This window comes from Carcharodon carcharias, chromosome 17 (assembly GCF_017639515.1).
Source record: "Carcharodon carcharias isolate sCarCar2 chromosome 17, sCarCar2.pri, whole genome shotgun sequence".
NCBI classification, from domain to species: Eukaryota; Metazoa; Chordata; class Chondrichthyes; order Lamniformes; family Lamnidae; genus Carcharodon; species Carcharodon carcharias.
In genome coordinates this window covers 69,888,274-70,032,452 of record NC_054483.1, presented here as the reverse complement: position 1 = coordinate 70,032,452, position 144,179 = coordinate 69,888,274, and the positions used below count along the sequence as shown (strand labels likewise).

The window sequence follows — 144,179 nt, the reverse complement described above, 5'->3', positions numbered from 1 at the left end:
TTCTAACTTTTCCTGGGTAACTATTGTGCAAAGAGAGTCGGAACAATCCAAAGTCTCCAATTTAAATCGGAGTATCGGATGGTTCCCAGTGCAGGGTAATTGCCCATCAGAAGTTTGAACTTCCTGGGCAAATCCCGCACAATCCTTAAAAGCGCATCTTCTGGGGGATCTCCCGGGTATGGCCCCCCAAAATCGGAAGTTATGGGCCATTATTAACACTTCATATTTTTATCAATTTTAGTTTGCCAGTTGTTTAGAATCAGTCCCTGAGCAGCAAAACTCACCAGCCAATCAACTTATCTGATTTTCCTGTGATTTTGTTTCCAAGCATGGGCTCTGACTATCCACAGGTTGACCTCTCTGCTTACTGAACTTTCACCGCTTCTCCAGCCCCTCCGCTCACCAAACTCTTGCCGCTTTTCCCGCCGCAATGGTGATGGCACGTCTTTACCATAATGCAATGCATGCAACAACTAGATGTAGTTAGCAACTACCTGATCCTTACAGTAATTACTAATGTAAGTGGCTAAGTGGCATGTAATTCCATTACAAAAACAGCCAACATGAATTTTGAAATTATCTTCAATATCTTTTTGGATTTCAATTTCATTCCAGGATAACAACTGAATATCAGGGAATTGGGTGGTGCAACAGGCTAGCACCATATCCTTCGTTTTAAAGTTATAGTTTGAATCTAACCCAGATAAGCCTCTGCTCTCTGCCCAATGTTCAAGTTGAATCGGAGTTTGGGAAGTCTCAAAACAGCTCATCATGAATATGATTCTACAGAACAATAAGTGCATAATATTCAATACAATTAGCAGTTTCACTCAGATAAAACATAGAAGTTACTGATACGAATAACACTGGTCCTTTAAATGCTCTTCTGAAGCGAGATTCAGATATATTGTTGGCATGGTAAGAAATTGTTTACATTTGAATGCATTAGAATTGAGCGGATAATGTTCAGCGCTGATATTGATAGGTAAAAAAAATTACAACTTTCAACTTGGTCATTACAACGAAAAAATTATATTTTGAACAACTTCCTTCCATTAGATATTTGAATATGGGTGTAAATTAACAGTCTGAGGAGCCTTATACCCAAAAAAAATGTGCTGGCACATCCCTTATGATGACTAGTCAATTTCTTGTATTGTTACAAAAGGACAGTCCAGACCAAATCTTCAGATGTTAAAGAGTTGGGGATAGCTGGAGCAGAATACACAGGCCCGGTCTCCATTTTTAAGTAATACATTCTGCCCTTCCTTTTATCTAACACTTGGATTTTATATTATCTATAGTCAAATAATAAAGTCCAAGTCAATTTGGAAAGTAAAGTTGGTTGAACCAATCAATGAGTTTGTCTGCAGTACGGGGTGAAGAACTAGGGGATGTGAAAATGAGATGCTACAGCACACTATGAAGACTCTGGCTGATCTTTGTTAGAGGGCTCTATCAGATTTACCTAGGGCTGACTTTTACATTTCTCAACAGGGTGAATGAGGCAGAACGAAATTTGAGGGGTCTGCTTTCTTCCACCCCAGCCATCTCTGCGGGTCCAAACAAGCATCAGATTACCAATTAGTGGCCATCCAGTGGGAAGGATGCCAATTATAGGTGCATAGAAAGCTCGCTTCCTGACCACAAACCCTTCCCATTGCTCCCTTCCAACCTTGCAGTTATTTTCAGGGCCAGTTTCTCATGCCTGTTTTTAGCTGTCACAATAGAGTCAGTTCTTGTGACTTTGACTTAATATAAAAATAAAATAACGTTGAATTTTTGTTGCAGCTACATTCACAGTAGAATATGAATCACACCTTGGTGTGAATACCTAACTTAAGAGTTCTGAGAATCAGTACTGTAGGCCGGATGTCATGCAGCAGAAGGTAATGCTGCGGTCATGGCTGGAATTGTGAAGTCCCCCTGCTCTCCGGATCTGTTGGTACATTCAATCATGGTCCAGCTGATAGGCCTTTTCTACTGCCCTTAACTGTGCCGCCTTGTTTTAGCTGGTGTAAAAGATACCCAAACTTTTTTCACCTTGTTGTAATATGCCTTTAAGGGAGAGCAGCATGCCATCACTAGAAGGGAAGTGTGTCATGTGATCCAGTTTCAGTTTCACTTTTGGCTGCGAGAACACAGCACAGCTCCGATGTCTTCAAGCTTTCTATCAATGTTTATATGTTCTCATGTTCCTAGTCTCAATAAATGAACCCACATGTTTACCCAATCCCTTATGAGTGATTGGTGCCTTTATATCATTCTAAAAACATGATAAATCTGACCCCTGAAAAATGCAGCAGGCAATGAAGAACTGCAGACAGCTTGTTAACTAATGATTTCAAAATGGCAGGCAGAAGGCGGCCTGTATTATTGTAAACGGGTGTGTTGGTGTTGGGTTGCTGACCCGACGTCATCACGCCAAATCTTTCGCCAGCATTGGGGGGGGGGAACGAGTTCAGAACATAAAATCCAGCCCTAATGCACTAAAATGGGTCATTTTCTCAATGTCAGCTGCCCAGAAATCCACAGCCGGCTGCTCTGCGCAGAATTCAAGCTAAAACAGCAGTCAGGCCCTGATGATCTATCGGAGCCTGAGCTGAGTTATTAGAGAGGGATCCTGTGGGTTTTTCCACCAATGTGCTTCTCAGCCATCCAAAAGAGCAGGTTAAAATCTCAACCTGTAGGAGGACAGCAGGACCTGATTTCTGTCAGATGGGCAGGGATAAAAATCACTCTTTATGATTCAATGTTTCCCAGATAGTGAACTAAATGGACATGTTCTGGATCATAAATAACATTTTAATTTCCCACTGTAGACAGAAATAAATCAGTTTGCTCTCCTCATATACGGCATCGACATAAATAAATCACTGCTGTGATATGGTGAAGCAGCTTTAGTCATAGCCATCTGCTTAGGGAGGAGATGTAGGTCTTCAGCGAAGGGCAAGAAAAAACTTAATAAAAGATTAAATCATTTTATATCCTTCCATCTGAACCAAACATATCTGCAACAGTACTTAAGTATTACCAATTGTCCTCTTGTTTGACTCAGAGCTATTATTTACTTATTATTTAATATTATTTACAATACTTTTACGATCATTCCAAAACTTGCCTCTTTTGAATTCTGAGACAAACTACATCAAAAGGATTTCTAATACAAATGCAAAATACTGCACATGCTGGAAATTTGAACCTCTTCTGATGAAATGTTAACCATTTCTCCCCACAGATACTGCTTGACTGGCTGAGTATTTCCAGCATTTTGGTTTTTTTTAATCAAAAGGTTTTCAGCTGGTATAATTGTTTAGAATATATTTAGCCATTTGGTAGTACAAAACTTGAGTATTGCTGAAAAAAGATATGTCTAAGCTTTTTGTCTTGCACTCATCAGGACACTCGCAAGAATACCAATATAAGGTAAAAACAATTTATACTGTATGTGAAGAGTGTGTTGATTGGTTGCCATGGAGAATGCACCAGTGATGGTGACTGACTGTTAACTGCCAAGCATTGTTTGAAATTTTAACAAGGCAGCTTGATCCTGATTGGTCAAGGCATTACCCAGAGGAATGAGTCAGCAAATGGCTGTCACTTATTTTGTTTAGCTGAAACAGACACAATGCATGTACCTGTTCTCTCTGTCTGCAAAGAACAGGGCCTTGTATATTAATATGTGTAGCTTCCAGTACAGGCAAATGTGCCACACTGCGAGCCCGACTGACAATCTTAAATTGGTTGTCAGCATAATTCTTAGCACATTGAGGATTATTTAGCACATGTTGTCCAATCGTGGAATCACATCTAATGTTGGACATTGTTTTGAGTTTTGCATGCATGGGCTGGTTGGGTACGGTCTGTACCTTGCCTGCTGTGAACAGCAGCTGGGACATGCTGCTTGATACGACCAACCAGTCTTTAGGATGCACGGCCTACATGCCTAGCATCACACTGGCACTGAAATTCATATACCACATCAATCATTTTTGTGATAGGCAGAACATCTTTTTGGCTTGACACAGCATTCTGTTAGTGGTGAACACCACTCATGTTGCTACTACATAGTAGCAGCGTGAAACAACTAGCTTCACCTGTTGCTTAATTTTTTGAGACATCTTGCTCTTCCTTAAGTGGAACATTGGTGAATGGGCTCATAATGTCAAATGAGCACATAGACACAGCATTGCTATTGATATGCAAGTCCTGTATGGTATTCGCAAATGTGAAGGACTCCTTCACTGTGTAGGTGGAAAACTTGGTCAAGACAGGTTGCAACAATTTGCCCAACCATTTGGCCAATTCATCTTGTGCAGGACCGTCCATAAATATGAGAGACATCACTTTTGTGTGTCTTGGGCAATCCATACATACACGGACGTAGTAAACTGAGACAACGAATCCTGTCATATGTATCACATGGTAGCTCATTGCTCTCACACAAGTCCAGCTTTTTAAACTTATTTTCGAGTAAGGCTGTCCAGTCATGTTTAGAGGCAGGTCCAATGGATATGAATTTGGACCTGTCATTAAGAATGGCGTGCATTTTGTTGATATAGTTATGCTTATTGAGGGTGACTATTGTCATGCTGCTGCATTCTCCATGGCAGCACCACTTGCCAACCCATCAGCACTCTCTTCACATACAATATAAATGATTATTTTTCTCTTATTTTGGTATTCTTGTGAGTGTCCTGTTGAGTGCAAGGTGAAAAGCTTGGACATATCTCTGTTTAGAATACACTACAAGGCATGTAGACCCACTCCAAGTCTTGCCACCTGAATCCTCTCCTCAGCTGTATCTATGTTTAGCTTTCTTACTTTCAAATTTGCTTTCAAAGTTTCCTCAGAGCAAGTTGAAATAGTTAATGATTTAACTTGTTTTTAATAATTCTACAAAAATAGCAAAATTCGGGTTACTTCCTCTGTTCCTAGAAATGGCTTCCCTGGAGATTTCTCTATGCAGATATTTTCCATGCTTAAGAGGGAGAAGGTCTGACAAATAGCAAGCCCTGACACATTCTCCAAAATGCCCTGTCTTGCTACCAATCATTAAAAAAAAAGACTTTGGAAGTTGAATTACTGATGCATGGTAAAAACCATGGCCTTCTATCTTTAAGTTTCTTCAGCTGACAGTTTTTTTTAAAGTGTGTCGTCACACAATTTTTTTCCCTTTGGGGAATAAGTTTCAGAGGCTACATGAACTCAAGGCTCAGGCTTTTTACATGACATAAGACAGTGTTCAAAACATTACCAATACATAAAATACTATACCATAAGCAAGTGAATAATTTTCTTAAGTTACAACAAATTTCAGGCTGACTTAGGTATTTCTTTGGTACAGTGGTACTGGCACTCTTGCAAGTGGTCAGAGCATCTTTAGTTCAGAAGGCTGTCCAGATTATCCAATGTCTAAATGTAACAACAGGACCACCTTGTGGTTTGAACTAGATATTGTGTCTTTCAGAAAAGAATCACAGGGATGACAAAATTGTTGAACCAGTTTGAAAGATACTTTGAGCTGGGCTATTCCTCATTTGACAGTCATATCTTCAATGCCTGCAGCTTTTCAAAAAAAAACCGAGACAACTTTAATTTTGTTTTGAAACACACATCCTAAAATGGTCATTCCCATATCTTTTCCATGAAAGAGAAATTATAAAAAATCCCAAAATACAAGATCAATGTGCTAACACTTAATATTTTCATCATGCTCAAAACCTTAGTTGAAGCAGTAAAGTTAATAGAGAAAGCAAGCCGATAAGTAAAAAGATATTCCACCTCCCTACTTTTATTGCAGAGTTTTGCTAATTGCTCCTTCTTGATTTGTTGCTTTCAATCATTGTTTGAGTTTTTTTAGTGGAACATATGTACTGTGTATTGCTGAAAAAGATGCATGTTGTCGAAGTTTTTCATCTTGCGCACAACATTTGTGAATTGTCCCGGTGAATGCAAGATGAAAAGTCTCGATGACATGTGTCTTTTTTCAGCAATACTCAAGTTCTATACTAAATGACTTTTTTTTAATTCATTCATGGGATGTGGGTTGCGCTGGCTGGGCCAGCATTTATTGCCCATCCTTAGTTGCCCTTGAGAAGGTGGTGGTGAGCTGCCTTCTTGAATGGCTGCAGTCCATGTGGTGTAGGTACACCCACAGTGCTGTTAGGAAAGGAGTTCCAGGATTTTGACCCAGCGACAGTGGAGGAAAGGCAACATATTTCCAAGTCAGGATGATGTGTGGCTTGGAGGGGAACTTCCAGGTGGTGGTGTTCCCATCTATCTGCTGTCCTTGTCTTTCTAGAAGGTGTTGGTTGTGGGTTTGGAAGGTGCTGTCTAAGGAGCTTTGGTGCATTCCTGCAATGCATCTTGTAGATGGTGCACACTGCTGCCACTGTGCGTCAGTGGTGGAGGGAGTTAATGTTTGTGGATGAGGTGCCAATCAAGCGGGTTGCTTTGTCCTGGGTGGTGTGAAGCTTCTTCTGTATTGTGGGAGCTGCACTCACCCAGGCAAGCGAGGAGTATTTCATCACACCCTGACTTGTGCCTTGTAGAGGGTGGACAGGCTTTGGGGAGTCAGGAGGTGAGTTATTCGCTGCAGGAATCCCAGCCTCTGATCTGCTCTTGTAGCCACAGTATTTATATGGCTGGTCCAGTTCAGTTTCTGGTCAATGGTAACCCCCTGGATGTTGATAGTGGGGGTTCAATGATGGTAATGCCATTGAACGTCAAGGGACGATGGTTATTGTTTCTCTTGTTGGAGATGATCATTGCCTGGCACTTGTGTGGCACGAATGTCACTTGCCACTTGTCAGTCCAAGCCCGGATATTGTCCAGGTCTTGCTGCATTTGGACACTGCTTCGGTATCTGAGGGGTCGCGAATGGTGCTGAATATTGTACAATCATCAGCGAATATCCCCACTTCTGACCTTATGATGGAAGAAAGGATAAAGCAACTGAAGATGGTTGGGCCGAGGACACTACTTTGAGGAACTCCTGCAGTGATATCCTGGAGCTGAGATGACCTCCAACAACCACACCATCTTCCTTTGTGCAAAGTGTGACTCCAACCAGTGAAGAGTTTTCCCCCGATTCCCATTGACTCCAATGTTGCTAGGACTTCTCGATGCCACACTCAGTCAAATGTAGCTTTGATGTCAAAGGCAGTCGCTCTCACCTCACCTCGGGAGTTCAGCTCTTTTGTTCATGTTTGAACCAAGGCTGTAATGAGGTCAGGAGCTGAGTGGCCGTGGCGGAACTCAAACTGGGCATCAGTGAGCAGATTATTGCTAAGCAAGTGCCACTTGATAGCACTGCTGATGACCCCATCCATCACTTTACTGATGATCGAGAGGAGACTGATGAGGCGGTAATTGGCTGCGTAGGATTTATCCTGCTTTTTGTGTACAAGTCATACCTGAACAATTTTCCACATAGCCGGATAGATGCCAGTGTTGTAGCTGTACTAGAACAGCTTAGCTAGGAGCATGGCAAGTTCTGGAGCACAAGTCTTCAGTACTATTGCTGGAGTATAGCCAGGGCCCACAGCCTTTGCACTATCCAGTGTCTTCAGCCATTTCTTGATATCACGTGGGGTGAATTGAATTGTCTGGTATCTGTGATGCTGGGGCCTTCTGGAGGAGGCCGAGATGGATCATCCATTTGGCACTTCTGGCTGAAGACTGTAGCAAATGCTTCAGCCTTATCTTTTACACTGATGGGCTAGGCTCCCCCATCATTGAAGATGGAGATATTTGTGGAGCCTCCTCCACTGAGTTGTTTAATTGTCCACCACCATTCATGACTGGATGTGGCAGGACTGCAGAGCTCTGATCTGATCCGTCGGTTGTGGGATTGCTTTGCTCTGTCTATCACTTGCTGCTATTTGGCATACAAGTAGTCCTGTGTTATAGCTTCACCAGGTTGACACCTCTTTCTTAGGTATGCCTAGAGCTACTCCTGGGATGCCCTCCTGTACTCTTCAATGAACCAGGACTGATCTCCTAGCTTGATGGTAATGGTAGAGTGGGGGATATGCTGGCTTCAAGTACTATTCTGCTGCTGTTGATGGCCCACAGCACCTCTTGAGGGTTGTGCCACACAACATGAAACAGTGGTTCCTCAATGTGAAGGACTTTGTCTCCACAATGACTGTGCAGTGGTCATTCCTACCAATACTGTGAAGGACAGATGCATCTGAGCAAGTAGATTGGTGAGGATGAGGTCAAGTAAGTTTTTCCCTCCTGTTGGTTCTCTCACAGTCTAGCAGTTATGTTCTTTAGGGCTCGCCAGCTAGGTCAGTAGTGGTGCTACCGAACCACTCCTGGCCTGATGCCCTGAGACTACATAGGGTCCGGAGTTGATTTTTGAGGACTCCCAGGACAACTCCCTCCTGACTGTATACCACTGTGCCGCCACCTCTGCTGGGTCTATCCTGCCAGTGGTGCAGGACCTTTTTGGCACTAGGCCCCAGATGTAACTAAGGAGGACTTTGCAGGGTCAACAGGGCTGAGTTTGCCATAGTAGCTTCCGGCGCCTATGTCGATGCCGGGTGGTCCATCCAGTTTCATTCATTTTTTGAGATTTTGTATAACTGAGTGGCTTACTAGGCCATTTCAGAGGGCCAGGCCAGGATGGCAGATTTCCTTCCCTAAGGGATATTAGTGAACCAGATGTGTTTTTATAACAATTGACAATGGTTTCATGGTCCTCATCAGATTTTTATTGAATTCAAATTCCACCACCTGCAGTGGCAGGATTTGAACTGGGTCCCCAGTGCATTACCCTGGGTCTCTGGATAACAAGTGCAGCGTCAATACCGGTACGCCATCGCCTCCCACTATTTATATGTGCTATATTATTTGCTTTTCAGCAACGCATTGTCTATGTTTGTTGTTATAGGAATATGAAATTTGACCCAATCAAATTCAAGAATAACACAGTCATTTGCATATAGACATGTATGGCATGCAAAGTGTGACACCCCAGGTGTGAGGGACAAGCATATCTTAAACACAGTGGCTAACACTGCTATTGGGTTCTCCAGATTTCCCGCTATTTCTACCAATATTCTGCCAAAGTTAAGGTGGGATATCTGCAGAACCCCAGCAGAAATTCAACACCAGTGTTGTTATATGTAAACGTGTGAACCTTATGAAGTGTTACTCGCAGTTAAGGCAAAATAAAGTTATAGAATGAAGCGCAGATCACAGTGCGCAATGTACTGTTCTGAGCTAAGATGAAGCAGTGCTTTTATTTGGCCTTTCTCTTTGAGGCCAGTAAATGTCATCATTATAAGTACAAACAGACTGAAGTTGCCCAGAGTTTAACCACTGAAGGATGAGAAAATTTTAGCGTGTTTGTCAGCTTCAGGTAATAAATTATGCACCTGCAATTCCCAAAACGCTGCAGTCTAAGCATATACAATGTGAAGAAATTCCCAGTATGAATCAGTATGATTCTCTCAATTTATTTCTGCAAGAATCAGGGGCCAAATTTTCACAGAATCAAACCAACTCCGGAGGCCTTCAAAAATGACAGGTGGGACCCAGATGCAGAAGCCTTCCCCATTTCTGGCAGATACAATTTTTGCTGGCAGGGAGAAAGTGGCGGGATGTGAATCATACAAGCGGGAAACCCAAACTCAGCAGGGCCATTTGAAATTAGAACGGAATTCAAACATACCCCACGTTCACCATTCCAAAGACTTTAATGCACAGTATGGGAGCCATGAATTGATGGAGGAGATGTAAACGCCATTGAAGGGTGGATAAGTTCTGTTAAGCCTTGTGATCTGTAGTTATTTAAATCCTCATCCCTTTAAACATTAAAAAAACCAAGCTGTAGCTATTGGTTAGAGTACAAAAACAAACACGCACTGCTCAAGTACATTGACAGGCCATCTAGTGTAGCTTTTAAAAACTGCTACCTATTCCTACAGTTTCGAATAGACTTCATTGTTGACATTTCCCAAGGACTGATATTACGGCTGAGCCAATTATGAATGCTTGGTTGAGTTTCAAAAGCTCCAAAACCACTTATCTAAACAGGGGGACTAAGTTCACATTTTGATTGACAGTTTTAAGAGGACATTAAAGGATTAGCTGTCTTTGATGTGATTACTGAACAGAAGTTTGTTTTTATAACGGACTGACCACTTGAGGGGGTTTAAAATCTTTGAATGGGTTTTAATGAAGGAGTTTTTTTCATATCAAGTGTGTATGAGTGAGAGCTCTCTCAGATTGTTACCATTTTATTTTCATCACCACATGATGAGTGGCTATGGAGGTGGAATGTGGAATCTAAGGTGGCATGATGGATGGGTGGATGGGTATGATGGGACATGGGGGGATGGGTGAAGTTGAGGACGTAACAGCCTTTTATAAAACTGGGCCAGGCTCAGAGAACCAAGGCTGGCCTATAACCAGTGCACTCACCTGCCTCTGTGGCCACCTCTGAACTACCTCTGGAGGAGGCAGGCCCACCTCAATCACACTCCTCCCCAAAGTGAAAATCATGTGTACAGGGGTCATCTCCAGGGCAACAGGTCTGCCAAGTCATGAGATTTCCTGACTAAGGCTTCCTGCATCCATGGTGAAAATCTAACCCTCAAAGTCTATCTTTCCCCAAGCTGTAACAGGAGATTGTTTTGCCAATGATTTCAAAGAAGCTTGAATGTTAACTTTTTTGACTGAGAGGAAGCTGAACCGCAGCCGTTTCTGCCACTGGGAAACATCCCCAGCAGTGGGACTGTATCAAGGATCTCTCTTGACATGGCTCCCTGGCATTTTACCGGCCCACACCCCACCCACTACCCCATCTCTGTTCCTGGCCACCCGGGGGCTGGTAAAATTCCACCCATTATCTTTCATCTTATTTGAAGATAGTTTAATATGGTGTACCATGGGTAAAAAAGTGTCATAATTATGCAGAAGAATTTGATTTTTTAAAAATGATAAACCCATGTCATCATGAATGTCTGACACTATAAGAACTACTTATATCCCCTTCTCTTATATTACAGCCCACTGATTCACCTTTAAAGCCCTGAGTTCTCAATTAGATCAGAAAACACACCACTTTAAACACTAATTTTTCATTTTACTTGAAAGTCATTGAATTATCAATTTTTTACTTCCATAACTAGATATGAATATGAAAAATGAAAATGCTTCTCAAATTCAGCAAAGAGAAACAATAACAGCATGCTGTGTTTCCATTTAATCTTCACAAAGATTAGATTTTGCCTGTAAGAGTAATATTTAATCCCTTTTTACTTCATTTTCAAGGTGCTGGTTGTACTACATTAGTAATTGTTAATACTTAATTCGCTATACAATATTCTGTACTGTTCTTCAAAAGAACCGGCCTGGTTTCAATGACAGGTCTGACATACAAGACTGATAACAGAATTAGTTCACAGACTTAACAATGAATAAATTCACTGAATTAACAATCGCTTTCCATCAAAGCCCATAACTCAAGATCAACAACAGGTATAATATTTTAACCACTTTTAAATTCAATAGCCATGTTTTGTGGCGCCTTTTGCACTGAGAACATAGCAATGTTATCAACCAAGCTTGCTTCATAATCATTCATTTCAAAATCCAAACAACCTGGAAAACAAAACGTCATATTTTCCTGTCAAAGTAACAGTAAGGGTGACCAGCAAATTCAGATGAGGATCAAATGTCCAAAAAGTTTCCATCTGGGTTTCGCTGCTCCACTGTAAGCTTCATAAAAATGGCATGTCACTGTCTGCCTCACCAATGAAATGCACTGAATGTTGTCAAGTTACTGTATTTGGGCAAAAGCAAAATACTGCGGATGCTGGAAATCTGAAACAAAAACAAAAATAGCTGGAAAAACTCAGCAGGTCTGACAGCATCTGCAGAAGGAATACAGTTAACGTTTCAAGTCCGTATGACTCTTCATCAGAACTAAGGAAAAATACAAATTAGGTGAAATATAAGCTGTTTGAGGGGGGTGGGACAGGTAGAGCTGGATAGAAGGCAGCTGGATAGAGGACTGTATTTAGGCAGCAGGTAAGAACTAAACCTGCTCCAGATATTTAGGGTTAGTTATCGACTGTGTAATTATAGCTATTGGCAATGTGATAGGTGTTAATGACTATCAATCAATCTCCCTGGCACCGAGAATTATCGATTACAAATGTGGAGTCTCATTCCTTCAAGTTTTGATTTCTTTTTCAGGTATATTTTAAACATATAATTTTTTCTCTTAATTTTCCTGTCTCTTTCTCTCTCTCTTATCTAATCTCTCCTTTCCTCTAAGATAAAAGCAAAAAACTGCGGATGCTGGAAATCCAAAACAAAAATAAAAATACTTCGAAAAACTCAGCAGGTCCGACAGCATCTGCGGAGAGGAACACAGTTAACGTTTCGAGTCCAAATGACTCTTCAACAGAACTAAGGAAAAATAGAAAAGAGGTGAAATATAAGCTGGTGTAAGGGGTGGTGGGACAGGTGGAGCTGGATAGAGGGCCAGTGATAGGTGGAGATTACCAAAAGATTTCATAGACAAAAGGACAAAGAGGTGTTGAAGGTGGTGATATTATCTAAGGAATGTGCTAATAGGTGACATTAAGGGTAGAAAGCAGGACGAGCAAGGTATAGATAGCCTTAGTAGGGGTGGGGTGGGGGAAGGGATTGAAATAGGCTAAAAGGTAGCGATAAAACAATGGATGGAAATACATTTAAAAATAATGGAAATAGGTGGGAAAAGAAAAATCTATATAAATTATTGGAAAAAAGGGGGGATCAGAAAGGAGTGGGGATGGAGGAGAGAATTCATGATCTAAAATTGTTGAACTCAATATTCAGTCCGGGAGGTTGTAAAGTGCCTAGTCAGAAGATGAGGTGCTGTTCCTCCAGTTTGCGTTGAGCTTCTCTGGAACAATGCAGCAGGCCAAGGATGGACATGTGGGCATGAGAGCACGGTGGAGTGCTGAAATGGCAAGCGACGGGGAGGACTGGGTCATGCTTGTGGACAGACCGAAGGTGTTCCACAAAGCGGTCACCCAGTCTGCGTTTGGTCTCTCCAATGTAGAGGAAACCGCATTGGGAGCAGCAAATGTAGTAGACTAAATTGAGGGAAGTGCTCACAAAATGCTGCTTCATTTGAAAGGAGTGTTTGGGCCCTTGGACGGTGAGGAGAGTGGAAGTAAAGGGGTAGGTGCTGCACTCTCCTTTCCTCTATTTCCTTTACCTGATTAAGCATTGAATTCATTGAAAATTGAATGTAATTTTCATCTGTTCACTGCCTCATTTTTGAATATTTTGTTTGCAATCATTTAAGGCCCACCCAAAGCTATTTTTATGCAATCCTTGTTTTACGTGGGCCTCAATGCAATTTAGATCTTCCATTCAGTCCAGCTGAGCAACATTGCCACTCAAGAGCACTGAGTGGCCAAAGGACAGTCCTTAAAAACAAAGAAAAACTTGCATTATATACCATAGGGTGGATTTTACGCTCACCTTCTGATGGATTTGAAGGCCATGGAGGCATATAAAACCCAAGCTGGTGGCCTTCCTGCCCCTGACTTGTCTGAAATGTTACAGAGGCTGGGGCCTATTGAGGCCCCCAATTAATGGCCACTTGAGGGCCTCATCCCACTCCTGCTGGTACTTTACCCATGGCAGGGTTAGGCTCAGGTCATTTGGGAACCCAGCAGCTTTAGCCACATGGGCTGGTATGGGGCAAGGGTAGAAGTGTATATCCTTTAAGGCCCCCTGGGCTCTTTGGAGGTACCCCCACCCTCAAGGTCAACCCCCTTAAATCTCCCCCAGGACTCCTGAACCCAACGCCTCAAAATCCAGCCCCGATCTTTCACAACCTCAGGAAATCCCAACATGCTTCACAACCAAAAGAATACTTCAGAATTGCAGTCACTATTGGAATGTAAGAAATGTGGCAGCCAATTTGCATATGGAAAAGCTCCACAAGGAGCAATGATAGCCAGATGACTTTTTTTTTGTGATGTTACTTGAGGAATAAAATTGGCCAGGACACCAGGTAGAACTCCCTGCTCTTCTGGGAGATAGTTTTTTGGCATATTTTGCATCCCCAAGAGGGAAAGCGGGTGCCTTGTTTTAACATCTCATCTAAGAAACTGCACTTCCAATGGTGCAGTACTCTTTCAATACCACACTGAAATGTCATCCTGGATTATGTATTCATGTAAACTCATATTCAATCTGTGACTTCATGGTAATGTATATCCTATCATCACCATCAAGCCAGGGGAACCAACACTGGTTCAATAAGGTGTGCAAAAGACCATGGCAGAAGCAGCACCTGGCCTACCTAAGGATGGTGAAGCTACAACACAGTACTACCTGCGTGTTACAGCGTAATCAGCATACTATAAACAGGACGAAGCAATCGTATGAACAACAGATTTGGTCAAAACTCTGCAGTCCTGCTACAGCCAATTTTGAATGTGGGTAGGCAATTAAACAACTCATGAAAGGAGCAGACTCCAGAAATATCCCCATCCTGAATAGCGATGGAGTTCAGCACATCAATGCAAAATACAAAGGCTGAAACATTTGCAAGCATCTTCAGTATAAGTGCCAAGTGGATGATCCATTTTAGCCTCCTTCTGTGGTCCTGAGGTCACAGATGCTAGTCTTCAGACAAGCTGATTCACTCCATGGGATATCAAGAAACAGTTGAAGACAATAGTTACAGCAAAATGTATGGGTCCTGACAAAATCCCGGCTGTAGTGCTAAAGACGTGCTCCAGAACTGCCTGTGTCCTTGGCCAATCTGTTCCAGTACAGTGACAACACTGACACACACATGAAAATTGCCCAGGTATGCCCTATCCACAAAAAGCAGGACACATGCGATTGGCCAATTACCGCCCCATCAGTCTACACTCAATCATCAAGAAGTAATGGAAGGTATCAGCAGCAGTGCTGTCAAGCAGCACTTATTCACCAATAACCTGCTCACCGATGCTCAGTTTGCATTCTGCTAGGGCCACTCAGCTCTAGACCTCAATGTTGGTCCAAACAAATGCAAAAGAATTGAATTCCACAGATGAGTTGAGAGTGACTGCCTTTGACATCAAGGCAGCATTTGACCGATTGTGGCATCAAGGAGCCAAGCAAAATTGAGGTCAAAAGAAATCAGGGGGAAAACTATCCAATGCCTGATGTCACACCTGGCGCAGAAGAAAATGATTGAAGTTGTTAGAGGCCAATCATTTCAATCCCAGGACATTGCCACAGATGTTCCTCAGGGTAGTTCCAAGGCCCAACCATCTTCAGCTACTTCATCAATAACTTTCCCTCCAAAATAAGATCAGAAATTGATATGTTTGCTGACGATTGCACAGTGTTCAATTCCATTTACAAGTCCTCAGAAAATGAAGCAGTCTGTGCCCGCATAAGCAAAACCTGGACAACATTCAGTCATGCACTGTTATGTGACAAGTAACATTCCTGCTTTACGAGTGTATGGCAATATCCTTCTCCAACAACAGAGTCTAACTACTTCACCTTGATTTCCAAAAGCATTACAATTGTTGAATCCCTCTGCATCAATATCTTGGGTGTCACCATTGACCAGTAACTTAACTGAGCCAGCAATATAATTACTGTGGCTACAAGAGCAGGTCAGAGGCTGGGAATTCTGTGGTGAGTAACACACTTCCTGATTCCCAAAGCCTGTCCACTATCTGCACAAGTCAGGACTGTGATAGAATACTCTTCACTTGCCTAGATGAGCGCAGCTCCAACAACACTCAAGAAGCTCGACACCATCCAGGACAAAGCAGCCCACTTGATTGGCACCCATCCACCACCTTATACATTTGCTCCCTCCACCAGTGACACACAGTGGTAGCAGAGTGTACCACATGCAAGATGCACTGCAACAATTCATTAAGGCCTCTTCTGCAGCACCCTCCAAACCCATGACCTCACACTGAAAAGGAAAGAGCAGCAAGCCCATGGAAACACCACACCCTCCAAGTCACACAGACTCCTGACTTGCAAATATATTTCTGGAATTTCCTGCCTAACAGTACTATGGGAGTGCCTTCACCACATGGATTGCAGGGATACGGATCACCACCACCCAATTTCCAGTTAGGATGGGCAATAAATGGTGGCTAGCCAGTGATGCCACACCCTGTGAGCGAATAAAGAAAAACTTCTTGAAGTGGGACTTGAGTTCACAATATCATTGAGAGTGCTAGCAACTAATCCATGGCTGGTACCTGCAGTGTCCCAGTAGGCTGCTTTGAAAAGGAAAAGGAAATATCATCTTTTCCCATATTTGTGGGTCAGGAGAGCTCCATTTGACCTCACAAACATCTTCCTGCCTCCTGCCAGCCCCACCTTTCCCCCGCCCCCCCCTCACCCGACCAACTGCAATGGCTTAGAGAGCTAGGCGTCACAAAGGAGCAACTGGCTTTACCATACTCCTCACTCCAAGCAGCAAATAGTGCTCCTTCAGTGCTGATGGCTCACTGTAAGTATTAGGATGAGGCCTGACAGTGAAAGTGAATTGAGCCTCATGAAGTCATTAGGTGGGCACAGCAGGCAAGTTGCTAATGCCTGCCTAATTTACATGATAACTGAAAACCACCCCCGTAGTCTTTTAACACTTCATCAAAAAAATATGAAAGCAGAATGAACCTTAAGGCCATAGTTTGAAAAATAGGAAGAATCGATTGCCTTTATTCTTATTATACTTAACAGGGTTTTCCTGACTGGGTTCTTCCCTTTGAGTTTGCAGTTGAGTGAATTGTATGCTCTTCATCCAGAAGCAAAATATTGCAGATCCTGGAAATGTGAAATAAAATCTGGAAATGCTCATCAAGTCTAGCAGCATCTTTGGAGAGAGAAACAAAGGTCATCAGTCTGAAATGTTAATTATGTTTCTCTCAGTACAGATGCTGTCAGACCTGCTGAGTACTTCCAGCACTTTCTGTTTTTACTTCATCTATGTATATTAGCTTTGAACAATTAACTGCAAAATTATCTCAACTTTTCCTTTAACTAGGTACATTACGGTTCAGTAAACACTGTTCAATGAGGAAAGGCCATCAGTTTCACAAGCTTGTAGGAAAATCTGATTATTCTCTTGGCACTTCTCCAAATCCCTTCATGAGATACATTTGCTTTTGAAAATTTAAATGGAATAAAGCCTGAAAATAATGAATCAATTGCACTTTTAACTGAAACACAAGATTCTTGATGGGAGGATTAAAACCCTTTTTCAGGATTCATAATGGAAACAAAAATGCCAAGCTGTAAGTTAAGGAGATCGCATCACTCATTGTCCTAATGCCTAGCTTCTTTCAAAGAAAAAAGAGCTTTGATAATGATGACTAACAAATGCATCCATAAGAAAGGGATTTTATATATTCTCGGGATGTGGATGGCAAGGCTGGCGTTTGTTGTCCATCCCAACTTACCCTGATACATCCGAATGGCGTGCTAGGTCACTTCAAAAGCTAGTTAAGAGCCAACCACATTGGCATTGGACTGGAGTCACATGCTGGCTAGGCCGGGTAAGGATGAAAGGATTCCTCACATGAATAGTAGTGAACCAATGGAGGTTTTATAAAAATCCAAAAACTTGTGATGAAAATTCTTAGGGATACTACTTTACTGAATGTTTCTCAAGCAAGTCATATATATTTTTTATATGGTTTATATATATTAAAAAGTTAAGTATTTCTTTTTAAGCTGTCCCATAGGATTGAGGATGACTTGCTTCCACTCCGATTTGATGGGTTCTGAGATGGCTGATAAGCCCAATGCACAACCCACAGACTCTGCCACATGAGGGGCTGATGGTGCTTGAAGGGTCAAGCAAATGAGGTGTTTGGAGGTTTGTGTGCTCTCTCCGACACTTTGACATCGCCTCTGCGTGCTCCCAATGAAATCTCTCTGTGTTCAGTGCCTTCTCAAATAAACCTTCTCCATTTTGGTCAGTCAAAAGCCCAGACTCCCATGAATCGGTGGGGATGTTTGCTCTCTTTAGGGATGCTTTGAGACATCCCTAAAGCATTTCCACTGTCCTCCTGGGAGTCTCAACAACAAAGTTCCAAGTAGACCAGTTGTTTTGGAAATCTGGTGTCAGGCATAGGAACAACGTATTTAGGCCAGTCTTTACATGCATGCATTTAAATCAACACAGGTGCACACTCCAAACATGGCACTGAGTAAAATTAGAAAATATCGAGTGCTGCTGTTTTGAGGAGACATTTCACCAAAAAAGAATAATCCTTTCCGTTGGGTTTTATGTGATAAAAAAAATTTAAACAACATCCTGGAAGTAGTGGGAAGAGAGAGAGTGAGGATTTGTGTCTCCCTTGTTAACTTTACATTTAAGTCTGACCATTACTTGCCAGCTGGAATATGCGCTGAAATCGGCACTGGCAATGCTCTGATCTTATTAAAGAGCTTTTTTAAATTGGCTTTAGTGAAAGCAATGCCACAGTCAGCAGCTGCTGGTAAAATAATCCCTACAACAGATGGATCTATCTCACAATTACCAATTTTCAATCAAAGCACTTGTATGTTCCCAAGTACAAATCTGTTATATTTGCCCATTAATGTATGTAACAATCAAATACTGACAGATACATAAATTAAATGTCAAAATATTTTGAGCTACCATTGTGCTTTAGCGGCAACAGGAACATTATTTTTCCATTTTTAAACCAATGTTAATGCCTGCAAACTGCTTTCTGAAACTTTTGATCCCACAAGCGAGGAACCATGAAGTTCTTAGAAGGAAAAATTGTCAAAAAACTGCAGTTCACTCATTTTGCATGGTTTTGTTCAACTTAAATTTTGATTGGGTGAATATGTGCTGGACTAATACAATATTCATTAAAATTCAAAAGCCAAGGTCAGATGATGCCATTCAGACCCTGAATACATTTTAATTGACACCTGCGAGGTTGAATCCAGGGAAAACCGGTGTGATGGAACAGTGGGCCCTGAAGAGGGACAAAAAGGTAACATTTTTTTTTCAAGGTTTCATTGGGAACCCCACAAGGAACCCTAAGACATACCCTGCCTATGGCTTCCTGGCATCTCTTCAGATGGCAAAGCAAGGATATTTTAGAGGAGGTTAATCTCTTTAATATAAACTAGATTAAATCCCATGTGAAATAAGTGACAAAGCAATATCACACACGTTAACTATTTGCCAGTAATATCATTAGTAGCATCCAGACATTGTCTTCATGTCATGTTTCTTTTTGTTACTTTTCTCCCTCCTCCCTCCCCCCTCCCTCTCCCCTCCTCCTCCTCCCTCCCTCCTCCCCCTCCCTCCCCTCCTCCTCCCATCCCTCCTCCTCCCATCCCTCCTCCTCCCTCCTCCTTCCCTCCCTCCCCTCTTCCCTCCCCCCTTCCTTCCCCTCCACAAAGAGACCAGCTGTAGATGTTTTTACAGTAAAACTCTTAAACAAGATAACATTTACAATAAACATTGACCCATCCTATAAATATAAATAGAGGGGGAAAGTGAGACACTTCATAATTATTTACCCTTTTTGAAAGAAAGTCAGTTGCTGTTTCAGGCAGTTTTGGACCATTTTTAGATTCATAATCTAAAACATTGAATTCAACCGTTTACAAATTTAGCACAAGGTCATCAAACTGAAATGTTGGACCTGAATTTGACCCATTCAAAATTCATTCACTAGCACAATTAAAATCGAGCCCGTTAACTCTGTTTCTCTCTTACCAGATGCTGCCTGATCTGCTAAATGTTGCCAGCATTTTCTGTTCATTTTCCAGATTTTTAGTGTCCACGGTATTTTGTCTTCACAGAATTTGAATTTGTTTAATAGCAATAGCAACAAATCAACAACAAAGTGTATTTATATGGCACTTTTAAGATAATAAAATGCCCCAAGGCACTTCATAGAAGTATCATAAAGCAAAATTTTACACTGAGCCGCATTAGGAAATATTAGGAAAGATGACTAAATGCTTGGTCAAAAAGGTAGGTTTTTAAGTCTGTGTTAAAGGTGAAAGAGAGGTAGAGAGACAGAGGGATGTACAGGAAGAATTCCAGAGCTTAGGGTATAGCCAGCTGAAGGCACAGCTACCAATGGTGGAGCAATTAAAATTAGGGACACTCAAAAGGCCAAAATTAGAGAACCCAGATATCACAGAGGGTCTGGAGGAGGTTACAGAGATAAGGAGGGAAGAGGACATGGAAGGATTTGAAAACAAGGATGAAAATTTCATCATCTAAGAAAAATTATTTGAACAGAGATTATAGAAAATTGTGTATGCCTTGGTGTGTTACCATTTTCACAGAAAGAAATGATGCATATATTTCCATCTATTTTTAAATGAACTATAGAGATGTTAAATTGAATAATCACAAATATAACATTCTAGTTTGTGATATACGGAGATGGGTACCTTCTAAGAAAAGGCTATACTGTGCATTTAAGGTGGAGAGTTATGAATTAAGATACAAATCAGACATGCTTTATTTGAATGATGGAATTGGTTTGAAGGGCTGAATGGCCTACTCCTATTTCTATTTAGGAACATAATTAGAGGAACATTCCATAGTAGAGCATATGTTCCTACCTAAATTCCTATTGAAAGGTTATATGGGATTGATTCATCCCCATCTGTAATTACTGTGCCACACAATGCAATTTAAGTTGCTTAAGCCTATGACCACATGTCTGGGATCTCAGAACCCCTGACAATCAAGTTTGCTGGCTACTTCACTGCTCGGTCAACTGTCAGATTGCCCTGTAGTAAAGCATTTGAGTTCCAGAAGGCATAATCTTAAAACTAGAGCTGGGTTGTTCAGTGGCAATGTCAGAAAGTACTTCTTCATGCAAAGGGTGGGGAAAATCTGGAACACTCTCCCCTAAAAACCTGTTGAAGCTACGTCAATTGAAAATTTCAAAATTGAAATTGATAGATTTTTATTAGTCAAGAGTATTAAGGGTTATGGAACAAAGATGAGTAGTTGGGAGTTAAGATACAGATCAGCCATGATTTATTTGAATGATGGAATTAGTTTGAGCGGCTGAATGGCCTACTTCTATTTCTATAGAGGAACATCATATAGAGGAACAAAGATTCCTACCTACATTCCTATTGAAAGGTTATATGGGAATGAGTCATCCTGATTTGTAAAAATCATAAGTATTATCTACCGCTGATGTCAGGAGACATTTTTTGATTATCCAGACCTAGGCACTTCTCAGAGTATCTTGGAGGATTTTTAAAATCTCTGCAGAATCTTATTTGATCTTGGATCCCAGATAATTTTCTAAATCTAATCATGTATATGGTATTTTGGTAGAGAGATTTACTTTTGCACATCTCCCTTGGCAGAATATTTTATTACAATTTTCATTTTTGGAAAGGCTGCTGTTCAGCTGCTGTCAATATAATTTTCTTGGTAATCAACTTAAGGCTACCAATATCTGTGCCTGAGGGGAAATGCTTTGTACATCAACTTCATCCAATTGTTATTACAACTGATTCCCTTAAGTGCCCCAACTTTATGCCAAGAAGCTTCATCAACTTTCTGGAAAATGCAATAAATCGAAGGTAAATCTGACACAAGGTGGACTGATTTTCAAAGCAAAGAGAATACCAAACACTGGCCACAGCAGAATACAGCACTGAAAATGCCTGAGAAATCCTGTGCCAAACATTATGCATAATGTGAGCACTCACTCATTCCATCATGGTTAAAATGTATACTCCAGTCAAAATATATCCACTCTAAGGCACCACACTAGTGCTGTGCATGGTTGCACTATGTGTGCTGTATCACAAAGTATTTCTCATGCAGTGAGCTACTAATTTGAGTTGAGCTGTCAAGTAAACCAAGAAGAGGTCAAGTGTTTCCTCACAAAGCGGAAGCAATTCAAAGAATGGTCAATGTGCATGACTGTGCTCACTCCCTGCTGCCTGGGTTAAACAGTAGGAGTGGTTGAGGTTATTGGCTTGCCCCTTATTTGGGGAATAGAGCAAGGTAATGGGGTAATTAAAAGGAATTATTCAAAATTATGTCTTGTAACATCCAGTGCACATGCAAGACCATTCTTCATGTGTTTTAGTATTTATTAGGTTAAAATTAATCACAGAAGTATGTAGTTTTATGCGCTACTTGAGGGCACAAAATACTATTGGGGATAAATTTAGCTTCTGAGGCTCACCAGCCCACTCATAGCGCAATAGATAGCACATAGCTCAATTTCTAAAGCAATGTGGATAAAACTTAAACAATGCTATAATCAAAAAACAATATGCATTGAATAAACATATACAATATGAACAAAGCAGTAACAGATTGATAAGGCACTGCAAAAATAATCCATGTAGAGCTAATGTACACAACAAAACAATTCTTACTTGAGTTTATTTGTGAATGTATATTTAAGATGATTAAAATTGGCCATAATTTGCTGTTAAAATGGTGGTGAGGTTCATGGCCATTATTTATGTGCAAAGGCTACAGCAAATTCAGACAAGGACAGAAGTGAAATTAAATGCAGAAATCCAGAAATCGCAATCCAAAATGCACCAGTCCATCATTAACTTCACAAAAATAGCATTTCACTGTCTGCTTCACCATTGAAATGCATTGAATGGTGTGAAATTACTGTACTTGCATAGTAGATACAATCTAAACTCGCCAAAGTCTTGTGCATTTCGATTTAAGTACTCTTTTAGTGACATGGTGGGCTGATTACTGTGCCATTAATCTCACTGGCACTGAAAATGAATTGCGAAGTCTCATTCCTTCAGATTTTAACTGTTGTTAGACATTTTTTAAATGTTTAAATATTTTTTAAACTTTTCCTTTCCATCTCTGTTTTTCTCTCCCTCTTAATCCAATCTTTCTTTTCCTCTCTTTTTTTTCTCTTTCTGTATTTGATTTGGCATTAAATTCATCCTCCCTCTCAGTCCTGCATTATTTTTTCCTAATCCTTCAATCTGATTGGTTAAGGAGATACACACTTCTTTGATGTTCACACATGCTCCAGGTGGGCTGGTAAAAAAACTCAATGGGGTGTTGAGGAGAATTATTTTAACACAGTGAGTTGTTATGACCTGGAATGCACTGTGTGAAAGGGTAGCAGATGATTCAATAACAGTTTTCAAATGGTACTGGATGCAGTATATACTTCAAAAGGTGAAATTTTCCAGGCTATGAGGAAAGAGCAGGGAATAGAACTAACTGAATCACTCTTCAAAGAGCAGGTACAGAATGAAGGGCTAAATGACCTCCTTCCCTCCTTCTGTATAGTATTATTCTGTATATGGAGAATAATTTACTCTTTAGAAACTGTTAAATAGTACAAGTAGTTAGTTAAAATGTATGTATTTAATAAACGTTAGCTCAAGCAGCACATCAAATTTGGTAGCATATAATGATAGACTACAATCACACATTTGAATCAAAAAAGGCAATGGTTTTTCATAATTAAGAAGCATACAATATAAAATACTCACCCAAACATTTGACTCCAGTTTACAAGTAAACAAGTTGTAATACTTCAGGGTACCATTATCTGTTACATGATTTTTGAATTTTATACATGAGTATATGCAATGACTACCAGAAGTATCTATTGACCTGACATATCCCAGGACAAATCCTATGAATTTCCACTTGTACTATGTTTAGTTTTAGTTGACTTTTTCAAATGCCACAATTTGAATAAAAATTTCACTTTATGGGCAGGTGTGGATAATATTAGGTCACTTGACCTAGGTTTGGGCAGAAATGTTCTCTTAGTTTTGGTATCTGATCTCAAGAATTTAGTTCTCAGTTCCTTGGGATCAATATGTAGAAAATACTCAGCAGGACACTTCAGATGAAGCCATTTATTCCAAAGGATTCTAAGGAATAATTCTCACAACCAACAAAAGTGAAGCCTGAGGTGTCAGGGGTGAGTTCCGTAAATTATATATTAAATAAATCATACAAAATAACAAACTATATCATATGTAACAGAATAACAGATATTAGTTAATATATATACAAATAGGCTAATAAAAAACCATTAGCTCCATCAAACCTGCTCCATCCAGACATGGTACAATCACACACACCACTGATCCACCACCTATCCATGCTACTTTCTGGCAAATGCAAATGAAACACAAACGAAAACAATTTATGGCTATGAGTGATAAGTAAAGTGAATCACAGACAGCATATCTTTGAGCCTTAGATATAAAATATTTTATAATACATCATGTAGCAGGATGGCTAATGTATTACATTTCATCTTTCAGAATTTTTGGGGCTAATTTTTATTTTCACCATGTCCATTGACTTTAATGTTGACACTAATGATTTATTCACAGCACAAAATATATTTCAGCACCCAAAGTGAATATTTAAATTATCGGTTAAATTCTTCTGGGAAATGTTCATGCTGCTGCTGCTGTGCTTCTTGTACACAAGGACGGATAGATACAGTAATGACAGTGAGAGCTCAAAATACATCAGTAAAATATAATCACTTTTCTTAAGGAGCAGAAAACAGCACAACACTTCCACAGAATCCATCTTAGTATCCACACATATTTTGACTGGTAAATTTTGAGAGTTCCAATGAATTATCTCCAAGTTCACATTATCACTATTGCTAGGCCAAAGCCTTTGTCTCACTGAAAATATTCCAATATTACAGCAGCAATTGGTGTAATCCGTTCATCTTTATCTAAATCTCTAGCCTTGTCAATTTCTCCCTTCACTTAGCTGAGGTAAGGTTTGCTGACTAATACCCTGAGTACCTTGTCTAATGATCATTGTTCCTGTCTGAGGCATGACAGTGGAGCTGACAATGTGGTGCTCAGTGACTGAATTACAGCTTGTTGTATGCAGTGGGGGGCTACTGAGCATCTGAAGTGGACAGCATTCCATATTATGGGTCGCAACTGCTGTGAGTGTGTACAAACTGTGCCCACACTGCTTCACCATTTCTTGCAGGAATTCCTGTTCTTTGGTCCTAGTTAACTGTGCCATTTCATACAAACTATTTATAAAAACAAAAAAACTGCAAATGCTGGAAATCCAAAACAAAAACAGAATTACCTGGAAAAACTCAGCAGGTCTGGCAACATCGGCGGAGAAGAAAAGAGTTGACGTTTCGAGTCCTCATGACCCTTTAACAGACCCTTTCTGCTAAAGGGTCATGAGGACTCAAAACGTCAACTCTTTTCTTCTCCGCCGATGCTGCCAGACGTGCTGAGTTTTTCCAGGTAATTCTGTTTTTGTTTCATAGAAACTATTTCTTTACCATAAACTTGCATTTCCATGAGGACAACTGCTGGCATCCAGCAACTGCTGTGCATGGCTCTCCCCAGCATGTCATACACTGCACACTTAAGGTATTTAAAACAGATTGCCTCATATTCTGGGGAAAGGTCAATTTGGAAGTACATTCAGTACCCAGCATTATTGTTGCAGGGTCATATTATTAGCTCCACTGAGACATATTCAGCTAAGCCCAATTCTGTACTTAACAGACAGCCACAGATGCACACTTTCTGCAATGGTCAATAGATTGCAATCAGGGGCAGCGATCCTGCTGATTTTTGCTTCCATTACTCATAAATGCAAATATAAACTATAGCACTCCTGCAATCAACTAGCTCAACAACAGAATGAGATTTGAACCTGTGTCTTTTCTGGTCTGTATCACTGAGTTACTCAAAGATAGCTTCCCTAAGCCTTTAGAGAAGCCAATTAATTAATGTTGATTTCCATTTTCTTGAAGTGTAACTGTTCTATCTTTTGAGAATGTTGATGAAGTAGCTGGAAAATTGCTACATTATGAATAAGTATTTGTCTTCACTGCCTGGGTGGTAATCTGCTAGGGTGGATCACCTGGCTTTTATAGAAGCATGCTTTATAAGTGTAGGCAAGTATTGTCAACAATTAAAATAAAAATAAATTCCAATCTAAATATCTTCTAAATTATCATAGCTACATAATAACCGAGAGAGGGAAGAGGGCAATGGCTAAATAGGTAATTAAGCAATGTCAGAAATAAAGTCCATAACTGTTGACTGTGAGGGGTTTGTGAGTTTCATGTTTCCCAGTTTGACAACGTGAAATATTTCCTTGGATTCTACAGCTCCCAGGTCAGTTAGTACCTGGGTGCTACAAGTTAGTCCAGTGCAGTCATTTTGAAATTTAATTACTGTCAACTTTTCTTGAAATACGGGTGGCAAACAAGCTCATTTTAATCTATTTCTATCATTCTGTGATTTTTAAAAAAAATTAAAGCACTTGAACCCTCAATGATTTTCCCATTACTATTACAGTTCAGAATATACTGCATGCATTTCCACTAGGTATAAGCTACCAGCAGCAATGAGAAATATAATGCTTTCTAATACTAGTAAATATTGATCCCAATTGATCAGCACTGGTGTAATGTCATTGTTTGATAATACACAATAAGAGTGCAACCACTGTCCAAGTATCACAATGTTAGTCCCTCAAAACTATTATTGTTTCAGACTCTCCCAGTAGAAGGTGAAATGTGATCAAATTTTTGTATTTGCAATATTATAGGATATTAGCAGATACATAAATAGATGAAGAAGAAAGATATAATTGATGACTGCATTTAGCGGTACAGTGTTCTGGAACAAACCAATTTGAGATCTTGTAGCTTTTAGATGATGAATTTATAGAATGGGTGCGGCCATAGAAAAAGCACAAAGACAATGACATGACATTTTTCACAGAGCTACTTTAAAGTGTCCCATGACCCAGTATCATGCTCCTGCTATTGCTTGGCTTAAAATTTTATTTTGAAAATGTCTACCCAAACATATCAACATAAGTAAATACTGAAAGAAACTTTAATATTTTCAAACATTAGAAAAATAAAAATCCAGCACTTCCATCACCAGTTCACTTAATCCCACTATCCATAATCAAAAATAACACAAATCTGCTTAATCACTGCAGGTAGTGATGCTAATTGTGCAACAATATGCATCTCTCCCATGTCTTCATGTTTTAAAACAGTTGCTTAAATAAAGAAATAATCAATTAAGAATTACTCACTTATTTATAAAATGGCTCAGTGGTGTTACATACATTTAGAACTTTATAGATCTAATTGTGGATAACACATTTGGAATTCTGCCCCTTGTACTGTATTCAATCCAGGTCGTCACATTTAAATGTAAACTAACTGCAAAATATCTGTGGTGACAACGTGTTGCCAGTATTCCTTCATAAATATGAAAGGTATGCTGGGTTACAATGACCTTTTGCATAAACAAAGAGTTTCAGGAACTCAATATTTTCAGGAAACAACTCTATCTTTCTAGAATAGATGATCCTCAATTAATAGTACACACTTACGCCAATCATTAAGATGCAGTTTCCACTTGTAATTATCATTTGAATCTTTACTGTGACGACCACTGGTAAAACAATTTTCTCCAACAGAATAAAGTAATGGCAACTAAGCACAAATCTGTTTAAAATTTCATGCATAGTCTCGTCTAGTGTAGTACTCACTGAGTATTGTACTGGGGTGTAAGATCTACCTTAATGCTTAAGCTTGGGGTGGAATTTGAATTTATAACTTTCTAATTCAGGGAGAAGAAAATTACCAACTTAGATGAGACAAGAGGTAATCCGCAAGTGGACACCCAAAACATGGTACAAGTGGCAGATACCCAGAGTTCTTATTGTTTAGCTCATATACCTGTGCCGACTACAGAGAAGGGATCTAATATCATCTCAAACTGCTTATCCTTATGTTAGGAATCTACAATAATTCTTTTCCTAAATGAAGGCTCGCCAATGAGTTGCCTTTCCCATTAGTCAGTGTTCTATTGTACCAGTAATTAGGATCTCAGCAATTGTCTCTCCCACCCTCTCCAGGAGATCCATCACTAACAATAACAGATGCTCTGTCCAAAACTGAAATCCCCAAATAAATGTACATTAACTCAAATTAAAATGCTGAGTAGCCCTGGTTGAACGAGGCAATCGACCCTGTGTTGCATCCACCAAGCACAAAAGATTTCTGGCTAACGAGTAGACACCACGTAGCTGTAATCCGGGCAGACCTGGGAATGCAATCCGATTGAAGTCATATTGCTTTTGGATTAGCCAATGTGGATTTGATCAGACGGCGGTTATTTTACAATAATGTACAATCAAGGTCAGCAAAACCTTGTCAGACATTAAATGCATCTGTTTGGAAAGCCTGGCGAAGAGGAATTAAACTCGTCAGGTTTTTTGTAAGGGTTAAATTACGTTTTGAATACGAGACAACTAATCAAGGTGACTGTTACTTTAAGATGTGTTATCTGGGCTGTGATGATTCCCAGCGTCTATTTCTGTACAGTTAATCCATTGAGAATCATGTCTCCATTATACAGGAGGATAATCTGGTACTGCGTTCTGCATGCGCTGATATATTCCAGGCTCGGAATGAAATCGCACCCTTCAGTTGCAGCCTGAACAACAAACGAAGCGGCAAGTCCCTAGCTGTCAACAGTCTGCCAGTACGGCTCCTGGTTAATAGGGAAATTCGGGCTACTGCCTGACTCGCCGACAGCTAGACAAACTTCAGGTGGTTCTATCTTCACAGGGAGGCACCAACACAAAAATCACGTTAAAGCAGGTGTCGCATAGGTGAAACACTGTTGGGAATTATTACACAATGTAAGCAGTCACCTGCGTCAAGTATGGTACAATTCTGCTCCCGTTCACAGGCACATCAATCTCTTTGCCCCACAGGCTCATCACCAGCCTGAACTACCTAGATAGGTCTTTATAGCAAGGTCCATCCTCGTTGGCCCAAGTGTTGCTCATAGTTTAATGGTGTCTGAATCCAAAAATGCATCTTATTCCTTAAGCGCTGCGCATGGGTGGATTTTCAGAAAGGAAGCTGAAATAGTCGGGCTAACCTGACACGACAGACACTGCTCGCTGCAGCAGCAAAAATCTGCAAGAGCAGCCCTAATTCTGTCCTATCCCTTAATCTCACCGGCACAACCCTATTTAATAAAATACATCCATCTAAGATATATATAAACACCTGCATGCAACAAATACACAGAAATAATGATCTTCCATTCTAGCCAAGCATACATTTATGAAACAAAAACCCATCTGCAATAGAAGTCACAGAGAGGCCGTTCCCACCAGCTCTGAACGAGCACCTTAAACATTTCCAGATGAAGGTTACAAACAAGTGCGCTTCCCTTTTTTCATTCAATTTACAGCCTCAGTCGAACTCACCTCGGGTGGACATGACTGGGAAGATCTGCTTTTATCGGGAGGGCAAGCACTACACACGGCGAGCAGGTAGAGAGAGATGGGGGGGAAGAAGGGGAGCAGAGTCTCCCAAGGATTACAGCACTGCTAGTGGCTTGAGTTGGGGCTGGTACACGGCACGGCTGCGTGGCCGGAACGTAAGGTACGTGGGCTGAGAAAATAACAAGTACAGAGGACCGAACCCACTCCAGACAGAGTAGGAGAGCACCGCGTTAGATGGGCGCCTCCTTTCACACAGGCGCCTCCTTTCACACAGCATCACCCAGTACCAAGCAATCATGTGGATCACGCAACAACAGCCAATGTTGTACAGCCACCAGTCATAGCCTTGCCGTTCATGTCAATCCGAAAGATTACATCAAACTATAACCACTGTTGTGTTAACAGGGCATTCTGACCATGCAATATTATGGCTCCACTAATATTGCCCAGGATGCTATAGTAATTGTTATTTATGCAGTCTATCGTCCATGCTCGATATAATCTGCTAAAGAGAGAGGATGTCTCCGAGGGGTCAAGGACAGAGTCTATTTGGCTAGAGCTGAGGAGCAAAAAAGGTGCAACTACATTGTTCAATAGACCACCAACCAGTGGAAAAAATGTAGAAGAACAAATTTGCAAGGAAATTACAGAGAAGTGCAAAAATTATAGAGTAGTTAGAATGGGGGACTTAATTACCTGGATATGGACTGGGATAGTAATAGTGTAAAGGTCAGAGAGGGGCAAGAGTTCCTAGGTTGTGTTCAGGAGAATTTTCTACAGCAGTATGCTTCCAGTCCAATAAGAAAGGAGGCATTGCTGGATCTCGGCCAAGTGAATTAAATGTCAATAGGAAACATTCAGGGCACAGTGATCATTGTATCATAAGGTTTAGGTTGGCTATGGAAAAGGGACAAAGAACAATTCAGAGTAAGCATAATTAATTGGGGGAAAGCCAACTTCAATGGGATGAGAATAGATCTTGCCCAGATAAATTGGAATCAAAGATTAACAAGCAAATCTGTAACTTTAAAGAGATAGTTCAAGTACAGTCAGGGTATTTTCCGACAAAGGGGAGAGATAGGGCAAACAAATCCAAAGCACCCTGGAAGACAAAAGAGTTATAGATTGAGATGAAGCAAAAAAGTGTCTAAGACAGGTGTCAAGTGAATAATATAAATGAGAACCAGGTAAAATATAGAAGGCGCAGAGGGGGATTGAAAACGCAAATAAGAGAAGCAAAGAGAGAGTATGAGAAGAGACTGGCAGGTAACATAACAGGGAATCCAAAAGTATTCTATGAATATATAAATAGTTTAAAAAAATTGGTAAGAGGAGGGGTGGGGGTTATTAGGGACCAAAAAGGAGATTTATGCATGGAGGTAGGGGGTATTGCTGAGATATTAAATGAACACTTTGCATCTGTCTTTATCAAGAAGTTGTTGCCCTAGATCTTGGTGAAAGAGGAGGTAGTTGAGACACTTGAAGGGTTTAAAATTGATAAGGAGGAGGTTTTATACAGGCTGTCTGTACTTAAAGTTGATAAAGGACCAGGACCCGATGAGATGTAACCAAGAATACTGAAGGAAATGAGACTGGAAATTGTGAGGCACTGGCCATAATTTTCCAATCTTTCTTAGACTCAGGGGACGAGAGAATTACAAATGTTACACCTTAGTTCAAAAAAGGGTGTAAAGATAATCACAGCAATTACAGTTTAGCCTCGGTGCTGGGAAGCTTTTAGAAATGATAATTTGGAACAAGTTAATAGTCACTTGGGCAAATGCAGGTTAATTAAGGAAAGCCAGCACGTTAAAGGAAAATTGTATTTAACTGACTTGTTTGATTGTTGATGAGGTAACAGAGAGGATTGATGAGGGTAATGCTGTTGATGTGATGCACATGGACTTCCAAAAGGCATTTGATGAAATGCCACACGACAGACTTGTGAGCAAAGCTAGAGCTCATGGAATAAAAGAAACAGTAGCAACATGCATTTTAAACTGGCTGAGTTACAGGAAACAAAGAGGAGTAGTGAACGGTTGTTTTTTGGATTGGAAGAAGCTTTGTAATGGAATTTCCCGGGTGTTGGTGTTAGGACCCTGCTCTTCTTGATATATATTAATGACCTAGACCTTGGTGTACAGGACATAATTTCAAAATTTGCATTTGATACGAATCTTGGAAGTATTGTGAGCCATGAGGAGGATAGTTTAGAACTTCAAAAGGACATAGATAGGTTCGTGGAATGGGTGGACAACTGGCAAATGAAATTTAATACAGTGAAGTTTTGGAAGAACACAGAGGGACAATATAAAATAAAGAGTACAATTCTAAAGTGGAATGCAGAACAGAAGGACCTGGACTTATAGGTACATAAATCACTGAAGGTGGCAGGACAGATTGAGAGTGCAGTTAATAAAGCATACAGCCTCCTGGACTTAATGAAAAGGGGCATAGAGCACCAAGTAATAAAGTTATGTTAAACCTGTAAAAAAACACTGGTTCAGCCTCAAGTGGAGCATTGTGCCTAGTTCTGGGCATCACACTTTGGGAAGGATGTGATGGCATTAGACAGGATGCAGAAAAGATTCACAAGAATGGTTTCAGGGATGAGGAGCTTCAATGACTTAGAATAATTGGAGGAGTTGGGACTGTTCTCCTTGGAGAAGAGACAGTTGAGAGGAAATTTGATAGAGGGATTCAAAATCATGAATGGTCTGAACAGTGTAGATAGGGAGAAATTGGTCACATTGGTGGAAGGATCGAGAACTAGAAGGCACAGATCTAAGGTAGTTGGCAAAAGAAACAATGGTGACACGAGGAAAAAACTTTTTCACACAGCAAATGGTTAGGATCTGGAATGCACTGCCTAAGAGTATGGTGGAGGCAGGGTCAATTGAGGCTTTCAACGGGGAATTGGATCACAATACAAACATGAAAAATTTGCAGGACTACAGGGAAAAAGTAGAGGAGTGACACTCGGTGAATTGCTTCTTCAGAGGGCCAGCACAGATACAGCAGGCTGCCTAGCCTCCTTCTGTGTAACCATTCTATAATTCTATAACTGAAAAAAGTACAAAAGCACATTTGTGTTTAATGCAGCAGACTCCAATATATGTAGTAAGAATAAATGCTATAAATGGAAAACCATATACCTTGCAGGCAGAAAAATTATTTTATAATATCAATAATTTTGAAGAAAATACATAAAACAGAATATTGAACATTTGTGGATAATGCAAGGCATTCATGTGGTATTCTTTAAAATAGCATGGGTTGATGATCGATCCTACTAACATAATGAAAAGAAGACTGTGTAAAGACCATCATCCCATCAAGCCTGCTCCATTTTAGGTACACTTGTGGCTCAGCCCAGTGAGTTCTCATTGGGTTTGGTCATTGTCTGTTACTGTTTGACTCCAGCAGGCTTCATCTAGTCATTGCAGCTCCTTGGATCAGGGCAGGGTGGGACCAGCAGTTTGGAAATTAATATATCTTTTAAATGTATCGCTACAGTGTAGAACTAGTCTAATCATTAGTATAGAAAAAGTAACAGCAGGTATTTATAAAAGACTATCAAAGGGAAAGCCTAATCTTTCTTTGTGAAAAGTTTACACCGCTGATCTCAAAAGAAAGTGTAAAATTTACCTTTGTGGCCTCTTCTTCCTTTCGGCAGGTCCTAACCAGTCTTCATCTGTTTGCAAAGCCTCAATAGCTTCCTCAGTCAGATCCAATTTCAAATTGTAGTCAGGGCCCAATAACATCATCAGATTTCCAATCTGCATATTTAAGAGCTACCCACCAGCTTTGTGTGAGTGACTTACCTGCCCATCCAGAAGCCTGAGTGAAAATCAGAGTCAGTAGAATCTGGGCTGCATTCTGGTAAGTAACCTGGGGCATTAACAATCCAACAAACTAGACTGTCTACTGGGCAGGTAGAGTTAAAATTATCACTGTAGAGAGTTTCCTGTTACATGGGGATTTGGATTACATTCATAAAATCCCATCCTTTGCTTTTGTGGTTTATGATATCATCATATTATAGTCTTGTAACACACTCCAACTTAGTACTACTGAATCAACTATGGTGTTACATAGTATGAATCAAGACAAAGTATTGTATTCAGGTCAAGCAGGGTTAGAAGGCAAGAGATAACTGGAGCCAAGAATGATGAAAGGAAATAAATAAGAGGGGAAGACTGGAGGGTAATGGATAGATGGGAAAAGAGGTTGGGGAGAGGGAAAGAGGAGAGGTGTATCAGAGAAGTCAAATGTGGGGGCAGAGGAAAGGAAGAAGAGAAAATTTCAAAACTGAGATTGATAGGTCTTTGTCAGGCAAGAGTATTGGTTTATAGAACCAAGGCAGATAGATAGATTTGCGATACAGATCTAATTAAATGGTGCAACAGATTCAAGATTGAATGGTCCACTGCTTGTTCCTATGTTCTTTCCAATGTTCCTATCTCAAAGTCCTAGTCAACCTCACATTGAGCTTCAAATTTCACAATGACCTACCTACACCCAAGCTCAATCACCTCTGCTGTGGAAACCCATATCCATGCTTTCATCATGTCAAGGTTTAATATCTGCTTATATGGCTCCCCAGGTATATCTTACATAACTGCAACACATGTAGCACACTGTAGATGCATCTTAATCTGCAGAAAAAGTCCTGCAAATCCATGACCGCTGTGCTTCCTGACTCCCATCAGCTATATGTCACTCAGCAAATCGAATTTAAAATCCTCATAGATTCATGGATTTGATCCATCTTGCATGTATAATCTTCCTTCCTACATCACAGCTTCTACCTTTAACTGCTTGAATACTAGTCTGCTCTAGATCCCTTTCCTCTATAAAAACAGTAGCAGTAGCTCAAGGCATCATACTTTTACATTTTGGAATTCTCCTCCTAAATACTTACACTTTCAAATGCATTCTCAAACTTACCTCTTTGATTGGGTCTATGCTTATTTCCCACACCCACCACTTCTCCCCAACTCCCCCTGCCCTTCTACACAATAATTCCTCCTGTTTCTGGTTCACCACTCTCTCTGTGGGGGGCCTTGATACATTTGGTTCCATGAACAATGAAAAGTACAAACCTTTTTAACCATTCGCAGTAAAGGGCAATTCTAGCAAGGCCAACATTTATTACCCATCTCTAGATACCCTTGAGAAGATGGTGGTGGACCTTCTTCAACTGTTGAGCTGCATGCTAAAGCTATTCTCACAATGCTGTCATAAGCAGTTCCAGGCCTTTAACTCAGCAACAAGCATAAATTGTTGTGTTATAGCTATATTAGTCTTAGGTAATATCTGAGCACAGGATGCTTCTATAGGAAATTCAACACTTGCAACAATTATAGAAGTGTACAAACAGCAAACCTTCACACCTTCTGCTCTAACAATAAACAACCTATTCATTGCTTTCTAACTAAAATGTGTCATCTATCAAATGAAACCAGGGCTGAATCCCTGGGATTTATTTTCAATTTGATTTGAGCATGCCACCAGCTATAATTGGTCAATACAGCGGATGATTATTAGCAACCAATAGAGTGCTGTCTCCATTGACCTCCACTTAATTCCCATTGTCCAACTATCGATTTCCAAATCCTGGTTCACCATCAGCAACTCCCTCCATTTCCCTGTGACACCCTCCCTCTGCAACTTCCTCCAGCCATATGTCCCAGCTTACTTTTGATTCTGGTCTACCACACATCACTGCTTTCTCTATTCCATCAACGTGTGTGACAGTATTCAGCATCATTCCTCGGCACTGTGAATTCCTTCCTAAATCCACTTGTCTTCAAAAGCCATCTGAAAACCTACATCCTTGCCCTTGTCTTCAACAGCCCCGGCTCTTCTCTCAAAATCTGCCTGGTTTCCAAAATTCCTTGTCAAATGGTTTCTGACGTTTTGCTTCTATAGGCACAATATGCAAATTGCTGTTATAAGTTTATTTTCCATCCTGACTGTGTTTTTGATAGAATTCAATGCAAAATGTTTGCAGGACAGATTATTCAAAATGGGGAGAGGAGCAAGTCATATCTGTCATGATCCTCATAAAGCACCCTATTTCCCACTCCACCCACTTTACTGCAGGTTATTTGGAAAGTATTAATCATAAAGAGAAACCAGGATTTGGATTTGGACAGAGTCCACAAAGTAAACTGATCATTTTCCTTGTTTGAAGGTTTAGGTTGAGTTTTCATGGCGATGCTCACTATCTCCTATTGCAAATGGTGGGAGACAAATGAAATCCCCAGAGAAAAGGTACAAACAAACATTTTTAGCCAAAGTCAGGGCAGAAAATAGGGAGAATCCCTATAGAATTTCAGGATCTTCATGTTCATACCACAGAACTATATTTTAGGCAATGCACATTGGGACATTTTTTTACTATTCATTCAAGGGATGTGGGCTTTGCTGGCTAGGCCAGCATTTATTACCTATTCCTAATTGCTCTTGGGAAGGTCATGGTGAACTGCCTTCTTGAACTGCTGCAGTCCATGTGGTGTAGGTGTAGGTGTATTACCCAACTACATCCTGCCATACACCATAATTTTAACACAAGTAAGAGGTGAGCAATGGGGCTGATGCACAAACGTTTTAACTCTCAGGCCACATTAACATATTCCAGGCCCGATTCTTACCCATACCCTGTAAGATTGGTGTGAGGGAGGGGACTGGGCAAAGGTAGCAGGGGATCACTGTCAGAAATCCATGTGAATGATCTGCAGCAGTCAGGTACATCGGAAGAAGGGACTGGGGCTGCACTATGATGCTGTCCCAATGGAGGGTTGGTGCGGGGGGGTAGAGGGAGAAGGGGGAGGCAAGCCCAGGACAGTTGAGGCTCAAAGTCTTCTTGTGGGGCTAGGAGAACCGCTCCTACTCCTAATGTCCAGAAAAAAAATAAGCCAACTCATCTGGGCCTCTTCTGGCCCCAGATCCATTTTGTGGCAGCTTGCCTGAGTGCAGTATTCTTGGGCTAAAACTGAATCACAGTTCAAGTTATGTCATCAATCACAATGTTTACATTTTAGTGAGGGCCTTGCACGCTGGCCAAATTTCTGGCCCTGCCAAATAAGCCATTAATGACCAGTCTTATGCACTTGCACAAAGCTGACTGGGAGATCCTGGTATGTCTCTGGTAGCACCCTTCAATGATCCTGAGGCAAAAATTTGAGGTTGGTGGCTACTTTCACCATCACTGGCTATCAGATCCAGCAGGGAGCAGAACCTACTTTCTTGACACTGTCACCACTTGACATGACACCTCAGCCTCCATACGTACTGTTTTTCCGAGAGCTTTATAAGCTGAGACTCTGTCTGCCCCCTGTTACATAGAGAGGTGCCTCTGTGAGCTTGACTTCTCTGCTGCTCCCCTCTCTGCTGACCACTTGCAGGTGTCTCTATGGTGGCCATTGTTGTGGCTGATGATTATCTTGCTCCCCTTCTGAGCCAAGGCACCACCCATTCTGATCTGCGAGTCAAAAATATATCCAAAGTACAGAAACTAGCCTCTCACTATAAGTACTCTGAACGGTCACTTTCCCAGTAGAAAGGACGAAATCTGAGTATTTATTGTTGTATTAACCTGACTCTTAATAAGCCCCATGGAATTATCATTGTGATCTCGGCTTGGTTCCAATGGCAAATTTCAGGGAGCCTTTCTCAGGGAGAATATATGGATGCAACATTAACTCTGAATGTAGATTGAAATAGCTCCAATTGACTAATTAACATATTTATATTGTTAATTCACTTCTCTGGAGGAAGTCATGCTTAAACCAGCTGAACTTTTCCAACACAACTATGTTTCCGGCCACTTTAATCATTCACCCACACCTAAAACCATCCAGTGGTCCAGGTCAAAATTTCCCTCATTATCTCTCTTCCTAAGGCCTATGTCTTTCTCAATTTACTTTTCACCACAATTAGTGGACCGAGTAAAATATGGTTAATTCTACAAGAAGCCAGATGTGACTGAAACACTTACAACATATTTTACCCTAGCAATCTAAAAGTTAATTTACTGTCATGTCCTGCCCTCTAGTGGCATGTTGCTGGTACCAGCCAACCAACTGGTTTTAGGTAAAAACAAAAAACTGTGGATGCTGGAAATCCAAAACAAAAACAGAATTACCTGGAAAAACTCAGCAGGTCTGGCAGCATCGGCGGAGAAGAAAAGAGTTGACGTTTCGCTCCATCCCCACCCCCTTTCTGTTTCTTCCCCCTTCCTTTTGTTTTTTTCTTTTCCAATAATTTATATAGATTTTTCTTTTCCCACCTATTTCCATTATTTTTAAATCTTTTATGCTCCCCCACCCCGACTAGAGCTATACCTTGAGTGCCCTACCATCCATTCTTAATTAGCACATTCGTATAGATAATATCACCAACTTCAACACCTCTGTGTTCTTTTGTCTGTGACATCTTTTGATGATCTGCTCCTATCCTAACACCACCCCCCCCCTCCACTTCTCCTCCACTCCTCCACACCCCCCCCCACCCCTCCTTAAACCAGCTTGTATTTCCCTCTCCTTGTAAAGAAAGATCAATTCTGTTGAAGGGTCATGAGGACTCGAAACATCAACTCTTTTCTTCTCCGCCAATGCTGCCAGACCTGCTGAGTTTTTCCAGGTAATTCTGTTTTAGAACTGGTTTTAGAACTGTGCTCATCGAGCTAAGTTTTATTGGCCCTCTGGATAGTGGGAGTGGAAGTGGGAAGCCAGTAAAATAGTGGGAGCTGCATCCCTGATGCTGACTCATGCCAGGGAAGTTTCCCAGCAGTAGGCAGGAGATGGGTCCAGGTTTGGATCAGCTGTCTGCTCCACAGAGGAGGGCAGCCAACTTGCACAATTACAGGCCCTGTTAGAGACCATTAAGTGTGTTGCTAGTATTCTGTTGATGGTGGGCAGCACCCACTCCCAGCCAGGTGGGAAGGCTGCCAACCTCATGGAGGTGGATTCTCTGGGGCGCTATCAGAACCGGAGGCAAATGGCCCAAAATGGGGGCTGTGGACACGGAAGGCAGCTCCAACGATTCCCCGCAGGGCTTTCCTCTTTGATCCACTGGGCCTTCCACTCTCAAGCATCACTGATCTTTTACTTAACTTACCCCTCCAAGTCTTGAGGTCTCCCTGTGGCGCTACTCAAGCTTCAAAGCTGCTCATCCTCTGACTGGACAGCAGGTCTGAAGGCTGTCAATGAGGAGGCGGCCTTCGGGAAAAATGGGGAGCAGGTCCCAATGCTGGCAAATGCAGGCTCGGGACCCCCATTTGGTCCCAATGTCAGGGTTATGAAGTCCATGGTAAAATTCAGCCCATCAAGTTGTAACACCACACACTTCAGCTGTAAGTTTTCAGTGCAAGAGGATCAGTCCCATTGATGCAATTTGTGATGTGAAGGAAGCAGGAAATTGGATACTTGGCCGATCTCACCACAAATCTTCTGCAAGTAATTTTACAGTTGGGCTTACGTACTTTGCTCTCGTGCAGATATGAAGCCCTGTGCTGGCAACCTTGAAGTCAAAAAAACCTTATTGTGTACAATAGCTTCATTTTAATATCTAAATCGGTGCCTACGGCATGCACATAATATAATGCACCACTTCATCTGGAATTGACTTCAGCCTCTCCAACTCTTCCCTTCTGCTCATTTAAAACCCTCCCCAAAATCCATCTTACTGGTGACCTCTCCTTTCCTGAATTAGTCCCCATTTTCTCTACACCCATTGATGAAACCCCTTGCAGCCGTTCTTGCATTACACGTGCTGTATAAACACAGGTTGCTATTGTTTGCATTGTATGTTCAATTATTTAGTTTTATCTTGTTTTTTTAGTGGCATAATAGGATGTTGTGAACGTTTATGTGAACAAAATAGCTGAATACTGTCGGCAAGATCACCAAGAAGCTTATCATTTATAAGAGTTCAATGGGGTTGGAAGAAAGCAAGAGGGCATACATAGAAAGGTCATCATCACACCAACAATCACTGCAGTTGTGATAGCGATTTTGAAATGTTTTGTAATGTTCTTCCAGATTTTTTTGAATAAAGTATATTTTTCAAAAAAAAAAATCACTGCAGTCCAGAGAGCAGTAAATCAGCTAACCACAGGCTAGGCTCTAAGGATGGTAAGACACCATAAAACAAATGACTGGAATTGCATTTAATCCATTGCAATTGTGTAAGTTCATTTATGAAGTGGTAATAGACATAAAGGAGACATGAGAGTAAGATCCGTTGCCATTAAAGTTAGACTGCTCATACCCACCACTATACCACCAACCACATTAGCACACACTGGCAAAATTACTGGTCATGAGTGCAATAAGCAGCTCTGCATGCTCTAGGTTAGCAGAAAGGCAGTTGCAGAGCTGTCAGCTGCTACATACAGACTTGCGACCAACTTATAACATAGGATGGCACTGTCAATGACGGTCAAGATTATAATTTCTATGATTCTAGCTCCTTACTGGCTTGTACAGGAAATATCTGCAACATCAGTCAATTTGCAGCCCACAAGAAAGATCAAGCATCTTTATCAATTTTCCAATGGAAAAATGTCAGCACAGTGAGAGGAATTGCAAACCTTCAAGATTACGGGATTCTGCAAAGTTCCAGATGCTACTCCTGGCACCCTATGACCATGTAGACCGCACAATGCCATATGATTCACGAATTGGGAAGACTGCCAACAATAACAAGTGAAACGAGATCATGCAGATGAATCCCCAATTCTTAGGTAGGGCTCATGATTTTTATTTAAGGAAATCCTTTGCATCTGTTGCATTGGAAGGGAAAGGCAGACTTGAAGAATGACTTCTAGAGGAATACTGCAATCATGGTCAATAACACCATTGTAAAACCCATAGTGGGAAGCTGAATGGAAATATAAACCTTCATCTATCAGGAAAAAATATATTGACAATTTGAAACAGAGCTTCTAGATGCTGGAATAGACCCGCAGCACCTTACAGTGCAACCCTGTTAACATCTTCAAGGTCATTGTGGTTTCTGCATGGTTTACAACTATGCCATCACCAGCTAACATTCCCTAAGGAGGAGATGCAGGAGACCAATCCAAAGGCAAAGCCAGAGGGTAGCAATAAGAATAGCTGTACAGCTGTTTCCTCAGAAATAGCTTTCCAGCTGAGAAGAGTAGTATGCCAAGCTATTATAAAGGAAACAATTTACCTAATTCCTGGCCTGCCCTCTCTCTCCTAATAACAACAACCTGTAATTTTATACAGCCTTTAACATAATAAAACACTACAAAGGGTGTGCACTATGCAGAGGCACAATGGTCCATCTAAACCTTATCCTTAATGTTTAAGTTGTTCATTGTCAATATAGCTGTAGTAGGGCCATTGGCATCATCTTGCTTCTTCTCTGGCTTTTGTCAAGCCTCCCTCAGTCCATGACGCAAAGTTATCCATCCATCAGATTTTTCTTCTTCCTCTTCTGCTTTCACTTCAATTTATCTTTCAATTATTGCCAGGACAAGGCTGTCGACAAACCTTGTCCTCGACATGACATCAAATATTATGAGAACCCATTTCTGCATTTGCTGCTGTGTCTCACTCATATTTAAATTTAAAGTATTGTAATAATAGTTTTCCATTCCCTCCATTATCTTATATCGTTTCGTAAGATTATCTCTGAAATACCTCCATTCCAGGCTGAAAAGCCCAAGTTTCTTCAGTCTTTCCCCTATGATGCTGCCCTATGACGCCAGCATTCAGTATATTAAAAAATGCATTCATCAAGGGTTGGTAGGGATTGTAGGCTGGGGAATTAAGTTTGGTGCATAAAATTGTGCACATCTGGATAAATCCAACCTCTTTTCACAGTTTTTCATGGCTAAAATTGGTATTCTGTGTTCACTGCATTTAACCAATTAGATTTCAATTAAACATTGCCTACCTGGGCCTTGGAACTCTGTGACTGTAAAGAAAAGAAGCAAAGTGACTATTGATATGACTATTTAACTAGCATACTTTCAGAAAAATGTGGAGCTGGGAACAGTGCTGGTTGTTTATCTTTTGAAAAGTTGCTGAACTATGAAATATTTTCGGATGTGTTATAATAAGGCATTGGAGTCTCCACTGCTACAAAAAGCAAGAATGACTTCTGATAAGACCAGATAATAGTTTGGAGTTTTGTACCTGGAAGATTGGCAACTTAACCGTCTTGAGTGAAAGAAGCGAAGGAACGCCTACTTGCAGCTTCAGACAGAATATAAAATTACTAGAAGGGACTTTAACTGTATAAAAGATGGTAACTTAGAAATTTCAGTACTGCAGTCAAGGAAAGAAGAGTCCATTGGATTGTTTGAAGGAGATCTCGGGAGGACTGGGAGGTGAATCAACAGAAGCTGGCCACTTTGAGGTGATAGTATAACCACAAACACTGGGGCATTGTGTTGCTAGAATATTATATCACTAAGAATAGTGTAGTAAGGGAATTGTATTCTAGAACATTGTATCACCAGGAATTGTGTTGCAGTTTAAATTTATAATAATGTGTTCAAATAAATAAACCATATTAAACACATGAAGCTTTGGGTGAGTCAGTAATTTATTCTCTTGCAATTCGCAGGTCAAAATGAACTAAAGCTTGAGCATAAAAAGCCTTCCAACCAAGAAGCAGGCTCTCATAGGATGCAATGAAGCTCTCAAAATTCCAGGTGCTGACATCTGTAATTTAGCTTCTTGCTTGTTTATCAAATTGCAATTCGAACTCCTTATGTACTTCCCAGTCCCTTATACTCCATCTGCATTAAATCTGCAGGCATGAAAAAGATCTGACCTTTCTTTTTACACTCTATCTAGTCTGAGAGGTTGCCCTACGATGAGAGGTTGAGTAAGTTGGGTCTAATATTCTCTGGGATTTAGAAGAACGTGAGCTGATCCCATTGAAACATACAAGATTCTGAAGGGGCGTAACAGGATAGACAATGAGAGGTTGTCTCTCCATCTGGGGAATCTAGAACATGGGGGTACAGTCTCAGGCTAATGGGCCAATCATTTTGGACTGAGATGAGGAGAAATTTCTTCACTCAAAGGGTTGTGACTCTTTGGAATTCTCTACTCCAGAGTGTTGCGGATACTTCATCGTTGAATACGTTTAAGGCTGGGAGAGACAGATTTTTGGTCTCTGAGGGAATCAAAGGATATGGGGAGTGAGCGGGTAAGTGGAGTTGAAGCCGAAGATTAGCCATGACCGTACTGAATGGAGCAGTAGGCTCGACGGGCGATATGGTCTACTCCTGCTCTTATTTCTTAAGTTCTAATTTCTAATGTCTAAAACAAAAGGTAGGGAACTGAATCATTCACAGGTACAGATTTGAAATGCACTTGAAGATATGGTGCACCAGAGACATTTCGGAACAACAGTAATATAGTTAGCATTCTTACATGAGAACAGACAACTTCACTTTAAACACGTAGACATGCTGAGCAGCAGCAAACCTATGAACGGGGCAGTTTCCCTAGCATAATCAGTTACTTCTATTACTAGAAGATCAAAGAATTTATCATCTTGAGGCAGTGATAGCAGGTCAGTCTGCTCATTAAATATTCCTGTGCCTTGGAGGTTAGATCAAACAAGAGAGGTAGAGTGATGGACAAAGTTCTACTGAGAAAAGATCTCATTCTTACTAAGGAACAGTGCCACCCAAATGTGCATTAAGTGTGTAAGACCCTTAATGTATACATGTAAAAGTGAACTTGCAAAAGTCAATAAAAAAATTATTGAAAACAAAAACCTGTTCCTGTGCTTTTAAGATCATCTTCTGGATTCTATTCTTGTCTATCATTCAATCTTTGGATAGCATCCTTCATCTCCCCCCATTGGGTTGCCAGCCATCAGGATTGGCCTGGAAACTCCAAGACACTGCTGTGCACAACCCTGGAGAAAAATCATTGGGACATTAAAAAAAGTTTTTTTTTGACATTTTCTTTGAACGTTTCTCTTTACCAGATACAAACATATTGAAAATGAGAGAAAATAAAATGCTGTTTAGCTGTCAAGCATCACTCAATTCAATCACCCAAAAAAATTACTCCCTGCTGTTTAGAGAGTGGGATTGCAAACAGTGTTTTCCAGTCCAGCGTCTTTAAGGCGTCCGTGAGTTGTACTCTTCACAACCCCCTGGCGATGGGAGGACCACACCATAAGTCAGTGTGTGAACCAGCCCGGACTGTGCTCTTTACCGCCGCCTGGTGTTGGGAGAACCACATTACCAGTCAGTAAAACACGGCAGAATGTGCTCTTCATCGCCCCCTCGCGCGGGAAGACCACATTACCAATCAGATCGTACGGACTGTGCTCTTCACCGCCCCGAGGCGCTGGGAGGCCAACATTTTCAGTCAATGAGAAAGGCAGTGCAGACTTGTGCACCCTCTGATGCCAGGATGACCGTACAATGAGTCAGTGAGCAAGCAATGCGACGCCCCCTGGTGCTGGGAGGGCCGCGCTGCGTTTGGACCAACAGTCAGTGTTCGCGGTGCCACGGTGTCGGTTGTGTTCTGTGTTTGGGTGTTGAGTGTTGACTGTCCGAGTCTCCGTCTGCCGTCGTCCGTTTAATTTAATTGGATTTTTTTTTACGGTGTATTATTTCATTGTGTGTGAGTCGGGGGGGGGGGGGCCGCATGAACAGCCAGGCTGGATCGAACCAGGAAGAAGATTGAGGAATCCAAGGAGAAGATCCGCCGGGAGATCCGCGAGTCCAAGGCCAAGATGTTCACCAAATTCACCAACATCCTGCAGCAGGCGGTGGAGGCGGTGAGTACCGACCCCGCGCCCCCCCCCCCCCCCCCCCCGGGGACAGCAACCAGCCCAGGATCCATACCCAGCCCAGCCCGCTCCCTTCCCCTTCGCTTTACGACGGGGATCCCACAGAGGCCTAGTTTGTGCAATTAAATAAAAGCTGGGGTTTTCTTCCGGGGGGCATACCAGTCAATTAATTTTATTAATATGCATAAAATCAAATTCGAGCTTCATTAATTTATCGATATCCGTTGGGGGAAACGTCTCCGGAACGATCAGGTTTTGAGGTCAAAGGGTTATTGATTTTTGTTTGGAGTTGCCTCCCTGCCTGTGCCCAGGGCTTCGCCTCCTCACCCAGTTTGTGTGATATCCCAGTTACTGTATCCTGGAGCAGTCAGTCCCGCCCGCAGGAGTAAGGACTGCGACTGCTCCCGTGTTGTTGTCCTGAAGCAGCTGTTATTCCTGAGGCTGGGTTTGTTTCTGCACTGCCCCCCCCCCCACCACCCCACGCTTTCATTGTGTGCAGGAGATGCTTTTGTCTGGGTTATGGCAAAATCCAGCTTCGAGGGATTGCGATGATGCGGAGGCAAAAACTTCTTCCAAAACACGCTGCAGAATACTCATGATCTAATATTTTGGTTCATTTCTACCTGCTTTGTGTTTATCTTAAATGTGCAAAGGGGGAATAAATCAAGTGAGATTTATTTAAATGCAGCATGCCATATTTAAGAATTAAGGGAGATATGTTCAACAAAGGTGTAAATAGACTAAATGCATTATCAAATAATCAGTGTGTCTTTTGGAAAGCCCATATATTTATACACAGTTTGCAATGTGCTATATAGCACAGTAACACATTGTGAGGAGAAATTAAATGATGTGTCATAAGATTTGGAAATGAAGCACCATTTTCAGTTATTTGGTCTTAACAGATTCTACTGATATTTTTCTCTTAATCGTTGTCTGTTTTTCCCCCTTTTTGTCATGTAAATTACTCTAAGACATATTATTATCGACAATAAATGGCACAGGGAAGTAATGTTAGTCTGTAGATATTTGGCGTTTATAGAAATCGTTTTATTCAGATGTTTTATGTTTTGTAGCAGTTACAGTCTTGCTTGATGGAGGAAATGCGTGATTTTTAAATTATAATGTTATTGGAATATTTGAACTGTCAAGTTTTATTCTGGTCTATTTTATAACTATCACTTGTAGTTATGTAGTGCAGTTAACATAGAAAAACACCCGAGGGTGCTTCACAGACGCCTATTGGGGGAAGAATGGATACTGAATTAGGAAGTAGATAAAAGGGCTGAACAAAAGTGTGGTCAAAGAGGTGGGTTTTAAGGGAGGAAGGGATGTGGGAAAAAATGACATCCCAAAGGGTACAGGGGAAGGTGGTGAGTTGGATCCAAAATTGGCTCAGCAACAGGAAACAAAGGGTAATGGTCAATGGATGTTTTTTGCGAATGGAAAGCGGTTTCCAGCGGCATTCCACAGGGCTCAGTGTTGGAGCACTGTTGTTCATTAATGATTTGGACTTAAATGTGGGAAGCGTGATTGGGAAATTTGCAGATGGTACAAAAATTGGCCGTGCAGTTGATAGTGAAGAGGATAGCTAAAAGCAAAGTACTGCAGATGCTGGAAATCTGAAACAAAAACAGAAAATGCTAGAAAAACTCAGGAGGTCTGGCAGCATCTATCTATGGAGAGAGAAACAGAATTAACATACTCGAAGAGGATAGCTGTTGTCTCCAGAAAGATATCAATGGGTGGAAAAGTGGCAAATGGAATTCAATCTGGAGAAATGTGAAGTAATGCATTTGGGGAGGGCAAACAAAGCAAGGGAATACTCAAAACCAGGAGGATATTGATGGGGGTCGAGAAGTGAGAGACCTTGGAGTAAATGTCCACGGGTCCCTGAAGGTGGCAGGACAGTTGGATAAGGTGGTAAAGAAATCATATGGAATGCTTTCCTTTATTGGACGAGGTATTGAATACAAAAGCAGGGATGTAATGATTGGACTGTATAAAATGCTGATTAGGCCACTGTTGGAATTTTAGGTACCGTTCTGGTCGTGTGACATAATTTCTCTGGCGGAAGTACAGAGGAGGATTACAAAAATGTTGCCAGGGCTGAAAAATTGCAGCTATGAGGAAAGATTGGATAGGCTCGGGCTGTTTTCCTTAAAACAGAGGAGGCTAAGGGGTGACCTAATTGAGGTGTACAAAATTATGAAACACCGAGATTGGGTTGACAGGAAAGACTTGTTTCCTCCAGCTGAGGGATCACTTACCAGGGGACGTGGGTTTAAGGTGATAGGTAGAAGGATTAGAAGGGACATGAGGAAAAACTTTTTTACACAGAGTTTTGGGTGTCTGGAATTCACTGCCTAAATTGGTGGCTGAGGCAGAATTGCGCAACACATTTAGAAGGTAAAACAAAAACAGAAATACCTGGAAAAACTCAGCAGGTCTGGCAGCATCGGCGGAGAAGAACAAAGTTGACGTTTCGAGTCCTCATGACCCTTCAACAGAACTAAGTAAAAATAGGAGAGGGGTAAAATATAAGCTGGTTTAAGGTTGGGGGGGGTGGTTTAGGAACAAGCAAGCAGTGATAGGAGCAGATAATCAAAAGATGTCACAGACAAAAGAACAAAGAGGTGTTGAAGGTGGTGATATTATCTAAACAAATGTGCTAATTAAAAATGGATGGCAGGACAGGCAAGGTACAGATAGCTCTAGTGGGGGTGGGGTGAAATAAGACTACAAGGGCATAAAAGGTATAGATTTAAAAATAATGGAAATAGGTGGGAAAAGAAAAATCTATATAAATTATTGGAAAAAACAAAAGGGAGGGGGAAGAAACGGAAAGGGGGTGGGGATGGAGGAGGGAGGTCAAGATCTAAAATTGTTGAACTCAATATTCAGTCCGGAAGGCTGTAAAGTGCCTAGTCAGAAGATGAGGTGCTGTTCCTCCAGTTTGCGTTGAGCTTCACTGGAACAATGCAGCAAGCCAAGGACAGACATGTGGGCAAGAGAAAACAGAATTACCTGGAAAAATTCAGCAGGTCTGGCAGCATCGGCAGAGAAGAAAAAAGTTGATGTTTTGAGTCCTCATGACCCTTCAACAGAACTGAGTGAAATTAGGAGAGGGGTGAAATATAAGCGGGTTTAAGGTGGGGGGGTGGGGGGAGAGAAGTTGGGGGGGGGATGGTTGTAGGGACAAGCAAGCAGTGATAGGAACAGATAATCAAAAGATGTCACAGACAAAAAAACAGAGGTGTTGAAAGTGGTGATATTATCTAAACGAATGTGCTAATTAAGAATGGATGGCAGGACAGGCAAGGTACAGATAGCTCTAGTGGGGGTGGGGTGAAATTAGACTAACCGGGCATAAAAGGTGTAGGTTTAAAATAATGGAAATAGGTGGGAAAAGAAAAATATGGATAAATTATTGGAGAAAAAAAGGGAGGGGGATGGAGGAGGGAGTTCAAGATCTAAAGTTGTTGAATTCAATATTCAGTCCGGAAGGCTGTAAAGTGCCTAGTCGGAAGATGAGGTGCTGTTCCTCCAGTTTGCGTTGGGCTTCACTGGAACAATGCAGCAAGCCAAGGACAGACATGTGGGCAAGAGAGCAGGGTGGAGTGTTAAAATGGCAAGCGACAGGGAGGTTTGGGTCTTTCTTGTGGACAGACCGCAGGTGTTCTGCAAAGCAGTCGCTGGGTTAATGTAAGTAATTAATAAAAAGAACACACTTTCAGATGATGTGATTCAGGGTAGGTCTTTGGGCCACTAACCATGTGATCAACTACCTAGTTTCATCAGTACCTATGTGACGAACATCCACGCTTACCAAAATTTTACCTACTGAAAATCAAGATCAGATGTCCCAGAGCTCCGCTTCCACCTGATTCATCTCCACCCTGCACTCTTGCCCACATGTCTGTCCTTGGCTTGCTGCATTGTTCCAGTGAAGCCCAACGCAAACTGGAGGGACAGCACCTCATCTTCCGACTAGGCACTTTACAGCCTTCCGGACTGAATATTGAATTTCACAACTTTAGATCTTGACCTCCCTCCTCCATCCCCACTCCATTTCTGTTTCTTCCCCCTCCCTTTTGTTTTTTCCAATAATTTATATAGATTTTTCTTTTCCCACCTATTTCCATTATTTTAATCTACACCTTTTATGCCCTTTTAGTCTTATTCCACCCCACCCCCACTAGAGCTATACCTTGTGTGTCCTGCCATCCATTCTTAATTAGCACATTCATTTAGATAATATCACCACCTTCAACACCTCTTTGTTCTTTTGTCTGACATCTTTTGATTAACTGCTCCTATCACTGCTTGCTTGTCCCTACAACCACCACCACCTTAAACCAGCTTATATTTCACCCCTCTCCTAATTTCACTCAGTTCTGTTGAAGGGTCTTGAGGACTCAAAACGTCAACTTTTTTCTTCTCCGCCGATGCTGCCAGACCTGCTGAGCTTTTCCAGGTAATTCTGTTTTTGTTTTGGATTTCCAGCATCCGCAGTTTTTTATTTTTATCTATGTGGGCAAGAGAGCAGGGTGGAGTGTTAAAATGGCAGGCGACAGGGAGGTCTGAGTCATTCTTGCGGACATACCGAAGGTGTTCTGCAAAGCGGTCGCCCAGTCTGCGTTTGGTCTCTCCAATGTAGGGGAGACCGCATTGGGAGCAATGCATGCAGTAGACCAGGTTGGGGGAAATGCAAGTGAAATGCTACTTCACTTGAAAGGGGTGTTTGGGCCCTTGGACGGTGAAGAGAGAGGAAGTGAAGGGGCAGGTTTTGCATATTTTGCATATGCATGGGGAGGTGCCGTTGGCGGGGGTTGAGGAGTAGGGGATGATGGAGGAGCGGACCAGGGTGTCCCAGAGGGAACAATCCCTACGGAATGCCACCAGGGAGCATGAAGGGAAGCTGTGTTTGGTGGTGGCATCGTGCTGGAGTTGGTGGAAATGGCGGAGGATGATCCTTTGAATGTGGAGGCTGGTGGGGTGATAAGTGAGGACAAGGGGGACCCTATCATGTTTCTGGGAGGGAGGAGAAGGTGTGAGGGCGGATGCGCGGGAGATGGGCCGGACACGGTTGAGGGCCCTGTCAACGACCGTGGGTGGAAAACCTTGGTTAAGGAAGGAGGACATGTCAGAGGAACTGTTTTTGAAGGTAGCATCATCAGAACAGATGCAACGGAGGGAAAGGAACTGAGAGAATGGGATGGAGTCCTTACAGGAAGCGGGGTGTGAGGAGCTGTAATCGAGGTAGCTGTGGGAGTCGGTAGGCTTGTAATGGATATCGGTGGACAGTCTATCACCAGAAATTGAGACAGAGAGATCAAGGAAGGGAAGTGTCAGAGATGGACCATGTGAAAATGATGGAGGGGTGGAGATTGGAAGCAAAATTAATAAATTTTTCCAAGTCCCGACAAGAGCATGAAGCAGCACCGAAGTAATCATCGATGTACCAGAGAAAGAGTTGTGGGAGGGGGCTGGAGTAGGACTGGAACAAGGAATGTTCCACATATCCCATAAAGAGACAGGCATAGCTGGGGCCCATGTGGGTACCCAAGCCACACCTTTTATTTGGAGGAAGTGAGAGGAGTTAAAGGAGAAATTGTTCAGTGTGAGAACAAGTTCAGCCAGACGGAGGATTGTTCGGGCCTCTGTTCGAGGAAGAAGCTGAGAGCCCTCAGACCATCCTGGTGGGGGATGGAGGTGTAGAGGGATTGGACGTCCATGGTGAAGAGGAGGCAGTTGGGGCCAGGGAATTGGAAATTATTGATGTGATGTAAGGTGTCAGAGGAATCACGGATGTAGGTGGGAAGGATTCCACAGTTTAAAACAAACTTTTTTTGCCATACAAGAGTCAAACAAAGCAAACATTAAATCTTGGGTAACATCCTATACTCAAACCCAGAATCAACATAAGTTAAACATGAATTAACAGGCAATTTGCAGTCAATTATAAACAATAAATTACACTTTAAATGGCAGACACAACTAATACGGATCTTATGAATTGGCTCAGCAGTCGACTCAGCATACAGATCATCAATCTCGGTCACAAAGCCCTTCAAAATTTTGTCTTCCTCAGAAAGAATTTCAGCTCCTCTTCACGGAGCTAGCCACATCCCTAACCGACAGCAATGTGTAACCATTCTGAGTTCCACAGGCATGGTCTTCACCAAAAATAGCACACGTTTGTAAAACTTCCTCAATTCGGCCTGGGTGGTGTAGATCCACCAATGTTATCTCATAAGAGCTATATCTTTGCTTATTCTCAGCTTCTGGATCTAGATCTCCAACTTCTTCATCCAACCTAACAACACTAGGATCATCATCTGCTACTGAGCTTAGATAGCTCTGTGTCTTTGTACATGGTTTCAACCAGGTTCAATCTCCCTAAAAGTTTTGGTTTCCAATCACGGTTTCAGTCTTAGTTTCCTTAGAAACTGGTAGGGTCAGTTTCTTAGTTTCCCTTTTCTATTAGGGTCTGTCTCAAAAAATACAAGCTTAGGTTCTTTAAAATAAAATTTCAGTGCCAGAGAGATGGTTTGGTCATAATTAAAAGTGACCATGCTGTTAAAATTTCACTTACACTTGTGCAGACAAGCCCTAACCTTTTCTGATGAATTTAGTGGGTAACTGTCGTGTAAAAACAACATGTATTTTATGCTTTTCAATTCCATGTCTCAATAAGATACTATTATAAAGCAGCTTCTGGAGGAGAAGGGCAACTCGAACAACAACTTCCTGACTTAACTTTTTAAATGCACGTTTGCTCACGCAGAGTTGCTCTCCGATATGCTGTTTGATAATGGTGAGCACTGATACCTTCACCATTATTCCTACTGCAAAGTCCAGGCTGTTGTATATTTGAGAATTGCATCAGAGATGTGGAATGTCATAAAAATGGCAGCAGAACTACACTATCTCTGAAGTATTACATTTGGTGATAATTCTCTGGTTTCTCAACAGTTTACCTCCTGCGTTTTGACACTGTTTTTCTAACCTTTAGTCAGGTTATTGTACAGATTATTCAAGACTTTGAACTACTCTCATAAGTTGAAAACTTGTAGCCTATCACCTGATTAAAAATAACTATAAGCAGCTAAAATGTTATCGTAAGTTTCAAGTTGCAGTGTCCTTATCACAAATTGAGACACGTTGTTTACATTGATGCATTTTCCTTTGAATTTTAACTGACGGTGATAATTTGTGCTGGAGTTTGCTCTATAGATTTCAGCAGCTGAGTCTGATTTTGTCTTTGCTCAGTATGTATACTCTTGCCTGGCCCTGTCACCTTACCCATGGAAACTGAGACCACTTGTGACATGTGACAACCTCAGCACTATTTTCGCTGAGATCAGCTAATTTAGCACAGTGATCAAACCTGAGGCTTGGTCCACATGACTCAGTCACATATCACTGTAGTGCATTTACTGATAGTGGGAACTGTTTCAGGTGTGAAAAAAAACCTTGGAGTGATCTCATTCCAAATGTTTGCATGCGGGCCAATTGACAACACAGAACAGCACTTTGAGTCAAACTGCTAAATCCATTTTGCACTTGTAACTCTTTCGAGTACAAACACGTTTCCATCTGTTCCTATTCATATGAAGTTACATTGTTTCATAGTTTGACATTGTGAGATTTGAACTCTTGATCTTGGGGTTACAAACCCAGTACCATAACCACTTGGCTATTTAGGCCAAGCTCATTTTGCACTTGTAGTGAATATAATTACTCTGCTCATGTTGCACCTTGATTTAAAAATATTATTTGCATAGGGTACTATACCAAATTAGAGTTGGCAATTTGAGTAAGGGCAATTCACCCCATCTTTCAATGTTAATGGATTCTTTAAAAGATTTTCAGGATCTAAACCTGTATCTTCACCAAAAAACTAATCCGTTTTTCCTTGGGCCATGTCCTATCTGTGTACCAAGTTTCGTTGAAATCTATCCATTAGTTTTTAAGATATATTGTTTACAAACAGACTAATAAATGGGTGAAAACATTACCTCTGCCCACCTTCAGTGTGGAGGTAATTATATTTATTTCTATTTCTACAATTAAAGATCATTAATTTTGATGTTTTTTTGCACTTCGTCCTATTAGGAAAAGTTGCAGTTTGCAGAGGTGCTTAAACCTTGAGTGAATTAACTCCTAAGAATTTGTTATAGCTTTCACAGTATTTTCAGCTGAGCATTCAACATTACAGCAGTGTCAGTGTTAAGAAGGAGCCATTACTGAAACCTGGCATGTTTTGCCAGTCTAACATAACCTGTATTGCCTCTAGGTTCTGTGTTAACAAGCTTTAACAGGTCCCTTGTTAAAACGCGCCTTTTTGTATCACTCCCTAAGACTGCTTAGAGAGGGCCTGCTGATTCTATCAGAAGAGCTCATGAATAATTAGAATTAGTTGGAGAAAGAAAATTAAGAGTCAGATCATGCAGGATTGGAGAAAAATAGGTTGGCAGCATTAAATCACATTCTAAATTGGTTCTAAATATGGTACTGCAAGTCTAAATCTTGTGTTTAGATAGCCGTGTGAACCATATGGCTGGGGTTTGAAACAAAAGCAGTTTCCTGTTGATTGTTAGTCAATCTGACCAAACTGCTGAATATGTTGCAAATTCATTCCCCTAATTTAGAAAATATTAGGTAGATAGACGCTGCATCCCAATCTCTATTGTCAGATATGCACTGTAATGTTTATGACTGCTTTTAATGATTTTTGCCCCATTTTTGTTTACTGAAGCTCATGCACTGATTTAAGTGCATTTTGATCTTTCAAATATCTAGCCTGTTCTGAGCAATGTGACCAGTTTAACAGGAGAAATAGAACATCAAGGCTCTAATTTTGATTAATAACAGATATGTGTAAGGTTGTGCCAATGCAATGCAGCAGGTACAATGCAATGGCTAAAGATTTCAATAAATGTTAGCAATTGTAGTTAATTATGATTAGCTCTTTACTGCAGCTAACTAGTGCTCAATGGGATGAATCTTTAATCATGCATTATTCATAATGAAATATTACTGGTGGGGACTGGCCGAAGATTAGCAGTGCTATTACAATGTTCTGTTAGTTATTGCTAGATGTAAATGTTGTTTTGGATTAAATGCACATCCATAATAATGGCATTGCTTATTTTAGTTTGGAACATTATAGTTTGGATTTACCATCTACAAGTATTTTTTAGCAAGCAATTGAATGTTTTGATTTATTTTCAGAAATAAAATATTGCAGTGGTATAAAATTGCCTTGAATGGGAAAAGTTTGAGAACTTCATGCCATCAGAGTTGGTCTCTTTTTACAGGTTAATACAGAGAAATACCAACATACTGCCTGCAGGAACAGTTTCATTGGGCTGGCAATCGGGCTGCGAGGTACACTAAGCTGCTTTCCGACTGACGGCACTGTCAAAAGTCACTCTCTGGGATCTCAGTTAAGATGTAAATGAATGGGACAGGATCCATTTTTGTTGGGTTATTAATACTTCAGAATAATACACAGCAGCACGGAGTTAAACTACTGCAATTCAAATTGAGTAGAAATGAAGAACTTACAGCGCTGAAAAGAAAAAACTTGGACAGTCAGTGAAAATGAACAGATGAATGAAGTGTAATTTTAGGATTAAACTTGCCCCTGTCTATTTTTTGTTCCAAATGATGGATATTGAATTTTGACTTTTTAAATACTTTGTGTGTGAGCTAAGGGAGTAGGATCAGAAATGTAATATAGGTACTACAACAACTGTGAGCACTTCCACATAATAACATGTCCAAAGGTACATTGCAGGGACATTATGAAACAAAATATGACACTAAGCCATAAAAGGAGACATTACAGTAGGTGACAAAATACTAAAAAGGTAGGTTTTTAAAGAAGGAAGGATTTCCATTTATATAATGTCTTTCACAACCTTAGGACAATCCAAAGCACTGTACACCCAATGAAGTTCTTTAGGAGTGTAGTCACTATTACAGGAAATGGGGCAGCAATTTGATAATGACCAGTTAATTTGTTTTTTTGTGATGCTGATTGAAGGATAAATGTTGGCCAGGACACAGGGGCTAACTCCCTTGCTCTTCAAATAGTGCTATGGGATCTCCTGCATGCACCTAAGCAAATAGATGGGGCCTTTCATCCAACAGACGGCAGTTCCAAAGTTGCAGCACTCGCTCAGTACTGCACTGGAGTGTCAGCCTTTATTTTTGTGCTCAAGTCCAGAGGGGGACTTGAACCTGGAACCTTCTGACTCGGACTTGAGTGCAAACACCTGACCATGAGTGAGGCAGTGAGGTTTAGGGAGGGAATTGGATAGATTAGAGCCCAATCAGCTGAAGACACCTTCCACCAGTGATAGAGTGATTGAATCAGGGATGCTGAAGAGACCAGAATTAGAGGAGTGCGGATATCTCTGAGGGTTATGGGCTGGAGGAGATTTCAGTGATCAGGAGGGCTGTAGCCATGGAGGGATTTGAAAAAAAGGATGAGAATTTTAAGATCAAGACCTTGCTTGACCCGGAGTGAATGTAGGTCAGCGAGCATAGGGGTGATAGGGAATGGGCCTTGCTTGCGAGTTCAGACATGGTCAGCAGAGCTCTAGGTGATGTCAAATTCACAGAAGGTAGAATGTGGGAAGCTGGGCAGGACTGGCTTAGAGTAATCAAGTCTAGAATAACAAAGGCACAGGTGAGGGTTTCAGCAGCAGCCAAGCTGAGGCAGAGATGGAGTTGGGCGTGTTACGTAGATAGAAATAGCCGGTCTTAGTAATGACACGAATATGTGGTCAGAAGCTCATCTTGGGTCACATGTGACACCAAGGTTGCAAACAGTCTGTTCAGTATCAGAGAGGGATGGGGTTGGGAGCAAAGGAGCAGAGTTTGTGGCGGGGACCAAAGACGATGGCTTCTTTGTACCCAGTATATATCTGGCAGAGGTTTGACAACTTAGAGACAGTGGACAGGTTGAGAGAGGTGATGAAGTCGAGCTGGATGTCATCAGCGCGTATGTAGAAACTAACATGTCACTGATTATGTCACTGCATGTAGTTGAGAAGTATGAGGGGACCAGGTAGAGATCCTTCGACACCACATGTAATAATCCCAGAGCAGGAAGAAAAACTATTGCACCTGATTCTCTGGTTATGTTTAGATAGAAAGAATTAAGCAAGTACAGTCCCACCCAGCTGGGAGATGGTGAAGATGCATTTGAGGAGGATGTCAAAGGCTGCAGACAGGTCAGGTAGGATGAGGAGGGATAGTTTGCCTTTCTCACATTCACATAGAATGTCATTTGCGACTTTGATAAGACTTGTTTTGGTATAATGGCAAGGGTGGAAATCTAATTGGAAGGTTTTAAACATGGAGTTCTGAGAAAATTGAGCACAGCTTTGGGAGGTAAACACATATTCAAGGATTTTGGAGAGGAAAGGGAGGTTGGATTTGGGATGGTAGTTTACTAGGTCAAGGGCTAGTTGAGAGGTTATGGGATAATTTTTTGAGAGGGGTGATGATGACAGATTAGAAGGGAAGGGAGATAGTACCTGAGGAGAGAGTACCTTAACAATATCAGCTAACAAGGGAGCCAGAAAGGACAGATGGGTGGTCAGTTTAAATGGAATTGGCTCAAGGGAGCAGGAGGTGGGTCTCATGAACAAGTTGAGATCAGAGAGGGCATGAGAGGAAACGGGAGAGAAATGAAAGAAAGATACAAATTCAGGGCTAGGGCAGATACAAATCCTGAAGTTAGCTAAAGATGGTGTTAACCTTCCTTGAAACAAAAGCAGCAACTGATTACCAAGAAAATAAATAGGAAGTCTACATTATAAAATCAGCACTTCAAACTTCTCGTCAAATCTGCATTCCCTACAGTCCGAGATGCCCACTGTGATTGAAAGAATATTGTATTCCATTTTTGTCATCATTTCAATTTGTAATTTCCATCTTTTTGTGGGCTGAAAACAATTGCAGTCCATTTATGAAATAAATTGTTTTAAATCTAAATTATTATAACGATCAATGAATTGAAGGCATTCAACGTGCATTATATTTGACAAGCACTCTGCTACGTAAGGTAGGACATTTTGTACAGACAACTAATTCCTAGCTGTGTTACTGTCCCTGTAAGCATAGGTAAAAATGAAGGATTACGCTAAAACTGTTTGTCAGCCACCACTGCAAGTAAAACAGTTATCAGTAAAGTTTTAGCCCCAAACAACAGAAGCTGCAAGGGTAGAGCACTTGGAACAGGGCAAAGGGAATTAGGTATATCCCCTTGGCCTCTTGGAGACGTGCTCAAGTATTTCCCATCCACAAAAGGCAGGACGGATTCAATCCAGCTAATTACCACCTCTTCAGTCTACTCTCGCTTGTCAGCAAAGTGATGAAGGTGCCGTCAACAGGGCTTTCAAGCGGCATTTACCCAGCAATAACCTGCTCACTGATATTCAGTTTGGGTTCCATCAGCACCACTCAGTTCCAGACCACGTTACAGCTGTGGTCCAAACATGGAAAAGGGGTGAGGTGAGAGTGACCCAAGGTGGCATTTGACAGAGTGCAGCATCACGGAGCCCTAGCAAAATTGAAGTCAACGGGAATCATCGGGAGGCAGCTGTTGCAGAGCAGGGAAAGGGCGCTACCCACTGTTTGAGGCCACACCTAGCGCAAAGAAATATGGTTATGGCTGTTGGAGGCCAGTCATCTCAGCCTTAGGACACTACTGCAAGAGTTCCACAGGTCAATGTCCTTGGCCAACCATCTTCAACTGTTTCATCAAAGACCTTCCCTCCGTCGTAAGGACAGAAATGGATTTTTTGGCTGGTGATTGCAACGTGTAAAGTATCATTCGCAATACCTCAGACACTGAAGCAGCCTGTGTCCACATGCAGCAAGATCTTGGCAACATCCAGGCTTGTCATAAGTGGTAAGTAGCATTTATGCCACACAAGTCCTGGGCAATTACTGTCTCCAACAATAGAGAGTCTGACCACCTCTCCTTGACATTGAACAGCATTACTACTTTCAAATCCCTCACCATCAACATCCTCAAAGTCACCATTGACCAGAAACTTAACTGAGGCAACCATATGAATACAGTGGCTACAATAGCATGTCAGAGGTTGGATACTCTGCGATGAGCAACTCTACTCAACTGACTCTCCAAAGTCTGGCCACCACCTACAAGGCACAGATGAGGAGTGTGATAGAATATCCTCCACTTGCCTGGATAACTGCAGCTTGCACAACACCCAAGAAGCTCGACACCATCCAGGACAAAGCAACCCACTTGATCAGCACCCCATCCACCACCTTAAACATTCACTGTCTGCACCATTGGTGCGCCATGTCTGTGCCATTTACAAGAGGCACTGTAGCAGCTCACCAAGGCTTCTTTGTCAGCATCTCTGAAACCCACAGCCTCTACTGTCTTGAAGGACAAGGGCAACAGGTTGAGCAGCGTGAGAACAGCAGCCCTTTCAAGTTTCACACCATCCTGACTTGGAAATTGCCATTCCTTCATCATCTTTGCATCAAATCTTAGCATTTTGGTCTATTGAGGACCTTTTGAGTGTTTTTTTTAAATTAACTATGTTCCTTCAAATTCTCAGTGTCCTCAAGTTCTCTAGGGTCAGATGTAAAGTGCTAGCATGATAACTGTATCATGTCGACCCCACAACAATGAGCTACTGTAGTTGAGATCATAAAATGTAAAAGAACAGGTTATATGTTAACTAGCAAAACAGATTTTGCACAAATTGTAATGCACACAATATAGATGTGTTTGAATGAAATGCTCAGCAACTGTGGCAACATTGACAGGGTACCTATATATATATATATATATATATATATATATATCTTTTCAGAGAGCTCTATCGAGCACCTAGATTTATCCTTTTCATACAATTTTAGTTTTCATATATTTATGATTTATGATATGGAGACCTGCGCAATGCAATCTTTCATTGTAGCACGTTGAATACCAGCAATTAGTCCATGACTCACCGCCTTCTAGCATTCCTGGAATCGCATGAAATTCTTGGCCTAATGTCTGAATAAATCATTAGAAGTAAACAGGAATTTGTAATATATTGAAAGTCTTTGTTAAATTCTTCAACTTGATCTTTTTTTTTAACTCTGTTGAGATGTAAACTATTTGTAATTAACTCTTGTCCTGCACATTGAAAGGCTAAAGTTGTGCATACTGATATTATTAAAAGATTGTGTTGGGGAGTGGCCCTATTAGAATATACATTTCTGACTTTTGCGGTAGTTTGTTTTAAAGATATGGCAAACCTTAATTTTTAATAAGATAGAAATCTACCCTGATACCTCATGTAGGTGTATAATATATACCAGAATAAACCTAAGCCTGTCCTGCCTTTTTTCAGTAAGAATCCAGATTTGATGTCCACTGTGTCTATTCCTGCTGTGGCAGAGGATTCAGGTACAAGTTGAGTAGAATGTATAGTTTAAGTCTATTCATTCTACCCACTCCTAAAAGTTTTAACACAGTTTCAGTAGGGCTAAATTAAGAACTTTTTAAAATATAAATAAAATCCTTTTACTGGAGATAGACACTTTTATAATTGCTGATGGAAGAAAAATATTACAACTGGGAAATCCGACTGTATTTTGGGCACCCACATTTGAATCAAGCGCAGCCTAATTACTGAGTAAAATTCATTCTTCACCTTAAGATGAAGTTATTTCACCATTGTAACATCCTCATTTTCCTCACCTATCATCTGTACAGTCTTTCTTACTAAATTTGTCAATTTCTGTTCTGTTGTCTTCCCAAATTCACTTCAATTAAGACCTTAATCCCCTGTTTGCTAAGTTTCTTCCCAAAAGTCTGGGAAAAATTCAAGGCACAAATTTGTTGTATAAAATAGTGATATTTATAAAAATAAGTTAATTCAGCCTTCCTGTAATTCTTTTTAGATTTTCCAGAATCCACTGTAACATCTTTTAAAATGCTTTCTGCTTACTTTTCTCCCCCCCACAAAAGAAAACTCTGCCACAATAGCAGTGACTCATTTTGAAATATTTTTAATCTTGTATAAAACAAGATTCAACTTTGAATTGAAGCAGTTCAATTACAAACTTTAGTGCTTAAACTTTGAAAATTACTTCACATTACCTTCAGCAAGTTGGAGAGTCTCATGATCAATTCCCAGTCCACACTGAGTTAATCTCAGCCAGGATGATGGTAAGAATGTTATAACTGGCTCAGCACTCCTGGATGAAAAATCAACCATTGTTCCTGCTCTTGATGACTGCTCAGTTTCTCCTGCTAGAAAGTATGCCTGTGTGAGCAGTGGGTGAAGTCACATGATTGTGATGCTCCTTGTGGTTGAATAGCCAACTGATGGCCACAATCTAGCCTCTCCTATGAAAAGCTGATTAATTGGGGAGGATATCATAGTATTCTCATGGCTTGTCCCTGCACTAAAGCAAATAGTCAGCAATTTTCAGGACCATGTTCAATGCCTGTGGATTGTACCCATGCATGTGAGCATCTTCAGGAGAGGAAAAGGGGAGAAAGTTAGCCAACTGCCAGTTGAGTGAAGACAGTCACTTTAAATAAAGTACACTGTTAAAGGAGCCATTATTTCCTGTTTTAAAATAAATGTTAGGATACTATTTTGCACACGATAATAGCATTAGCAAATCATGGGAGCCGCTGCCTCATGCATGTGAGTGAAACAAATTTGAGGAAAGATAGTTTCAATCCCTCCTGAAAAATCACTGCTTTTGAAGATACCTGTGCTCTTAAGTGTTGCTAGTGCTACCTCCTGCAGCTACTATTTTGAAAGTTGATGAGCTGAATGATTCCAGCAATTAAAACTATTGGGAAAAGTGAAAATATAACCAATGTTTGAAAAGGAAATAGATTTTTGATTGTATAAAGTTATATCCAGTTTGACACCTGATGTCTTTGCAGTGGTTCCTGTATTATTGTTTGCTTGCCTGTGAAATCTAAGCATGTTGCAAACAGACTTGCATAATCTAATTAGAATGGTTGATTTCAAACATATTTTAAAAATTTGAGTAACCCAAGGTAAGTTTGCCAATCAGCAGCTTAAGGCTGCTGCTTACTCAGTTTTATACGTTACTCCTTATAGAGGGCAGGTCCTGCAAATAGGAAAATGTGAAATGCAGAGTCATGGATCAGTCATTTAAAAAAGTATTCTGGTGTTTTAAAGACACAGCCCATTTTGAAAGCACTTACAGCCTTCTAATTGGAAATAGGGACCAGATTTAATTGCTTCTGGAATTCTTAAGTGGTAATGTTTAGAGAAGGGTGTAATTCTGAAAATGGGTGATGAGCGAGGAGTTGATTGGGTGTAGAGGTGCAGAGGGATATGCAGCAATGTAAAATGGGAGGAGATTGCATACATACAAGTTACATACAAACATGGCAAATTTATGGCACAGAAGCAGACCATTTGGCCCATCATGCCTGTGCTGGCTGAAAAAGAGTTAGACCTCTGGATTTGGCCTGAGGTCACAGCCAGGGAAGTGAATGGATTCAAAGCCAGCACATTATGTACTGATGGAAACCAGCGAGGATAATGTCAGTATTCCTGAGGTTTAGCTGTGGGTGGAATTTCAACTCACCATTGCCTCAGTGCTAACTAGGCAGTTAGATACTGCTGTAACAGTGGAAACGATAGTATGGGATAAAATCATAATAATCACTTAAACAAGTGAAGGATAATTAAGGAAAGCCAGCATGGATTGTCAAGTGAACTCATGTTTAACTAACTTGCTGGAGTTTTTTGAGGAAGTAACAGAGAAGATTGATAAAGGAAACAATGCTGATGTAGTGTATATGGATTTTCAAAAGGCATATGATACAGTGCCACACAACAGACTTGTAAGCAAAATTCTAGGTCATGGAATAACAGGGAAAGTAGGCACCTGGATAAGAAATTGGCTGAGTGACAGGCAACCAGAGTGGTGATAAATGGTTGTTTTTCAGATTGGAGGCAGGTTGTAGTGGAGTTCCTCAGAGATCAGTGTTGGGACCATTGCTCTTCCTGATATATATTAATGACCCAGACTGTGGTGTGCAGGGCATGATTTCAAAATTTGCAGAAGATTGGAAATGTTGTCAACTGTGATGAGGATAGTCCTAAACTTCAAAAGGACATAGACATATTGATAGATTGGGCAGACAAGCAGCAAGTGAAGTTCAATGCAGAGAAGTGTGAGGTGATTCGTGTTGGCAGGAAATATATGGCGAGACAATATAAAATAAAGGGAGAGCCTCTAAAGGAGGTGCAGGAACAGGGGGACCTCGGTGTATATGTACATATGTCATTGAAGATGGCAGGGCATGTTGAGAGAGCAGTTAAGAAAGCATATGGTATCTTAGGCTTTATTACAAGGGGCATTGAGTACAAGAGTAAGGAGGTTATGGTATAAGACACTAGTTAGGCCTCATCTGGAATACTGCATCCAGCTCTAAGCACCATATTTGAGGAAGGAAGCAAAGGCATTGGAAAGAGTACAGAGAGATTCACAAGAATGATTCCTGGGATGAAGAACTGTTGCTATGAGGATAAATTGGAGAGGTTGGGACTCTTTTCCTTGGAGAAAGGAAGGCTACGAGGAGACTTGCTAGAGGTATTCAGGATCCTGAGGGTTTTGGACAGGGTAGATAGTGAGAAACTGTTCCCAATTGAGAGAACATCAAGAACTAGAGGGCACAGATTCAAAATAATTGGCAAAAGGAATAAATGTAATGTGAAGAAAATTGTTTTCACCTAGAGGGTGGTCGGAATCTGGAACAAAGTTCCTGAAAGGGTGGTGGAGGCAGATTCGATCAAGGTATTCAAAAGGGAATTGAATTGCTACCTGAAAAGAGAATGTGCAAGGCTACAGGGATAAGGCAGGGTTGTGGGATGAGGTGGAGTGCTCTTTCACAGAGCTAATGCAGACTCATTGGGCCGAATGGCCTCCTGCACTGTAAAGCTACTGTGAACAACATTTGGATCAATAGGCTAAAACTAGGTGTCATCAGCATATTTGTGAAGTTGACCCCTTTATCCCAGGTGATGATTGCTGAAGGTTAACAGTAAGATTTTCTTAAAGCATCTCTGAAGTTGGGAAATATCATTCTAACTAGAAACATAGAAAATAGAAGCAGGAATAGGTCATTTGGCCCTTCGAGCCTGCTCCGCCATTCATTATAATCATGCTGATCATCTATCTCAACACCATACTCCCCTTGATGCCTTTAGAGCCGAGAAATCTATCTATTTCTTCTTAAATATATTCAGCGACTTGGCCTCCACAGCCTTCTGTGGTAGGGAATTCCACAGGTTCACCACCCTCTGAGTGAAGAAGTTTCTCCTCATTGCAGTCCTAAATGGCCTACCCCGCTTCCTGAGATTGTGACCCCTTGTTCTAGACGCCCCTCTCCCCCCAGCGAGAGGGAACAACATTCCTGCATCCAGTTTGTCCAACCCTCTCAGAATTTTACAATATTTCAATGAGATCCCCTCTCAATCTTCTGAACTCCCAAGTTGGCCCAATCTGTCCTCATACTTCTGCCATCCAGGAATCAGCCTGGTGAACCTTCGCTGCACTCCCTCTGGCAAAGTACATCCTTTCTTAGGTAAGGAGACCAAAACTGCACACAATACTCCAGATGTGGTCTCACTAAGGCCCTGTATCGCTGTAGTAAGACATCCTTGCTCCTGTACTCAAGTCCTCTTGCAATGAAGGCCAACATGCCATTTGCCTTCTTAACTGCTTGCTGCACCTGCATGCTTGCTTTCAGTGATTGGTGTACAAGGACACCCAGGTCCTTTGTACATCAACATTCCCAATCTATCACCATTTAGGTAACACTCTGCCATTCTGTTTTTTCTACCAAAGTGGGTAACTTCACACTTATCTATGTTATACTGCATCTGCCATGTATTTTCCCACTCACTGAACTTGTCTAAATCGCCTTGAAGCCTCTTAACATCCTCCTCACCACTCACATTCCCACCTAGTTTTGCATCGTCAGCAAACTTGGAAATATTACAATTGGTTACGTCATCTAAATCATTGATATATATTGTAAATAGCTGGGGCCCAAGCATTGATCCCTGTGGTACCCCACTAGTCACCGCCTACGATTCCAGAAAAGACCCATTTATTCCTACTCTGTTTCCTGTCTGCTAACCAATTCTCAATCCATTCCAATATATTACCCCCAATCCCATGTGCTTTAATTTTACACACTAAACTCTCATGTGGGAGTTTATCAAAAGCTTTCTGAAAATCCAAATGCGCCACATCCATTAGTTCTACCTTATCTATTCTGCTTGTTACTTCCTCAAAAAACTCCAGCAGGTTTGTCAAACATGATTTCCCTTTCATAAATCCATGTTTACTTTGTCTAATCCCATTGTTATTTTTCAAGTGTCCTGTTATCACATCCTTCATAATAGACTCTAGCATTTTCCCTACCACTGATGTTAGGCTAACTGGTCTGCAATCTGCTATTTTCTCCTTCCTTTTTTAAATAATGGGGTTACATTTGCCACCCTCCAATTTGCCTGGACTGTTCCAAAATCTAATGAATTTTGGAAGAGGACAGCCAACGCATCCACTATTTCCACGGCCACCTCCTTTAGTACGCTGGGATGTAGATTATCAGTCCCATTAATTTCTCCAGCACTCTTTTGTTTTTAGTAATACTAATTTTGTTCAATTTCTCCTTCCTGATTCCCTAATATTTCTGGGAAGTTATATGTGTCTTCCTGTTATTGTTTGCATTTGTGCAGTTGGCTGAAGTCACTGACAGTTGCATTTATGACATTACTGCTCCATAGTGTTTGGATATTTCCATTCATTGGTATAGTGGTATCAACAGCTAAATTAGTACCAAAGTTTTCTTAAGCAAGGATAGCTGACCCATTAGCGCTTCATGGCAAAGAATAAGGCGTAACATGCCTGCATCAGCTCTTGGAAAGAGCTATCCACTTAATTGCATTCCTCTGCCTTTTCCCATGCTTTTAATAACATCCAATATTTATCAGTTCCCTTTGAAATTTATTATTGATTCTGCTTCAAGCCTGTTTCCGGTAAGGTGTTTGAAGTCTGAACAACCCACTGTTCAAGATAATATCTCCTAAGCTCTCCTGTTCTTTGGTACTGATCACTCTTGTTAGCAACTTGCCTAATCAATGGAAGTTCAGCTTATCGGTATATCTCAGAATTTTTGAACACTATCAGATTTTCTTTTAACCTTAACAAAAACAGAATTACCTGGAAAAACTCAGCAGGTCTGGCAGCATCGGCGGAGAAGAAAAGAGTTGACGTTTCGAGTCCTCATGACCCTTCGACAGAACTTGCGTTCGAGTCCAAGAAAGAGTTTTCCTTGGACTCGAACGCAAGTTCTGTCGAAGGGTCATGAGGACTCGAAACGTCAACTCTTTTCTTCTCCGCCGATGCTGCCAGACCTGCTGAGTTTTTCCAGGTAATTCTGTTTTTGTTTTGGATTTCCAGCATCCGCAGTTTTTTTGTTTTTATTTCTTTTAACCTTCTCTGACTTAGTGAAAAGAACTCCAGTTTCTTTAATCTCTCAACTCTAACATTTTAGTGAATATCTTCTGTCCTCTTTCCATATCCTTGACACTCGCCATTAAAAGAAGTGCCCAAACCAGATCTGGGAACTACATGAACAGGTCAAGCAATGTCTCTTTAACCAATCGTATTGAACAATCCTTACTGAGACACGGAGAGTCACTAGGAAGTTAGAAAGAAAATTGCGGGATAGGAATATGGAATGAAGAGAATAATAAGAGAATATGAAAGATAAAGTTTTTTTAAAACTCTGCTTTAATATGGTAAGCCAGTAACCTGTTTTTGGTATTGTAATGTCACTAAATATTGTGTGAACTCCTTCAAAAATGAATTTTTATCTCTATTCTAAAGCTATAGTAGGTGATTCATAATGAGGTTGTCATTTAGTTTAATTGCACAAACCACTGAAATAGTTCACTTGGAGTATTCATCAAAGCTTTACATTTCAACAAGCCTAACCTGCTATTATCATTTCTATTTTGAATTTGATAGTTGGCTCCTTCCCTTCCACTGCAAGAAGACTTTGTGTTTCACTGGAAGGCCATTACCCATTATTACATTAACACATCAGGTAGGAGTCTTTAAGTTATATATTTTTAATTGATTTGTTTTATCCCGTGACAGCAAAAATGTTTCTATGTGTTGCAGTACAAAAGACTCTTGACTAGAGTCTAAACAGAATCAATAATTAATGAAGAAACTGAGCAGAGATAGTGCGACACAAGAAGTTCCATAGCCTTCCAGCACAATCTTCCTGCTCAGTTTCTTTTTTTAATTTTAATCAGCTATATTATTGAAGTAATCCACTTAACACTGAAAGAAATTTGTGATTGATTACTATAACAGCTAATTTCAGCAAAGTGCTCAGCTCACAGGAACTATTTAAAAGTAAAATTTGGATTTGAGTGATAGTGAGCAAGAGTGTTGAGTCTTTAAGAGCAGCTGATCTAAACAATTGTCAAGCAGTTAGGTCCACTTTCCTCAGCAGCACTTTTGTCAAACTCTGATCTTAACCAGTGCTGGTTAAACAGGTACCATTGCATTTGTGATTCAGAGGCCTTGGATCATGCTCAGGGCACATGAGTTCAAATCCCACCACAGAAGCTGGTGGAATTTAAATTCAATTAATAAATCTGGAATAGGAAACTAGCCTGAGTAATGGTGACCATGACAACTATCATTGATGATCGCAAAAACCCATCTGGTTCACTAATGTCCTTTAGGGAAGGAAATCTGCCATCCTTATCCGGTCTGGCCGACATGTGACTCCAGATGCACAGCAATGTGGTTGACTCTTAACTGCCCTCTGTAATGGCCTAGCAAGCCACTCAATTCAAGTACAATTAGGGATGGGCAACAAATGCTGGTCTTGCTCGTGGTGCCCACATCCCATGAAAGTACAATAAAAAGGTGAGAAGAGCAGATTACTAGTTGACTGCAAGAGCAGCTAATGCAGTAACCAGCTGGAAGTTTCCTGTATTGTTTGTTTGAAATTGATGTGGTGTGAAGTGGAGGAACTGACCAAAACCGTGTGGGGAAGTGGAGGATTTCTTCAACTGTCCATAATTTTTGCAATTTCGACCTTGCAATATGAAGTTTTTGCCATGCCAAATCATTTGATGTAGCTAACATAATATTCGTGTTAGGGTACTGTAACCAATGTTTTAGATTTTTCTTGGCTCCATTTCCATCTAGGAATTTAAGTTCACCTGCTTGTCTGCAGAGTAATTACCAAGTGTTCCTACTCATTTTCAAACTTGTCACAGGGACATCAGGAATCCATTCGTCAGATTTTGGCTGTTGTGGATACATGGGACTTAAGTGCTCCTTTACTTTATTAAATTTATTGCTTTTGACCTTTTATTTTATAATATGCCTTAGTTCACTTCTGTAATGACCTGTTCCTGACTTGTCATCTAATTCACAATTGGTGGTTTCTGTCAAAAATGCTTTGCATAGTATTATGGAAAGACGGTGGTGTGGTGGTAATGTCACTGGACTAGCAATCCAGAAACCCAGGCTAAATCTCTGGGGTCATGGGTTCAAATCCTACCATGGCAGCTGGTGGATTTTGAATCCTTTAGAAGCTAAATGCAGATTTTTTTTTTTTGGCAAAAATATACTTTATTCATAAATCTTCAAAAACATTTCGAACATTTTAAATCACCATTACAAAAATACAAACAGGTTCAACTTTTACAAACTGAAACACAAGGTGTATCAGAAAAAACAATGAATATTTCAATCATTGGCAGACATACATTTTAATCTGTACAGACTGAGGGGCTCTTTACAGTTCTCAGCCCCCCATTGCACTGTGGCAGAAAGGTCTTAGGCAGCGACCCTTCCCCATTGCGCCTTTGCGGCGGTAACATCTTAAAGGCCCTGAGGGAAAAGGAGAGGGTGGATCCTGTGGGATGGTTCCCTGAGCAGACTGACAAAGTAATTTGGCAGAATGCCTCATCACCAGAACTTTCTGACAAACACCAAGATGTAGCTTGGCTGGTGGTGAGAAAGGCCCTCCCTGTAAGATCCTTCCTACACGCCAGGAGTCTCACCCCCTCTGCACGTTGCCCTCGAGGAGGCTGTGGTGGGGAAGAGACCGTTGTTCACCTCCTTGTAGATTGTGTCTTTGCAAAGAAGGTCTGGAGAGGGATGCAGTGGTTGATGTCGAGGTTCATCCCGAGCAGTTCTGTGACAGAGGACTCTGTGCTCTACAGGCTGTTCCCAGGGACACACACTGAGACAAACATCAACTGCAGCTGGAGGATCATCAGCTCGGTGAAAGACGCTCTTTGGTCTGTCCGAAACTTGTTGGTTTTCCAGCGCAAAGAATTGTCCCCGACCGAGTGTAGCAGACTAGCACTTTCCAAGGTCCAGGACTACATGCTGAGGGACACAGTTAAGCTTAGAAGTTAAATGCAGATTAAGTTGTGTTGATATCATTTGGAGCTGTAGTATATTATTTCAGGCCCTTCCAATTGTTTGTTTTAATTTGGCAATTGACCTTTTAGGTAACTATTACTAAAAGTATCACTAGATTATCATACTGTACTCTCTATGTGCTAGAAACTAGCAGGTTAACTTCTTCAAGTTCAAAAGATAATTTTGTCCTTAGAACTTAATTTATAAAATAGCCATAATGTGGCAAAGTTTGCATGCATAAGCTTGCTATTCAAAGTTGATGCAGTTTTTGACACATCATTCATTCCAGCATCAAATAATTCACACTGTGTCACAATTTCTCACTTTCAGCGGCATCTTAGCATAATTGCCAGATAAATGAAAGAGGAGAATTCGATTAGTTGTCCCATAATCCTCATTCTTTGAAAATAGTTTGTCTTCTTATACTGAAGGTTGTTCTTCTACTCTGTTGTGCATAGCTCTGATTTTGAGCATGTGGGCATTTGTTTAATTTTTGCCAAATATATTTTTGTTTGATAAGTAAGTATTTCCAATGGTTTCATTCATTAAAGAACTTGGATCTCATGACCACAAGTAGGAGGGGATCGCTGGGCCCATAAGTCTGCAGTGAATAAAACTTTAACAAGTCACAATTATTTATGTGACTTTCCCCTCTTCTCATTTCCAATCCCCTGTTGGATATAATATTTAATATATATAAAGATTGAAGAAGTTGATATTAAAGGTAGACACCAAGTTTTGTTAAAGCTTAATTTTTCTTATTTGAATACACTTGCTATTTGATTAGATGTTCATCTTGAAAGAAATAATGGGAACATGTAAAACACGAGCTGTTATGTTTTTTGACAGATGATAAAGCTCCAGTAACAGATACAAACATCCCATCACACCTGGATCAGATGCTGGATATTTTGGTTCAGGAGGAACATGAAAGGGAATCTGGGGAGACAGGGCCATGCATGGAGTACTTACTGCATCACAAGATTTTGGAGACTCTGTACACATTGGGAAAAGCTGATGTATGTTTTAAGTACTGATGCTGAATTGTTCCTTTTAATCAATCATGCTGAATAATATTGCAGGTTTTTAAAGCTCTTGGAAGACCTTGTATGCAATGAATCATTAGCCAAGCATCTGCATTACAACTAAAAGTAAAAATGTAGATTACATTTTGGATAAGACCCTACCAATGTAAATTTTAATTATGGATTAATTAAATTAGTAAAATTCTGGTCAACACTTCTCTTGTAAATGAAACTTAATTTCATTCGGGACGTTGAAAAGACAGACTAGATATAGCACTTTGTAACACACATTAGTTTCTAAACATTCAACACTTAATTTGTTATTCTATCTGTCCAAGATAACACCTAAATTAAAATGAATGAGTACTTTCAGAAGCTTATGGAATCTATCCACCATAATCGAACACATGGATTTTGGTGTCAAAAACACTTGGGGGAGAATTTTCTCCCAGTCGGTCAGGAGTGGGCGCGGAGCTGATCGACACCCATGATCGGCTCCGCGCCGCCATTTTACATGGGTGGGCCAATTAAGGTCAGCACAGCGTGAAACGCAGCTCCCGTGGACAGAGGGAGTGGACGGGTGGCAGCGGGACTGCAGTGACCACTGGGTCCAACGGCGCTCCTGCAGCTTTGCAAAGGCTGTGAACCATGGCCAGCAGAAGGACTCTCGAGAGCGCTGTTGGTGAGCAGGCGAGGCAGGAGGTTAGGTCAGCGGGGCACTGTGCCATCGCTTTTCGGATGAGTGCCTTGCTGCCCTCGAGGTGGCAGCACGGCGTGAGATCTTCATTCTCATGGATGGGAGGAGGAGCCGCCACCCCCCCACCCCAATGACCAAACATGCCTGGGAGGAGGTGGCAGAGATAGTGAGTTCACATGACGTGGTTCAGTGCCGCAAGCGTTTTCAACGACCTCTTGCGCTCAGGAAGGGTGATTACCGTGTTGGCATGGGTCACTTAACACAGCAGTTAGGCTTCCGGCCCCCAACTCTGAATGTAGTTATTGCATTGAATCATTGACGGCATGTGTTCTTCGCTGGGTGGGCCAGCATTTATTGCCCATGCCTAATTCACCCTGAGAGGGTTGTGCTGAGCTAGGTTCTGCACCTGCTGCATGTGGTGGACTGACACCCACAGTACAGTTTTGGGGCTATCTCAAGGATCTGCACCTAGGCGCAGTGCTAGAACTCCAAAACATGTCATAGTCAGGCTGCTGACACGCTGGGAGGGGAACATCCAGGTGGCGGGACACCCATCCATCTGCTGCCCTTGGCGTTCCACGTGCTTGTGCATCCTTGCTTTGCAAAGTTAAACAGTGTGGGTGGCAAATGTGATGGAGGCAGCATATGGGCAAGGGGTTTCAGCTCTGGCTGCTTGGCATTAGTGTGCAGCAGATGCAGGGTCACGATTCACTGCAGCCCTGCAATGTTTCACTCAGGTTGGAGTGGCAGAGATGCGATGGAAATCCAGGTACAGGGTGGTCTAATCAATGCTCCTCTCTTATTTTCAGGAGAAGACTGCACACAATAACGCAGAGCGGATGCGGACTGGCAGAGGTCAGGCATGGTTGGCCATTATAACCAGGTATGAGCAAGGGACAATAGAGCTGGAGAGGCACCATGTGCCCAAGTCCACCGGTGGCAGTGAGGCTGGGGTGCCGGGGGAGGTAAGAGTGCCATGCACTGAGGTCACCATATCTGTCCCTGCAACCATCCCACTGTTGAATGTTTAGTAATTTAAGCTTCCAACATGGGTTTCTCATTGATTATGGAAGGATGGGCACGTACTGATCCGGGGGCCAGGCATGTACATTGACATTGTCTCGACTAATCAAATGTCCTTGTTCTTTCTTTCAGAATCACCGGAGCAGGGCCAGGAGGAGGAAGCAGACGGGCTACCACTAACATCTGAGGGCCCAGAAAAATTACAAGCACCAGCGTCACACCATCTTTGCCAGGCAGGCACCAGTGCAGATACTAGCACGTCGGTGGGGATTAGGTCGTCGCTAGTGTCCCGGGGCACAGCGGTGAGGGCACACTTGCTTGAGGTGCAGGCAGAGACAGAGAGTGCCCATGGCACCAGCAGTTGGAGGACTGCAGGGAACCAGGAGCATGCTCAGTCGGTGTCTGATGATGTGCCTCTGGAGTTGTCCCTGAGGCAGTAGATGCTGGAAGACCAGCAGAGTCTGCGGGAGAATCTGGAGGAGATACATGAGGCTATGTGTGGCATGGCCTTCATGCTAGAGGAATCCAGGCGGAGCATCAGTAATGCATTGACCCTCATGGCCAAGCACAATATTTTCTCCATGAAGCAACTCTCATGGAGAGGCTCCTCCAGGAGAACGATCAGGGCCTCCTACAGTTGTGCTCGGACCTGCAAGCCCTAACAGCGGCATTGACCTCAGCTGGTCAGTGCCAGTGGGGAGATGGATTGGGCACCCAGTATCCTAGCTAGGTGCCCATCCATCAATGGTGAGTAGGAAGGTTCGAAACAACCTCATGTCGGCGCACGAGCTGCCTGTCATCTCTGCGGCTCCTCTCAGGGCACTCCGGATGAGGGTAGCAGCTCCTCTGCCCCTCTGCCAGTGACTGTAGGGCCTGATGAGGCTGTGGTGACTGGGGAGATGCCAGCCATGGAACTGGCTGCTCCCTCCCAGGCTGGACCATCAAAGGCTCCACAGGGCAGAGGACGCCCACCAAGGTCATCGAGGCCAACAGATCAATAGAGTGAGCAGACTGTCTCGAATGCCAGTGCCAGCAAGGGGAGCACCTAGACGTAGCACCCGAAAACGTAAAATTAAGGCACCTTAGGCACAGCACGGGCTTCTTGCTGGTAGTTTTATGTTGCCCTGCTACTAGTTGATTATAATTTAATGTGCTGCTCAACATCATTGAATTAAGTTTCTTTTCTGTTTTATTTTGTGAATTAATTAAATGCTTCATATGTGAACATGGCTCAGGGTGATTCCTTACTTCTGCAGATGGACAGAAACCCATAATGTTATGAGTGACGTGTTTGTCATTAAACATTATTGACAAGGCACATAGTTAATGTTCCTAACCAAGCAGATGTTTCTCTCAGGTATCAAGTATGGAGTCTGCAGCCCTGGCGTGTGTTGGAGACCCATCTGTGGTGGGCTAGCTGAAGCTTCGTTGGATTAAAGCCTCCTGGGCGTCCCTGCCTTCCTGGAGGTTGCCCAGGTCTGCGTCTTTCCCGTCAGTGTTTTCCTGAGTGTGCTCATCTTCAGACCCACTACTGGACTCATCATGTGCAGCAGGAGCATCTGCATCTACATCCCCTTCCTCCACTGCGTCGCCCCTTTCCAGCACCAGATTGTGGAGAGCGCAGTGTGCAACCACTATCAGCAACACACAATCTGGGGGGTATTGGAGCATGCTCCCTGAACAGATCGATGGCTCTCTCTACCACAGCCCTTGTGGAGGCATGGTTCCTACTGTATCACTGCTCAGTCTCTGTTCTTGGATGGCGAAGGGGCATCATGAGCCACCTTTTGAGGGGATTGCCCTTGTCACCCAGCAGCCATCCATCCAGCCGGGCTGGAGCACTGAAGAGCCTCAGCACCTGGGAGTGTCTCAGGATGTAAGCGTCATGGGAGCTGCCTGGGTACCTTGCACGGACTTGCAGAATCTGCATCCTATTGTCACACACAATCTGCACATTCAAGGAGTGGAATCCCTTCCTGTTGACAAAGGCACCCAGCTCAGCTGCTGGCACCTTGTTGGCCACATGTGTGCAGTCAATTGTGCCCTGGATGCCGGGGAACCCAGCAATTGTTGTGAAGCCTCTGGCTCGTTCGGTCTGGCTGGCCTCATACCAGCGACAGTGAATGAAAGTCAATGCATATCTGAACAGAGCATCTGTCACCTGTTTGACACAAGTGTGGACAGCTGACTGGGAGACTCCGCAAAGATCACATCTGGAAAGACCCAGAGGCATCAAAGTTGAGGGCAGCCGTGATCTTCAACGCCAGTGGCATGGGGTACCCACCCACACAGTTGGTGCAGATCTCAGGGCCTATCATCTGACAGATGGAGGTCACTGTCTCCCTTCAGAGACAGAGCCTCCTTCAGCACTGCACCTCAGACATACTGAGGCAGCTGCTTCGCTGCCTGTAAACCCTGGCAGCAGGATAGTGGCATCTTGCACTTCCTGTTGGCCCTGTGTCCCTTGCGCCTACACCTGTCCTCTCAAAGGTGGCTCCCCTGGAGGCTGAATATGGACTCCTGGCCTCGTCCCCCTTCTAGCCCTCCTTTCCTCCTTAGAGGAGGTGTCTCCAGTGGATAGCACAACTCCCATTCCCAGGTAAGGGAAGGCTTCCTGAAACCAGCAAGGCCCCAAAAATGATGTTTATTCCAGAGTCCTGACCGAAGCCTGTTATTCCTGTCCAAGCAGCTGTGAAGAGATTTGAAGTTTTCCTGCTCACACAGGCAAGAAGCAGTAAATTTAAACATTAAATGTCTACCAAAGACCATTTGCGATCCTAATCACTCCTCTTATCCTGCCCGTGGATGAGGTTTTTAAAAATATGGCCTACCCGTTGTGCCCATGTGACAATCTAAATATCGCACGGGCCTCAAAAAATCGTCATCAATTAGTGGCTCAAGGGCCTTAACTGGCCCATTAATTAATGGCAGGCACGCATCGGAGATCATTACGCGCCTGCCCACCGAAATATCACGAAGGCACGTGATGACTTAGGGACGCACGCCCAATGTCACCATGCATCATTTTACACATCAGCATGCAGGACCCACCCCTGCACGCCAACGAGAAAATTCTGCCTTTGGTCACTCCCATTGAGAGGGAGGAAGTATTTAGGTGGTAACCAAGCTGGTTCCCTTTTGTGATGTAAAAGATCGCATGGCACTATTTATAGAAGAGCAAGGGAGCTTTGGCATCCTGGTTAACAGATATCCTTCATTCAGAATTTCCAGAAACCGATAAACTTGTCATTTAACTCATGTTTGTGGAATCCACCAATGTTCAAATTGGCTGCCAAAGTTTGACTACAAAATAATGACTGCACTTGGTAAAGCAGTTCATGGCTTTGAAGCTCTTTAGGACATCCTGTGGATCTGGAAGGCGCTATATAAATGCCAGTTTTTTTTCTTAAAAAGGATTTTCTCATGTCTACAGAAACTAATTTACAATTATCTTCCATGCAGTAAATTGCTCAAGTAGGAAAAAAGAGAATTAGAGATTTTCATTGTTCAGTAGAATCCACATAATTCTTATCTGACCTCAACCAACCACAGACATAATTCCTGGTCTAAGCAAGCACCCTCTGCAAATTTCCGGTTTAAAGCAGCAGGTCTAGAGTTAAATGTTTTCAAATCTATTTAAAAGTCTGTTTTGAGTTGATGTTTGATATTTCTTTCAATATAGCACTCACGTTGGCAATTTAGAAAATAAATTTCTGCAGCATAAGAATATATTGACATTATGAAACAAACAAAATTGCAAACTAAACAACAGTGGATTCTTAATGGGGAGCAAACTTCTCCCTGGAATAACTCATCACATTGAATTGTGCAGACTCCCTTCCAGAAAGTTTATCCAGGTTTTCAATAGTTGTCATGATATTTGTCCTTATTCACCTGTTTTGAAAAGAAGGTGTGCAGGTATTATCAAACCAAATTCGTACCAGTGACCTGAGAACTGAGAAAGCAGAGCCATTGCCTCCTTTTAGCTAAAGTGCAAGTATTCTATACAGGAAGACCTCGCTTAACGTTGTTAATGGGCTCCAGGAAAACATCCAATGTGCAAAACATAATTTTCCCATAGACGCAATGTTATAAATAAATAGAGGTTACTTTCCTAGTGGAAAGCTTTTGAAATATACATTTCTATGCAAACATATACATTAACACTACAAAGTTAAGAAAAATGAAGAACATCAACAAGAAATTTATCCTACAGTGAGAAAGCTAAGAAAACAAAGTTTGGGTACTCACCAAGCTGTGAAACTGTCCCACTTAGGGGAGTGGATGAGTGCTGGTGGGGTTGGGATTTACTGGAGGTTGGGAGGAGTTTTGTGAGGACTATTAATAGGACTCTTCTCAACATTCTTTAAAGGGTACTGTACAGTGGGACTTTTCAGAAATTTTTCCAGTGACAGCTGCACTTGACTTTTTTTCTTTTCTCTGTAGAGATCCCTGTAGCAGTTGACTGCTTTGTTAATGCTTCTGTTCACTCTTGAACTATGTTCTCTGTTAGGGTCGTCTTCATCAATATGGTCATTGCCTCTTCAAGCTTTTTCAAGGCATTGATTTTGAGCTAACTGTCTTGGCTGGTTGTCCTTGCTCACCCCCCCGCCCTCCTCTACATCCCTCAGTTGTTTCATTTCTTTAATCATTATATCTGTGTGGGAGACAAGTAATTCTGCAACATCCTTGGCGTTTAATTCATCCAATTTGTTTGCTGTCTTGTTGACAGCTTTTTGCTGTCTTTTCTCAACAGGAAGCCTTCGTAATCACTGGCTTTTTTTGGCTCATTCTGAATTAATTTTATGGGAAAAATAAATGAATAATATCACAACAATTCAAGACAACCAAGATGACATTGGGACGATAACTGTTTTGCTGATTCACCTGATTATAATATTGCATGCACATTACCCATCTATACAAAGTGATGAGTGTTTAACTAGTGGTTTTTAAAAGGGACTACTGGAGACCATTACAGAATATTGCAACCTCAGCTCCAGCACAAATAAAAAAATCTGGTCTGTTTCCAGTCTGTCTGAGGTTCAGTTCTCCTCTCAAGATTGCCTGCACCCACCTCACCCAAGACCCAGCTCTTGGAGGCTCAACATGGAAGTTACACAGGAATGTCCAGGTGTACGGGTTTAATGTGAAACAGAAAAATTCTGTGCGAATGCAGGGTATTGGAGAGCAACATTAATGTGAAATGTCACTTTGTGGGATGACATTAAGTGAGGACTTCCTGTACTCAGATTGTAACGATTGATCTTCCCTGATCAATAAAATGACTAGCATATAACCTTCAGATTAGTTATTTTGTTAGTGAGAACCAACTATGAATTTAAAATAAAATCAACGTTTAAGTGATGCTACTAAAAATGTATGTCAAAATTGCCTTTAAATTTCTTGTATCTGTTCATCATTATTTCAAATTATTATATTTTTTGCTTGAATTTATGAAAATGTGACTAATTTAGACAACCATGAAATGTTATTTTTTACTGAGGAGTGATTTTAATTAAGCCCTTAAAGTTGTTTTGTTCAATAAATGTAATATATTTTCTTCCTAAGTTCTTTCATTTGTACATACAAATGCATAATTCCTATAGGCATACTGGTAACTCAGGACTTCTCTGACAGGTAATGAGTAGAAAGCATGCAAAAGAGGGACAGGATGCCAGTTGTATCATGCATGTTTCATGTTGAGAAATCCCAGAATAATCTTTACATCAACTGAAAAGCTGAGTGTCAGCGTTATTGGAAATAAAATTGCTGTCGTCAAGATTGAAATAAAAAAGAACCCGGCTAATGCAGAGTTTTTTCTAAAGGAAATGTTGGCTCTATTATTAAGCCAAAATGATGCCATTGACCCAAGTATAGATGAAACAAAATCAGTGTCATTTCAGTTAACTGTGCGTGCATTACACATTGTAACCAAGCAGTTGTTTATATTGTGAAATTTGAGTCATTTGTTGAATTTATTTTCCTCAAGTGAGTTTAACTTTTCATTGTTACTTTCTTCTGTGTGGTTTGTAGTGCCCGCCAGGAATGAAGCAACAGGTCCTGATTTTCTATACAAAATTACTAGGAAGGATCAAACAACCCCTGCTGCCACACATAAATGTCCACAGACCTGTCCAGGTATGATCTCGCTACAGCATCTAAAAGTGACAGCTGCAGATATTCTTTCACAGTGATGTGCTAAATATTTTTAGAATTGTACAAATGCACACTTTCTGTGATGTAAACAGGTGAACTGGCAGCAGATCTAGTTTGAATGGAGAATGTTATAAAAAAAACTTCAGAAACAGTTGTCAGTCACTAAAAATGAAGACATAATTTTTCACCCATTAGCTTGGTGGGTAATTGCTTTGTCCAGCGTAAAGCAAATAAGGAACTCCCAAGTTTAGAGCCGTTCCATGATGAGCTAGGTGTCCATTATGTGTACAACAATTGTTGTATAGATTTGGTCATAAAATCCCAGGCAGGGCAGGAAAAGTTACTTCTGTTTGCAATGCAGTAACCCATACTGCAAGTTATATTTTTGAAGATGTCAGTTGTGCACTGGTCCAAAGTCTATTGTGATATTTCCTACAATCTAAACGTATACGTGAAGGATATCCATTTGGAAGGAGCACCAGAAAATGGGTAGCAGTATGCCTCTGTCTATTGAACAAACCTTGGCCTTGGCTGTCACACTTGTGCATGGAGAATGGTTCCTTCATCAAGGCACCCAAGATTACTGGCACTCGAACTGTATATCAGCATGAATTATTGGATTAAAGATTGGGATATTGCAGAAAAAGGAGAGAAATTCAGAAACTGAAGCCCACTTTCTATTGCAAAAAATGCTGGAAAAACTCTGTTTCAGATTTCCAGCATCCGCAGTATTTTGCCTTTATCCCACTTTTTTTTACCCTGACATAAACCAATGTTGTGATAAATGCTCACCAGTTAACTCATTTTTCAATTTGGCTAACTGAAGTTTTGCTGCCACACTGATTGAAATTGGCTAAGAACGTTCCAGAGATTGAACCTAGCATCTCCCTGGTCCATATGGATCAGTACCTCTTTATTTAGTGTAAATGTACAAAATATTTTCATTTTAAAAAATGATTTATTTTTTAAAAATATTCCACTTTTCTGCTACATATTTGTTTTCTATAGAAATTAATTCGACTTTGTGGTGAAGTTCTTGCTGCCCCAACAGAAAATGAAGAAATACAATTTCTCTGTATAGTCTGTGCAAAATTGAAGCAAGATCCCTATTTGGTCAACTTTTTTCTCGAGGTTTGTATATCAGGCTGTAACCATTTCATAAAGCTGTATAACTAATGCATAGCTCTTCGTTGTTCCTTTTATTATCTTTGAATTTCTTAAATAAATGATGTAATGCCATTATTGACCAGAAAAAAACCTTGATGGAAAATTTGTGCCTGGTGCCTCCCTCCATTTCTCAATAGGTTACATATTTTAATGTATATGTGAGGAAGTTGCTATTAACTATTTAAACTATCTTACTCAAGTATTAAGTATGCAGTTAAATTGTTATTGGTGTTCTAGGTCAAAGTTCCAAATAGGGTAAAGTACTGTAGTGATGTAGTAGAATTCAATAATTCTGGTATTTGTTGGTTAGCATGAAAGTTATATTCGTAAAAATCCAACTGATTCACAGATATCTTTCCGATAGGAAAGAGAATCTGCTATCTCTACCTATTATGTCCTACGTGACCTATACTACATGCTAGACCCTTAATGCCTTCTGAACTAGCCAAGCAAGCCAGTCAAATGTAAAAACTACTAGCCAAATGATATGTACCAAGTCTCTAACTATAATTTTTGTTTAGGCCTGTCAAATTAGACACCACTACAAATGTATATATTTTTTATTAAAAATTTGATTTTTATTTATGACAGACTTTGACTACCGGCCAAGCAGGAGCATGATCAGAACAGTAAGAGGTCACTGTCCAACATTACTGCTATAGGGCACCCTTACCAACAGAACACAGTGATCATCGCTGTTCTAGAAGCTGTGCTTCTTTCTGTTATGGAAAATTTAAAGCAACTCCCCGTCGACCTAGAGACTTTCTCCCTTCATACCTTTTCTTGCCACTGATATGTGACAGCTCTTCTGTAACTCCCTTTTGTTTCTCAGCTTTCCCATGAACTTTATAACACATGTCAAAAGAGATTATGTCCTTTTGCTGTCCTGGTATTTAGCATTGTTAAACATCAGTTACTTTTCAACCAGCATACACTATCCCTATCTAATAACAGCTGAGATCTGGGAACCATAATACTTGCATGTCCACAAACCCCAGCATTTTCCAGGAGTATTTCCACACAGCAAGGTACTTTCTTATACAATATCACCTGTTTGGACATTCCAAAACATTGATTAGCTGTTTCAAAATATTATACTCCAAAACTATATTATTATGTTCAACTTTCACACAGTTACAGCACGCTCACTGTCATCACAAAGCACAAGTAAACTCCATATATTTCTATAGTTATCCTGATTAACATCCATCCTGATTCCTGCATCCACCCAAATTATTATCCAACAAAGTTTAATATAGTTACTCATAAATCCAACAGGGAATTCAGGAGAAACTTATTTACCCAAAGAGTGGTTACCACTGTGAGTAGCATAGAGACATTTAAGGGGAAGCACATAATAGATAGATGAAGTACTGTTCCCTGAGTTTGTGGTGCATTGCATTACGATAGAATAAAAGACCAAAAATGTAATAAATGATAATGGAATTGGAAAAAGAAAGTAAATTGGTGAGGGATGAAGGTGTTTGACGAAGCACTCACCTAATCTGTTTTTGCTCCGCCCAATGTGGAGGAGAGAAAACCATGGATGGCATATAAAGTATACAATTGGAGTGGGTGAAACACAGGTAAATTCTTGTCCTGTGTAAGATTGAATGCTTAAGCAAGATGGCAAACTGTAGTTATAATGTTACTGGTAAAATCTATTTCTCAACAACCCAAATTTAAGTATTACTGTACAAATTAATTCATGTGCAGAGGATTTCCTGGTTATAGGTAGTACTGCAGAGAGATGATAGGAAAAAGGTTTTTGCACCCAGTTGGTACTAATTTATTTTTACTTTTGATCAAACTTGCTTAAAAATCAGACCTGTGTTATTGTTCACTGAGGAGGAAACCATGTAGGTTAGGTTTATTTATAGAATAGAACAAGCTAGTTTTGTGAAACATTCAGTTTGAGTTTTACCTAAATACTTATTGCGTAAAATGTTTATCTTAAATTGGCCTGAAACCGAAAAGATTCTTCTTTGCAATACCCAACTTGAAAATTGCATGCTTTAAACAAAATAGACATTGCAGGTTTTTCTGATGATAGTTTGCGCTTAATGAATCTTCCATCCATTTTTATAATCACTACGCTTTGGAGAATTTTTATCCCCAACTACTAAAACCTGAGAGTTTTTTTTTGTTTGCAGGATTTATCATGATTGCGTTTAGAATTGGTTTCTGTTTATACATATGAAATGTTACACTACAGGATCAATGTTGACTTTTCCAGGACAAAGACACAGTTTAACTGAAACAAAAGTCACTTGTTGTGGAGTGTCATGACTTTGCTTTAGGTTATAGTTTGATCCCATCTGACAGATGAGTTTGTATTGATTCTTCAATACATACTTATAGCAGAATTAAAGTTTTTAAAAATGCTATGACAGTGTTTACTAATACTGCAGCTTACTCAACAAAAATCTGTATGTTTCTGTAAACCAACTATTAACATCATTGAAGAATATATACCTTTTTAAAGAATTGATTTTTAAAAATTCACAATGACGCAACCATGTGGGGATTCTGAGGAGTGTTTTAACAGAAATTGTACCTGTATAATCTGTTGGCAAGATGTTTAAATAGCCCTTCAAAATTAAAATATACTGAATAGTATCTTTATAATGTTTTTAATTTTAGGATCTGAAATGTTGAAGTAATTTACTTATCTAACTGAAAATAGAAGATGTTGAGACCTTACTATAATAATATGCCATGGTTCCAAGCCTAACTAAAACAGAATCTTAAATCACAACTAGATTTTTGTTATCCCTAATGTTTATTAAGTCCTATATTTTGACCTTTTTTTGGTAAAATAATACATGAAACTTTCCAGCATTTTTCTATTCTAAAAGCTGTTTGTTAGGTGAGCAAAGATCTTGTCCTGTAGTCCAACAGGATACACGTGCAGCCAGATTACACTAACTGCATGGCTTCCTCATCAGCATTTGTGTGGGCTATGGTTAAGCGCTGTGAAAGAGCACAATTAACAGTTTTACTCTCAAGATAATTGAATTTTAGAAGGATAACCCTCCAACAGTTCCCACTGTTTAGCTGATTTTTTACCATTCCTGAATATTTTTGCTTTTGCCCAGAGCCAACCAGATTCACACTGGTGTCTAATGCCCTATCCCCAACCATTTCAACTGCTTCATCAATGGCTTTCCCTCCAACAGAAGTGGGGATGTTTGCACAATGTTCAGTACCATTTGCAACTCCTTCGATACTGAGTCAGTCCTTGTTTGCAGCAAGACAAGGCCAATATTCAGGCTTGGCTGCTAAGTGGCAAGTAACATTTGTACCACGCAAGTGCAATGACCATTTCTGACAATAGAGAATCTAACCATCTTCCTTTGACATTCACCGGCATTACTATTGCTGACTCTCCACTATCAACATCCTGGGGGTTACGATTGGTTAGAAACCTAATTGGACCAGCCGTACAAATACACAGCTACAAAAGGAGGTCAGAAGCTGGGAATTCTGTGGTGAATAACTTCTCTCCTGACTCCTCAAAAACTGTCCACCATCTACAAGGCATAAATCAGCGTGTGGTGAAATACTGTACACTTGCCTGGATGTGTGCAGCTCTAACAACACTCAAGAAACTCAATGGCATCCTGGGCAAAGCAACCACTTGAATAACATCCGATGCAGCACCTTAAACATTCCCCCCCTCCACCTCCAGAACATCTACAAGATGCATTGTAACCACATGTCAAGACTCCTTTGACAGCACCTTCCAAACTTGCGACCTCTACCACCTAGAAGGTCATGCAGTAGATGCATGGGAACACCATTACGTCCAACTCCAAGTCACACACCATGTTGACTTGGAATTATATTGCTGTTCCTTCACCATCACTGAGTCAAAATTCTGGAATTACCCAACAGCAATGCAGATATACCTATATCTCGTGGACTACAGTGGTTCAAGAAGGCAGCTGACAATGCACTTGTCAAGGGAATTATGAATGGGCAATAAATACTGGCCTTGCAGGCGACACTCCCATCCCATGCACAAATTTTTAAAAATACCCAAAGAAATAAATCTTAACAGCTAACTGTAAATCATAACTGAAGAGTTAAATGAAAGGGCAAAGTTTTGAAACAAAGTAACAGACTTGACCAAATATTAAAACACCCTTTGTAATTACTAAAATACTATAGAAGTGATCTAGTTTACTTTCAAAAAAACTTGAATAAAATTTGTATGTTGCAGTTTGGCACTATTTCATGAACAACCCTTACAGCTAGGAAATGTTAGGGACTTAATTGCACCAATCCATTCTGAATTTGACCTGGATTAGAGATGAATGGCCAATGTCCAACTTGCAACCCTGAGCTGCATCACTGTGGAACTTTGAACCCCAGTGACATGGTCCCAGTTATGCTATCTTCATTTTTGTTGATTTATTCTGTTTGAATATTGTGGGCCTGGTTGTTTGGAAAGTTCAGTTTCTAGTGCTGTTGCCTTGTTAGTAGGTACTGCCTAAATCAGTACACCAAGATTTCTTTGGCATTACAAACTTGAGAAATGGGAAAGTTGACGTGGATGTGGATTTAAATTTTGTTTATGGCTGCTGAAACTAGTCTAAAACTATTTCCATCTGTTTAAAGTAATTTTAAATTAAAAACCCTAGCACTGAGCTGCATACTTATGTTTGCGGCTTGAGTCCTGTTCCAAATATAAAAGTGTTCAATTTCCCAGTATTGTTCTGCTGGGTCTTGATCGTAAACGTTTTTTTACTTCAAATGTAACTGACCTGATTTACAACTGATGTTTTTAATGTTCTTAATGGGGTTTTGAAATAAATATATTTAATGAAAATACACTGTTCAAAAGCTAGGCTTGTTGTAAACTATCTAAAATTTGATTGGGTACCAAGAAAAATAGCTTATCAGATCCTTGCTTTTTCTATTTACATCAGTCTAATCGATAAAAACAGACCGGCATACACCAGAAGTCTTCTACATCTTCTCCCTTCAATGTGGTCTGTGGGTAGGTTGATGGAAACTATAATTTCATGCTGAGAGTGGTTCCACAAATGTTCACCCTTCTTAGGAGCTTGCTTGAACAGATCAACGTTTTGCTTGTATGTTATTGAGTCAACAAACCAGAGCCTTAATTACTCTCCTAAGCTGCTTAGATTCTTCTTTAGCTTTACATTAAAAACCAAATGTTTTCCTTTTCTAGAACAAATCTCCAAGAGCTATAGGAGGTGCCAGCTCACAGAAAACAGAAGCAGACAGTTCAGACAAAACAGTCATGTCGGAAGACATATCATCAGAGAATGAACATGCCCAATCTTCTGACGCCAACACAAAGACAGAACTTTTCAATGCCAGCTGTAAAGCTGTAATCAGCCCATTGGACAGCAGCAGCGAGTCATCTCAAAACAGTACTGATCTATCTGCATCATTAAATGCCATGACCCTTTCCCCACAAACAGCCACTGCAAGGTCCTCTGATCATTGTCAAAATCAAGATTACAATCTAGTGAATTCATTAATAAACCTCAGTAAAAGCCCGGTAGGTGTACTTTTAAATGTGCATGTAGACCATTTTCATTTGCTGCTGACTTGCTCAGGGTCAGATTTTTATGGTAGTACTTTTGGAACAAGTTGTCGGAAATATGCAAATACAGTATACTACTGCATCTGCCTTGGTTTGGAATGAGAAAAATGAACAATTAGTTTACTATGAAGTGGTAGGCAGTTTGGGAAAAATAACAATAGTGAAATATTGGGGTTCATATTTACTTCCTTAAACATTCTATTTTAATGTTTTTACAAACACATTATTTTGCATCACAAAACTGTTATTAAAAAGCTGCTAAAGTCCACTTACAAAGTTGATGCTAGAAGAAAACTTCTACTTACTTAACCTTGTAGCTAGTGTAGTAGTTGCCATATTCTTGAAAGCGTGCAATAAAAATTGTATCATGAAAATATGGAAAGTGCTAAGAACAGCTCTATATAAGGTTTACTTTAGAAATGCAGTTGATAACTAATGGCCCGTTAAGGAAAATTAGTTGAATTATGCTATGAGTTTGTATTCTTTGTATCTGTAACACCAACCAGTTGTTTTTCTGTTTGCATTTCAGGATGGTCGAATTGTTGTTAAAGCATCTGAAGGTCTAATGCTGCTAGTTAGTTTGCCAGAGCCAGCAGCTGCAAAGTGCCTGACTGACAACACTTCTCTATGCCAATTGCTTACAGAAAGACTGGGCACGCTTTATAGAGCACTCCCGCAGTCGATAGACCCAATGGATATTGAATCTTTGGAGTCGGTCAACTGGGGGTGAGTAACATCTTCAATGTTTTTGTAAAGGGTGTATTGACACGTGCAAGCAGTACTGAGCAGATATATTCCGACAGTTTGCAGTGATCGTTTGCTAAATGGAACACTCAACTATTATGTTTCTTTACAAAAACAGAATTACCTGGAAAAATTCAGCAGGCCTAGCAGCATCGGCGGAGAAGAAAAGAGTTGACGTTTCGAGTCCTCATGACCCTTCGACAGAACGTCTGTCGAAGGGTCATGAGGACTCGAAACGTCAACTCTTTTCTTCTCCACCGATGCTGCCAGACCTGCTGAGTTTTTCCTGGTAATTCTGTTTTTGTTTTGGATTTCCAGCATCCGCAGTTTTTTTGTTTTTGTTTTTATCTCATATTATTATGTTTCTTTAACTATTGAAATCTCTGCTACAATTATAGGGAGGCTACAGGAAAGACAAAAAGTGCACCCTGCTCTCTCATGGTATTGTACTTGCTGTCGAATTAAATAATACATGGCAACTTGATTACAATATAGAGAGTACTGATGTCCTCCAGTAGTCAAAATCATGAAAGTGTTTGGAGCAGGCAGGGTGCTGGTGAGGAAACAAACATTAGTTTCCATTAATCAAATTTTGACGATTTCTCGATAAATAGAATTTTTAAAACATTTCATTAGCTTCAAGCAAAATGTACAATTGAAGTAAAACTGTAAATATAATCCAGTGTTTTTTTTAAAGTTTTCATTGAATGCTGGTTCACACTGACAAATCAGCAATTTCAATTCTGGCTGCAGTACAAGATATTAATGCCTAGCCGATGCTGCATCCACTTGTGAGAAAGACATGTAATTTTGGGTTGTTGTCCCATACCTTCTGCCAATCAATTGAAAGACAGTGCAGACAAAGGCATATTTTATTTATAGATTTTTATGTACATATATATGTATATATATATATATATATATATATATACCTTTTTCACGAGGAGGCAATTTTTACTTTGCATTGAAAGCTGTGGTATACTAAACGATGCTTAGGTTTGATTCTGACTGAAGAGAAGCAGTGGAGTGGGCAGCCTCAAATTGCATGGAATATAACTCATGTTTTAATAAGTTGTCGCAGACAGAACTTTTGTGTTTTATTGTTGTCCATGATCAAAGCCTTTTAATGTGTGAAGTTAGTGTGTTTTCTTACCCCCAGAGTGGTTTGTCCCAATTTAAATGTTTCTAGGAGCATGCTTCTGTTAATTTGAAAATAAAGATTGTTTATTATCACATACTTGCCCTGGAGATTTAAATGCGACATCTCTCACACTATCACACATAAAAAGATTAGATATAGATGTAGGGAAAAAAACAATACAATTACAATCTGGAATTATTTCAGTCTCTTTCGTAGCTGGTCAGTGGTTTCTTTGATGAATTGATGTTTTAGCTAGAGTGAAGGTCTTGTAAAAGCAGAGGATTCTCAGTAAGATGTGATGTTTCTTGTAGTTGAACCGGCAGGAGGTTGGCTCTCAGTTGAACTTGAGGCTGGAACAGGATGATGGGAGAGCCCTTCTCCCACTTGCAAGGTATAGCTGTAGATTACCTTGGCTGCATTGCTGTCTTGCTGCTGGTTCGATGATTTAGGTGGTGTCTGTTTTAGAACAGCTTCTTGCTGTTATATTTTAAAAGCAGGTAACAAACCTGGCTGCTTTACCCATGTGACCTGTTACAAGTCCAGAGCCCTTTTCCAAATAATGTGGTGTGTTAAGCCGGTAAAACATAGTGTTTTGTGGCTTTTAAAGTCATGAGAATTTCATACAGCCAAAGTCTGTGCTAAAAGCAAAAAACTGCGGATGCTGGAAATCCAAAACAAAAACAAAAATGCCTAGAAAAACTCAGCAGGTCGGGCAGCATCTGTGGAGAGGAGCACAGTTAACGTTTTGAGTCCAAATGACCCTTCAACAGAACAGCCTGTGTGTTTGGGATGAAGAGCCAATACAATACAATGAAATGCCTATGAGATCTACTTCACATTTGTCTAACACCCATTGAATCTCTATTGCCCATGGGGAAGCAGAAAGACAAGCCAGGTGGTATGTTATAGTCTTTTCTGTTGACAGTACATCCTTAACAAAGGGATGTGTGAATTTCACAAGCGGCTGTGATTGTCTATATTTTAATTAGGTATTTGTTTGAGTTTCAAGACTGTCTGGGGCTAAAAACTTGAGCATGTTTCCTGATTAGTCATTTATATATGTAATGCTACAGGCTGGGGTTGTAAGGAGCACTTTGCTCCACATGTGTCTTAATTAATTCTAGACCTTGATACTTTTTTCATTTATGACTTTGGCTGTGAATTGTGGACCACAGTTCAGTGCCTTATTGAACTCTTGTCCTTCTGCAGGATGGATCACAAACTGCTATGCTTCTTTTCTACTCCTGTATTAACCACAAACAAAATACACTGTCCAGCTTTATATTTTAATCAAGCGTAAATGGTTTTCTCATGGCAATGACTTTTTTTTAGGTAATCTTGCTTTATTTTGCTGTTCCTATATTTGGCATGATTGCTTTTCCAGTCTGATGCAGTAGTCTTGTTGATACCATATTCAACTGCAAGCTTCTTTTGTAATTCACATTTTTTGAGCCCCTTAACTGCCCAACTTAATTTTTCTTGCTTTTGTTGTATGTGGGGGCACTGGGTAGAGGGGCACACAACAAACACAATGAGAATGATAAAAGCAAAATACTGCGGATGCTGGAAATCTGAAACAAAAAATAGCTGGAAAAACTCAGCAGGTTTGACAGCATCTGCGAAGAGGAATACAGTTAACGTTTCGAATCCGTATGACTCTTCATCAGAACGAAGGAAATATAGAACAAAAACAAAAATGTCTGGAAAAACTCAGCAGGTCTGACCTGCTGAGTTTTTCCAGGTATTTTTGTTTTTTGTTTTGGATTTCCAGCGTCCGCAGTTTTTTGCTATTATCTTAAGGAAATGTCAAAATGTGGTGAAATTATAAGCTAGTTGAGGGGGGTGGGCCAGGTAGAGCTGGAGAGAGGGCCAGTGATAGGTGGAGGCAAAGAAGAGATTGCCAAAGATGTCATAGATAAAAGGACAAAGGTTAGTGTTGACCGTGGTGATATTTGCTAAGAAATGTGCTAATGATGACATTAAGGATGGAAAGCAGGACGTTCAAGTGACAGATGGCCCTAGCAGTGGTAGGGTGGGGGCAAGGGAACGAAATAGACTAAAAGGTAGAGATGAAACAATGGATGGAAATACAGTTCAAAATAATGGAAATTGGTGGGAAAAAACAAATATATTTTAAATATATAAATTAATGGAGAAAGGGGGGTCGGAAAGGGTACGAGGATGGAGGAGAGAGTTCATGATCTAAAGTTGTTGAACTCAGTGTTAAGGCCAGCCGGCTGTAAAGTGCCAAGTCGGAAGGTGAAGTGCTGAGAATGATGCATTGTCTAACCTGTAGTGTTCACTGATTATGGTGTGATAAGGCGCTATCCTTTAAAAGTTAAATTCTATTAAATATCTTGACACTATGGACAGATAATTTGTACAAATTAATTCTTGTTTTTACTTTATTACAGTTTAGATTCTTATAGCCATAAAGAAGATGCCACAGCTTTTCCAGGAAAGCGTGCTCTCATCTCTTTCCTATCTTGGCTGGATTACTGTGACCAGCTAATTAAAGAAGCCCACAAGGTCTGCATAACATAACAAAAAGTGAATTCATCATTGAAAAGTTGATATTTTGTTTTATCAATTTTTGTAATGCATTCTGTGATTAGAGCTTGTCTCAAACATGTTTCCATAGAGGCAGTGACATAATTTTAATGGGGATTCCCTCTGATAGTAAAAATCTTACAATATACATCTTTTCCTCACCCTTACTCCAAAATAAATTTAATGCTGATAAATATGAAGTATACTGTTCATTGTGAATGTTGCGGGAAGACTTAAAAAAGAATTTGGGAGAAATTGCTGACTCCTTGCCCCCAGATTTTGCTGCTTGCCACTGACCTTGAAGAAAAGGTATGGACACAGAATAGCATCTAGCGATCTCTAGTGATATGGATTTCGCATTTCCTGCCAATTTCATTCTTGTGTAAGCTGTAGGGCTCCCTGGTGTCCAGCAGCCGGCTAAACAGCCAATTATGTTGAAAAATTCTCACAGACAGCAAACCAGGAAGTAAAAAACACTTATTATCCTTCACCTGTTTAATCAATTGAGAGAGTGTGAAATAAAAATTGGGACATACATATGAGAGTAAGGTAGAAATTGGAATATCATAAAAAAACTTTTAAAAAATATATTTTAATTATTCCAGAAATAATAAGGTTTTATTTTTCACCATCGTAGAGAAGGTTAACATTCCAGAAATAGAAAAATTACTTTTCAGAGCCAGAGGGGTTGCAGCTTGCCATTAAAAACTTAACCTCTTTCAACAAGGCATAACTTGTTCAGGGGTATTTACAACAAGACTAATAGCATAAAAGTGGAAGTTAATTCAGTTCCATCTACAGAATTTAACAGTGCACCCTGTGGAGGAACAGGGAATTGCTGACAGCAACTTTTGGGTTTCCATGCTTAACCATGTTTGTGCAGACACCTGAATGCTGCCAGTTTCACAGTTATAGGGACAGCATTTCACTATCATTACAACCGCAAAATCCAGGCCAACATTTTCAATGTTGTGATAATGTGGGAAAGTCATTAAGAAAGCTAATAAATCGCTAAGATACATAGAACCACAGCGTACAGGTCCTTGGGGATTATGTTAAGTCTTGACCGTTCATTTGCACAGCAATATGCATTAGGTAGGGTATAGAGAAAAGTAAGAAAGCTGATCTCAAATGTAAAGATCAGCTATGCAGCAAGGTTTAAAAATAACTCAATTTCTGCAGCCTCAAAAATATATATATTTTTTAATTTGTTACATAATGTAAACCAAAATATTAAAGTAAGCCAAAAGCATTAATTTTAGTGAAAACAGGTATATATTAGGAATAACATCTCTACTCAGAGTGATAAATGTTTGGAGTAACAAGTGAGGCAAAGTGCTGAGACACCAGCTGTATAATTATTTGCGCTGCTCTTCATTTTACAGCTCACTGCAGTTGCCTTGGCAAGAGCTATTCGAGAGAGATTCTTTGTTCTAGTTATGGAACCACAATTACTTCAGACGTAAGTTAGTTTAACTTTTTGTTATTGAGTCATAGGGGTCTACAGCACAGAAGAAGGCTCTTTGGCCCATTAAGTCTGTGCCAGTCAAACAAGTACCTAACTTCTAATTCCATTTTCCAGCACTACGCCCATAGCCTTGTATGCCATGGCATTGCAAGTGCACATCCAAATACTTCTTAAATGTTATGAGGGTTTCTGCCTCCACCACCCTTTCAGGCAGTGAGTTCCAGATTCCCACCGCTCTCTGGATGAAAAAATTCTTCCTCACATCCCCTCTAAACCTCCTGCCCCTTACCTTAAATCTATGCCCACTAGTTATTGATCCCTTCACCAAGGCAAAAAGTTCCTTCCTGTCTACCCTATCCATGCCCCTCATAATTTTATACACCTCAATTATGTCCCCCCTCAATCTCTTCTGTATCAGGGAAAATAACCCCAGTCTATCCAATTTCTCCTCATAACTAAAACTCTCCAGCCCAGGCAACATCCCGGTAAATCTCCTCTGTACTCTTTCTAATGCAATCACATTCTTCCTTTAATGTGGATTCCAGAACTGCACACAATATTCTGGCTGTGGCCTAACCAGCATTTCATACAGTTCTAATATAACCTCCCTGCTCTTATATTCTGTGCCTTGGCTAATAAAGGCAAATATCCCATATGCCTTCTTAACCACCTTATCTATCTGTCCCACCACCTTAAGGGACCGGTGGACATGCACACCAAGGTCCCTCTGATCCTTGGTACTTCCCAGGGTCCTACCCTTCATCTTGTATTCCCTTGCCTTGTTTGTCCTGCCCAAGTGCATTACCTCACACTTATCCAGATTAAATTCCATTTGCCATTGATCAACCATCTGACCAGCCCGTCTATATCCTCCTGTAATCTAAGGCTATCCTCCTCACTATTTACCACCCCACCAATTTTCGTGTCATCTATGAACTTACTGATGAACCCTCCTACATTCAAGTCTAAATTGTTTATACCACAAACAGCAAGGCACCCAACACCGCTCCCTGTGGAACCCCACTGGACACAGGCATCCTGTCACAAAAACATCCCTTGCCCTGCAGCCATTCAGTGACATCCCTCTGCTTCCTGCCACTCAGCCAATTCTGGATCCAATTTGCCAAATTGCCTTGGATCCTATGGGCTGTTACCTTTGTTATCAGTCTTCCATGTGGGACCTCATCAAAAGTCTTGCTGAAGTCCAAGTAGACTACGTCAAATGCATTGCCCTCATCTACACACCTGGTCACCTCTTTGAAAAATTAAACCAAATTGGTCAAACATGACCTCCCCTTAACAAAACCATGCTGACTGTCCTTGAATAATCCCTGCCTCTCCAAGTGTAGATTAATTCTGTCCCTCAGAATTACTTCCAATAGTTTCCCCACCACTGAGGTTAGACTGACTGGCCTGTAGTTCCCTGGTTTATCCCTTCCTCCCTCTTGAATAACATTGGCTGTCCTCAAGTCATCTGGCACCTTTCCTGTGGTCAAGAGAGGGATTGAAAATTATTGCCAGTGCCCCTGCTATCTCTCGTCCCTTGCCTCACTCAACAGCCTGGGATACATTTCATCTGGGTCTGGAGATTTATCTACTTTTAAGTCTGCCAGACCACTTAGAACCTCCTCCCTCTCTTTGCTGATTTCTTTAATCATATCACAGTCCTTCTGCCTGATTTCCATACCCACGTCACCCTTCTCACTTGTGAACACTGACACAAAGTATTGATTTAGAACTCTACCTACGTCTTACGGCTCTACACACAAGTTACCACTATGGTCCTTAATGGGCCCTATTCTTTCCTTAGTTATCCTCTTACTCTTAATGTACTTGTGAAATAACTTTGGATTTTCCTTTATTTTACCTGCCAATGTTTTTTTAATGCCCTCTTTTTGCTCTCCTAATTTCCTTTTTAAGTTTCCCCCTAACATGTTCTGTACTCCTCTAGGGCTTCTGCTGTTTTGAGCCCTCGGTATCTGCCATAAGCCTCCCTTTTTCTCTTTATCCAATCCTGTATATCCCTTAACATCCAGGGTCCCCTGGATTTGTTGGTTCCACCCTTCATCTTTACTGGAATATGTTGGCCTTGTACTCTCCCTATTTCCTTCTTGAATGAGTCCAAGTGCTCTGATGCAGATTTACCTAAAAATGGCTGCTCCCAGTCCACTCTGGCCAAATAATATCTGATCTTATTAAAATCGGCCTTCCCCCAATTTAGAACTCTGATTTCTGGCCCATCCTTGTCCTTTTCCATAACAATCTTGAATCTAACTGAGTTATGAAACTATCTGCAAAATGCTCCCCCACAGATACCTCTACCACTTGTCCGGCTTCATTCCCTAAAATTTAGTTCAGGACCGGCCCCTCTCTTGTAGGACTGGCTTAAAAAGCTCTCCTGGATGCATTTTAAGAATTCCGCTCCCTCTAAACCTATCACACAATGACTAACCCAGTTAATGTTGGGGAAGTTGAAATCCCCCACTATTACTACCCTATTATTTTTACACTTCTCTGAAATTTGCCTACATATCTGCTCTTCTATTTCTCTCTGACTGTTTGAGGGCCTATAGTACACTCCCACAATGTGATTGTTCCTTTTTTGTTTTTCAGTTCTACCCATATAACTTCATTTGAGGAGGCCTTCTAAAATGTCATCCCTCCTGACTGCTGTAATTGATTCCTTGATCAATATTGCCATACCCACTCTTTTACCTCCTTCCCTGTCTTGCCTGAAGACCATATATCCTGGAATATTGAGCTGCCAATCCTGCCCCTCTCTCAACCATGTTTCTGTGACAGCAATGACATCATACTTGCATTTGTTAATTTGTGCCCTCAACTTATCTGCCATATTCGTCACTCCTTGCATTAAAATAAACACCATCCAACCTTGCCAAACTCTTTTGTGCCTTAACTGGCCTATAATTTCTGTGCCTTCCAGCCTCACTTGCTCTCTCTTCTAATTTTGGCTATGCATCTCCCCCTGCTGAATCTCCTCTCAGGATCCCATTCTCCTGCCAAGTTAGTTTAAATTCTCCCCAACACCACCAGCAAGGATGTTGGTCCCATTCTAGTTCAGGTGCAACCCACCCGCCTTGTACAGGTCCCACCGTCCCCAGAAACGGTCCCAATCTAAAGCCCTCCCTACTGCATCATCTCTCCAGCCACACATTCATCTGGACTGACCTCCTATTTCTATATTCACTAGCATGTGGCACCGGAAGTAATCCAGAGATCCTGTTTTTTAATCTTTCCTAGCTCCCTAAATTCTGCTTGCAGGACCTCATCCCTCTTTCTACCTATGTCGTTGGTACCAATATGTACCCCAGTCTCTGTCTGCTTGTCCTTCCCCTTTATAATGCCCTGCAGCCGTTCAGTGACATCCTTGACCCTGGCACCAGGGAGGCAGCATACCATTCTGGAGTCAAGTCTACAGCCGCAGAAATGCCCTGTCTGTTCCCCTTACTAATGAGTCTTCTACCACTATTGCTCTACCCCCCCCCCAACCACCCATGCAGCTGAGCCACTCAGAGTGCCATGAATGTAGCTGCACTCCCCAGAGGAACCGTCACTCTCACCGTTTTCCAACACACAAAAACGGTTCTCAAGTGAGATGCATCCTGGGGATTTCCTGACTACCTGCCTGACACCTTTCTTCTTTACTGACAGTCACCCATTCCCTCTGTCTGCACTTCCATAAGCTGTAGGGTGACCACGTCTAAGAACGTGCTATCCACGAAGCTCTCAGCCTCACGGATGCACCTCAGAGCCTCCAGCTGCCGCTCAAGCTCCAAAACTCAGAGCTCAAGTAGCTGCAGCTGGTGGCACTTCCTGCACACGTGGTCGGTCAGAGCACAAGGAACGTCTAGGACTTCCCACATGTTGCAGGCATGCTTGTTGTCATATCACTATTTTGTTCCATCTGTTGTAAAGCAGTACATAAATGAGTATTTAATGCATCAATAATCTTTAAACCAGTTTATTAATGGGAACTTTGTAACAATTGTGACAGACTGGGTTTTAGGAAGTTGGAGGGCTGGTTTTTACCACTCCTGTCAAATGAAATAGGATGAACACATAGATGCGGATGGTTCTATGAATTGGGACAGTGTGAAAGGCTGTGAGATGTTCTTTTGCTTATTTGTTGCTCAGTTCTCATTTTTTAAACTCGCTCTGCTTTGTATGTACTTATTTGAAGAAGTTAAGAACACTATTCTCAAGGTACATACCACAGTTTTTTTTGGCCCATGAAGACTCCATAATCATTTGCTTAAAATTGCTCTTTTTTTTGTGTGTGTAGATCAGAGATTGGTATTTTGACCTCAATATCGCTGCTAAATCGCATCATCCGTCAGATCATGTCGAATGCAATGCTACAAGAGTTAGTTTTCTTCCTCTTAGGAGAACAAAGACAGCCTGAAACAGCTGGAGACAATAAGCATCATCTGCGAAATCGACTTATAGAACACTGTGACCATCTTTCAGATGAGGTAAATACTGATGACTATAAAATCTGCTTTAATGCATTCAGGTGTTTTATAAATAATTATATCCCCATATTTTCCATATCCCTTCACTGTTCCAGTGGAAGCTTTTTGTGAAAAATGCTTGGACCATTTGGGCAAGGGAATCCAATCTGTTATCTTTTAACTTGTTCCATCTCCTACACTACATAATTAGAATGATGAGCAGTGTAGCATCTGTGCCCAAACCGTACACAAATTGGAAAAATGATGGGTGAAATGCATGGCAACAAATTCCCTCACCCTACCTGTGCTGAAAATAACATCTCATTGGGGGAAAGGAAATTACAAATAATGAGTTTAAAAGTGGTGAAAGATTTGCATGGTTCAAGTGCATCTGAGCCAAAAAGGGGTCACTGTTTAAAAATAGGGGGTCGCCATTTAAAACAGACGAGGTGAACCTTTTTCACTCTGAGGGTTGTGAGTCTTTGGAAATCTCTTGCTGAAAAAGTGGCGGAAGCAGTGTCTTTGAATATTTTTAAGGCAGACCTGGATAGATACTTAGTAAGCCAGGGGATGATAGGGCAGTAGGTGGGATGTGGATTTCAGGTTACTATCAGATCAGCCATGATCTTATTAAATGGCGGAGAAGGCGCAAGGGACTGAGTGGCCTACTCCTGCTCCTTGTTCATATGTAAATGGAGGAGATATATCTTCATAAATGTATTAAGAAATACTGGTGGGTAAGTACTTGTGACAAATTGTCAGTGGAAATACATTAAAGCATCTGTTTGAATAGAATTACCCAGTCATGAAAAGTTAAATGACATGTGTATATTTGTTTAATTCAAGTTGGAGACTGGAATATTTAAATCACGAGTGTAAGCTAAGCACAAGCTGTATAGCAGTAAATCATGGGTCTTGTTCGCTACATTTAAATAGTTGCCACTAGGTGGCGTTAGTTTGCTTTGTAAACATTGTCCTGTTGAAAGCTAACAGCAGTTGCCTTTAACATAGTAAAATGTCCCAGGGCACTCCGCAGGAGCATTATAAAGCAAAATTTGACACTGAGCCAAATATCAGTGATATTAAAGCAGATGACCAAAAGAGGTTTTAATGGACATCTGAAAGGTGGAAAGATAGGTAGTGAGAAAGAGAGACATAGGGAGGGATTTTCAGAGTTTAGGGCCTAGGCAGCTGAAGGCACAGCCATCAAAAGTGGAGCAGTTAAAATCAGTGATGCTCAAAGGGCCACTATTAGCTGAGCATAGATATCTCAAAAGGGCTGCAGGAGGTTACAGAAATTGGGAAGGGCAAGGCTTGGAGAGATCTGAAAACAAGGATGAGAATTTTAAAATCAAGACATTGTTTAGCCAGGAGCTAATGTAGGTCAGCAAGCACAGGGGTAGTGAGAAAACAGGACTTGGTGTAAGGACACAGCAAAAGAGTTTTGGATTACCTCAAGTTTGCATATTGTTATTTCCTTTAAATCCTCAAATGGCCACATGCATTAACAGAATTGCTGTTTGAATTGCTAATGCCACTTAAGGAAATTGCAGTTAGGTGATTCTGATTTTGCTGAAAAATGCTGCTACCTAAGGGACTGAGCTGGACTCCATCCTTTAAACACTTTGGAGGTTGAGGCAGATGAGGGATGGAAATATCACACCTATGGAAATGCCAGCAAGGAATAGCTTATAAATACCTGGTTGTCCAGATTTGAGTATTCTAGTTTTGTTCTTCTGTCTATAGTTTGATGGTATTAAACTGTTTCAAATGTGTTATAGAAGTTAATCCTATATTTATAATTCTGCAGCTTTTTGGTAAAATAATTTACTCTTAATAAAATTGCAAATAATGGGATGATTCAAGATGTACCGCATGCTACATTTTACAGATCAGTATAATGACACTGAGAATGTTTGAGCATCTATTGCAAAAGCCAAATGAGCACATTATTTACAGCGTGGTCCTAAGGAATTTGGAGGAACGGAACTACGTTGAGAATAAACCAGCTTGCCAAGAGGACAAGGATATAGTTGAAAATGGACAGATAGCAGGAGCAGTGTGAGTTGCTTCTTGTCAGATTTGTTCTTTTTCACCAATTCATTAACATTAATATTTTTAAAATATGTATTGATGTGTTATGGCTTAAAAGGAAAGGGCAGCAATTTATTTCAAATTTTACTAAAAGAAAGCATTTTACATTTTACTGTGTGTTTAATGTGTGTGCTCCTTAATATATCCTTAATTTTTACTTGTCAATTTCTGTAATAGCAAAAGCCCTCAGCATAAAAAACATGCTCCTAACAATCAAGTTATAACAATTTTAAAATGGGTTCTTGGAAAATAAGTGAGGACTGCCTCACTGCAATTCCCAGTAGAATTTGCAGTAGAATTTGCACACGGTGCAGCCCATTAAAAAAGCGATGTAATAAATGACCAGTTAATCTTTCTTTCGAATATGTTGCTTGAGAGACAGACATTGGCAAGGACACCAGGAGCACTCTCCTTACTCCTTTTTAAAATAGTGCTGAGGAATAGTTCCCATCCACCCATGAGGGCAGCTAGTGCCATGATTTAGTGTCTGATCTGAAAGAAAATACTTGTGCCAGTTAACAAAAATCTAATTTCCAAGAAAATTTTGGGAAATGCCTTTACTTGGCACAGAAAGATAGTAGCTAGTCAACAAATACAGAAACCTGACTAGTTCACAGACTCCATAATGCCAGGGGATCACAGTTTAAACACCTAAGTTTTACAAACTACTATTTGCACTAAACACTAATATTGCAAAAATCAAGTTACTTCACTGTCAGGAATACTATTACTATGGCAGCATTGATCCTATATAACTAAAACATTTTGAACACTTAAATCATAATATCTCCTAACTTTGAACCAATGATTTTTTTTCCTTGAGTAAGCTTCATAGATACCTGAGAGAACTTCAATCAAGCGATCTTTATTCATATATGATAGTGAATAGTGAAGGGATATCTGCACCTGGGAAGGTGCCACAGAAGATCTCGGGATTCCAGATATTTGCACTTTTCAGCAAAGTTCACTGGTTAGCAATCTGGAGTAGAAACCTCAGTAGACTGCTTCTAATTCTTCCACCTCCATCCCAGCTGAGGTTAGCCAACTCGACACGAGTTGAGGATCAACCTTGGGGGGCTTTCTGATATATATGAATTAGCTACTTGCTGGTTAAACTCACTCAATCATTGGGGAAATAAACATAATGATTCTTAAAATAAAATTTTAACACTCCCCTCTTCACTGCCATTCTTATTTCTTTCTGTTCTATTAATTTTCTCTACTGTTTTTAGAAATTTTGGAATCTTAATTTTCTTCTTCCTGGCTCCTACCATTCATCTAAGACTTAGGTGGAATTTTTTCTTTGAACAAGTTTTTGAAACTGGATTTTCAGCAAGTCATAAACTGAGACATTAAAGATTAAAAAGGGGAAGCTGAAAATACTGGAAATCTGAAATAAAACAGAAATTGCCACAAAGTTCTGTCAGCATTTGGCATCACACACATTGAAAATTGACAAACCCTATCATACATTTAATCAGATTGTTTATATGCTTTAAAACAGGTAGGGAATAAAGTCCTCAGTGGTCCCATCAGGTCAGCAGCACTCTGCAAAGTTATCTCATCTACAGAGCTGAATGGGTTTGCTTTGTGTAAAGTGCCCAAGATTGCCATTCAAATACAGATATCTGAGAAAATTAGCCAATATTCAGATTTTCCTAATTTTAAAAATAAACTGCAGTTTACTTGAGGATCATTTTAAATAGTACCATATAGTTTAACTTCAAACCTTTTAAATTTTGTTTGTCTAACTTTCTTCACCTCCTTTTGCTCCTCCTAATTGTCTCCTTGATGCCTTACTTGAAGCAAATAGTTCATACTGGGGTGTGATTCCATTTACTTCTTCAGATTTCCCCCCAAGCTAACTGGTTCTTCATTTGGGGACTTTGACAGTAAATGTCGATGAACTATTCATTCATGCACAGTATCACAGAAAACCCAGTCTTCTAACCCAACATCTAAACATTACTAAAATGTGTTATTTTCCACCTTGTGCATAATGCAAAATAAACATTAGCATCTCAGCAGGGAGACTGCTGCGGGCCTCTGCTGACTGAGTTGAGACAGCCCAAAGCTATTTTACACCAGATTGATACGGTCACCAGACAGAGACAGACTTTCTGGCTCTCAGGGTTAAATGGCCAAGTATACACTTAGTCTCTCAGTAACCATGTTATTACCACATTGGCATCAACACGGGATAGAAAAATAATGCACTTAAGCCAAAATGTTTTAATAGTGCACAATGTTCATTTCATGTGATGCTTGTAATAAAATAATTTCTGAAATCAGATTACTCCCACTACTGCCACGAGTAGTCACAGGCCTGTTAGCAATAATGGTGGGTACCTGACCAGGCTCTCATAAAAATAAACCCACATTTGAAAGGATACAGTCTATAATAGTATGGCTGGGTGTTTTCAGTTGAAGTGAACTAAGCAGGCAAATTTCACACACCCATTACTATGCTTTGGTAAAATCTTAATGGCAATGTTGAGCATTGTTTTTTTGCAATGGAATGTACTATTATATTTTATAGACAGTATATTTTTGAATAAAGTTTCCTACTTATTCTGTATTCCTTGTTTCAGAGACTTGGAGGAAGATCCACTTTTCACTGATTTGTCACCTGATAACAGACTTCTGGGATCCAATTGGCTGACTGCTTCCCCACCTCCAACACCAGACCACACAAAATGTGATGGGAAAACAGAAGTTCATAAAATTGTTAATAGGTATGTTCAACGATTAATTTCTCCACTTCTTCACGCCAAACTTCCAAACTTCTCCACGCTAAATGTAACACTTAATATGCTTGTGGGGAACAGCGTAACTAGAGGCCATCAATATAAGATAGTTACCAAGAAATCCAATAGGGAATTCAAAAGAAACTTTTTCACGAAAGAGTGGTAAGAATGTGGAACTGCTATCAGGGAGTGATTGAAGCGAATAGTATGGATGCATTTTAAGGGGAAGAGCGGAGCATAAACACTGGGCTGAATGGCCTGTTTCAGTGCCATAGATCCTATGCAATTTGATGTAATACTGGAGTTGTTATCTTTTTTAATGTAGCAATTTAATTGGATAGCTAACATAGGAAATCTCTGTTGAAGTCTCCTTAAAGAATTTGAGCAAGTTTTCACAGAAACTGTGTTTATACTGTTTCCATTAACAATATTAAATTCCCACTTGGAACTTATGGGATAGGAGAAGAATGCACTTAAGCCATAATACTTTATTAATGCACAATGTTCATATGTGATGCTCATAATAAAATAATTTCTGAAATCAGATTACTCACAACTGCCACCAGTAGTCACAGGCCTGTTAGCAATAATGGTGGGTACCTGAGGGCACATTCAAACAATAATATTGTAATTATGGCTTGACTTTAAATTGGAGATCAACACTAATTTTGTTATTCAATGAGTTTATGAAGAAATAAAGCATTTGTGTAGCTCCTTTCATGACCTCAGGACGTTCCAAAATACTTCTTAATTGAAGTGTACTTACTACTGTGGAAAGGAAGCAGCTGATTTGCAGACAGCAAGATGTCACACAAACATGATATTAATGATCACATAAGCAGTTTGTGATGTTCAGGGATTAACGTTGTCCAGGACACTTGAGAATTAGCATTGTATCCTTTAGTTGGTGTCGTGGAATATTTTATGTCCACCTGAATACTCAGATGGTGTCTTGATAATATAAGTTCTAAGAAATCTGATCAAAGATCGAAGTATAATCTTGCCAAATATAATATATATTATATATATAGTTTCTATATTATAAAAACTTATTGGAGGTACATTGCAGTAGTATTAAAATACAAGATTTTACAATGAATTATAGTTAACAGTAAAATGGTTTGATTGCATACTGTAAAGTAATTGACTTTTCTGTTCTAAATTCCTCTAATATTTTAGTTTCCTATGTCTTGTTCCTGATGAAGCAAAATCATCTTACTATGTAGAAGGCACAGGATACGATACCTACCTCAGAGATGCACATAGGCAGGTAAGGCAAGTAAGATTATTAAACTGCAAAGGTGAAAGCTTAAAAAAATGCACCTTTGTCAAACAGTCCTTCATCATACTTAGTTCATGGGGTCAGCATCCATCTGTATTCTAACGGCACCCAGTTTTGTGCGTCTGCTTTGATTCCATGCCTCTCGCTCTTGCCCTATCAATATCTGATATCTAGTAGTGGATGAACCAGAACTTACTGCAGTTTAACTTTACCATGATCAAGGCTGTTCTGTTTGGTTTCCACATTGAGATTTAAATCAGCATTTTGCAGCATAGAAGGAGGCTATTTGGTTCATTGTGTCTGTGTTGGCTCACTGAAACGCATCCTGAGATTCCATCCTCCTTTCTGGCTGCTTCCTCATGCTGAACCTTATGGTACATAAACACTATATCATGAACTGTGTGTCCACTCATCTGTGTTTTCCATTACTAAGATTACCTACGTCATTCTTTAAAATATTACCTGTCTCAGTCTCCACTTTGTCCATGTCACTGATTAAATTCTAATCTGAACTTTCAGATTCAGGTTAACCAATATGTTCATCCTGCATCATCCCAACCTTTTCTAAGCCCTACTCCCATCACTTGTCCCCACTAAACTCAAGTATTTCCATTCCTCAGCACATCGATTAACCTCATATTCTGGAACCCTTCTGCTTTGCCTCATCTTCTCCAGGATCAAAGCCTGCTAAAAATCTAAATCTATCCTTTCTTGTAATGAATGGTGGATTCAATCTCATCATGTGGTATGATGACTGTGATAATTTATGCTTTTACGTCTTTAATATAGCTAAAACGAATGGGGCCCAAACCAAAAAGGTGCATACAAATAACAGAAGGTTTTAAGGAAAGCTTTAAAGGCACTCCTGCTCATAATCTGTGTAAAATAACTTATTCCTAATTATATCTTTTTAAAGATACAGCCTTCTGAGCCTTTGCCTAAATCTCTTTGTTTGGACCTTGGGATGAGAGGGTTGTCCTAGGATGAGAGGGTTGTCCTATGATGAGAGGCTGAGTAAATTGAATTTATATTCTCTGGAGTTTAGAAGAATGAGAGGTGATCTCAGTGGAACATTCAAGATTACAAAGGAGCTTGACAGGCTAGAGACTAAGAGGATATTGTTCTCTGGCTGGGGAATCAAGACTATGGGCACAGTTTCGGGATAAGAGATCAATCGTTTAGGACTGAGGTGAGGAGAAATTTCTTCACCCAAAGGGTTGTGAATCTTTGGAATCCTCTATCCTAGAGGGTTGTGGATGTGACATCATTGAATATATTTAAGGTTGGGATAGGCTGAATTTTGGTCTTTCAGGGAATGGAGGAATATGGGAACAGGTAGGAAAGTGGATTTGAAGCCTAAGATCAGCCATGGTCATATTGAATGGCAAAGCAGGCTCAACAGGCCCTGCTCCTATTTCTTATGTTCTTAACCCAACAAACAATAATTCCCCATGTTCTCTCATGAATGGAAAATAAATTATTCCTAAGAAATTTTTACACACAGACAATAAATATGAACAAATACTATAGAGATTTTCATTATAATGTTTGGCTTTGGCGTGGTTTGTTTATTTATGCTTTATAAATTTTCAATGGTAAAATCGCAAATTCAAAAATTCCTTGAGCTTGAATTCATTGGGTACTGATTGTTTCAAAGTGGTCTAATACTATGTGTAAGATGCACCAATAGTGTAATTTCTTCCACCTACTGAAAGAGAGCTATCTGTTGGTGAAGTTGTTTTACATGCTTGAGTTAATTAATGCTTATTTTATTGACAGTTCCGAGATTGTTGTGGTAACTGTATGAGGTGGGACTGGCCAGCGATACCTAAACCTTTGGAGAAATGCAATCTGGAATCTCCTTTCTTTGAGGGACATTTTCTAAAAGTTCTGTTTGATCGAATGGGCAGAATCCTTGATCAGGTACTGTGAAGCTGTTGAAACTATTTTCATGCAATACGGAGAAAAAAGCAAGACAATTTTTGGGTTGTTCAGGAAATGTATTTGACCTGTTGGATAAGAAATGAAGATGACAGGCGATCACTGCAATGGTTTTACCTTGCTAGGGTCTTACTGTTAAATTGGAGAAACTGATCCAGATATGTAAAGTGGTCAATCATTCGTTTATGCACTAAATTAAAGTCAAAATTACAGTATAAAGTTTTTAATACTGCACAATTAAATGCTCGGTGATGTGCTCAGAAAGTAGTTTAAGGCTGCATGATTTGTGTTTTTAACATGAACTTATTTCTGTTGAATGTTAAATAAAAATGGGAATACACAAATGAACGTAAGAAACAGGAGCAGGAGTAGACCATAGGATCCCATAAGCCTGCTGCACCATTCAGTAAGATCATAGCTGACAGTCCCCTTCAACTCTATGTTTCCGCCCCATCCTCATATCCCTTGATTCCTTTAGTGACCAAAATCTACATCAATCTTGTATATTCACAATGACTAAGATCCACAGCCCTCTGGGGTAGAGACTCCTCAGATTGACATCCGTTTGAGTGAAGAAATTTCTTACCTTATTGTTTTTGTGGATAGGACATACCTAAGCAATTTTCCACTTTGTTTGGTAGAGGCTAGTGTTGGAACTGTAAAGAAAAAGCATTTCTCTCATCTCAGCCTGAAATGGCCAACCTTTGTCTGAAAACTGTGTACCCTAGTTTTAAGCTTTCCAGCCAGGGGAAACAGCCTCTCAGCATCTGCATGTCAAGCAATTTAAGATTTTGTATGTTTTAATGAAATCAGTCCGAAATTGAAGATGATTGATGAGAAGAAACCAGCTCCCAAGAAGGGAGCCAAGAAAGCCTTAAAGAAACCGGCAGCATGGGGCAGCAAAAAGCACCAAAGGTCGTGGAAGGAGAGTTACTCCATCTACATCTACAAAGTGATGAAGCAGGTTCACCCCGACACCGGCACCACCTCCAAGGCCATGAGCATCATGAGCTCATTTGTGAATGATATTTTCAAGCGCATCACGGATGAGATGTCCCGCCTGGCCCATTACAACAAGCGCAGCACCATCTGCTCCTGGGAGATCCAGACCGCCGTGCACCTGCTGCTGCCCAGGAAACTGGCCAAGTACGCCATATTGGAAGGGACAAAGGTGGTAACCAAGTACACCAGCTACAAGTAAAATTCCAGAACATGCTGAAAAACACATCTCATTCTTCTAAACTCCAAAGGATATAGGCCCATCTTATTCAGTCTCTTATAGGACAACTCTTGAATCATAGGAATCAATCTAGTAAACCTTTGCCCTCTATGGCAAGTATATCCTTCCTTAGCTAAGGACACCAAAACTGTACGCCATACTCCACGTGGCCACACCAAAGCTTTATATAATTGCAGCAAGATTTCCTTACTCTTATACTCCCAACTCCCTTGCGATAAATGGTAACGTACCTATTGACTTCCGAATTGTTTGCTGTACTTAACATTCCATGATTCATGTACAGTGAAATCCCTCTTTGAATCCAAGTCTCTCAACTTTTAAAATATATTCTCAGAACCACAAAATCTTTACAGTGCAGAAGGAGGCCATTTGGCCCATCCAGTCTGCACTGGCTCTCTGAAAGAGCTTTATACCTAGTTCCACTCCCCTGCTTTGTCTCTGTAACCTTGCACATTCTTTTCAGAGAGCAATCCAATTCCCTTTTGAATACCTCGATCAAACCTGCCTCCACTGCCCTCTCAGGAAGTTCGCTCCACACTTCAATCACCCTCTGGGTGAAAAACTTTTTCCTCACATCACTTTTACTCCTTTTCCCAATTATTTTGAATCTGCTTCCTCTAGTTCTTGATGTTATCTTGAGTGGGAACAGTTTCTCACTATTTTACCTTATCCATACACCTCAGGATCTTGAATATCTCTATCAAGTCTCCTCTTAACCTTCCTTTCTCTCCAAGGAAAAGAATCCCAACCCCTCCCGTCTATCCTCATATCTACAGTTCTTCATCCTGGGAATCATTCTTGTGAATCTCCTCTGTACTCTCTCCAATGCCTTCGCATCCTTCCTCAACTATGGCACCCAGAACTGGATGCTGTACTCCAGATGAGGCCTAACTAGTGTCTCATACAAGTTCAACATGACCTCCTTGCTCTTGTATTCAATCCCTTATTAATAAAGCCTAAAATACTATATGCTTTATTAACTGCTCTCAACATGCCCTGCCATCTTCAATGACTTACGTACATATGCACTGAAGTCCCTCTGTTCCTGCACCTCCTTTAGAGTTTCTCTCTTTATACCGTCTCACCATTTTCTGCCAAAATTAATCACCTCACACTTCTCTGTATTGAACTTCATATGCCACTTGTCTGCCCAGTCCACCAACATGTCTGTGCCCTTTTGAAGTTCAAGACTTTCCTCATCGCAGTTGACAAAATTTCCAATCTTTGTATCATATGCAAATTTTGAAATCATACCCTGAACACCACAGTCTAGGTCATTAATATATTTCAGGAAGAGTAAGACTCCCAACACTGCCCCTGGGGAACTCCACTACAAGCCTTTCTCCAATCTGAAAAACAACCATTTATCACTACTCTCTGTTTCCTGTCACTCAGCCAGTTTCTTATCCCAGGTGCCAACTTTTCCTTTTATTCCATGAGCTAGAATTTTGCTCACAAGTCTGTTGTATGGCACTGTATCAAATGCTTTTTGTAAATCTATATACACCACATCAACAGCGTTGCCTTTATCAACCTTCTTTGTTACCTCCTCAAAAAATTTCAGTAACTTGGTTAAACATGATCTTCCCTTAATGAATCCATACTAGCTATCCTGCACTTGTCTAAGTGACTATTGATTTTGACCCAAACTATAGTTTCCAGAAGTTTCCCTACCAATGAAGTCAAACTGATCGGTCTGTAGTGCTGGCTTTATCCTTGCACTCCTACTAGCACCACCTCTGCTTCTAAGGAAGACTGGAATATTAGCAGTAATGTCTCTGCAATTTCCGCACTCACTTCCCTCAGTACCCTTGGATGTATCTCATCCTGTCCTGGTACCTTGATACTTCAAATAAAGATAGCCTTTGTAACATCCTCGGCTCAATTGTAAATTCTTCTGGTGTACCAGTTACCTCATCTCTCATAAAAGCAAAATACTGTGGATGCTGAAAATCTGAAACAAAAACAAAAATAGCTGGAAAAACTCAGCAGGTCTGACAGCATCTGTGGAGAGGAAGACAGAGTTAATGTTTCGAATCCGTATGACTCTTCATCTGAACCCAGTTCTGATGAAGAGTCATACGGATTCGAAACGTTAACTCTGTCTTCCTCTCCACAGATGCTGTCAGACCTGCTGAGTTTTTCCAGCTATTTTTGTTTTTGTTACCTCCTCTCTCATCTCAGCCTGGGTAGCATCTTTTTTTGTGAAGACAGATGCAAAGTACTCATTTAATACCTCCGCTATTTCTCCAGCCTCCATGTGCAAGCCCCCTTTTGTATCCCTAATCGGCCCCATTCTTTCTTGTACCACCCTATTATTTATATGCTTATGGAAGACCTTGGGATTCCATTTCATGTTAGCTGCCAGTCTCTTTTCATGTTCTCTCCCTGCTTATTAGTTTTTTCACTTCATCTTTGGTCCTTTTGTATTCAGCCTGATTCTCCACTTTATTTTCTATCTGATATCTTCATTTCTATCTCTCTCATCATCCAGGGCGCTCTGGCTTTATTTGTCCTACCTTTGCCCTTCAAGGGAATATACCTTGACATTGCCTCCAGTACCGATTCTTTGAAGATGGCCCATTGTTCAGCCATCGTCTTTTCTGCCAACATTTGATTCCAACTTGCTCAACTCAGGTGCATTCTCATCCCATCAAAGGTGGCTTACGCCCAATTAACTATCCCTGCTCTGGATTATTCCTTGTCCTTTTCCATAGCCAATCTAAACCTTATGATACAATGGTCGTTGTCCCCTAAATGCCCTCCCACAGACATTTGATCCACTTGGGCCAACTCATTCCCCGGAACCAGGTCCAACAGTGCCTGACTTCTCGTTGGACTGGAAACACTGCTGCTAAAAATTATTTTGAACACATTTCAGGAACTCTTACCCTTCTTGTCCCTTTGGACTATTCCTATCCCAGCCTATATTAGAATAATTAAAGCCTTCCATTATAATTATGCACCTCTCTGTAATTTCTTTGCAAATTTGTGTCTCTGTGTCCCTTCCACTAGTTGGTGGTCTATATCCTACACCGATCAATGTTATTGCACCTTTTTCATTCCTTACATCTAGTCAGAGAGATTCAATTCTTGACCTCTCTAGTACATCCTCTATCTCCAGTACTGTAATACCATCTTTAATCAATACTGCCACTCACCACCGCACGCACCCCCCCACCCACAACTTTTCTTTCTTTCCTGTCTCTCCAAAACCTTCACATCCTTGTACCCATGAATATTTAACAGAGTCCTGCCCTTCTTTGGGCCAGGTCTCTGTTGTAGTAAAGATATCATAATTATCATCCTGTGCCTGTAGTTCAGCAGTCTTATTCAACACACACTGTGCATTCACATGCATGCACATTAAGGCTGATTTAGGCTTTTTACTTTCCCCCTTACTCTGACCCCACCTAGTGACTTACAATCGCCTTCTCTAATCCTATCAATCACTCCGAATATTCTATTAACCTTGACACTACTATCTGATATATCTTCTCTATAATACTTCTCTACTTCCCACTGCCTGTTTTTATCCTCTCCACTCTGAATTTCCCCTCAGATTCCCATGCCCCTGCCAATCTAAACCCTCCCAACAGCACTATCAAATCTCCCCTCCTGCTTTTTTATTCTTCCTACCATTTCCCCATATTGTACTGCATCTGCCACCTTCTTGCCCACTCACTACCCTATCTATATCCCTTTGCAGGCTCTTTGCTTCCTCCTCACAGCTTACTATCCCACCTAGGGTTGTACAGTAAGTCCTCACTATATGTTTATGGTTGCATTCCTCAAAATGGCGACTTTAGGTGAAATAACTTTGTGAATCATAGGTTCCCATAAGAATCATTGTTAAAGCCAAAGTTAGACTCCTTCAGATATTTCTTGCCCAGAAAAACTACCATACATGTTGAAGTACTGTACTGTATATGTGTAGCACTGTGTATTCCCAGCTGGAATAACTTGCAAAATAAAGTAAATCACTGAATGTAACTCAGTACTATATACATTGAAATTGGATACTGAAATACTAAATCACCCAAACAAGCCCTGAGCAGCACAGCTTCTTGAGTCACCCACAGCACTCCTGAAACTCAGCTCAACTTTTTACTTGCTTTCCTTTTTCATTCTGTCTCTCTCTCTCCCCCTCTCGTTTCCAACTCTCTCTCTTTCTCGTTTCCAACTCTCTCCCTCTCGTTTCCAACTCTCCCCCTCTCTCTCCTTTCCCACTCTCCCTCTCTCCTTTCCCACTCTCTCTCTTTCCCTCCTTTCCCACGCTATCTTTCTCTCCTTTCCCACTGTCTCTCTTCTTTTCTCTCTATTCTTTCCCACTCTGCCTCCCTCTTTTTCCTTTCATTCTTCTAACTCCCTCCTACCAGATGCTAGCTTTTAAAAGCAAAATTTAGTATCACCCTACTTCTTTCCTACTCTCTCTCCTCCTTTCCCACTCTCTTTCTCCCCTTTCCCACATGCTCTCTCACTCTCCTATCCCTCTCTGTCTCTCTCTGTCCTGGATACCTCCCTGACAGTTTTCAGGGGCTGAGTCCCTGTCCCACAAGGTGCTGTGGAAGAAACTGGCAATGGAGCCAGCAGGGCTGCAGAAGGAGCTGGCAGGGCTATTCGAGGAGGCTGAGGGGACTTGGATGGAGAGAGGTTTTGGGGGTGGGATGGGGGGGTAAGGGGTAGGGGGGAGCGCTCCCTGCCCCCAGCTCCCCTCCCCTTCCCTTCCCAACACCCGGGTTAATCTCAGTTCGGTGGCTGGCAGCTTCCTGTCCTTGTCCTGCGCTCCTGCTCCCAGGATCTCGGGCCTTTGTCTCTCGCCCAACCTCGGCTTCTAGTGACTGTGGCAGCTCTGACATCAGAGCAGCTGTTCATCACAGGGGGTCAGAGCCAGAGTGCAGACAACATAAAATCAAATTTGGACACACAAATTGAAAAAAGGTCCTAAAGGGTAAACAATGTTGTCGCAAAATGACTTAGTGACTTATAGTGAAGACTTAACTGTATTGTCAGCAAACTTGGACACATTACATTCTATCTCTCCCTCTAAGTCATTAATGGAAGAATAATGATGTGCCTATTAACTGCAATAAATCCTAGAACTGTGACAGTATTTTTTAGCTTGAGGATATAACAGTTATTTGGCCAATCCTGTTTGACACAATGTTGGTGTTGTCCTTCATAAGGCAAGTGAAATCTTGGGAGGATTATGAAATGTTTCCATTTGCGTCTGTCAGTTCTTTTCTATTTGAATACTTTAGTTCTGGAAGTGGCATACTTTGTACCTAGTGACAGCATCAAGTCTGATGCAATTGAGGTGGAGTGCAAAGTTCTCTTGTGTTACTGATGATAATAGTCTTCAACATCTAAATACAGAATCAGTGCAACTTTTCATTTCAAAAACCGGATAACTTTATAACTGTTAGAAAAATAGAATTATGCGGATGTTGGAAATCTGGAATAAAATTAAATTTTGGAAACACTCAGCAGGTGAGGCTGCATCTGTGGAGAAAGAAACAGGATTAATGTTTCAGATCAAGGACCTTTCATCAGGACTGGAAAAAAGAGAATTGGAATGAAGAGATCTATTAGATTTTGAGCAAGGGGTGGATGGGACAAGAAGGAAGGGAAGGTCTGTGATAGAGTGGAAGATAAGCAACATTGAGTGACAGAAGAGTCGGCATTCCAGTGCCAAAAGGAATGCTGATGGGGCAAGAAAAGAAACAAAAGATGTGCCTAGAGCTACTGTGTGAAAGTGAAAATAAAAAAGAGAAATACGAACAATGCAAAGAAAAGGAAACAGATTATGATCTGAAATCGTTGAACTCAGTGTTGAGTTCGAAAGGCTGTAAATTACCGAATTGAAAGATGAGGTGCTGTTCCTCAAGCTTGCTTTGATCTTCGTAGGAACAGTGCAGCAGGCCAAGGATAGGGATGTCAGTGTGAGAGCAAGATGGAGAATTAAAATGGCAGGCCACTGGAAGCTCAGGTTCATGCTTGCGGACTGAACGAGGTGTTCCACAAAGTGGTCACTCAGTCTGCATTTGGTCTCCCTAATGTAGAGGAGAGCATATTGTGAGCAGCAAATACAATACACTAAATTGAAAGAGGTACACCTAAATTGCTGCTTCACCTGGAAGTAATATTTGGGGCCTTGGATGGTGAGCAGAGAGGAGGTAAAAGGGCAGGTGTTACATCTCCTGCACTTGCATGGAGAGGTGCTGTGGGAAGTGGACAGGGTGTTGGGGATGACTGAGGAGTGGACTCAGGTATCGTGGATGGAACAGTTCCTTTGAAATACTGAAAGGGGAGGGGAAGATGTGTTTGGTGGTTGCATCACGCTGGAGATGCAGAAATTGATCTGTTGAATATGGAGACTAGTGGAGTGGAGGGTGAGGACAAGAGGAACCCCATCTGGTTCTGAGGAGGAGGGAAAGGGATGAGAGCAGAAGTGTGGGAAATGTGGCAGACACAGTCAAGGGTCCTGACAACCACGATGGGGGTGGTGGAATCCTCGGATGAGGATAAAGGATGACATCTCAAAAACGCTGGTGTGGAACCTTATTGCTACTTTGAGGTTACACAAGTATTGCTAATAATACTATTCTTCAAAGCAATTCTGTGATGCACATAAAAACCATTAGAAACTATAATGAGATCAGCCAGTTAGAACACTTAATTTTTGGTGACGTGATTATAACCTTAAGTTACTTGGGTCATGATTACAATAATGGCATTATTTTCTGAATTCTGCAAAGTGTAAACAAAACAGCTTTCAAGCTAGTATTTGGGGTAGCACTGAAAGGATAATGGTAATGCATAACGTGATTTATCTTTGTGCAGGGTTTTTCATTTAGTAAGGAAGCCATAATCAATGCATGTTCTTTCTATTGCCGCCTTGTATCAGAACTTACAGGCTATTTGAAATGATCTGTCTCTCGTTACTTTTATATACAAATGCTAATTATTTGGAACTTTTTCTCCTTTTCCAGCCATATGATGTGAATTTGCAAGTGACATCTGTTCTGTCAAAGTTATCTTTATTTCCCCATCCCCACTTACATGAATACTTACTGGATCCTTACATTAATCTGGCTCCTAACTGCCGGTCTTTGTTTTCCGTTATTGTAAGGGTAAGTGCATAACACACTTAGGTTATTTATATTGTTAGATGTGAAAATTATGCACATTTAGTAAAAAATAAAATTTATTTTAATTTCTAATGGATGCTAGTTTTTACTGTTAATGCAAACTGACTTTTAAATGAACTGTAGAAGCATGAAGGATATTACACTAAATTCTTGCTAATGAATTTCTAGGTGGTTGGAGATTTAATGTTGAGAATACAACGTATCCCAGACTTCACACCAAAGCTTTTGCTAATCCGAAAACGTTTGCTGGGTTTTGAGCCAGATGGACCTATGTAAGTTCAGATTAATCACTTTTTCTCATTTCTCTTTCATAATATTGATATTGTGCATGTTACTTTAAGTGAGAATATGGTAAATGCCTAAATCCAAGATGTTGCAACAGAACCCCCTAAATGGCATTTTCTTTCTCATCTCTGCCCCCTTCTTTGGGTCATTCCAACCTCAGGAAGCACATATAAGTTCCATAAGTTCTGCTGTTTAAAAAATATATAGAAAAATGCATTGATGCCTGCAGAATTTACTGCAAAGGAGGACATTTGGTGCCACAGCTAGTTCTTAAACTGCGGGTATCAACTCTAATCGGATTTCCTTACTATTTCTTAGTACCCTTTTATATTCATTTTTCAGCACTTAACCAATCCCTTTTAAGTGACACGCTAGTCAATGGGCATTTGTAATAAAGCATTCCATGCTCTAATAATCCCCTGTGAAAATAGTTCTTAGTGGTCACCTTCATTATTCCATGATAATCCCCACTTTTATGCTTCCTTGTTACCAATTCACCAGTACTTTACCCTCTTGAGAACTTTTATGATTTTGACAGCTTCAGTTAGATCTCCAACCTTCTTTGTTTCAGTAAAAAAGCTCATTTTTAAAAAAAATCTTAAAACATTTTACATCCAATTAATTGCTTTTTGAAATGCTGTCACATTTTGTGTTTTCCCACAATTATCCAATCTTTCCTCTCAATTTGCCTTGCCTCCTAATTCAGTATCATTTCTCTTGTGCCTTGGTCGAAATCATTTAAATAAGTGGAAAATTAAAGAGTCCTCAGCACAGACCTCCAGGCCATGCCACTGTGCACATCGTACCAATCTCAAAAGCATCAATCATCTCTCTATTCCCGTTAATACCACGTACTTTAAATTTAGCAAGTATCTTATGTGATAATTTATCAACACTTCCTGTACCTTATTTTTTTCAGTTTTCAGCTGTATTATTCTCAGTTTTCTGCTCTATTATTCTCAAGTTTTATTATATCTAGCTTGTACAAGCCTTATTTTTGCTGAAAGCCTTTTATCCTTTACAAGCTGTTCAACTGTCTAATCTTCCTCTACCTGTCTGAATTAGTGTGTAGCACAGTAGCATTCAAGAATGTTCCAAATATGGATCTGCTACAGATATCTTCCTGAGTGCAAATGTCACTTTTTTTCTTAGATAGTCTGTGCACCTTCCTTTTATGGAAGTTGCCTCCGACTGCCTCAGTATCTATCTACTTGTGTGGTAATATGATCCAGGAAGGTAACAATAAAATTAACTTGTGACCTGGACTAAATTCATTGCCTTGCATGTGCACCCCTTTAATCTTTCTGGATGAAGACCAGAGTAACAATTGGTGAAGCAAAACTTGGTTTTAATTGCAAGCTATCTTATCCTACAGTAGATGAAGCACAGAAAACAATGAAATTAATGAGATGCTTGCAATGTGTTTGGGTTCCTGTATGCAGAGGTCTGGCTTCTTATAGCCGAACAATGTGAGAAGGCAGTACAACCATAGAGTCAGCTTACTATTCTCACAAAAGTTACTGCACTTGTCTGCTTAAAGCCACTTCACTCCTACCCAGAAAATGTCCCTCACTTGCTATTCTCACAGAAGTGTTCCAGAACAAAGGCAAATGAGAAATAACAGATTTGCAATTTGATTCTGATTGGAAAAGTTTTAGATTCATAGTGCAAATTTTGAGAGCCATTTGCTATATGTCACTGGTTGGTCCTAAAGTGAGAAATCATAGCCAGGTAGATTTAAGTAGATCATGGATTAGATTCCTGAATGATTAGTAGCTGCCTTTTTGCCTCTTAGCAATTAGATTGTATCTTTTTTTTGAAGATTTACAGGAAATGTAAATATAAATTGAGCACTTTCCTTTGCAACCTGCCTAAACTATTTGTCTTCCTCAACTTTGTCCTAGTTTACTTGGTTATGATATACAAATAAGATCTGATTTTTAATCATTTATCATCCATTGTAGGTTGTTTGCTTTTGCTGACAGTATTTGAATAATAATTTCCTTGTATTGAATGCATTGTATTGAACTTAATTCATTGGTGTAGATAGATATATAAATGTTAAATTTCATTTTTTTTAAATGTTGGGAACTTTAATTTTGTAAGTTGAATTGGATGATGAACATTCACAATATCAGCAGAACAAATGTACTTTCAGAAAAAGTTGAAACTCATTTCTTTTACCTTTTCTCCCCCACACAGCATTGACCATATGACGTTGCTGGAAGGTGTAATTGTATTGGAAGAGTTCTGTAAGGAATTAGCAGCAATAGCTTTTGTTAAATTCCATGCTTCTACCACACCCTAATTATTGGCTGGATTCCACACAGAAGCATCCCATCAGCACTTCAGTTTTACAAGTCAGCTTCATGGAAATGTTTGGAACAACAAAGCCAGCTGTGACTGCTAACTGTAGTATGCTGCGCGTCAGTGTCTTGGATATGGATAGAAAAAAGGGAAATACGTGCAAAAGTGGAGCAACTAATGCAGTTGTCTGTAAAGATGGGAAAACATGTCAAGAAGACTATGAATACTTTCATTGACATTAATATTGGAAGGGTGTTTTTCAAATAACAAGTCTCAAAATGTTGTGCATGTTGTATTTTACAGAGAGAAGTAGTAGTTTTCCTACTTCTGGTCCCTCTTAAAATCATGATCCTTCTCTTAAAAATTATTCTCAACACTTGAGAATAAGTTGGGCAAAGGTCAATATCAGAGATATTAATCAGTATTTTATCAAATCAGAGAATTATTTAAGTAACGAAAGCTGAGGTGCTGATCTGAAATTATTGTATGTTTCTGTGCCTTTGAAATGGGCAGCATTAGGTATTAAGTCATGTTAATCTTTCGTCGCTCTGTTTTCTTCCCCTCCCCAACACTTTCAAACAGTCCAGAAGCCAAAAACCACATGGGCAACGGCTTTAGTGTCTGTTTCCGAGCCTTCATACTCATAGCAGGGAATCGCCTCCATATTTGGATGCAAGTCTAAGCTTAAGTATTGTATACTTGCATAAAAAAGTGATGTTTGGTTTATGGTTAATGCTCCATTTTAAGTGTTCACTCTTAACAAGTACTTGGTGTTCAGCAAAGCTGTAATACTACAAAATTTTCAATATAACTTTACAACCACAACCCAGTGTTAATGAACTATTTAAAACAGCCATCACCAACTTTTTTTTTATTAAACTAGAAAATACAGAACTATAGATATTTATAAAACACCATAACCTGCATACTTATAAAAAGCTAAATTGTTCAATATGTTTCACATTGGATGCCTAAAATGAAGTGGGGTTGTTGTGCAATGATTTAATGATGAAACCTTTACAAATGCTTCATAACTAATGTTTGTTACAAATTATATATTCCAAATTAAGTTCTGTATTTACACTTTTGCTAAAATATTACCAATGGTCCTTCTTTTCTATTTTCATTTCAATTATAAAATGTTAACGTTAAACAACAAAAGCTGTTTTTATAGTTAGCAGCATTGGGCTTTATTGAACATGGAGTACTAGTTTATAGTAGGTGCTTGAAGTGTTGATTTATGTTTCTGTAAATAAGTCTTATTTGTAATGTAGTTGGTGTGTTCCAACCAAATATTTTGAGAGTTCATCACATTTAATGTCTGAGTCTTCCTTTTTTGTTCAGAAGAGTGCAACACTTTTTTTGCGTGCAATATAAAAGCTGTATTACCTTAAGATGCAGCTTATATGCAACACTTCTGTCATATATAAGAAAGTCTTATATATTGATCTGTGCTTGCTTCTACTGTCACCATTGTATATGGTAAATGGGTTAATAATCTGCCTAATTTACATTAAAAATACATTTAGAATTTTCCTGTTGAAGGAATTTTTTTAGCACCCTCATACTTTGATATGCCATACCTTTATGACTGACTGCAGATGACCTAATACATGTTGGCCTCCAGTGTAAATTTATTGTTTGAACTGGGCACAATAAGAAAAGTGATCTTTAAATCACATGTCACTGTGGTTCTTGCTGTATCCAGGGCTGGGTTAACAGCAGGTATTCTCTTGCATTTTTAGTGACCGTTAGTTAATCATATTTCTGTTTTAAAAGTACAATATCTCCGCCAACCTAAACAACAAGGTCATTGCTGGCTTCATAGCGGGGAAAAAAGGTTCATGTAAGCTTTTTGAAGATGACCAGAATTATTAACATGGAGAAAAAGTTAATAAGATTGACCCTGGCGTTCTTTCAAACTACCGCACCACCTTCAACCTCCCATTCTTCTCCAAAGTCCTTGAATGTGTTGTTGTCCCTTTCCCAGAACTCCATGTTTGAATCCCTCCAATTACATTTCCATCCTTGCCACAACACTGAAACAACTCTTAACAAAGTCCCAAATTACGTCCTTTATGACTGTGATAAAGGTAAACTAGCCTTCCTCATTCTTCTCGAGCTGTCTACTGCTTGTGAAATGGTTAACACATCAATCTCCTCCAACACTTCTCCACTGTCATGCAGCCACATGAGCCTGCATTCATCTTGTTCCTTTCTATATAATCGTAGGCATAGTATCAATATGATGGCCTCTTTCCCTACTCCAGCCCTATTATCTCTGGTGCCCCCTAAGGATCTATCCTTGACCTCCTATTTCTCATCTACATACTGTCCCTCTGTGACGTCATCCAAAAGCATAGCATTTAGCTTTCATATGTACGCTGACAACACCCAACTTTAACTCACCACCACCTCCCTCGACTCCTCCACTGTTGCTAAATTATCAGACTGTTTATCTGACATCCATTACTGGATGAGCAGAAATTTCCTCCTGTTAAATATAGGGAGACTGAAGCCATTGTCTTCAATCCCTGCTTCAAACTCTGTTCCCTAGCTACTGACTCCATCCCTCTCCCTGGCAACAGTCTGAGATTTAAGCCAAACCATGTGCAACCTTAGTGTTATATTTGTTATATCTGCACCACAAAGACTGCCTGTTTCATCTTCGTAACATCACCTAACTTCGCCCCTGCCCCAGCTCATCTGCTGCTGAAATCCTCATTCATGCCTTTGTTATCTCTAGACTTAACTATTTTAACACCTGGTTGACCTTCCATATTCTACACACCCAAACTTGAGGTCATCCAAACCTGCTGCCCGTCCTCTAACTTGCACGAAGTCCCATTCACTTATCACCCCTTTGCTCGCTGACCTACACTGGGTCCTGATCAAACAACACCTTAATTTTAAAATTCTCATCCTTGTTTTTAAATCCCTTGATAGCCTCACACACCTCCCCCCCCAACCATCTCTCTAATCTCCTCCAGTCTCTCAAACCTCCAAAATATCAGCATTCATCTAATTCTGGCCTCACAAGCACCCTCGGTCTTAATTGTTCGACCACTGATGGCTGGATCTTCAGCTGCCTGTGCACTGAGCTCTGGTATTCCCTCTCTGATTCTCTACCTCTCCTTCAAGACACCTTTTAAAACCTACCTCTTTGACCAAGCTTTTGGCCATCTCTCCTAATATTACCCTATATGGATGGTGTGTAATTTTGCTTTAATAACATTCCTGCGAAGCACCTGTGGACATTTTATTACATTAAAGGGATTATATCAATATAAGTTGTTATACCAAGTCAGTAGTCATATTATTGGTGTCATGCTGCTCCATACGTTTTTCAGTAAAATCACTGTTTGGTTAAGGAATTGCCATTATACTGCATCTTTGACAGTTGCCCTTCATTTTGATTAAATCTTTGCTTTGTAATGAAGTGGATTTTATGTATACATTGTCATAGCTAACAGAAATTGCAATGATGAAAACCTCTTCATTTTCATGTTTTACTGCTTGTTTGCACATAAATCCCCAGGGATAAATTAGTTATTAACAAGTCTTTCAGTCTAAATTGAAACTAGCTTACAAGCGTCTATGATTTTTCATATTTTGTGACCCTTAAGAATTTGTCTTGCTCTCAACTTCCTGCTGTATGCGAAGGTGGGATTTATTGTGGGATGTGCAATTATCATTTGTCTCCTGATAATTAAATTTGATCTCGTCTTGTACCATCTCCTGTAGATTTTACACCATTTTTCCTCCCCTAGAAATTTCAGGGGTTTTTGTTCAAAGAATTATGAACAAACAAAACATTTAACTGTAAATTTTGTATAGTATGTGATCATTCGTGACAGCCTCCTTCATAAAAAAAAACTATAAACAGCCTACTCTTCCGTCATTCATTTATATTCTTAATTTTTGATCATTTGAATCTTTAGCAGAAAAATAACTTCACATTTTCAGGAGTAAGCTGTAAAACTGACGTTTTTAAGTTGAGATGGCAATGAATCCATCGACTTTGCTTTAGTATAGTTTAAAAACATATTGCCAAATTTAATTTCCAACATTTCTATAAGTTACTGTTGGTGCAGAATTTTAGCGTGCATGTGCTGGAGAGAACATACCACCAAAATAATTGTAATGTGATTCAGTTGTCTATGCAAATTATCCTGCTATTAACTACAGGTTCACAATGGGGGAAGGTTAATTGATGTCCTGCTGCCATTTGCACCACACAGAAAGTGTACAACTTTTGCTTTCGACATGGTGCTGAGCCCAAACAAACTTTTTCATTTGAAATAATAAGTAATGATAGAAAAAGATACTGAAGAAGCTTAAAGATTGCCTTGTCATTTTGTCCTCATTCTTTGAATTAAAGCATTCTGCATACACTTTTAGAGAGGGTTGTGTTGGTTTCTGTGAGGGAAAGGCTACAATGGAGGTCATCTTATGATGTTTTGTCCATGTGGGCTTGGCTGTGGTCATGCTGTTAAAAAGGTTACATAAGGTTAGCAGAATTGTGATTTGTTTTGACTTGTACACCCTGTGAGGTGGACTCTCTACAAAGGCCTGAAGGGAAGACGAGTAGCCCAGTGTGTGAAGATGTCTGTGTTCAAATACTGAAGAAGATCCTTTCATTCTCAACTTTCTGTAGACATGAGAGTAGTGCCAAATAGCACAATTAGAAGGAGAAAACAAAGACTCTAGCTGTCAAGATGCACTTGCCGAAATGGCAATCTACCATAGTTGTTGGCCCCAAAAATATCAGTAAAGGTATTTAGGTTACTTAATGAAATTTTCTGCACATTTGTTTAGAAAATGTTCATTATAATGCTCACGTCTAAACTTGAAGACTTCTTAACTGGTGAAGTGATAGTAGTGGAGAATCTGCTTTATTATAGTGTGTTTCAAAATGGCCATACTCTAGATTTCAGTTCATGTTCTGGAGTTAATTAGCAAATATCTATGTAAAATAACATAACCTGAGGGATGTAAGTGCATCAAACTCTCAAACTGGATACTGTAAACTGGCACATGCTCCTGCTTTGGGGGAATGCACTACAATGGTAGATAATGTATCTTTTTATATTTTCCAAAATATAAATTCCATACAAAAAGACAATAAAAGTCAACGTTCGTAGTTCATTTGGCATTCTATGAAAAGCTCTCATTAACTTCTGTTAGGTCGCCTCTTAACTTCTCTGTTCCAAGAAAAATAGTCCTAACTTTTCCAATCTCTCCTCATAGCTGAAGTCCCCCATCCAAGGGAATGTCCTGGTAAAGCTCCTCTGAACCCTTTCTAAGACCTTTCCATCTTTCCTGAAGTGTGATGTCCAGAATTGTCCACAATACGTCAGCTGAGGCAAACTAGTTTTTTTTAATCCAGGACACTGGACTATCACAAAAGGAGTATTTGGGAAGTAATTCTGTAAAATTCTTCTAGAGGAGTGATGATGAGAATGACAGTTGTGATTTTTCTTGAATGTATGTTGCATCAATTTTAAGAGGCACTTTCTCTAGATGGCAGCAAAAGCCGTTAAGTTGTAATTCTCTTGGTCTTCTGTGATGCGTGCATGTGTTAATTGGATATTTTTATATACTATAGATGTTTTTTTTAAAAAACCCTAGAAACTATAATCCCACTTAGCTTTCCAGACAAGATGGACTTATTTTAAACAATTCCAGCTGGAACACTGAACATATACTGACTACAGTATGCTTGCTCTTATAGATTACTTTGCTTACAGTACGAATAAACAAGAACAACAAATGCTGGAAATACAGGGGCTTGTCAACATGTGAAGTCGTAAAGAAGTATGTTTCAGGTATAGCCCTTTTGCCAGGTGTTTTAACAAAGGATCTACACCCAAAGTTAAAATCTTTTCCTTACATCACAGCAGCAGTTACACTCCAAAAAGTACTTTGTTGGCTATTAAGCACTTGGGATATCCTGAGATCATGAAAGGCATTGCATAAATGCACATCCTTTTCTTAAAGTTATGGGGTAATTCTCATCCATTCCTGTCTTTTACCCTATTGTAGTTTGAGTGAAGCATAAGCACCAGCACCAACGTACTGCAAAGGCTATGGGCCCTGACAATATTTCGGCAATAGTATTGAAGACTTGTGCTCCAGAACTGGCCATGTGTCTAGCCAAGCTGTTCCAGTACAGCTACAACACTGGCATCTACATGGCTATGTGGAAAATTGCCCAGGTACGTCCCGTCCACAAAAAACAGGACAAGTCCAACCCAGCCAATTACCACCCCATCAGCCTAGTCTCAGTCATCAGTAAAGTAATGGAAGGGGTTATCAAAAGTGCTATCAAGCAGCACTTGCTTAGCAATAACCTGTTCACTGACGCCCAGTTTGGGTTCTGCCAAGGCCACTCAGCTCCTGACCCCTATTACAGCCTTGGTCCAAACATGGACAAAAGAACTGAACTCCCAAGGTGAGGTGAGAGTGACTGCCCTTGACATCAAGGCTGCATTTAACTGTGTGTGGCATCAAGGAGCCCGAGCAAAACTGGAGTCAATGGGAATCAGGGGGAAAACACTGCTGGTTGGAGTCATACCTAGCACAGAGGAAGATAGTTGTGGTTGTTGGAGGTCAGTCATCTAAGCTCCAGAACATCACTGCAGCAGTTCCTCAGGGTAGTGTCCTAGACCCAACCATCTTCATCTGCTTCATCAATGATCTTCCTTCTATCATTATAAGTCAGAAGTGGGGATGTTCAGTATTCGCAATTCCTCAGATACTGAAGCAGTCCATGTCTGAATGCAGCAAAATCTGGACAATATCCAGGCTTGGGCTGACAAGTGGCAAGTAACATTCATACCACACGAGCGCCAGGCAATGACCATCGCAAGAATAGAGAATCCAACCATCGCCCCTTGATATTCAATGGCATTACCATTACTGAATCCCCACTATCAACATCCTGGGGGTTACCATTGACCAGAAACTGAACTGGACTAGCCATATAAATACTGTGGCTACAAGAGCAGGTCAGAGACTAGGAATAGTGCAGCGAGTAACTTCCCAAAGCCTGTCCACCATCTACAAGGCATATGTCAACAGTGTGATGGAATACTCCCCATTTGCCTGGATGAGAGCAACTCCCACAACACGCAAGAAGCTTTACACCGTCGAGGACAAAGCAGCCCGCTTGATTAACACCACATCCACAAACATTCACTCCCTCCACCACCAGATGCACAGTAGCAGCAGTGTGTACCATCTACAAGATGCACTGCAGGAATTCACCAAGGCTCCTTCAACAGTGCCTTTCAAACTCATGACCACTACCATCTAGAAGGACAAGGACAGCAGATAGATGGGAACATCACTTCCTGCAAATTCCCCTCCAAGCCGCTCACCATCCTGACTTGGAAATATATCGCCGTTCCTTCAATGTCGCTGGGTCAAAATCCTGGAACTCCCTTCCTAGCAGCACTGTGGGTGCACCTACACCACATGGACTGCAGCGGTTTAAGAAGGCAGCTCACTACCACTTTCTCAAAGGCAACTGGGGATGGGCAATAAATGCTGGCCCAGCTAGCAAAACCCACATCTCATGAATGAATAGAAAAAAACACTTGGGCCAAATGGTCTGTTTCTATGCTGTGAATATTATGTAATAGCACCATTAAAACAGGTGGGATGAGAGAGAAAACAGGGACTTCCCAGTTTATGACCAAGAACAAGATAAGACACTGCGCAGACCTTTCGCCTTATGTTCTTCTGTCCTGACCCCCCACCGCCCCCCCCCCAACTCAATCTGTGCATTATTTGCTTCTTTACTACTAGGCTCCAGAGCAGATAATTTTATTGAGCACAATTAGATAGTATTAGGATGTGATTCATAGAATGTGAGGGAATCAAAGGAGTGGGAAGCAGGCGAGGATGTGCCCCGTTCCCAGTAAAAGCCCAGTGAGGAGGGTGTCAGTGGTTTCCAATTCGTGGATACTTGTCTGAAAAGATCCTGAAGGCTCTACAATTAGTCTTTTTAAAAAAGTTCTGTAATTGGCATGTGCAGTTTACAGCTGTCGTTTGTTGCAACATCATGGAAGTTTTGTCTTTGCAAACCCTAATAGAGCTACATTGGAATTTATTAGCTAAGAAACAGCTTGAACCAGTTGGGGCCTCTGTCTCCATGAAAGCACAAACTGCAGCACTGTTGGCAGTAGGAGAGATGAGCAACCCACATAGCGACTTCCACAGCATGGTGACTATGATGCATGCTGCTGTCTCAGCTTTATTAAACCAGCCATCCCACTGCATCTAGGCCTGGTCTGGTGATGGCTGGAGTTCACCTACTTTGACACCGCAGTTTCTCAGGAGGCAGCACACCAGCAGATTTTGAAAGGCAACACCAGGTTTCCAAGATGCATGTAACAGTGATGCAGCCCCAGTGTCAAGCTACCTTGGGGATGTTAGAGGCCAGTTTTGTCATCTTCCTTACTAAAAGCTCACTATTTACATGCACACATTCTTGGGTATCCAGTCAAGAAGTAACTAATTTCTGAAAATCATGCTGTTTTCATTAGAATTAATCATCTTGCAATAACTTCCCATTTTAAATTCATAGCAGTAAGTGGTGAGAGAGGAGTGTCTTCTCCACATTTTTCATGGTTGCAAGTTCCAATCTTACTGGAGCCTGCTTACCATATGTGTACTTGATTTCATCAGCTTGTACCCAGGCCAATGACGGGAGTAAATGCAAGTGGATAATACATAATGTGAACAAAATTGATGTTAAGAATTACATTACATGCAAAAGCTTTTTGTACTCGTGTGTAAGGTAACCTGCAATATTTCACAAATATTACAGGTGTAATATAAAAGCAAGTTGCTGTTGTCTGCTGTAAATCCAATTAAGTTGTAAAATTTTAACTCGAAGATAAAAATGCCCTTTTGAGGTTTGTCAATGCCTTTAGGTGATAGAAATTCAGCTAAATGATGGGACAGATGAGCATAAGCTTGCTCAAAGAGATAGATTTAAGGAAGTGCTTTATAGGAGAAAAGAGAAGCGGAGTGTTTTAGGGAGGGAATTCCAGAGCTGAGAACCTAAGCAGCTGAAAGCATAGCCAACAATGATGGAGTTATTAAAAGCAGGGATGTGCAAGTTGCTTCTCTCTCCAAAGCTGCCTCTGACCTGCTGAGTGTTCCAGCATTTTCTCTCTTTATTTCAGAAAAAATGTAGAGTTTGGCAGGTCAATTTTATTGGAGTGAAGTAGACTAACCTGGTTAAGTTTGGATAACCACGTCTGCCACAGAGTTGGCATGGTTCTGCATTACCATTGGCAAACATGTCATTGTGGAGCCACCTTTAGCCCCAAAGACACCTTTGCGTTCTCCCCATAACCCACGAAGAGGATAATCATTAGTTGGCAATTGGACAACTGGCAAATATGGTTTGAACCCTCACAGGGCAGATAGCAGACAAGGAGCTTCTCAGAAGAGGCTTGATGAGTAGCAGTTATTTCAAATAAAGTAATTTTTTGTACTTATCTGCATAAATTCCTTCATCAAAATGTTTACTTTGTAACAGCAAATATTCTTGACAGCAATATTTATTAATTTGCATTTTTGCTATCTTGCCAATCTAATGCTTTATCATCACAAGTTAATAATGTGAGGTTAAAATACAGTAATATGAAAAGGATATTAATAATTAATAAACTGAAAAATGTTCTGGGTTTAAAAACTGTACTAACGTTTTCATAACTATATTCTTACAGGCTTTCAGCAAATACAACTCATTGTTCATTTTGACTTTCATTTAAATTGTACTGCTAGGTGACAAATGCCTGTCTTCTAGCACTCCAAACTTAAATATTTCTGCCATTCTACTATTTATTCACTGAGTTCAGTTGATGGCAATTTGACAAAATTAATTTGTAGTGCAGTTATTATTGAAATATGAAGCACAGTATTAAAATTTTGAAACGTACTGGAAATATAATTATGATTTTGGATTCAGGTCAAAATGTGTAATGCAAGAACATAAGCAATGATAGGAGAGGTAGGCCACACAGCCCATCGAGACTTCTCTGACATTCAATAAACATGGTCAAACTTCTACATCAACTCCATTCTCCCTCCCTATCCCTATATCCCTGGATTTTCTTACTGCCCAAAAATCTATTGATCTTGAATATACTCATCGACTGAGCAATGTGTAAAACTATTTCCCTTCACTGTAATATAAGATATGGTTAGGATGTTGCCAAGCTGCCTACCACCACAATTATTCAAGTGTTTATTTTGTTTTTACAATGCTGCTTAAAAGTCAGACTTAGCTTCGAAAGCACTATATTTGTTTTGGAATTAATGCAGCAATTTTAGTTGATAATATTTGTCACCAGTTACAAAGATTAATTTTAAATGTTTTTAATTTATGCTTTATATTCTCTGAAAGCACAAATGGCTGCTGCTCTACAGAAGGTACTTGAAAATTCCAAATGAGTAAAGATCCTAATGGTATCTGTCGCTGCAAGTTGTATGTCTTATAATCAGATACTTGAACCTTTTAATGTTTTTCTCAGTGGGATTAGAGCGATAAATTGATACTGCAGCCTGTGGTTCTGTCACACACATGGTTGATTGACAGCTGAGCCTTTCTCTGCTGAAATATGCAATTACTGTTAATTGCTTTTGGCATCTGTGGTGTTTGTTGGATGTTAATATAATTGGAGTTCCAAAAACACACTTACATACAATTTATGTAATCAATGGTGTGTTACTAATAAAATGTGTTAAATTCAAGATTAAACTAAAATATTTAGCTTTTTAACTTTTTGGTCCCTCAACTACACTCCCCTTCTCGTAAATAATGGACAAAAGTAATAGTTCAGCAAAAACAGGTCAGGTTGTCTGCTTCATAGATTAGTTCATAATGGTGTTTACAAAAAGAAATGCAGACCAGTAGTATTTGTACAAATTCACAGTGCATGTATTTTGTTACATTATGGGGTGAATGTCTACAGGACTTCTCCTGCTTATCTACTCTAACTTGGGCAAGAAAGCTGCAAACAGACAACATAAACCACATTTGTGCCAATTTTGCAGGATTTTGAAGACTCTCCTGCCGAAGTAACAAATGTTCAGGAGTACTCTCATTGATTCCCCCCCGACCCCCGCCATCACTTTGGAAGATATTTGGCTGACTTCCCAACTAATGGGTAGTTTGAGTTCTTGGACCAGCTAATGCTGTTTAAAATACCTACAACAGCCGAACAGATATACTTGCCGAAAATTCTGGTGTTCAACAGCCTTCCAAGCCTTCAATATGAGAGGTAGTAAACATGCACATATTTCCAGCCAGAAATGTGCCGCATGCCACATTGGTGAAGAAAAGAATTAGATGTGCAGGGTATTATGACACAGCTGATGGTAAATGCTGAGCTATTCAAATCCCAGAGGGAAACTTGAAATAACTGTCATGATCTATTTTGCAATTTGTATGTTTCGAGATGCAGGCTTTGAATTCATAGTATTAAAGACATTTTTATAAAACTAAATGAAACATTTATTAATATAAGAAAAATTGTAAGCACATACATATGTCTACAAAATTATTACTGTAATAACTACAATAATCCCCTAATTAATCTGACTCCTAGTTACACCTCTGTTAAGGCAACAGTAAAAAAACACAGACCCCTGGCAAAGCACACCCTGTACAGTCAAATTCAAAATGAATTTCTTTCAGCTCTAGGTCCTTGCTGACAGTGGCTTGAGGCTAACAAGCTGGAGGCTTTAGATCTTAGTATTCCTTTTCGTTTACCAACAGCCTTTTCTTCCTTTATACATATATTCCACTGAAAGCAAATTCTCATTGGGCAGAATTTTCTGTCTGTCAGGCGGGCCCGACCCAATCTCCGGTGGGCGGGGAGCCGATCCCCACCAGAGAAGCGGGCCCGGCCGCCATTTTATGTGGGCAGGCCAATTAAAGCCCGCCCAGCGTGACATCCAGCAGGTAGTGCTATGCGCTTCCTGTGCGGGTGGGGGGGATTCCCCAAAAGTGAGAGTGCGTTCTTTGGCGCTTGTACACGAAAGAGCGCACATCTCCCTGAGGCTAAGTGCTGCCTCAGGGAGATCGCTGACATTTTTAAATAGATTAAAAATAGAAATTGTTAAAAATCCTTCAAGTCTCCCTCATGTGACAATGTCACGCGATGCAACATGTTTATAAATTACAGTAAAACTTAATTAAACTGTTTAAAATCCTGCACAAAACCTCATTCTGCCGGTGGATGAGGTTTCATGGTTTTTCTATTGCCCGCCGGGGCTCCTGGCCTGCCCGCCAACCTTAAGGTTGAGCAGGCAGGTCCTTTGATTGTTTCAATGATCCTTGTCAATGGCCTCCATTGGCCATTGACAGGTCGGTGGGCCTGCAGCTGATTTGGCTGTGCCCCCCACCTTCCTGAAAATTTAAATGGGGCGGGATGACCTCGGGGGTTCCCCCAACGTCATCCCGCATCATTTTACGCGTTGGCGAGCGGGCTCCGCTCCCTGCTCGCCAACAGCAAAATTCTAGGTCTTCTGAACTTCACCTCTTCTAACAATAAATCCCCTTTCATAGCACAAATTTTATTAGTATGCTTTGGAAAAAAATAAACACATTGTTTAGCTTCTTCTGGCTAGGTGTGATATTTCACCCATTCTTTTGAATGTTTTCTTTAAAATTGCAAATTGCCCCCTTGTTCACTTCACCTTGTAACTTACCTGGAAAAACTCAGCAGGTCTGGCAGCATCGGCGGAGAAGAAAAGAGTTGACGTTTCGAGTCCTCATGACCCTTCGACAGGGGTCATGAGGACTCGAAACGTCAACTCTTTTCTTCTCCGCCGATGCTGCCAGACCTGCTGAGTTTTTCCAGGTAATTCTGTTTTTGTTTTGGATTTCCAGCATCCGCAGTTTTTTTGTTTTTATCACCTTGTAACTTCCCTTGTTTACCTAATTACCATTTCAAACCAACTTCTCTTCTATACATCAAGCCTCTAGACCAACTGGCTTTGATCCAATTAAGACACACACACCCTTACAAGGACACAGACGCTACTAAACTCTATTTTAAAATAATTTCCAATAACATTATAGACATTATATTTTCTTGAGAAAAGGCTTATGTTCAAAACAGTAGTAGGCCCTTCACATATGCAAAAAACAGGGCTGTGGTCTTGAAAATTCCATTGCAAGATCGGTTTGCCCTGAGGCCTTGGGACTAATAGTAATTTTTTTTTTTTAATTACTTTCCTGCATGTGGAGTAGGATGATCTCAGTTTCCTCTTCACTGGCAGTTGTTCATGCCACATCAGATCCATTGAGATGAGGTCTGATGCCCAATTTTGGGGGTGCTTTTTGGCCTCCCCAGTCAGGCATGGGGAATGTTCCGAATTATTACACATCATCACATGGAAAGGAAATGTTGACTATTATATTTTGCAGTTAAAAGAATGATCTCTTAATTAATATGTCAACAATGTTCTGAGTGAAGAGAAGCGATATAGAAATCTGAAGGGGATATGCTGCATACTTCATATTGTATAGTTATTTGAACATTATCATCTGATTGAAAAATAAGTTAACATTTAAAAATTCAAAACTGGTTCTGTGATTCTTGCTTGAAATAGGATTTGGGTAAAAATGCCATGTTTCTCAGATTTGCAATCCAATATCTGCCAATAATTGGAGTGAACAGTTTGTGTTTCATTCTCTCCAGCAGTTTTGTAATGAATTGACCTATAAAAACAATTATTTTATCCAAATAGTGATTGTTGTAAAGTGTTAACATCAGGAGCACCTGATAGTGATGTAACTACGATGCATTGTTACATGACTAAGACTGCAATCTAGTAGGAAGCAAAAATACAACCTCATGTAGAATACTGAGATATACAAGATCTCTAAATAAAGGTGAAGTTTTTTATGAATAACTGTCTATGGTAGCATTCTCAGGGAAACAGGAAAACCCTAAAGAAATCCAATCCAGACCCTGAACTCAAAACGAAACATGGTAGCAGACAGGTCATAAAGGCCCAGAAAAACTCCCAAGAGAAGACCGCAAACCTGAAAGGCCTATTAATACTTGGAAAAAGAAGAAATAAGATTGAAGACTCACCTGAGAATGAAGCATTGTAGGTGCTGCAGATGCAAGCAGACACAAATCTAGGAATCCAGACAGCAGGGAGTACAGATCACAATCTACATCCCAAACTACTGAAGCAGCAACAGATCCAGAGATTAGGACAAGCATGGAGTCTACACTGCCATTCCCAGAACTGTTCTGAAACACTGAAGGCTCACAACAGGCTCAATCCTGGGACAATTGGTGGAAGAGATTCTCCTGATGCAGAACAGCTTCAGGTTTGTATGAGAAGGGACAAAACTATCAGGTCGGTACTTAACTCAACGCAGTAGGGCCTATTGCAGACAATGTAATAGCGAGGCAGGGAGTTAATGAGGCTTCAAGCTAATACAATGAAATCCTCCAGGCATTCGATTCATACTTAAGTGTTTGAAATAATTTGATCATTGAGTGAACAAAATTTAACAAGAGGGAAAATAAAATGGGTGATGACATAGATTCATTCATAAATGACCTGCATAATTTGCAACTACGAGATCCTCAGAGATGAATTAATACATGATCATATAGTGGTTGGGGTCTTAGATGAAACCCTATCAGATTTTTTCTATTCATTCATGGGATATGAGCATCGCTGGCTAGGCCAGCATTTATTGTCCATCCCTAATTTCCCTTGAGAAGTTGGTGGCGAACTGTATTCTTGAACTGCTGTCACCCATGTGGTGTATGTACACCCACAGTGCTGTTAGGGAGTTCCAGGATTTTGACCCAGTGACAATAAAGGAACAGTGATATGTTTCCACAGCAGGATGGTGAGTGGCTTGGAGGGGAACTTCCAGGCGCTGGTGTTTTCATGTGTCTGCTGCCCTCATACCTTGAGATGGTAGTGGTTGTGGGTTTGGAAAGTTTGTAAATGAGGTAAGATTTAACTCTCACAAAGGCAGTACAAAAAGGACGACTGACTGAGCTTAGGAAGCCAAACAGAGTGGTTGTTCATGGGGAAATGAGTGAGGCTATTCAACGTATCTGTCAAAAAAGAGAGTGCAGTGAAGCAAAAACTGGCGCAATCACAAAAAAGCGCACCGACCACAACCTGGAGATCTCTCGGTAATTCGGGAAAATCCTACACGAGCGGGAAGAATGTCCAGCAGAGGGAGCTGACTGCTACAACTGTGGGAAGTAAGGGCATTTTAAAATAGTCTGCAGATCCAAATTTCCGAAAGCTCACAGGAAAAAAGATACCAATGAAACCAAGTAAAATCCAAGAAGCAGAAGAGCCACAGAAAAATAATAACCTTCCTAGGAGAAGTTAACAAAACAAAAAGTAACTACAGTACTAGAACATCAAATTAGGAGTTAATGGTCACCCCACAGAATTCAAGGTAGATACTGGTGCAGGTGTTTCAGTATTATCCAATTAAGTAAAATGGCTTAAAAATATCACATTAAAGCCATCAGGTCTAACAGCATCCGTGGAGAGAAAAAAACAGAGTCAACGTTTCGAGTCCATTATGATTTTTTGAAATTTATACTGTTTAAGGGGTGTGGAACAGGTGAAGCTGGATAGAAGGCCAGTGATAGGTGGAGGCCAAGGAGAGATTGTGAAAGATGTCATGGACAAAAGGGTGTTAGTTATAGTGGTACTGGCTAAAGGAGGTGCTGATGGTGGCATTAAGGTCAGAAAGCAGAATGTGATAATAGCAGGACAAGGGTAAGCTGTCCGGGAAGATCAACATGAACAAGTGACAGATGGCCCTTGTGGGACAGGGGAGGAGACGGTGGTGGGGAAAAAAGATTGAAAATAGGATGAAAGGTCAGGATAAAACAATGAAAAAAATAAAAATGAGTGGATAAAAAATGAAAATGAATATTGAAAAAGGGATACAAAAGGGGGTGAAGGAGGAGAGAGTTCATGGTCTGAAGTTGTTGAACTCGATGTTAAGTCCAGAAAGCTGTAAAGTGCCTAATCGGAAGATGAGGCGCTGTTTCTCTAGTTTGCGTTGAACTTCACTGTAACATTGCAGCAGGTCAAGGATGGACATGTGGGCATGAGAACAGGATGGGGTGTTGAAATGGCAAGTGACAGGAAGGTCCGGGTCATGCTTGTGGTCCCCTCTACATTGGAGAGACCAAACGCAGAATGGGTGACCACTTCGCAGAATACCTTTGGTCTGTCTGCAAGCATAACCCTGCTGCAATGTTCCAGTGAAGCCCAATGCAAACTGCAGGAACAGCACCTTATTTTTTGATTAGGCACTTTACAGCCTTCCAGACTTAACATTGAGTTCAACAACTTCAGACCATGAACTCTCCTCCATCCTCACCACCTTTTTTAATCCTTTTTTTTCAATATTCATTCTCATTTTTATTTTTTATCCACTTATTTTTATTTTCATTTTCTTTCATTGTTTTATTCCCACCTTTCATCCTATTTTCAATCTTTCTTCCCACCACTGTCCCCTCCCCCAACAAGGGCCATCTGTCACTTGTCCATGCTGTTCTTTCCAGAGTGCTCATCCTTGTCCTGTTGTTATCATGTTCTGCTTTCTGATCTTAATGCCACCATCAGCACCTCCTTTAGCCAGTACCACTAGTATCATTAACACCCTTTTGTCCATGACATCTCTGGCAATCTCTGCTTTGCCTCTGCCTATCACTGGCCTTCTATCCAACTTCACCTGCTCCACCCACCCTCCCCCTTAAACAGTATAAATTTCATCACATCTTTACTTCTCTTTAGCTCTGAAGAAGAGTCATATGGACTTGAAATGTTAACCCTGTTGTTTTCTCTCCACAGATGCTGTTAGACCTGCTGAGTTTTTCCAGCATTTTATGTTTTTGCTTCAGATTTCTAGCATCCGCAGTATTTTGCTTTCACACTAAAGCCATCTTCCATCCAATTGCAAAGTCCAGGAAACAACACTAAAAGCTACAGGCCAACACTTGGCAAGATTAAGATATAAATATATAGAAATTATTGAACCCCTGTACGTTGTACAGAACCAGGAGTTATCATTATTGAGCAGAAAAAAACATGCTTGTAGTTGAGGCTGATTTACAAGGTTGATGAAATTGCTGATGAGCAGTCCAGTAATGTATTCAGAAATGAATTTCCACCTCTATTTTCAGACTTAGGAAAGCTGAAAACAGATCACATAACCCTAAGGGCAGTTACTAAGCCTATATGTCTCTTCACAGTGAGGAAGGTCCGTCACCAACTCTTAGACAAAGTCAAGGGTGAGATTGAACACATGCAACAACAAGGGTCATCTCTCCAGTGACCATACCAACAAAGTGCTGTTCTGGAATGGTCACAGTACCAAAGCCTAATTAGAATCTGTGTGGACTTGACTCAAACAAGTCAGTAGAGTGCGAGATCCACCTGATGGCATCAGTGGATGAAAGTCTTACCAAATTAGCAAAAAGGACCCTCTTCACAAAATTAGATGCCAGCAGCAGCTATTGGCAGTTGCCTCTGGACAAAGAATTCAGATTGCTAAATATTTTATCATGCCATTTAGTCACAACAGTTTTAACAGGTTACAATTTGGAATTCTTCTGCACCTGAGATATTCCAAAGAACAATGCCTCAGACCCTGGAAGGCATGGAAGGAGTAATATGCCATATGGATGAAATTCCCATACATGGTTCATCATGGAAGACCACGACAGTCAAGTGAGAGCAATCCTCAAAGTTCTACAAAAAGCAAGTTTGACATTAAACGACAAATGTGAATTTGCAAAGCCTTAGGCTGCATTGTGCAAGCTTCAGGAATTAGGGCCGACTTGCAGAAAACCAGGATGATTAGAGAGTTACCACAGCCTAAAAACATCACACATGATTACAAAGGTTCCTTGAGATGATCAGTCAAATAGGCTAATTCCTATCAAACTTGGTGGAAATCTTTGAGCTGTTACAACAGCCATTGAGACAGGTTCAACAGTGGTGCTGGAACATGGACAAGCAAAATGCTTTTGACAAGATCAAAAATCTCATTTCACCAGAAATTCTAGCGGACTACAATCCAGAGTTGCCAATAATTGTGGTAGCGGACGCATCAGGCTTAGGCGCAGTGTTGTTTCAAGTTCAAAAAGATGAACAACGAAGAACTGTTTATTGCACCTCAAGATCTCTCACGGACACAGAGAGGTATGCAACCATTGAGAAAGAAGCATGAGCAGCCACGTGTGCCTGCGAGAAGTTCTCTGATTAAGGCTTAAAATTAAAACCGACCACAAATCTTTACTCATGTGATATGATTCAGTTACCAAGCACATTCAAAGGAAATACTAGACAACAGCAGAAGCATTCTCAAGAATACCAGTGGAAGGAGTCACACTGGAAGATTCAAATTTTACTGAGGAAGTAGCAGCACATACTTCATTCATTACTAAACACATACCAGCCACAGATAAGAGATTACAAGAGATTAAGCAAGCACAACAGCAGGACAAATGCGAGGTAATGAATTTTGGAAGGTCTAATACAAATGCGAGGTAATGCATTTTGGAAGATCTAATACAGGCAGGAATTATACAGTAAATGGCAGAACCCTTAAGTGCATTGACGGGCAGAGGGATCTGAGTGTACAGGTCCACAGGTCACTGAAAGTGGTAACAGGTGGATAAGGTAGTCAGCAAGGCATATGGCATGCTTGCCTTCATCAGCAGGGGTATTGAGTACAAAAGCTGGGAAGTCATGCTGCAGCTGTATAGAACTTTGGTTAGGCCACATTTGGAATATTGCATGCAATTCTGGTTGCCACATTACCAGGAGGATATGGAGGTGTTTGAGAGGGTGCAGAGGAGGTTTACCAGGATGCTGCCTGGTCTGGAAGTTATTAGCTATGAGGAGAGGTTGGAGAAACTCACATTGTTCTCACTAGAGCAAAGGAGATTGAGGGGCAACTTGATAGAAGTTTACAAAATTATGAGTGGCATAGACAGAGTAGATAGTCAGAAGCTTTTTCCCAGGGTGGAAGAGTAAATTACATGGGGACATAGATTTAAGGTGAGAGGAGAAAACTTTAGAGGAGATGTGCGGGGCAAGTTTTTTACGCAGAGGGTAGTGAGTGTCTGGAATTCGCTGCCAGAGGAAGTGGTGGAAGCAGATACGATAGTGGTGTTTAAGAGGCAGCTTGACAAATACATGAATAGGATGGGAATAGAGGGATACGGACCGCGAAAGTGCAAAATGTTTTAATTTGACAGGCAATATGATTGGCACAGGCTTGGAGGGCCGAAGAGCCTGTCCCTGTGCTGTACTTTTCTTTGTTCTTTGTTCTATGACACACAAACATATGAATTAGGAGCAGGAGTAAACCACTCGGCCCCTCAAGCCTGCTCCACCATTCAATAAGATCATGGCTGATCTGATTATGACATCAACTCCACATTCCTGCCTACCCCCGATAACCTTTCACCCTTTGTTTAATAAGAATTGATCTACCTCTGCCTTAAAAATATTCAAAGACTCTGCTTCCACTGCCTTTTGAGAAAGAGGGTTCTAAAGACTCTCAGTCCTCTGTGAGAAAACATTTCTCCTCATTTCAGTCCTAAATGGGTGACCCCTTATTTTTAAATAGTGATCCCTAGTTCTAAATTCTCTCACAAGAGGAAACATCCTCTCCACATCCACCCTGTCAAGGCCCTCAGGATCTTTTATGTTTCAATCAAATCACCTCTTACTATTCTAAACTCCAGCAGATACAAGCCTAGCCTGTCCAACCTTTCCTCAAATGACAACCTGCCAACTCCTGGTACTGGTTTAGTAAACCTTCTCTGAACTGCTAACACATTTACATCCTTCCTTAAATACTTAAAGACCATTACTGTACAAGGTACTCCAGATGAATGCATTTAAATAAAAGCTTATTGTTAGAACAGATGGTCAGCTTATATTCCGAACAAAACCAGTACTTTGCCAGTACTTCAAACAGAGAAAACATCTCTTAATCATTGATGATTTCTTAGTTTTTAACAACAGACTAGTCATCCTGAAAACACTTCAAGTTGAAATTCTCCACCAAGGTCGCTTGGGAATAGTGAAACACCAAGCAAGAAGTCAGCCTGGTGGCCAGGCATTAGTGATTCCACTGAAGAATTAACCTCAAGTTGCTGAACGTGTGCAGTGAATAACCAACAGCAGAGTGAACCACTGGCATCTTTCACTTTTCCTTCGAGGCCATGGCAGTGCCTGGGCATGGATTTATTTAAGTTTAAAGGCAAAGTTTTCATGATCGTCATTGATTACTACTCCAGATGGTTTGAAGTGAGTAGACTGCACAGCATCATGGTGGAGGCAATCATTGCATTATTAAGAAGAATCTTCGGAACACATGGCATCTAGACGTTGTGTCAGACAGTGGTCCTCAGCTTGGTAATGAGCGGTTATACAACTTTGTGCAGGAAAATGGTTTCATGCATGTGACTAGTTCACCTAGATATCCTCAGTCAAACAGAGAAGCAGAAAGAGGAGTTCAAACAATCAAGGAATTGTTAAAAAAAATGAAAATATTAGCTTAGGCCTTCTTAACTACTGAACCTCACTGCTAAAAAACAGGTTCTCACCATCAGAATTATTGATGGGAAGACACTGCGAGCACAATTTCCAGCTCTGCAACAAAAACTACAACCTAACATTAGTCGTGGATCATGAGAGAGTTGAGAACTGTGAAGAGGATCAAAGAGACAGTCAAGCTTGAAATTTCAACTTCAGACACAGAGCACAAGACTTGAAAGTTCTACAGCCCAGGGAGAGAGTATGGATACAAGATCAATGGAAAGAAGGCACAGGAATAGAAAAAGCCCCACAACTGAGATCTTTTAGAATTGAGACGGACCAGGGAAATATCAGAAGGAATAAAGAGCTTTGATATCATTGGGAAGGAAACCAATGGAACTTTGGGCATACTATTTGAATGTGGATGGAAACAGGGAATCAGAAACAAGTAGAAACTCTACAACCACCCATGGGGAAGATACTCCCATCGAAAGATGAGAGAGTGCAAAATGAACCAGATCAAGGAGATTAGTCAAGGCACCGTTGAGACTAGTCTTGCGAAGTCTGGGAGCCATTGGGGAGATGTAGGATGTATATAATTGGGATAAAGACTTCGGGGGGGAGATGCAGAGTAAAGGATTAACATCAGGAGCACTTGATACTGATGTAACTATGATGTAATGTCACATGACTAAGACAAAATCTGGTTGAAAGCAGAATTACAGCCTCGTGCAGAGTACTGAGATGTGCATAGATCTGTAAATAAACAAGAATGATTTTTATGAATAACAGCCTTTGGTAGCATTCTTGAGGAAACAGGAAATCCCTAAAGAAACGCCATCTAGACTCCAAACTCAAGATGAAACAATATCATTTTCCATATGTCTTACTGGCAACTGAAAATAGTTGAAATATATCCCTTCTACATGCGCCTTCATAAATATTACCTAACCCATGCCAGTAATTTAGGAATGCTTTAAAATTTTAACCAGACTTCATGAGTGTCTTAAAGGAATTTGCTTCCCTTAAAAAGATGCAGTCCTGAGTACTGACTATGTAAACAATTTTCAAAATTCAAAATTGGGAAAATTTCCAATGCTCAACCGTTTTGAATTTTATAAGTATTGGTGGCAGTGTGGGTGGAATAAGTTGGTTCAAAGATATTTTCTGCTGCAAACCAGATGACTGGCACACTGCACATGTCAGAAGAGATGTGGCCCACAGACCAAGCTAAATTGGTGCTGCAGCTTCATCTTAATATTTTTGGTTCATGTCAAGGACGCAAGTTTGGGCAATTGAGGCTGATAGTGGCCATAAAACAACTTTTAAAAAAAATTAGCATCATTATGGCTCATAGAAATAGGTTTCCTCACCAATGCATGGCACTTATGCACTATCCCAGAGCTTAAATGAAATTGTGGTAACTGTACATAAATAAAACATAAAATTCAAACTGGAAGATGGAAATGAGGTATCAATAAAGCAGTGGCTTCCCACTCAGATAGGTTTTACTTCAGTTTTAGATGTCTTTAGACTAATTTTCCTTCATTGAACACACCACCAGTGTGTTCCTAAACGGCAGTGAAAAGCTTTTTAAAAAATCAAATCTGTCTGCATGTATCGATCTGTGGCAATTGATGGCATGCTGTAAGTGATGTTGTGATGTAAAGGTGTACTCAATGGTGGCTTTCAGCCCCTGGGAGGTCCTTGCAAATATTTCAAGTGGTCTGCCACTGGCTCCTTGTCTCCAATGTGCAGACAACTTAAATTTAATGCTAATTTCTAAAGGTTATAGCATACTGGGCAAAGAGTTTAACTCTCCAGTCCCAAGTAATTGATTAACGTCAGCACAGTTTCACTTTAGCCGCTGACCCTGGCCCCACTCAGAATGGGAGGAGCCAGAAAATGCCATGGCCCAAGAGGCTCATGGTCATCAGGCCAATGCTGTGTTGTTAAGGAGACAGAGTTGGGTTTCAGCAGTTATGTTCTGCTTGTTTCATTAATAATGGATGAGCAGAAGTAAGAGTTGGTACAGCAGACAGCACCATTGGTGTCATCAGCACTCTCTCAGTTCTAGTGATAGTCTATCAACCTCTGACAGTCTACCATGAACCTCAGCGACACTTCACTGACTACCTACCACAGCAACAGTCCACTGAAGCATAAGCAAGCCAGAATGAACATTAAGCATGACATGCACATATGCTTTTTGAAGCTACTTCCAAGTCTTGACAGAATTGTTCCTTGGCACCAGCAACAAATTTCACATTAAATAAATGAAACAAAAAATATATATTTAATTGTATAACTAATAGTTATACAGCAAAAATACTTCCATTACGTCAGAGTGTCCATGGAATTTTTATAACATGGGAATGGGAGCCTCAGAAGTAAAAAGGTTGAGAACCGTTAAGGTATGGCTAGAGCTCTGGGATATCCCACCGTTTGATTGAAAGAGATGGAGGAAAGCTATCCAACAATTTTTAAAGAAACTGTCTACTTATTTCCATACATTTAAAATTACATTTTTCTAGGAGCTGTTGATTTATTTGCACTTTCTTAAACTCTGACAAAAAAATTATTTTGATTCACATTTAAAGATCAAAGAAGCTTTCAACAAATTTAGCCACAGTAGATATTCAGTTTATTGTGATACTGCATATCCATATGTACCACATTTCAACTAATTTTTGGGGCACTTTAAACAACATTTTCTATCATTTTGTTATGAATAGTGAAGGAACACTGACTTTACTTTCTTTTTAATACCCAGTGCCAAAGCATGAAGTTTTGAAATTAGTCTTATTTCATGTTAATTCCATCTGCATGACTTTCATGTAACTGACGCATAGACAGTTTGTAACTTCTGACTAACCCTTTGAGAATGATGTTGAATAAGTATGGTTTGAAATGATCTGAATCTGTTTCATATCCAGCATTAAAATTTATGGAAATCGATTTTGAAGAAGTTACAATGTGTGGATTTTAAAATCTAATCTACAAAGAACGCTCAAAGAATTAATCACTGCTGCTGCAGAAGGAAAGCATTTCATGTGTAAATGTTTTGATGTGACATGAACGGTAATGTAGTGTGATATTAATGTTCATTTTTGGGATTAGTATTTGGGGATTAATACTGTAATAGCACTGAACTAAAGCTTGTATGAAATGGGATTTTCTTTTCAACTCAGTTTATGACAAATAAGTGCAGCTGGTTGATTAATGCTAAAATAAGTACAGTTGACCATTAGTGTGATAACAATTATGTAAAAAGCTTTTGTTTCTTCAGGCTGCTATAGGAGTTATTGAATAGTATCAAGGCACATACTTGCTCCCTGTACCATCTAGACTTTCCCAATTTATTAGCTGTCCACGGTACCTTTCTGAAAGTTGGCAACAGCTAAGGAACAAAGTGTCAACAAATTAGATTTTCTACTTTAAATGAGTACAGCAAGCTTTTGAAATTTACAACAATGGGAAAGCATTCTGTCAACCCTAAAGGTATAGGTCAGTTTGCACCAGTGTGATGTGCCTGAAATTGGCCAAACCAGTGTTTAAAAAAAACATGGAACTTTAAGCACAAGTTAAATTGAGCGTAAATTGAGTTTCCATGAGCTTTAAGAGAACTGATTTAAAAAACATGTTGGAAGCTGGCCAACATGCCCACAAAGCTGACCACATCTCCAGATGGAAATGACGAGCATGGCAACTTGCCACCAATTTATGACCCACCCAACGAAGTCGCTGCTGACTCAAGACGGCAAACATGCTGGGAACCCTACATGCTGCTCTACTTCCATGTTCCGCACTCTGTCTTACCACAATTTGTCTGAGGCTACGGAGGTGGAAGCTGTTCAGCCACTTTTCTTGGCTTGCATAAGTTGTCCTTGCCTCGCCACTGAAAGGAGGGTGTTGAGAACACAAGCCTGGTACATATGAAGCTTTGTATTTTGACATGACAGTTGTGGCCTTAGCAATCCCAGTGCAGAGGCAAGTTGCTGGCAATTGTTGATCCAAGGTTTGTGAAGCTGTCAATGACCTCCAAAGTTAGGTTGTCAGTGTTGATGGAAGTGCAGTCTTCACATCCTGGCCCATAACTTCAGTTTCCTTGATGCTGATTGTCAGCCCAAACTCCTTGCAGACCCAGAAGAATGGATCTACAATCTAATGCAAGTGAACTTCAGTATTTGAAACAAAAACAGAATTACCTGGAAAAACTCAGCAGGTCTGGCAGCATCGGCGGAGAAGAAAAGAGTTGACGTTTCGAGTCCTCATGACCTTTCGACAGAACTTGAGTTCGAGTCCAAGAAAGAGTTGAAATATAAGCTGGTTTAAGGTGTTTGTATGGGGCGGAGAGAGAGAGAGAGAGAAGTGGAGGGGGTTGGTGTGGTTGTAGGGATAAACAAGCAGTGATAGAAGCAGATCATCAAAAGATGTCAACAACAATAGAACAAAAGAACACATAGGTGTTAAAGTTGGTGATATTATCTAAACGAATGTGCTAATTAAGAATGGATGGTAGGGCACTCAAGGTATAGCTCTATTGGGGGTGGGGAGAGCATAAAAGATTTAAAAATATTTAAAAATAATGGAAATAGGTGGGAAAAGAAAAATCTATATAATTTATTGGGAAAAAAAAGGAAGGGGGAAACAGAAAGGGGGTGGGGATGGGGGAGGGAGCTCAAGACCTAAAGTTGTTGAATTCAATATTCAGCCAGAAGGCTGTAAAGTGCCTAGTCGGAAGATGAGGTGTTGTTCCTCCAGTTTGCATTGGGCTTCACTGGAACAATGCAGCAAGCCAAGGACAGACATGTGGGCAAGAGAGCAGGGTGGATTGTTAAAATGGCAAGCGACAGGGAGGTTTGGATCATTCTTGCGGACAGACCGCAGGTGTTCTGCAAAGCGGTCGCCCAGTTTACGTTTGGTCTCTCCAATGTAGAGGAGACCACATTGGGAGCAACGAATGCAGTAGACTAAGTTGGGGGAAATGCAAGTGAAATGCTGCTTCACTTGAAAGGAGTGTTTGGGCCCTTGGACGGTGAGGAGAGAGGAAGTGAAGGGGCAGGTGTTGCATCTTTTGCGTGGGCATGGGGTGGTGCCATAGGAGGGGGTTGAGGAGTAGGGGATATCAGTATGTGATGCCAGCACAGCATCATCAGCAAACAGCAGTTCATGAACATTATACACTTGGGTCTAGGCATACAGTCTTACCAAGTTGAACAGCTTGACATCAGCTCTGGCATGCAGGCCACTCTACAACCTCATTTGAATCACGAAAAGCGTGTAATAGCAGCATGGAGAAGAATATGCCAAAGAGTGCTAGCGCCAGGACACAGCCCTGCTTTACCTCTTTGCTGATCTTGAAAGACTCTGATGATGCTTCATTGTGAATAACGAAACTGTGCCTGTTCTCGTGGAAAGAAGAAATGGTGCCCAGGGCTCAAGGCCAGCGGCCTGTTTTCCGCAGCAGTTTAAAGTTTATTTCTTTACTCTGCTTATTTTTACCACCCCCGCCTCACCCCTCCCCCAACACCTCCAACCCGCCGCCGCTACTATGTGAAAGAGCAATTAGGCAATCTGCTATTGATAATCTTAAGGCACTGCCATGAAGTGGCAATATGTGCAGAAAATACATGTGCAGTTCTTCTTTAAGGGTTAGGTAGCTGGAGCTTATCATGTCAAATAGGTTTGAGGTGCTCACAACCTGTGTGGATGAAAGCAAAGTCTGTGAGGTGGATGAGCTGGCTGGCCAAGGCACTGTAGTACAGGAAGCCATTCAAGCGGGGGGGGAGCAAAAAAGAATGTAATGGTAGTTGGGGATAGTTTGGTGAGGGGGATTGACACTGTTCTCTGTAGCAAAGAGCAAGAGTCCAGACGGCTGTGTTGCCTGCCAACTGCCAGGGCTCAAGACATCTGCTCAGGGCTGGAGAGGAACTTGCAGTGGGAAGGGGAAGATCCAGTTGTCATGGTCCATGTAGGCATCAATGACATAGGTAGAATTAGGATAGAGGTTCTGCAAAATCAGTATGAGGAGTTACGTACCAAATTAAGAAGCTTAACCTCAAAGATTAATCTCTGGATTATACCTGAGCCACGTGCAAATTGGCATAGGGCAAGTAAGATTAGAAAGATGAACGCATGGCTCAAAGACTGGTGTGGGTGAAGTGAGTTCCAGGTTGTGGGGCACTGGCATCAGTACTGGGGAAAGTGAAGTTACACCGTTGGGATGGTTTACATCTGAACTGTACTGGGACAAGCATCCTCACAGTGGGAGGTGATGGCGTAGTGGTATTGTTGCTGGACTAGTAATCCAGAGACCCAGTGTAATGCTCTGGGGACCTGGGTTCAAATCCTACCATGGCAGATGGTGGAAATTGAATTCAATAAAAGTCTAATGATGACCATGAAACCATTGTTGATTGTTGTAAAAACCCATCTGGTTCACTAATGCTCCCGTAGGGAAGGAAATTTGCCATCCTGACTTGGTCTGGCCTACGTGTGCATTGTGGTTGACTCTTAAATGCCCTCTGAACCAGGGCAATTAGGGGTGGGCAATAAATGCTGGCCTAGCCAGTGATGTCCACATCCCATGAATTAATTTTTAAAAATCACATAACTAGACAAGAGGGGTGAGGGATCAAGCTTGGGTAGAGGTAGCAATTCAAGGTATTGAGTCAAGACAGGAGAGCAAAATAGTAATATGAGAAATGAGAATCAGAGAATGGCAGGAAGGGACAGAGAGGAAAAAACCATCAACAGTCAAGACTAGACTAAATTAATTGATGGCCCACACTGAAGTAAATAAATATGATCTGATAGCAATTATGGAGACGTGGCTGCAGGACGACAAAAATTGTCCTTAATATTGAAGGGTACATGACATTCAAGAAGAATAGAAAGCTAGGTAAAGGTGGAGGGGTAGCACTGTTAATCAAAGAGGGCATTGGTGCAATAGTTATAGATGACCTTGGTTCAGGAGATCAGGATGTAGAATCGATTTGGGTGGAGATGAACAATAATAGGGGGAAAAAGTCATTCATGGGAGTGATCTACAGGCCCCCTAACAGTAGCCACAGTGTCGGACAAAGTATTCAAGAAAAAATATTGTGTGCTTGTGATAAAGGGACGGCAATAATCATGGGTGATTTTAATCTACACATAAACTAGAAAATATAAGATTGGCAGTAGTAGCCTGGATGAAGAGTTCTTAGAATGTTTTCGAGATAGTTTCTTAGAGAAGCATGTTCTGGAACCAACCAGAGAGCACGTTGGTAACATGACAGGATTAATTAATGACCTGAGAGTAAAGGCACCCCTAGGTAGCAGCGACCATAATATGATTGAATTTTACATGCAGTTTGAAAGGGAGAAGAGTGGGTCTAAGACTAGTATAGTATCTTAAACTTAAATAAGGGCAACTATGTGGGGATGAAAGCTGAGCAAGCTGAAGTGAACTGAGAAAATAGGCGAGAGGACAGATCAATACAGAAGCAGTGGCAGACATTTAAGGGGATATTTTGGAATATTCAGAGTAAGTACATTCCTACTATAAAGAAACATTGTAAGGGGAGGACCCACCATCCGTGGTTAACTAGAGATGTTAAGGAAAAAGCATACAACTCCGCAAAGATGAGTGGCAGGACAGATGATTGGACAGGATATAAAGAACAGCAGAGAATAACTAAAAGGTTAATCAGGAGAAAGAAATTAGTGTATGACAGGAAGCTAGCTAGAAATGTAAACATGGAGAGCAAGAGTTTCTACAGCGACTTAAAAAGAAGAGTAAGTAAAGTGATTGTTGGACCTCTAGAGAGTGAGACTGGGGAGTTAATAGTAGATAATAAGGAAATGGTGGAAGAAATGAACAAATATTTTGCTTCTGTGTTCACAACAGAGGATACAAAAAACATTCCAGTAATAGCTGCAAATCAGGAGGTGAACGAGAGAAAGGAACTAGGTGAAATTGAAATCACTAGGGAAATGGTATTGAGCAAATTGTTGGAGCACCAGGCTGGCAAGTCTCCCAGTCCCGACAGACTACATCCTAGGGTCTTAAAAGAGGTACCCATAATGAGGTAGCTGATACACTGGTGTTAATTTTCCAAAATTTACTGGATTCTGGAAAGGTTCCAACAGATTGGAGAGTAGCAAATATAACCCCTCTATTCAGGAGGGGAGAGAGGCAGAAAACAGGAAACTCTAGGCTAGTTAGTTTGATGTCTGTCCTGGGGAAGTTATTAGAAGTGATTATTTTGAATATTAAGGAGGTTATAGCTGGGCACTTAGAAGAACTCAAGGCAATTGGGAAAAGTCAGCATGGTTTTGTGAAAGGAAAATTATGTTTAACCAATTTATTGGAGTTTTTTGAAGGAGCAACATGTGCAGTGGATAAAGGGGAGCCTGTAGATGTACTGTACTTGGATTTCCAGAAGGCATTTGATAAGGTGCCACATCAAAGATTATTAAGGAAAATAAAAGTGAATGGTGTAGGGGTAACATATTAGTATGGATAGAAGATTGGCTGGCTGGCAGAAAGCAGAGAGTACGCATAAATGGTCTTTTTCTGATTGGCAGGTTATGACAGGGGCCTGTACTAGAACCTCAACTTTTTATGATTTATATCAATGACTTAGATGAAGGGAGTGAAGACATGTCAGCTAAATTTTCAGATGATACAAAGATAGCTAGGATAGTATGTAGTGAAGAGGACATGAGAGGGTTGCAGATAGATATGGATAAGTCGAGTGAGTGGGCAAAGATCTGACAAATAGAGTTTAATGTTGGAAAATGTGAAGTTGTTCAATGACAGGGAGAACAAAAAAGCAGAGTATTACTTAAATGGAGAATGGCTGCATAATTCTGAGGTGCAGAGGGATCGAGGTATTCTAGTACATGAGTCACAAAAAGTCAGTATGCAGGTACAGCAAGTAATTAAGAAGGCTAATGGAATGCCGTCCTTTACTTTGAGACAGATTGAATATAAAATTAAGGATGTTATGCTTCAGTTATACAGAGATTGTGAGACCGCACCTCAAATACTGTGTGCAGTTTTGATCTCCTTATTTCAGGAAGGATGTAAATGGAGGTGTTCAAAGGAGGTGTTCAAAGGAGGTTTACTAGATTGATACTTGGAATGAGTGCTTGTCTTATAAGGAAAGGTTGTACAGACTGGACTTGTTTCCACTGGAGTTTAGAAGAGTGAGGGGTGATTTGATTGAAGTATACAAGATCCTGAATGGCCTTGACAAAGTGGACGTCAAAGGATGCTTCCTCTTGTGGGTGAGTCCAGAACTAGGGGGCACTGTTTTAAAATTAGGCGTCACCCTTTTAGGACAGAGATGAGAATTTTTTCTCTGAGGATTGTGCAACTTTGGAATTCTCTGCCTCAGAAGATGGTGGAGGCGGGGTCATTGAATATTTTTAAGGCAGAGGTAGTTAGATTCTTGTTAGGCAAGGGAATCAAAGGTTATCGGGATTAGATGGGAATGTGGAAATTGAAACACAGGAAGATCAGCCATGATCTTATTGAATGACAGAGCAGGCTTGAGGAGCTGAATGGCCTACTCCTGATCCTATTTCTTTTGTTCTTATGTGTGGAATTATGAATGAACTCACATCCCACAAGAGGACATGCTGCTATTACAGATTCATAATATAAAACTAAATTATGGTACAGAATCATAGAGATATTCAATTGCAGAAGACATTTCTAAATTTATTGAATGCATACAAGACAGATGTTTTGAACCCTGAAAAACATTAAAAATGAAATGAAACCTTGAAATTGAAATGAATGAGACGTGTCACTAATTCTTACATTCAAGGGGAGAAGTGATCACTGAAAGGTATACAATATAAGGAAAATGAATTTGAGAAGGAGGTTATCAAAATCAGTATGGCAATGCCCTAGATTCTCATGTCATATTCAGAAATTCCACTTGAGTCTGCAATGCATTAAACTGACATCTGCATTCCTCTGGGCATACATATTCCTGGCTGTAGGAAAATTATGTCATTGTTTAGTAAGACTGGAATTAGTCTGCTGATGCACACACACCTGCCATTACACACACAAGGAAATGACCAGTCTATAAGTGGCTGATTCCCCACAACAGCCACAATATTAATATTTGTTATGAGGATCTCTCTAAAAAAAAGACTTGGAAGGGAGTATTTTAAATTCAAATACTAGCATTTACAATGTACAACAAATCTCAGTAGTAAAATGAGCCTGAATCTTTGACAAAATCTATTGCATTGTTTATTTAATTGTGTGAACTGTTTTAATTTAGTCCAGATACCTAAGGGAAAGGTAATATAGTATAAATACGCCTATGGCTTTTGGACTGGTGAGCTTTTATGCTCATGGAGCCACTATTGTAGCATTAATACAACAATTGCTTTAACACTCCATAAACAAGCTGTTGTGCCTGAAGTGTGATTGGTGGTCTGAGTGACACAGAATTGTGAATAGGATGTGGAGCACAGAGGGAGTATAGAAAATTCAGATGTCAAGCTGAAGCTGTAAAATTGGGTATTTCCAGGGATAACCTGCAATACTGTGACTTGTACTGTTGCTGACTGAGGACATTTGACGATTCAGGCTCATTTTACTACTGAGATTTGTTGTACATTGTAAATGCTAGTATTTGAACTTAAAATACACCCTTCCAAATCTTTTTTTAGAGAGATGCCTCATTACAAATATTAATATTGTGGCTGTTGTGGGGAATCAGCCACTTATAGACTGGTCATTTCCTTGTGTGTGTAATGGCAGGTGTGTGCATCAGCGGACTAATTCCAGTCTTACTAAACAATGACATAGTTAAATACTACTAAATTAGTGCTGCAAATATCCTCCC

General features: G+C 40.6%; 1 protein-coding gene across 2 annotated transcripts; it reads left to right on the top strand.

The window, feature by feature from the left end:
* Window positions 1–43,809: 43,809 nt before the first annotated feature.
* On the top strand, window positions 43,810–116,604 carry fhip2a (FHF complex subunit HOOK interacting protein 2). Of its 2 annotated transcripts, XM_041209684.1 has the most exons (18): window positions 43,870–44,101; window positions 53,440–53,509; window positions 65,213–65,291; window positions 68,495–68,664; window positions 76,427–76,531; window positions 77,558–77,680; window positions 82,917–83,252; window positions 83,827–84,023; window positions 87,597–87,711; window positions 89,118–89,194; window positions 93,504–93,693; window positions 95,564–95,733; window positions 98,358–98,501; window positions 99,693–99,783; window positions 101,575–101,718; window positions 109,969–110,109; window positions 110,296–110,399; window positions 112,615–116,604. In XM_041209684.1, exons 4-18 carry the CDS (start codon window positions 68,545–68,547, stop codon window positions 112,718–112,720), a joined length of 2,163 nt encoding a protein of 720 aa, XP_041065618.1. In that variant the 5' UTR covers window positions 43,870–44,101; window positions 53,440–53,509; window positions 65,213–65,291; window positions 68,495–68,544; the 3' UTR covers window positions 112,721–116,604. The 2 variants fall into 2 exon arrangements, with proteins under 2 accessions (XP_041065617.1, XP_041065618.1); XM_041209683.1 differs by lacking the exon at window positions 53,440–53,509 and having other exon boundaries at window positions 43,810–44,101.
* Window positions 116,605–144,179: the final 27,575 nt, after the last annotated feature.

Bases quoted from the DNA above. Each gene is read 5' to 3' on its own strand.
- fhip2a (XM_041209683.1), top strand. From the start codon at position 44,057: ATGTTCACCAAATTCACCAACATCCTGCAGCAGGCGGTGGAGGCG. The intron at 44,102-65,212 runs GTGAGTACCGAC...TGAATTTGATAG, and splicing joins TGCAGCAGGCGGTGGAGGCG to TTGGCTCCTTCCCTTCCACT. The intron at 68,665-76,426 runs GTATGTTTTAAG...TGTGGTTTGTAG, and splicing joins ACACATTGGGAAAAGCTGAT to TGCCCGCCAGGAATGAAGCA.